The sequence below is a fragment of the Bombina bombina genome, chromosome 8 (assembly GCF_027579735.1).
Source record: "Bombina bombina isolate aBomBom1 chromosome 8, aBomBom1.pri, whole genome shotgun sequence".
Lineage (NCBI taxonomy): Eukaryota > Metazoa > Chordata > Amphibia > Anura > Bombinatoridae > Bombina > Bombina bombina.
In genome coordinates, this window is record NC_069506.1 from 83,574,571 (window position 1) to 83,718,749 (window position 144,179).

Below are 144,179 nucleotides of genomic sequence, written 5' to 3' on the forward strand. Positions count from 1 at the left end.
TGATTGGAACAGCCAATAGAATGTGAGCTCAATCCTATTGACTGATTGGATCAGCAATAGGATTGAACTTCAATTCTATTGGCTGATTGCAGCAGCCAATAGGATTTTTCCTACCTTAATTCCGATTGGCTGATAGGATTCTATCAGCAATCGGAATTGAAGGGAGGCCATCTTGGATGACGTCACTTAAAGGAACCTTCATTCTTCAGTTGCCGTCGGATGGAAGAGGATGCTCCGCGTCAGATGTCTTCAAGATGGACCCGCTCCGCATGGAAGATATTAGATGCCGTCTGGATGAAGATTTCTGCCGGTCTGGATGTCCTCTTCTGGCCGGATCGGATGAAGACTTCTGCCCCTCTGGAGGTCCACTTGTGCCCGGCTGGGTGAAAACGTCTCAAGGTAGGGTGATCTTCAGGGAGGTAGTGCTAGGTTTTATTAAGGGGGGATTGGGTGGGTTTTAGAGTAGGGTTGGGTGTTGTGGGTGGTGGGTTTTAATGTTGGGGGGGTATTCTATTTTTTTTTTTTTACAGGTAAAAGAGCTGATTACTTTGGGGCAATGCCCTGCAAAAGGCCCCTTTTAAGGGCTATTTGTAATTTAGTATAGGGTAGGGATTTTTTTTTATTTTGGGGGTGTTTTTTTAATTTATTAGGGGGATTAGATTAGGTTGTAATTAGTTTAAAAACTAAATTTATGCTTACCTGATAAATTACTTTTTTTTTACGATATGACAAGTCCACGGATTTCATCCTTACTTGTGGAATATTAACCTCCTGCTAACAGGAAGTGGCCAAAGAGCACCACAGCAGAGCTGTATATATAACCCCTCCCCTTCTCCTCCACCCTCAGTTTATTCGGCCGAAGGTATAGGAAGAGAAAAAGGAAGGCTAAAAGGTGCAGAGGTGACTGAAGTTTACAAAAAATAAAGAAAGACTGTCTTAAAAAGAACAGCGTGGGCCGTGGACTCGTCATATCGTAAAAGAAAGTAATTTATCAGGTAAGCATAAATTTTAGTTTTCTTTTACAAAGATATGACGAGTCCATGGATTTCATCCTTTCTTGTGGGAAATCAATACCAAAGCAATAGGACACGGATGAAAGGGAGGGACAAGACAGGAACCTAAACGGAAGGCACCACTGCTTGAAGAAGAAGAATAGAAGAGGGCGCCACAATAGCGTGATATCGTCTGGAATGCAGGTACAGATATATGTAGATATTATGCTTACCAGATGGTGTGGCACTGTGCTGTGACCAGTGCAAGAGAGCAGGCTAGCACTTAACAGTGGCTAGTACACTGTAGGAGCCAGGCTCCAAAGGCACTTGTTCTAGTTGAAACTTGGTATCTATTCTCCTGCTATCTGGACTTCAGGTTCTGCAGAGGAGTGATCTTATGTGTGTTGTTCAATAGGCATATATGAACCACAACACAGACAACTTCAAATAAAAAAAATTGACTTTTATTTTATGACGCGTTTCTCAACCTGCAAGGGTTGTTTCATCAGATAAAAAGTGAATGTCATCCTTAACAATTGTTGGCAATTTATACACATTTGTTTTAAAAGAGGAAGTTGTCATCAGAAATGTAATCCAATAGAAAAACATTGGTGTGCATTCAGCTGTGGAACCAGCACAGGAACCCAGCTGTTACAATTTAAAAAAATTGGACTGATTTTGCAAGGTTGTACATATGTGAGAATCTAAACTTTAACCCTTTTAATTGCAAAATGAAAATGAGTGAAAATAAAACAATCCTTGTCACTTTGTATTTACTGCCATTTGTTACATATATAACTTCACTGAATTGTTTGTTATCACAGATGCTATTCTTATGCATTTGAAAAATAGTATATTTAGTTAATAAATGTTGACAGATAAAATATGTGTGCATTGGAAGTGAAGTAATTCATAATCCAATTCTGAATGAAAGACAGAGTTTTGAACCTGTTGTTTGTATTTAAGTCTATGGTAAATGTTTAGAATAGAAAGTGTGTATGTGAGAGGTATAATTGGACAATAAACAGGACTAATACGGTAGACCTGATCTACTATATCCAAAGTATAATATCTAGTTTTAAATTGTATATTGTTTTCCATTACTAACATCAGCGCTCTTTAATATCCCTTTAATGGGATATTTTTACCACTGCTTGAAGAAACCTTTCTCCCAAAGATAGCCTCAGAAGAAGCAAAAGTAAAAAAGGAAAAAGTGTTAAGGGACGACAAAGTCGCAGCCTTACAAATCTGTTCCACAGATGCATCGTTTTTAAAAGCCCATGTGGAAGCCACAGCCCCTAGTAGAATGAGCCGTAATTCTTTCATGAGGCTGCTGTCCAGCAGTCTTATATGCCAGGCGGATGATACTTCTCAGCCAAAAAGAAAGAGGTAGCCGTAGCTTTCTGACCCCCTACGCTTTCCAGAACAATGAATAAAGAAGATGATTAACGGAAATCCTTAGTTGCCTGTAAGTAAAAAACTTGGACCACGTCCCAAGTTATGTAACAGACGCTCCTTCTTAGAAGGATTAGGACACAAGGAAGGAACAACAATTTCCTGATTAATATTCTTATTCGAAAAAACCTTAGGAAGGAACCCAGGTTTGGTACGTAAAACCACCTTATCAGAATGAAATATGAGATAAGGTGAATCACCACTGTAATGCTCAAAGCTCAAAAACTCTCTCGAGCAGAAGAAATAGCAACCAAAAACAGAACTTTCCAAGATAATAGTTTAATACCTATGGAATGTGTAGGTTCAAACGGAACCCCTTGATGAACTCGAAGAACTAAATTCAAACTCCAGGGAGAAGTAATAGGTCTAAATACAGGCTTAATTCTAGATAGAGCCTGACAAAAAGACTGAACATCTGATATATTTGCCAAATGTTTGTGAAACAGAATTGACAAAGCTGAAATTTGTCCTTTAAAGGAACTTGCTGATAAACCCTTTCTCCAATCCTTCTTGGAGAAAAGACAAAATCCTAGGAATCCTAACTTTACTCCATGAGTAACCCTTGGATTCACACCAATAAAAGATATTTACGCCATATCTTATGATAGATCTTTCTAGTGACAGGCTTTTCTAGCCTGTATCAAAGTATAGATAACTGAATCAGAGAGTCCTTGATTCGATAAAATCAAGAGTTCAATCTCCACGCAGTCAGTTGCAGAGAAATTAGATTTGGATGTTGGAAAGGACCTTGAATGAGAAGGTCCTGTATCAACTGAAGTTTCCATGGTGGCAGAGAGGACATGTCCACTAGATCCGCATACCAAGTCCTGCATGGACACGCAGGCGCTATCAGGATCACTGAAGCTCACTCCTGTTTGATTCGAGCAATCACGCGTGGGAGAAGGAGGGAACAGCGGAAAAACATAAGCTAGGCTGAACAACCAAGGTACTGCCAAGGCATCTATCAGTTCGGCCTGAGGATCCCTTGACCAGGATCCGTATCTTGGAAGCTTGGCATTCTGACGAGATGCCATCAAATCCAATTCCGGTCTGCCCCCATCTGAGAATCAATGAGGCAAATACCGCCGGGTGAAGTTCCCCACTCCCCCGGATGAAAAGTCTGTCGACTTAGAAAATCTGCTTCCCAGTTCTCTACCCCCTGGGATGTAGATCACTGACCAGATGACAAGAGTGGGCCTCTGCCCAACTGATTATCTTGGATACTTCTATCATCGCTAATGAACTCCTTGTTCCCCCCTGATGATTGACATATGCCACAGTCGTTTTGTTGTCCGACTGGAATCTGATGAACTTGGCCGAAGCCAACTGAGGCCACGCCTGAAGCGCATTGAATATTGCTCTCAGTTCCAGAATATTGATTGGAAGTAGAGGACTCCACCTGAGTCCAAACACCCTGAGCCTTCAGGGAGTTCCAAACTGCACCCCAGCCCAGAAGGCTGGCATCTGTTGTCCCTATCACCCACTAGGGTCTGCGGAAACAAGTCCCCTGGGACAGATGATTCTGGCGACAACCACCAAAGAAGAGAGTTTCTGGTCTCTTGATCAAGAATTATCTTTGGAGATAAATCCGCATAATCCCTATTCCACTGACCGAGCATGCACAGTTTGCAGTGGTCTGAGATGAAAGCGAGGTAAACAGAACGATGTCCATTACCGCTACCATTAATCCGATTACCTCCATACACTGAGCCACTGATGGGCCGAGGAATGGACAGAAGTGCTCGACAAGTATTCAAAATCTTTGATATTCTGACCTCCATCAAAAATACTTTCATGGCTACCGAGTTATCAGAGTTCCCAAGAAAGGAATCCTTGTCTGTGGAAACAAGTGAATCTTTCTCTGTTTACCTTCCAGCCGTGAGTTCTCAGAAAAGACAACACTGTGTCCTTGTGAGATTTTTGTCAGATGATATGTTGACGCCCTCTCTGCTGAATCAGAATATAGTCCAGATAAGGCAACCACCGCTATCCCTTGCGGGCGCCAAAAGAGACCCTAGAACCTTTGTGAAGAGTCTGGGTGCGTTGGCCAACCCAAAAGGAAGAGCCACGAACTGATATGTTTGTCCAAGAAGGCAAACCTTAGAAACCGATGATGATCTTTGTGGATTGGAATATGAAGGTAAGCATCCTTCAAATCCACGGTAGTCATATTGACCCTCCTGGATCATTGGCAAAATCGTTCGAATTGTCTCCATCTTGAATGATGGAACTCTTAGAAATTTGTTTAGACACTTGAGGTCCAAAATGGGTCTGAACGTTCCCTCTTTTTGGGGACCACAAATAGGTTTGAGGTAAAACCCCTGTCCCAATTTTGGAACAGGACAGATTACTCCCATAGTAAAAAGGTCTTTTACACAGCATAAGAAACGCCTCTCTCTTTATTTGGTTTGCAGATAATTTTGAAAGATGAAATCTCCCTCTTGGGAGAAAATCCTTGAATTCCAATTGATACCCCGTGGGTCACTATTTCTAGAGCCCAAGAATCCTGAACATCTCTTGCCCAAGCCCTGAGCAAAGAAAGAAAGTCTGCCCCCTACTAGATCCGATCCCGGATCGGGGGCCACCCCTTCATGCTGCTTTGTGGAAGAAGAAGAAGAAGCAGGGGGGTCCTCCTTTAAAGTTCCGAAAGGAACGAAAATTATTCTGTTTACCCCCTCATTTTAACTGACCCATCCTGAGGTAGGGCATGGCCCCTTACCTCCTGTAATATCAGAAATGAATCTCCTTCAATTCTGGCCCAAAAAAGGGTCTTACCTTTAAAGGGAATAGCTAAAAAGCTTATGTTTTGATGACACATCAGCAGGCCAAGATTTGAGCCCACAATGCTATACGTGCTAAAATAGCAAATCCTGCATTTTTTGCCGCTAATTTAGCAATTTGAAAAGCGGGCATCAGTAATAAAAGAATTAGCCTAGCTTAATTCTATCTAGGATGTCATCTAATGGAGTCTCAACCTTAAGAGATTCTTCTAGAGCCTCAAACCAAAAAGCTGCTGCAGTAGTTACTGGAACAATGCAAGCCTGTAGGTTGTAAAAGAAATCCCTGATTAACAAATCATTTCTTTAGTAGACCCTCTAATTTCTTATCCATAGGAATCCTTGAAAGCACAACTATCCTCAATGGGTATAGTAGTACACTTAGCTAGGGAAGATATAGCTCCTCTACCCTTAGGGACCGTTTTTGCCATGAGTCCCGAATGGTATCTGATATAGGAAACATTTTCCTTAAAATTAGGAGAAGGAGAAAACTGTATAACAGGTCTATCCCATTCCTTACTAATTAATTTCCGAAATTCTCCTTAGGAAACCGGAAAACTATCAGTGTATAGTAGGAACTAAATATTTATCCATTTTACACAATTCTCTCTGGAGGAATCACAAACTAGGGATCCCACAATCATCCAGAGTCGCTAAAACCTCCCCAAGCAACAGGCGGAGGTGTTGAAACTTAAATTTAAATGACATAGCACTCCGAACCTGTCTGAGGCAAAACAATCCCTGAATCAGAAATTCTCACCCTCAGACAGTAATTCCCTGATGCCTAACTCAGAGCACTGAATGGGAACATCGGAAATAGCTAATAAAGCATCAGAGGATTCAGTATTTACATTAATACCCTGCAACACTGGTAATTTAGACAATACACTCTGTAAGGGTAGTAGACTGAAACTGCAGCCATCTCCCTGCAGAGTAAAGGAATTAGACGCACTAGAAGTACTAGGCGTCACTTGTGTGGGTATATGTAGGTTGTGACACTTGGGGAGATTGGATGGCATATCCCCTGATACTCTTCAGACTGAGGAATCCAAAAAATTGGTTAATCCCTAATCCAAAAATTACTGCCCCCAAACCCCCCCCCAGAAGCAAGGGCAGAAATAAGGCTTTAGAAGTACTTTACATCAACATGTAGTCAAAAATATAGATTAAAATACACTCTGCACTCGCCCACAGCCTCTGCTGTGGTGCCTACCTGCCCCCAAGGGTACTTTGAATCAAGTTTCCAACCCTTCAGACCAGCTACAACAGTCCAGGAGCCATCGAGTTACTGTTTGCTGCTAGCTAAGCCTGAAGAAATTGCACCCAAAATAGGCTCCGCCCTTAAGGTCAAAAGTCGGAAGTAGGCCCAAACACCACATGGAAAGTGCAGTTTTGCACTAAAAGTAAAAATAAACACACAATATAACCCTCAAGCATAAAACCAATAAGTTTTAAGTGCCAAAAATAAAAAACATAAAACATTTTTCATATTGTCTCCCATGTCACATAATGCCCAAATATCAACTAATGATAAATATAAAATAGGGATTCCAGTAACACCCCTCTTATTAAAATAGGTTTTACTGCTTACCCCATTCCCATACAGGGAAATAATGCCAGCCAGTTCTGATACACAAAGTCTCCTCAGAAAAAAAGGCTGCACATACCTTAATGCTGCTTGTAGCAGGAAACCGGTCTCCACACTGAAGATGTCTCATGGTTACCTTCAGAATTCTTGTGGGAACCAGAGTGGATATTGGTTACAAATGCTAAGATCATCAAACCTCAGGGCAGAAATTTTCTTCCATATCCCCCTGAAGAAAATAGTACGCACCGGTACCATTTAAAATAAAAAGCTTCTTGATTGAAGAAACTAAAACCTCACTTTACCATGTCTTCCTAGTATAACACGGGCAAAGAAAATGACTGGAGGGGAAGGGGAGGGGCTATATATACAGATCTGCTGTGATGCTCTTTGCCACTTCCTGTTAGCAGGAGGTTAATATCCCACAAGTAAGGATGAAATCCGTGGACTCGTCATATCTTTGTAAAAGAAATATCTGTAATTTCTTTTTTATTTTCTGTAATTTAGGGTTTGTTGTTTTTCGTAATTTAGTTTATTTAATTTAATTGTAGGTATTTTATGAAATTAATTTAATGATAGTGAAGTGTTATGTGTAATTGTAACTTAGGTTAGGGTTTATTTTACAGATAAATTTGTATTTTTTTAGCTAGGTAGTTTATTAAATAGTTAATAACTATACTGAACATGCAATTTTTAGCAACTTTCTAATTTACTCCTATTATCAAATCTTCTTCATTCTCTTGCTATCTTTATTTGAAAAAGAAAGTCCAGTACCCTGGACAGCACTTTTTAATTGGTGGATGAATGTATCCACCAATCAGCAAGAACAACCCAGGCTGTTCACCCAAAAATGGGCCCGGGCATCATTAAAATTGCATACTCTATCTACTAAATCACAAAGAAAAAATTGAGTTCAGTGTCCCTTTAACAGCTTTGCTGAGGAGCTCTTTGACGCCTCCTGCTGGCCAGGAGTGAAAATACCACTAGTAATTGGAATGACGTTGTGTGGACTCTCCATGTCTTAGGAAAGAAATAAAATTACCCTCACACAGGAATTTAGCTTTTATTATGTTTCCTGCTTATCTCCACTTAGCTTGGATTGCAAACATAAAAAAATGCTATTGACACAATAAAATGTGTCTATTCTAAAGTAAAACTTTATAAATACACTTTTGCTTGACCAATAAACTGTAGATGTAAGTGGTAATAAAGTGATTCTCCACTAAGAAATCACAGCTGATTTGTCATAGACTTAGTGCCCATAGGTAGAAATCTGCCCCACTCTCTCAATATGAATAAAAATATAAAGTATGGGGGTGAGGAATTCTGAAATTTCACTGATTTTTTTTCTATATATGTGTGTACAGGTGGCCCTCGGTTTACAACGGTTCAATTTGCACCCGTTTCAGAATAACAACCTTTTTCAGTCATGTGACTGCTATTGAAAAGCATTGAGAAGCAGTGCATTGATTAAAATAGCCAGTAGGTGGAGGCTGCCTGCTTGTGTTGTGCAGAAAAGATATGCAAGCCAAGCAAACTGAAATTAATCAGTTTAACCAAGGACCTGAGCTATTGAGCAGCTTGCAAAGGAACAAGATCTTCCTGTCTATAAATCAGTCCAGATTGGAATGCATAGAAGAACTGTTTGCGAAAAAATGCAAGTAAAGTCTGTGTTGTGTGTTGTATTTTATTAGGATTATAATGCTGTTTAGCAAATGTTTTTGTTCATTTAACTTAGTTTAATTATATATTCTGTGTTGTTGTGTGATTATTTTATTAGGTTTATAATGTTGTTTAGCATTTAAAGTCTTCATTTCAAAGCTTTAAAAATAATGTATTAGGTGTTACTTATGCCAATTTTGAGAGGGGCCCTGGAACCTAACTCCCTCACTTCCAATTGACTTACATTATAAACTGGGTTTCAATTTACAACGGTTTCACATTTACAACCATTCCTTCTGGAACCTAACCCCGGCGTAAACTGAGGGCTACCTGTATATATAATTTTTTCAATTTACTTTGTAGCATTGTATGAGGAAAAAATAAATTATAGTTTAATACATATGAAAATGCATAATATTTACATTGTATCTCAATGAATATCATGAATGAAAAATAATTTAAAAAAATCACAGGCTACTTTTCCCATGGCTCTGGGAAATTAAAAAGGTTCCACAATATTGAGTTTTCAAATATTTTAATTTAAATTTTTCAGAGGTTAAGAAAGTGGTAATTATTCCACATTGCATCCTGGTTGAAAATACCTTTTACAATATCAGCTATGGAATTTACGCATTCAAAAGATAATTTCAGAAGCAGAGTAAAAGTCTCACCACAAACTTTTAAGGCATTCTGCTTGAATAATTTCTATTTTACACCTGTGTTTTAATTCAAGTTATTTAAAAAACAAAAAAACAAAACAAACGCACAAACCAAACGAGCTCTTCAACCTCAGAAGGTTACCACACACACACACACACACATATATATATATTTAATGAGACCTACTTAGTATTAGCCTCTGGGTTCGAAAAATGTACTCATGGTTTTAACCAATAAACCTGAGAAAATTACATTGTAAAATGTTAATGTATCCACCACTTCATGGTTCAACAACAAAAAAAGACACTGGATTTAATAGCACTGATCTTGGAGATTAGGACTATAATATTCATTAAAAACAATAGTTGTTCAAACCACTGCTAAAATGTCTATCTAAAAAATATTTTAACTTTTCTACCAGCCGATTAAAAACAATAAAAACTCTAACATTTTTCATAAAATCAATAAAACTGAATAGTCACTTGTCTTCCTTCCAATTCCTTATAGTTTAGCAACAGGGCCAAAAACAGAGGCCATTACCGTAGTATAAATGCTTCAAAGGCATTTGCCACATAACCAGGACATAAAATTGAAGACGTTTAGCACTATCCTTATTGGGATAGTTTATCTTTCTTTACAGTTGTCTTTTTCCCACATGAAATTTATGTTCTTCCTTTGAAAGTATTCATGCATGTATAAGACCCTGAAAATCTGTGGATTTTCTCTCAAGTGCTGATTGTGGAAGTATGCTCGTGAGGAGAGGAAAAAGAAAATCCCATCATGCTTTAGTCCTATATAAAATTGAGTGTAAACGGTATATACAACATTAAGCTTAATCTATTCTATCACAACCCTATTTTTTTAAATTAAACAAAAAATTTAGATGTAAAATCATTAATTGATTTGAATGCCTGTTTAATTGAATGAGGTGGTCATTACTCAATATAATAACTCTTACATTTTGTATGGCTCCTATAGTCAGCCTTGCTACCTTTACTAGTGCTGACACTTCATGTAAATATTCAGCATTCAAATGTTAATTTTTTGTCAATAGGAGAGTGAAATTGCTACTTTCACACCACACTATAGATGAACAGAGCTGATTTTACAGAAGCCATCACTAGATAAATAGAATTTTAAAACAGAGAGAGAGCGAGAGAGAGAGAAGAAAGAGAAAAAGAGAAAGAGAGCAAGAGAGAAGAAAGAGAGCGCGAGAAAGAGAGAAGAAAGAGAGCGCGAGAAAGAGAGAAGAAAGAGAGCGCGAGAAAGAGAGAAGAAAGAGAGCGAGAAGAGAGAGAGATTTGAATGTAAGTACTTACCTTTTCATAACAACAAGTGCATGCATTGTCCATGGGAGCAGAAGGAGTGCATGGTTCTTCTGAACCGCTTCTACTGTCCTTCTAGCTACTGTTTCTGGTTTTAAAGGTGGAAAAAGGTTTGGAAACCTGAAAATATGTTTTTTATTAGTCATTGCTGGGCATTGAAATGTATTTTTTATTTGTTTTCTATCGGCTCAGCTTAATATAGGACTGCATAAGACCTCTAATATTTACTTGCTGCTTATGCTTGGGTTGTGTCTATGGCAACAAAGGTTGTAAAATGATTTATAGGATAGAGACAGCATCTCAGCCCCTGGGTTCTGTAAAGATTTACATAGGACAACTAAAGAAACTGCTACAACATGACCTTGTTCTAAAAGAACTTAACAGAAATTAAAGTTAATATTAAACGTTCATGATTCAGACAGAACATACAATTTTAAGAATTTTTCTTTTAATTTACTTCTATCCAATTTGCTTTATTCTCTTGGCATCCTTTGTTAAAAAACATACCTAGCTATGCTCAGGAGCAGTATTGCACAACTGGGAGCTAGTTAGTGATTGGTGGTTAAGTGCATACGCCTCTTGTCATTGGTTGAACAAATGTGCTCAGCTAGGTCCCAATAATACATTGCTGCTCTGGAGCAGTATGCATAAAACCTTGGCAGGAGTTTATTATTATTAGAGCATTTTATTGCACTATTGCTTGCATGCTTTTGTATTTTGAACTCTGATGTCCCTTTAAATAAAGTTTAATGTGCAACTTGCATACATTTTTAATGCATAAAAAAAACCACATGCCAACAATACTTAAATAAATCAGATAAACGTTTGTCACATTCTGACTTTTTTTTATTACATCTCACTGCTTAAAAGGAAAATACATGGATATTAAAACTGTAAAGTAACATTTCTGCAGTGTAGGAGAAATAAAATATGTAAAGGGGAACACTTAACCTGTTGCAAGTATTCCTAGCAGTATGCAGTAAGTAGTTAGAAGCAGATTCCAAAAACTAGTAACAGTCATTTCCTTATTCCATAGTCACTCAGAGCCAAGAGTGACATACACCAGACTCCCTAGGGTTAGGTGGAGAAGGGTGTGTTTGCTCTATAGTGGAAGTGGAAAAAGAAAAAAAATATATATATATTTTCACTTTTGTATGCGTGGTAAAGTTTCATTGTAATAGTTCAATCTCCCTGATAAAATTTCATATACACTCACGCAGAGTTTCTAAGGAATTCCTAACCTAAAATTCTAAAAAACTTTTTTTGCTAATTAAAGGGATACTAAGCCCACACTTTCTTTCATGATAGAGCATGCAATTTTAAGCAACTTTCTAATTTACTCCTATTATAAATTTTGATTTGTTCTCTTGCTATCTTTATTTGAATAAGCAGGAATGTAAAAGGTTAGGAGTAACCTGGGTAGCGCTTCCACCAATTAGCAAGTGCTACCCAGGTGTTGCACCAAAAATGGACCGGCTACTAACCTTACATTCCTGCTATTTCAAACAAAGCTAGCAAGAGAACGAATCAAAATTGATAATAGGAGTAAATTAGAAAGTTGCTTAAAATTGTGGGTTTAGTATCCCTTTTAAAAGAGATCTTAAACCGTTTGTTTCATTGTTGTAATAAGAATGCACTATGCAGTGAGTTATACTTAAAGTGATTGTAAATTTTACACTTTTAATATACAGTATATAAAACTATTTATAAAAACAGTGGCACTTTAAATCATTAAAATATTTAAACATGTTTCCTTTTATTTACCATATATAGATGGTAAACATCATGCCATTCCTGTACCGGCATTTCATCCTTGATTTAGCCGAGTGATGACGAATCCGGCTTTATCCAATAGTTGCGTGCCTCTCTTGGCGTCCAGCCCGGATTTGTCATTGCTCGGCGGGAAGGCGCAATGTTTATCTCTATAGGTAAATATTTTACAAAGGAAACGTGTTTAAATATTTTAATGAATTAAAGTGCCACTGTTTTTATAAAGTTTTATATACTGTGTACTAAAAGTCTAAACTTTACAATTATAGAAATCATTGGAGTATGCATTTTTCATCATTTTCAAAAAGGATCTTACCTATTATTTCTTAATTTTAACTTAATTTGTGTTGTGTCTATTACTTCCTGTCACAGCCCTACAAAAAGGCTATGGGCTAGATTTAACAAGCAGCAGATGCTGCTGCCTCCGTCCGAAGTTAAGAAGCAGTGGTCGTATGACCGCTGCTCCTTAAAGGGACACTGTACCCAAAATTTTTCTTTCGTGATTCAGATTGAGCATGAAATTTTAAGCAACTTTCTAATTTACTCCTATTATCAAATTTTCTTCATTCTCTTGGTATCTTTATTTGAAATGCAAGAATGTAAGTTTAGATGCCGGACCATTTTTGGTGAACAACCTGGGTTGTCCTTGCTGATTGGTGGATAAATTCATCCACCAATAAAAAAGTGCTGTCCAGAGTACTGAAACCAAAAAAAAGCTTAGATGCCTTCTTTTTCAAATAATGATAGCAAGAGAACGAAGAAAAATTGATAATAGGAGTAAATTAGAAAGTTGCATGCTCTTTCTGAATTACAAAAGAAAAAATTTGGGTTCAGTGTCCCTTTAACTTGTCAGCCACCTTTTAGGTGGCAGACTGCAATCATCCCGATCCGGATGATTAACACTCCCTGCTAGCGGCATTGCACAAGCATTTCACAAGAAATGCTTGTGCAATGTTAAATACCGACTGTGTATGCTGTCAGCTTTTAGCGATCCCGGGGAGACATGATTCGCTACAGCGAATCATGTCCACCTGGCATTTAATAAATTGACCCCATGATCTCTACAGGAAGGTTTATCTAGTTTGATGTCAAATTTTCTAGAGTAACTTTAGCTGGTTTGGTATAACAAGTAAGTTGTTTTATGTTTTCTACACAATCTTGTTTCTTTTCATATTTACTTTGTTTAAACATTTTTTTTCCTAAAAGAACACTGTTTAGACTTAATAGTATTAAACCTGCCCACCTGCAATTGCCACTTGTGATGCACATGGCAAAACGTAACATTGCACAAGAGGATTCTTGTGCAATACCGCCCCTTTTCGGCGCAACCAATTGTGCTAGAGCAGGGAATGTCAATTACCTCGAATGAGTGAGTATCAGGGTGATTGAGCTCCACTTCCTCTGGGGTGGCGGAGAGGAAAAAACATAAATTATGCTTACCTGATAATTTCCTTTTCTTCTGATGGAAAGAGTCCACAGCTACATTCATTACTTTTGAGAAATAAGAACCTGGCCACCAGGAGGAGGCAGACACCCCAGCCAAAGGCTTAAATACTCCTCCCACTCCCCTCACACCCCCCAGTCATTCTGCCGAGGAACAAGGAACAGTAGAAGAAATATCAGGGAGGGTACAATAGGCGGCCCATACTGAGGGCACCAGGCCTGAACCTCTACCCAATAAAAAACCCTGCTTCTTCCGAAGACGAGAAAATTTTAAGAGGAAACACCGACTCAGTTAGTCCAGATGCCAAACTACAGGGAGTGCAGAATTATTAGTCAAATTAGTATTTTGACCACATCATCCTCTTTATGCATGTTGTCTTACTCCAAGCTGTATAGGCTCGAAAGCCTACTACCAATTAAGCATATTAGGTGATGTGCATCTCTGTAATGAGAAGGGGTGTGGTCTAATAACATCAACACCCTATATCAGGTGTGCATAATTATTAGGCAACTTCCTTTCCTTTGGCAAAATGGGTCAAAAGAAGGACTTGACAGGCTCAGAAAAGTCAAAAATAGTGAGATATCTTGCAGAGGGATGCAGCACTCTTAAAATTGCAAAGCTTCTGAAGCGTGATCATCGAACAATCAAGCGTTTCATTCAAAATAGTCAACAGGGTCGCAAGAAGCGTGTGGAAAAACCAAGGCACAAAATAACTGCCCATGAACTGAGAAAAGTCAAGCGTGCAGCTGCCAAGATGCCACTTGCCACCAGTTTGGCCATATTTCAGAGCTGCAACATCACTGGAGTGCCCAAAAGCACAAGGTGTGCAATACTCAGAGCCAAGGTAAGAAAGGCTGAAAGACGACCACCACTGAACAAGACACACAAGTTGAAACGTCAAGACTGGGCCAAGAAATATCTCAAGACTGATTTTTCTAAGGTTTTATGGACTGATGAAATGAGAGTGAGTCTTGATGGGCCAGATGGATGGGCCCGTGGCTAGATTGGTAAAGGGCAGAGAGCTCCAGTCCGACTCAGACGCCAGCAAGGTGGAGGTGGAGTACTGGTTTGGGCTGGTATCATCAAAGATGAGCTTGTGGGGCCTTTTCGGGTTGAGGATGGAGTCAAGCTCAACTCCCAGTCCTACTGCCAGTTTCTGTAAGACACCTTCTTCAAGCAGTGGTACAGGAAGAAGTCTGCATCCTTCAAGAAAAACATGATTTTCATGCAGGACAATGCTCCATCACACGCGTCCAAGTACTCCACAGCGCGGCTGGCAAGAAAGGGTATAAAAGAAGAAAATCTAATGACATAGCCTCCTTGTTCACCTGATCTGAACCCCATTGAGATCCTGTGGTCCATCATCAAATGTGAGATTTACAAGGAGGGAAAACAGTACACCTCTCTGAACAGTGTCTGGGAGGCTGTGGTTCCTGCTGCACGCAATGTTGATGGTGAACAGATCAAAACACTGACAGAATCCATGGATGGCAGGCTTTTGAGTGTCCTTGCAAAGAAAGGTGGCTATATTGGTCACTGATTTGTTTTTGAATGTCAGAAATGTATATTTGTGAATGTTGAGATGTTATATTGGTTTCACTGATAAAAATAAATAATTGAAATGGGTATATTTGTTTTTTGTTAAGTTGCCTAATAATTATGCACAGTAATAGTCACCTGCACACACAGATATCCCCCTAAAATAGCTATAACTAAAATCAAACTAAAAACTACTTCCAAAACTATTCAGCTTTGATATTAATGAGTTTTTTGGGTTCATTGAGAACATGGTTGTTGTTCAATAATAAAATTAATCCTCAGAAATACAACTTGCCTAATAATTCTGCACTCCCTGTAGAGACCGCAAAAGACTTGACTGAGCCAACAGTCTTCCAGGAGACACCGTTGCCCAACAGACGGTCCCCCACCACTCACCCCCCACAAATGAAGGGGACACCAGCCGAAACCCCCAAGGGGACAAGGCAAAGGAGAACCGAGGAAACTGAAAGGCCCCCTAATACAAAAAAGAACACCTCCAAGAGTGAGCCCAGCTCACAGAGACCCAAACAGGGAAAGGAGGCCAAGCAAATACCAAAGGAAACCCGGGATAAGACCAGGCACAGAGACAGAACAGATGTCTCTCCAACATACTGCAAGCACGAAATGCAACTGAAGAGGCAAAGTTCTCCCACTGTCTGACCATAGAATACCAAGGCATTGGACCATGAAAAAGTGCAATACACCAAGGTGAAAACCCCCAATTTTGAGTCCATAACAGGACGACAGAGGGTAATTTCGAGGAAGAAGATGCAGTCAAGCAAGAAACAGACGGCAAAAGCAACCCCCGGACAGAGGGCACGCTACAGGCAACCTAAGTTGCCAGACCTACACACAGGTCCCTAAAAAGGGGAACACAAAACCTCAATCGAGGCCCCTGAGAAGAAGAGTATACCCTTAGAACCCGAAGGAAGAGTAAACCCTCTTCTGAAATCAATGGAGCAAGTTAAAAAGAAAATCTATACCTTAGTAGACTGAGCTAACAGGATAGACTCAACAAGCTCACACATCCAGAGAAGACTGCAACCTGAAAGCAGCGCTGTAGACCACTCGGTCATCCTGACCTGCAGACCCACACCCAGCTGGACCAACCCAGCCTCAGGGATCCAAGACAGAGGAACAAAAGAATCCAGAAACGGGTACAGGAACAAGCGTAAGGATAGCACAGCCATCCCCACAGAGTACAACCCGACTCTGAAAACAGACAACAAGGCCATAGACCTAAGGACCTATCAAAATAAAGGCCCAACAAGTCTGACTTGGAGACAGCAAGATCCCAGGGGGAACCAATCCCACCTTTCCGCCTCCCATCCAGGAGAAGCCCCAAGCAAGGACTCTATCTCCATAGGGAGGAGAATATCCCCTAAAGAAAAGGGATGATGCCGGAAGGGCAACAACTGTCTTCAAGGCCCGAAGCCACCGGCCAATAGGAAGATAAATTTCAAACATAGACATCCTAGAAAAGGACCCCCCTACAAGTAGCTTGCCAAGCAGAGGCACAGCCAATCCATTTGCCTGTAGAGCAGGGAATCCACAGGAACACTGGCAAGCTGACCAGCGGAATGCGACCCTAAGGCACACCAGAAATTGGACATCCAGCACCAGCAACTGGGTATGAACCAACAACCCTTGAGGCGCAAGCCACAGAGCTAACCACTAGATGACAGGGGCTACTCTTGTGGCAAAGAGTAAAAAATACTCTGAAAACCTGGCCAACCATGACCAGGCCATGTAGATGGCGCAAGGACGTAGCCCAAGTTCCCACAACCATGGAACACCCCAACCAGCCCTGAGATCCAAGATTCCAAAACCACCTAAAACTGGATCAGGAAAAAGGCCAAGCGAAGCTTCAGCAACCGGAAGTCTCAGGGAGAAAAATAGGTCTGTGCACCTAATAGTTCAGGAAAACCTTACCCTAGAACTAAACATCCCAACTGGCCAAAAAGCCAGACACAAGGGATATGGATGCATATCCAGAGAATCTGGATAGCAAAAAGAACTTGAAAGCCCCGACCAAAGGAAGGAGCCACCACTATCTAAAGTCCAACGCTCCAAGGAGCAAGGCTAGAAGTTGTATAAAGATGCTTCTCAAAGCCTCAGGACAACCAAGGGATACCTCCACACAAGGAAGAGAAAGGCACTAAGCCTACCCATCTCCGGAAAACCCAGAGCAAAACAAAGTCCCCGCAGAGAACAACCATCACCCGGAAACACAGATCCCTAAACTCACCCGGAGACAATGGAAGAAGACTCAAAGGTCTCATAACTCAGACAGTACACGTCAAAGAGTAAGAGCTGCATCTAGATACACTATAAACGGCTTATGCGTACACCTGTAAGGTGTCAAGAGCTGCAACTGGTTTCAAACTACAAACCTTCCGCATGCTAGACAGTTATCCTGTACAAGCTGTTGGATCAAGCACAAAAGGACAAATCCAGAGGCCTAAAAATTAAGGCCAAACCGCTCAACTGCGGTAAGGGGCGTTAAGCCATCCAACCCTCCACCACATAGGGAGGCTCTAGGTTCTGATGAAATCAGATGTCAGATGGAGTGACGCAGTGGGAAACTCACCTGCCCGGCCATCTATGACTGAAGGCTATAAGGACTGAAACAATCCTTCCCACCTCACGGACCCACAGGTCCTCTCGAATGCTTAGTTGAACATGAAAAACATTGATAACCTGAGCACTCGGTGCTTCTACCAAACCAGCCAAGCAGAACAGCACCACGTGTCTGAACAGCCCCAAGATCGAACGAATGAACCCGACAGGACCAGCCTGCACCTATGGTCCTAATCGGCAAGCTACATAAATTCTCTCTCATAGGGGAAAAAACAGAAAACAGACATTTTTAACATAGGACTAACATGTCCAAAACAACTTCCGAAGAAGTGATAAAGAGTATCAATCCCAGAAGGTTCCCGAAGGCAAAAACAAATAAAAGACATCCCATCGGATATAAATAAAATATAAGGCAACACGGCGGTTAACGCCCAAAAAGACACAGGCCTACCCGCAGAACCAGCCAATCGGAGCCCTATCTTTCAAAAACTGGGAAAGATCTTAGACAAATGACAACCAGGAGACTACCTCATCCCACATGTCTAATGAGGTGCACCATTAGAATTAGCAGACTGAAAATCCCCATATCTGGTAAAGATAGGGTCATTCAATAACTGAATAACATGTCTGAGCAATATGCGAATGCGCGCAATCCTGTAACGAAAGGCACAACACTCAGGGACAGTTATACCCGCGGGGAACTGTAGAGGCCCTCCCCAAGGCGGAAGGCCTGGGACAATAGGGCACGAGAACAGTCTTAAATAAACGTCTGGACTCTGCAGACGAACAATCGCCAACATTATGTGGAAGTTAAAATGTGCTGCAACCTCCAGGGGTAACACGCCACCCTGCATGGAGGAATCAGAAACTGGGTTACCCACATGTGTAGAAGTATGAATTGGTAGGGAACTCGCCTCTCGGAGGACAGGGCCCCCAGAGGCAGATGGCTCACCATTCCTGGATTCCCCGAGCCCGAGGAACAAGGTGCTCTGAAATGGCATACGGAACAAAACTGGTCGACATGTGTCAACGAGGCCAATCCGGATTCGTTACCGGACACAGAATCTGAAATCAAAATAGTCTCGGTATCAGAATCCTCCATAACTGAATCTGAAACGAGCACACAGTCTCAGCATCAGAATCCTCCACAACTGGATAGAGGAAATATCAATATGGACTAAAGCATGAGAACGAAAATGGCACCTGACACCCACAATGTCTGGGGCACTCACCACCTCCTATGACCATACCCCTGCGGACTAGAATATCTCCTTCGCTACAAGGTCAGGAATGCGGAAATGGGGAACGGAATGTAACCACGCCCAAACACAAGGCTAACTGAACAGTCCAAAAAAGCGTGCCCAACCAAAAGGCTGCGTCACTTCCAAAGGCCTCAAAGTTCCAACCATAAGCCCATAAACATCACACATAAGCAGGTTGAATCACATAAACATGATTATAAACCCCCCTGTTCAATAACCCCCCTCGATTCAAAGATACTAACAGAGACGCACTGAGACCCTTATGTCATAGTTAGACCCACAAAGGTGTGGTAACCTCTCAGGAAAACATTCACATTACAGTACATTGACGATAAAGTAAAATGAAACAATCTAACCGGAATCTACGCCGTGGAACAGGAACATGGCCTTTCAAGTGTGATGAATATAGTGGCATCGCCTCCGCCATGGACTTGAGAGAAGACAACGCTGAGCTGTTAAGATGAGTCGGGATGGTTTCGCAGAAAGACTCTCCCTGCATCTCCAGACTCTAACTTTCATCCAAGCCCTCACTGAGAGACTGACAGGACTACTTAAAACTCCTGTCCCATGCTGTACTACCCTCCATAAGAGACAAAAAACAAAATTAAAAATTATGACACGTCTCTGCCAACATCCTGGGACGAAAGGCAAAGAATGACAGGGGGATGAGAGGGGGGGGGGGTGTCTTTGCCTCCTCCTGTTGGCCAGGTTCTTATTTCCCAAAAGTAATGAATGCAGCTGTGGAAGCTTTCCATTTAAGAAGAAAAGAAGCAGTTTCTGCTTCTTAAACATGTGGCAGCAGCAGGGTCACTTATGGAAAACTGCTCCAAATAGCCGCTTAATAAATTTAGCCCTCAATATCCCTTTAAATACCAAAAAAATAAAACCGTAATTTTATAACATTGTTTTTCAGTTATAAAGAAACAATAAAACTTTCCGTCACAGCCTTCTACATGTGCAAATGGAGTTTTGGATCTTTAGAACTCTGATAGGAAAGCTTGGACGATTACTAAAGGGATGTGAAACCCAATTTTTTTCCTTTCAGGATTCAGATAGAACATGTGATTTTAAACAACTTTCCTATTTACTTCTATTATCTAATTAGTTTTGTTATTTGTATCTTTTTTTAAAGGAAAGCTAGGTAGTAGGGTCAGGAGATGCTGATATGGGCTGCACATACAGTATCTCACAAAAGTGAGTACACCCTCACATTTTTGTAAAATTTTTTTTGTTATATATTTTTATGTGACAACACTGAAGAAATGAAACTTTGCTACAATGTAAAGTGTACAGCCTGTATAACAGCATAAATTTGCTTTCCCCTCAAAATAACTCACACAGCCATTAATGTCTAAACTGTTGGCAACAAAAGTGAGTACACCCCTAAGTGGAAATGTCCAAATTGGGCCTAATTATCCATTTTCCTTCCCCGGTGTCATGTTACTTGTTAATGTTACAAGGGCTCAGATGTGAATAGGGAGCAGGTGTGTTAAATTTGGTGTTATCGCTCTCACACTCTCTCATACTGGTCACTGGAAGTTCAACATGGCACCTCATGGCAAAGAACTCTGAGGATCTGAAAAAAAGAATTGTTGCTCTACATAAAGATGACCTAGGCTATAAGAAGATCGCCAAAACCCTGAAACTGAGCTGCAGCACGGTGGGCAAGACCATACAGCGGTTTTACAGGACCGGTTCCACAGGCATCACCATGGTTGACCAAAGAAGTTGAGTGCACATACTCAGCGTCATATCCAGAGGTTGTCTTTTGGAAATAGATGTATGAGTGCTGCCAGCATTGCTGTAGAGGTTGAAGGGGTGGGGGGTCAGCCTGTCAGTGCTCAGACTATACTCCGCACACAGCATCAAAGTGGTCTGCATGACTGTCGTCCCAGAAAGAAGCCTCTTCTAAAGATGATGCACAAGAAAGCCTGCATACAGTTTGCTTAAGATAAGCAGACTAAGGATATGGATTACTGGAACCATGTCCTGTGGTCTGATAAACGTATTTTGTTCAGATGGTGTCAAGCATTTGTGGCGGCAACCAGGTGAGGAGTTCAAAGACAAGTGTGTCTTCCCTACAGTCAAGCATGGTGGTGGGAGTGTCATGGTCTGGGCCTGCATGAGTGCTGCTGGCACTGGGGAGCTACAGTTCATTGAGGGAACTATGAATGCCAACATGTACTGTGACATACTGAAGCAGAGCATGATCCCCTCCCTTCGGAGACTGGGCAGCAGTGCAGTATTCCAACACCGCAAAGACAACCACTGCCTTGCTAAAGAAGCTGAGGGTAAAGGTGATGGACTGGCAAAGCATGTCTCCTGACCTAAACCCTATTGAGCATCTGTGGGGCATCCTTAATTGGAAGGTGGGGATGCCCCACTAGTTTACATTGTAGCAAAGTGTAATTTCTTCAGTGTTGTCACATGAAAATATATAATACAATATTTACAAAAATGTGAGGGGTGTACTCACTTTTGTGAGATACTGTACATAACTCATGTTATTGGCTTACCCAATATGCTCACCTATCTCCCAGTAGTGAATTGCTTTAACAAAGAGAATGAAGCAAAAGAGCAAACAAAATGTGGGTTACATGTCCCTTTAAAATCTCAAGAAGATCAGTAGAGTGGTTTTATAAAACTTAAAGTAATGGTAAACCTCAACTAATCAAATGCCATATATGTAATATTTGCAATTAAAAAGTAAATGTGTACCTTTTTTTGTTTTTAATCCATGTGTGAAAGGGTTAAATTAGTTCATATAGTAATGCTTCTATTGCAATGTTATACCGGCCTACTTGGATGAACTTTTTTTATGACAATTCCAGTGAACATCCAATCAACATGTGTGTAATTTGACAATCTTAAAGTCCTGCCCCTTTAAAGCCCTTAGAAAGACTATGTAGAGAGTGGATGGGAGTGCTCTATACAACACAGTCCAGCCAAAAGAGGTAATGAGGGGGTGGGGGTGGAAAAACAGAAGATATTAGGGATTATAAATATTTTATTATAATATATATATTAATATATATATATATATATATATATATATATATATATATATATATATATATATATATATATATATATATATATATACACACATACACACACACACATATACACATCCAAACTTGTTCCCACAGGTGGGCATCCGCCTGGGTGCAGACTTGAAAACAGTATAGGAACCAAATGAAGATGCACTCTCAGGACTTTTAACATCAAAGTAAAGATTACTTTATTTGTGGAATGTTTTCGGGGATCAGGTCCCCTTCGTCAGCTGATGAAGGGGACCTGATCCCCGAAAACGTTCCACAAATAAAGTAATCTTTACTTTGATGTTAAAAGTCCTGAGAGTGCATCTTCATTTGGTTTATATATATATATATATATATATATATATATATATATATATATATATATATATATATATATATATATATATATATATATACACATATACACTTTAAAAATATAATAATTATGTGGTTTTACTTGCAAAGTAATATATTTTTCATTGCAACATTCTTATACTCTGAAATTTACCATCACTTTAAGGGTGGATCACAATCTGATTAAAAATGCACTACTGGGAGCTAGCTGCTGATGGGTGGCTGCACGTATGCCTCTTGCCAAGGTCAAGCTCCTAGTTGGTTTATTACTGTTCCTTCAACAAATGATACAAAGAGAATGAAGAAAATCTGATAATAGAAGTACATTTGAATGTCGTTTAAAATTGTATATCTGAATAATGAAACAAACATTTTAGGTTTAAGGTCCCTTTAACCCAAATAAAATATCACTTGTGTAATATAGCTTTAAAAACATATAATTGTTACCAAAGTACCATAGCAATGTAGTTTTCAACAATTCTGATAAAAAAAAAAAAAGGCAATGAGCAAAGGACCAGTAAATACAGTAGATTTGCATAATGAACAAATGCATGTTAACAAGGCAATGCATAAGCATATAGAGGCCTATCTATCAAGCTCCGAAAGGAGCTTGGTGGCCCGTGTTTCTGGCGAGTCTGAAGACTCGCCAGAAACAGCAGTTATGAAGCAGCGGTCACAAAGACCGCTGCTCCATAACCTGTCCGCCTGCTCAGAGCAGGCGGACAGACATCGCCGGAAATCAACCCGATTGAGTACGATCGGGTTGATTGACACCCCCCTGCTGGCGGCTGATTGGCTGCGAGTCTGCAGGGGGCGGCATTGCACCAGCAGCTCTTGTGAGCTGCTGGTGCAATGCTGAATACGGACAGCGTATTCAGCAGAGAGTCCAAGGTTTCATTAAATAGTGGCCTTAGTCTGAACTTCAAATGTGTAGTAGATTTTTTTTCTGACAAATTTCAGTTTGGTCTATTTCTACTCCCACTGTACTCATGTTACAGCCATCAGCCAATCACAAACGCATATATCCTGTGAATTCTTGCACATGCTCAGTAGGAGTTGGTGACTCAAAAAGTGTAAATATAAAAAACATAATTTATGCTTACCTGATAAATTCCTTTCTTCTGTTGTGTGATCAGTCCACGGGTCATCATTACTTCTGGGATATAACTCCTCCCCAACAGGAAATGCAAGAGGATTCACCCAGCAGAGCTGCATATAGCTCCTCCCCTCTACGTCAGTCCCAGTCATTCGACCAAGAATCAACGAGAAAGGAGTAACCAAGGGTGAAGTGGTGACTGGAGTATAATTTAAAAGATATTTACCTGCCTTAAAACAGGGCGGGCCGTGGACTGATCACACAACAGAAGAAAGGAATTTATCAGGTAAGCATAAATTATGTTTTCTTCTGTTATGTGTGATCAGTCCACGGGTCATCATTACTTCTGGGATACCAATACCAAAGCAAAAGTACACGGATGACGGGAGGGATAGGCAGGCTCATTATACAGAAGGAACCACTGCCTGAAGAACCTTTCTCCCAAAAATAGCCTCCGAAGAAGCAAAAGTGTCAAATTTGTAAAATTTGGAAAAAGTATGAAGCGAAGACCAAGTTGCAGCCTTGCAAATCTGTTCAACAGAGGCCTCATTCTTAAAGGCCCAAGTGGAAGCCACAGCTCTAGTGGAGTGAGCTGTAATTCTTTCAGGAGGCTGCTGTCCAGCAGTCTCATAGGCTAAACGTATTATGCTACGAAGCCAAAAAGAGAGAGAGGTAGCAGAAGCTTTTTGACCTCTCCTCTGTCCAGAATAAACGACAAACAGGGAAGAAGTTTGGCGAAAATCTTTAGTTGCCTGCAAGTAGAACTTGAGGGCACGAACTACATCCAGATTGTGTAGAAGACGTTCCTTCTTTGAAGAAGGATTTGGACACAAGGATGGAACAACAATCTCTTGATTGATATTCCTGTTAGTGACTACCTTAGGTAAGAACCCAGGTTTAGTACGCAGAACTACCTTGTCTGAGTGAAAAATCAGATAAGGAGAATCACAATGTAAGGCTGATAACTCAGAGACTCTTCGAGCCGAGGAAATAGCCATTAAAAACAGAACTTTCCAAGATAACAATTTTATATCAATGGAATGAAGGGGTTCAAACGGAACACCCTGTAAAACGTTAAGAACTAAGTTTAAACTCCATGGCGGGAGCAACAGCTTTAAACACAGGCTTGATCCTAGCTAAAGCCTGACAAAAGGCCTGGACATCTGGATTTTCTGACAGACGCCTGTTGAATAAGATGGACAGAGCTGAAATCTGTCCCTTTAATGAACTAGCTGATAAACCCTTTTCTAACCCTTCTTGTAGAAAAGACAATATCCTAGGGATCCTAACCTTACTCCAGGAGTAACGTTTGGATTGCACCAGTATAGGTATTTACGCCATATTTTATGGTAAATTTTTCTGGTAACAGGCTTCCTAGCCTGTATCAGGGTATCAATAACTGACCTCAGAAAAACCACGTTTTGATAAAATCAAGCGTTCAATTTCCAAGCAGTCAGCTTCAGAGAAGTTAGATTTTGATGTTTGAATGGACCCTGGATCAGAAGGTCCTGTCTTAGAGGTAGAGACCAAGGCGGACAGGATGACATGTCCCATTAGATCTGCATACCAAGTCCTGCGTGGCCATGCAGGCGCTATTAGAATCACTGATGCTCTTTCCTGTTTGATTTTGGCAATCAATCGAGGAAGCAGCGGGAAGGGTGGAAACACAAAAGCCATCCCGAATTTCCAAGGTGCTGTCAAAGCATCTATCAGAACCGCTCCCCGATCCCTGGATCTGGACCCGTAGCGAGGAAGTTTGGCGTTCTGGCGAGACGCCATGAGATCTATCTCTGGTTTGCCCCAACGTCGAAGTATTTGGGCAAAGACCTCCGGATGAAGTTCCCACTCCCCCGGATGAAAAGTCTGGCGGCTCAAGAAATCCGGCCTCCCAGTTCTCCACTCCGGATGTGGATTGCTGACAGGTGGGCAAGAGTGTGACTCTGCCCAGCGAATTATCTTTGATACTTCCACACATTGCTAGGGAGCTTCTTGTCCCTCCCTGATGGTTGATGTAAGCTACAGGTCGTGATGTTGTCCGACTGAAACCTGATGAACCCCCCGAGTTGTTAATTGGGGCCAAGCCAGAAGGGCATGAGAACTGCTCTCAATTCCAGAAGTTATTGGAAGGAGACTCTCCTCCTGATTCATAGTCCCTGAGCCTTCAGAGAATTCCAGACAGCGCCCCAACCTAGTAGGCTGGCGTCTGTGGTTTACAGTGTCCAGTCTGGCCTGCTGAATGGCATCCCCCTGGACAGGTGTGGCCGATGAAGCCACCATAGAAGAGAATTTCTGGTCTCTTGATTCAGATTCAGAGTAGGGGACAAATCTGAGTAATCCCCATTCCACTGACTAGCATGCACAATTGCAGCGGTCTGAGGTGTAGGCGTGCAAAAGGTACTATGTCCATTGCCGCTACCATTAAGCCGATCACCTCCATACATTGAGCTACTGACGGGTGTTGAATGGAATGAAGGGCACGGCATGCATCTTGAAGCTTTGTTAACCTGTCCTCTGTCAGGTAAATCTTCATTTCTACCGAATCTATAAGAGTCCCCAAGAATGGAACTCTTGTGAGAGGAAAAAAGAGAACTCTTCTTTTCGTTCACTTTCCATCCATGCGACCTTAGAAATGCCAGAACTAACTCTGTATGAGACTCTGGCAGTTTGAAAGCTTGAAGCTTGAATTAGAATGTCGTCTAGGTATGGAGCTACCGAAATCCCTCGCGGCCTTAGTACCGGCCAGAAGGGCAACCAGAACCTTTGTGAAGATTCTTGGAGCCGTAGCCAATCCGAATGGGAGAGCTACAAACTGGTAGTGCCTGTCTAAGAAGGCAAACCTTAGATACCGGTGATGATCCTTTGTGGATCGGTATGTGAAGGTAAGCATCCTTTAAATCCACTGTGGTCATGTACTGACCCTCTTGGATCATGGGTAGGATTGTCCGAATAGTTTCCATTTTGAACGATGGAACTCTATATGAATTTGTTTAGAATCTTTAAATCCTAAGATTGGCCTGAAAGTTCCTCTTTTTTGGGAACCACGAACAGGTTTGAGTAGAAATCCTTGTCCTAGTTCCAGACGCGCGGAACCGGATGGATCACTCCCATTGTTAACAGATCTAGTACGCAGCGTAGAAACGCTTCTTTCTTTATCTGGTTTGTTGACAACCTTGACAGATGAAATCTCCCTCTTGGGGGAGATAATTTGAAGTCTAGAAGGTATCCCTGAGATTTGATCTCTAGTGCCCAGGGATCCTGAACATCTCTTGCCCAGGCCTGGGCGAAGAGAGAGAGTCTGCCCCCCACTAGATCCGGGTCCCGATCGGGGGCTCTCGGTTCATGCTGTCTTTGGGGCAGGCAGCAGGTTTCCTGGCCTGCTTGCTCTTGTTCCAGGACTGGTTAGGCTTCAGCCTTGCCTGTAACGATCAAAGCTCCGTCCTGTTTTGGTGCAGTGGAGGTTGATGCTGCTCCTGTTTTGAAATTCCGAAAGGGACGAAAATTAGACTGTCTAGCCTAACTTTGGCCTTGTCCCTGAGGTAGGGCGTGGCCCTTACCACCCTGTAATGTCAGCGATAATTTCTTCAAACCGGGCCCGAATAAGGACTGCCCCTTGAAGCGTATATTAAGTAATTTGGACTTAGAAGTAACATCAGCTGACCAGGATTTTAGCCACAGCGCCCTACGTGCCTGTATGGCGAATCCTGAGTTCTTAGCCGTAAGTTTGGTTAAATGTACTACGGCCTCCGAAATGAATGAATTAGCTAGTTTAAGGACTCTAAGCCTGTCCGTAATGTCGTCTAGCGTAGATGAACTAAGGTTCTCTTCCAGAGACTCAATCCAAAATGCTGCCGCAGCCGTAATCGGCGCGATACATGCAAGGGGTTGCAATATAAAACCTTGTTGAACAAACATTTTCTTAAGGTAACCCTCTAATTTTTTATCCATTGGATCTGAAAAAGCACAGCTATCCTCCACCGGGATAGTGGTACGCTTAGCTAAAGTAGAAACTGCTCCCTCCACCTTAGGGACCGTTTGCCATAAGTCCCGAGTGGTGGTGTCTATTGGAAACATCTTTCTAAATATTGGAGGGGGTGAGAACGGCACACCGGGTCTATCCCACTCCTTAGTAACAATTTCAGTTAGTCTCTTAGGTATAGGAAAAACGTCAGTACTCGCCGGTACCGCAAAAGTATTTATCCAACCTACACAGTTTCTCTGGTATTGCAACGGTGTTACAATCATTGAGAGCTGCTAAGACCTCCCCTAGTAATACACGGAGGTTCTCCAATTTAAATTTAAAATTTGAAATATCTGAATCCAATCTGTTTGGATCAGAACCGTCACCTACAGAATGAAGCTCTCCGTCCTCATGCTCTGCAAGCTGTGACGCAGTATCAGACATGGCCCTAGTATTGTCAGCGCACTCTGTTCTCACCCCAGAGTGATCACGCTTGCCTCTTAGTTCTGGTAATTTAGACAAAACTTCAGTCATAACAGTAGCCATATCTTGTAATGTTATCTGTAATGGCCGCCCAGATGTACTAGGCGCCATAATATCACGCACCTCCCGGGCGGGAGATGCAGGTACTGCCGCGTGAGGCGAGTTAGTCGGCATAACTCTCCCCTCGCTGTTTGGTGAAATTTGTTCAAATTGTACAGATTGACTTTTATTTAAAGTAGCATCAATACAGTTAGTACATAAATTTCTATTGGGCTCCACCTTGGCATTGGAACAAATGACACAGATATCTTCCTCTGAGTCAGACATGTTTAACACACTAGCAATAAACTTGCAACTTGGTTATAATCTTTTTTAGCAAAAACGTACTGTGCCTCAAAGAGGTACTAAACGATTAAATGACAGTTGAAATAATGAACTGAAAAACAGTTATAGCATCAAACTTTAAAACAACACACCTTTTAGCAAAGGTTTGTTCCCATTAGAAAAATAACAATCATTAAATTACAGAGCAACGTTTTTATTCACAGTCAATATAAAATTCTCACAGCTCTGCTGAGAGAATCTACCTCCCTCCACAGAAGTTTGAAGACCCCTGAGATCTGTCAGAGATGAACCGGATCATGCAGGAAATATAAGAGTAACTGACTGGAATTTTTTGATGCGTAGCAAAGAGCGCCAAAAACGGCCCCTCCCCTCACACACAGCAGTGAAGAGAAACGAAACTGTCACAATTAAAACCAAACAACTGCCAAGTGGAAAATAATGCCCAAATATTTATTCACTCAGTACCTCAGAAATGTAAACGATTCTACATTCCAGCAAAAACGTTTAACATGATAAATACCTATATAAAAGGATTAGTGACTTTTAACAGAGTAGTTCCGGTGAAATACCATCCCCAGAATACTGAAGTGTATACATACATGTCATTATAACGGTATGGCAGGATTTTCTCATCAATTCCATTCAGAAAATAAAAACTGCTACATACCTCAATGCAGATTCATCTGCCCGCTGTCCCCTGATCTGAAGCTTTTACCTCCCTCAGATGGCCGAGAACAGCAATATGATCTTAACTACTCCGGTTAAAATCATAGTAAAAAACTCTGGTAGATTCTTCCTCAAACTCTGCCAGAGAAGTAATAACACGCTCCGGTGCTATTGTAAAATAACAAACTTTTGATTGAAGTCATAAAAACTAAGTATAATCACCATAGTCCTCTCACACATCCTATCTAGTCGTTGGGTGCAAGAGAATGACTGGGACTGACGTAGAGGGGAGGAGCTATATGCAGCTCTGCTGGGTGAATCCTCTTGCATTTCCTGTTGGGGAGGAGTTATATCCCAGAAGTAATGATGACCCGTGGACTGATCACACATAACAGAAGAAAGACTGTGCAATTTTGTTAATGGAAGTAAATTGGAAAGTTGTTTAAAATTGCATGCTCTATCTGAATCATGAAAGATTAATTTAGACTTGAGTGTCCCTTTAAAAAGGACACAAGTTTACAGAGCATGTCATTTTAAAAGCTACTTTAACTCCCATTATCTTTATACAATTTTTTTTATATGCACATTTTCTCAGCCATCAGCAAGCATTCATAGTATATTGTAAGTTCCCACGAGAATAGGTCCCTCAATTCCTCCTGTATGTGTTTGTAAATTTTGTCCTATCTCCCACAAGTCTTAAATCATTGTTTTATCTAAATGAATTGTACCCATGGACAGCGCTGCGGAATATGTTGGCGCTTCATAAATAAAGTATAATAATAATAATAATAATAATATGTATTTTGAGATTGGCTGATGGCTGTCACATGATAAAGGGGTGTGGAAAATGTCTTTTTACTATGCATTTGTTGATTATGCAATTCTACTGTTTTTACATTTTCTATAATGTTAGAGGTTACACATTCTAATAGTTTGTTGAAAAGATCTACTGATCATCACCAACCTGATTCTCATTCCTTGAAACATGTCAGTGTTGGTATGAAATGGTAATACTGTTGTTGCATTAACTCCTGGGCAATCCAAGAGTCCCAAGGTCAAGCTTTCCATAAATGCAAATGAAGAGGATTTGGAAGTGCAGTAGTCAATGGCACCAGGAATTGCTGATAAAGCAAGAACTGAGTTTATGCAAACAATGTGGCCATTCTGTAGTTCCAGCATTCGTGGTAGGAAGGCTTTGGTAGTCTGGGAAAAAAAATAAATAAAAGAATTACTTGTAAACTGATTCTGTTAACCCAAAATGTGTCTCATGATTTTAGCAGAGCATACAATTTTAAACAACTTTTCATTTAACTTCAATTACTCCTAATACTTCCATTATCAAAATTTGCATCATTCTCTTGGTATCCTTATAATAAGACGCATATATGTGCAGCCACCAGCAGAGCATTACTGCTCCCAAGCCTACCTAGGTATGCTTTTCAACATACAATAACAAGATAACGAAGCAGATTAATAAAAGTAAATCGGAAAGTCGTATAAAATTGCATGAGATTTCTAAATCAAAAGTAAAAACCCCCCCAATTTATGGTTACCAGATAAATTCCTTTCCTTCCGGATAGGGAGAGTCCAAGGTTTCATTCCTTACTGTTGGGAAATACAACACCTGGCCACCAGGAGGAGGCAAAGACACCCAGCCAAATACTTAAATATCCCTCCCACTTCCTCATTACCCCGGTCATTCTGCCGAGGGAACAAGGAAAAGTAGGAGAAACAGTGTATAAATGGTGCCAGAAGAATAAAATAAATAGGTGACTGCCCATAGACAAAAAAAAACCCAAAAAAAACTGGCGGGGGCCGTGAACTCTCCCTATCCGGAAGGAAAGGAATTTATCTGGTAAGCATAAATTATGTTTTCCTTCCTAAGATAGGGAGAGTCCACGGCTTCATTCCTTACTGTTGGGAAAACTATACCCAGGCTCCAGAGGACACTGAATGAATAATGGGAGGGAAGAAAAAGGAAGAGGCAGACCCTATTCTGAGGGCACCACAGCCTGCAAAACTTTTCTCCCGAAAGCTGCTTCAGCCAAAGCAAAAACACCAAACTTGTAAAATTTTGAAAAAGTATGTAAGGAGGACCAGGTAGCAGCCTTACAAATCTGATCCATAAAGACCTCATTCTTAAAGGCCCAAGAAAAAGCCACTGCTCTAGTGGAATGAGCCTCTCAGGAGGACGATGTACCGCTGGTCTCGTAGCTAAGCGGATGACACTCCATAACCAAAAAGATAGGAAGTAGAAATAGCCATCTGCCCATAAGGCTTCCCCGAATAGACAAACAAAGAGGAAGATGGCCTAAACTCCTTAGTAGCCTGAAGATAGAACTTCAAGGCGCGAACCACATCCAAATTTTGAAGTAAGCGTTCCTTCGATGAAGAAGGATTAGGACACAAGGAAGGAACCCACAATCTGAATTGATGTTGCGATCTGACAAAACAGTACGAAGAAAACCTAAATTTAGTACATAAAACTGACTTATCTGCATTAAAAATCAGATAAGGGGGTTCACATTACAAACCTGAGATCTCAGAAACTCTGTTGCGCAGAGGCAATAGCCAATAAAAAGAGAACCTTCCAGAAAACGATTTAATGTCAACTGAATGCAGAGGCTCAAACAGAACCTGTTAGCAAAACTGAAGAAACAAGATTTATGCTCCAAGGAGGAGCCCCAGACATCCTAAAACCTAAAGGGACAGGCACTGTATGGAAGCTCAGCCAGTCTCTTGTGCAATAAAACCGACAGGGCTGAAATCTGTCCCCCTCAGGGAACTAGCAGAAAGGCCCTTCTCCAGACCATCCTGGAGAAAAGACAAGATCCTGGGCAACCTTAACTCTATGCCAGGGAAAAAACACGCCTCTTCACACCAGAAATAAGTAGGTCTCCACACCTTGTGGTAGATTACGCCGAGTAACGTGGTTTACAAGCTTGAATAAGAGTATCAATGACACTCTGAGAGAAACCTCTCTTGGCTATGACTAAGCGTTCATTTTCCACGCAGTAAGCCTCAGAGAAACTAGAAAATAGACTTGTATCAGCAGGGTCTCTGCGACAAGGAAACTTCCATGGAGGAGATGAGGACATCCCCACTAGAGTCCGCAAACCATGTCCTTTCGCGGCACGATGAGCAATCAGGATTACCGATACCCCTCCTGCGTGATGCGGGCCACCACTCGAGGAATGAAGCGTAATGGAGGAAAGAGAATATGAGTATGAGTTTGAACCTCCAGGGCACTGCTAGTGCATTCTATTAGAATCCGCTTTGCGGACCCCTTGACCTCGACCCGTAGCATGGTATTGAGAACGGGAACGCCATGAGATCTATCTCCAGCATCCCCCACTTGCTGCATATCTCTGCAAACACATTGGGATAGGAGAGACCATTCCCCTGGATGAGAAAATCCGCCTCCCAGTTGTCCACACCCAGAATGTGGATCACTGACAGCGAACAGCTGTGGGCCTTTGCCCACTCCATCTGAGATACTTCCTTCATCGCCAAGGAACTGGCTCGTTCCCCCCTGATGGTTGATGTAAGCGACCGAGGTTATATTGTCTGATTGGAATCTGATAAACTGGACAAACCCAGAAATGGCCAAGTCTTCAAGGCCTTGAAGAGTGCCCATAGTTCTAAAATATTGATCAGGAGGGGAGGACTCCTCCTGAGTCCACAACCCCTGTGCCTTCCTGGCACAGCTCCCCATTCGGATAGGCTTGCGTCTGTAGTCACAATCTCCCAGAATGGTCTTAAGAAGCATGTCCCCTCGGGACAGATGATCTGCACAGAGCCACCAAGAGAGCAATTCTCTCGACCGGCTGACTAATACAATCTGTTGAGACAGATCTGAATGATCACCGTTCCCCGAACCTGGCAAAAGAAATTATGTCCATGCAGGACACCATGAGACCAATCACCTCCATACACTGAGCCACAGAGGGACTCAAGGAGGTCCAGAGGGCAAGACATGCCAAAGTTAGCTTGCAACGTCTCTGGTTCTGTTAGAAATATCTTCATGGATATTATAGTACCCAGGTATTCCACCCTGGTACTTGGGATAAGAGAACTCTTTTCCAAGTTTATCTTCCATCCATGTGATCGAAGAACGACTGAGAAGGGACTCAGAATTCTTCTGCAAGACGAAAGGATGGTGCTTGCACCAGAATATCGTCCAAGTATGGGGGCTACTGCAATACCATGAGTTCTGGCAATGGCTAGAAGAACCCCCAGAACCTTCGGAAAGATTCTTGGAGCAGTAGCTAGGCCAAACGGAAGGGCAATGAACTGGAAGTGCTGGTCCAGGAATACAAACCTCAGGAGCTGAAAGTGTTCCCTGTGGATTGGATAATGAAGGTAAGCGTCCTTCAGATCTATAGTGGTCATAAACTAGCCTTTCTGAATTAAAGGAAGGATGCACTTTATCGTCTCCATCTTGAAGTAAGGGACACTGAGAAATTTGCTTAAACGGACAGTCTACCATAGAATTGTTTATGGTTTTAAAAGATAGATAATCCCTTTATTTCCCATTCCCCAGTTTTGCATAACCAACACAGTTATATTAATATACTTCTTACCTCTGTGATTACCTTGTATCCAGGAACCTTCTTCCAGCCCCCTGATCACATGACTGTGACTGTTTATTATCTATTGTCTTAAATTTAGCATTGCTTTGTGCTAAATCTTAAATAACCCCCTGTGCCTGAACACAGTGTTATCTATATGGTCCCACCATGTACTTTCAGTCTCTTTGTGTTGAAAAGAGATTTAAAAAGCATGTGATAAGAGGCAGCCCTCAAAAGTTTAGACATTAGCATATGAGCCTACCTATGTTTATTTTAAACTAAGAATATCAAGAGAAAAAAAAAAGCAAATTTGATGATAAAAGTAAATTGGAAAGTTGATTAAAATTAAAAGTCCTATCTGAATAATGAAAGTTTAATTTATACTAGAATGTCCCTTTAAGCATTTTAGGTCCAGAATTGGGAGGAAAGTTCCCTTCCTTCTTTGGGACCACGAAAAAGGTTTGAATAAAACTCCAAACCTCTTTCGTCGATAGGCAATGGTACAACAACTTCTAAGGAGGATAGATCCAGAACGCACTCTAGAAAGGCTCTTTTCTGGTCTGGTAGACAGATTCAAGAGAAGGAATATGCCCCTTGGTGGATGAGATTTGAAGCCTGTCTTGTATCCCTGAGATACCACCTCCTGGACCCACGGATCCTGTATGTCCTTGATCCGATCCCGGATTGGAGGCCGCCCCTTTATGCTGATTTGTTTTCAGAAGCTTCTTATTCTGCTTGGATTTATTCCAGGACTGAGACGGCTTCCAAGTAATCTTAGGTTGCTCGGCTTGGAGGATTGTTTGTCGATGGGGATTTGTCAGAACGAAAATTATAAGATTGTCGTCCCCTTAGACTTGTTCTTCTTATCTTGCGGTAGAAAGGCACCCTTGCCTCCGGTAACCGTATAAATAATGGAGTCCAGACCTGGACCAAATAAAATCTTTCTCTTGAAGGGAAGAGAAAGGAGTCTGGACTTAGAAGTCATATCCACAGACCAAGACTTCAACCTGTATGTTGAAACGTCTTTCTCAGAAAGGTTTCCATTTTCTTATCCATCGGCTCTCTGAACGAAGAACTATCTTCAAGAGGTATAGTAGTATGTTTAGCAAGCGTAGAGATATATATAGCACCATCCACCTTAGGAATAGAGCCCCACAAATCCAGTTGAGAGTCCGGGACCGGGAACAACTTTTTAAAAGTAGACAAGGGGGAAAAGGGAAGAACCAATTCTTTCCCATTCATTCTTAATAATGTTCGCCATCATAACTGGCACAGGAAAAGTCAAATGAACTTTCCTATCTTCGAAACTCTGTCTAATTTTGGTATCATCTGTTCTTCAGGCAGTGCAGCCTCTGGAACCTCTAACGTAGATGAACCTCCTTTAATAAAAAAAAAAACGCAAGTGCTCAATTTTAAATCAAAAGGACGGTTCCTCCGCAGCAGGTGGCTAATCCGCTAAGGACTCCGACATAGAAAGTTCACCCTCTGAAGCTACAGAGGTTAACTCAGCATCGGATAACTGGGACATAATAGATAAACCAGATAAATATTTAGATGACTCGGGATCAGGAGAGCTATGTTTAACCTTTCTCTTGCATTTATTAGAGTGAGGTAATGCACTGAGGGCCGCAGACACCGATGTTTGTAACTGCGTGGCAAAGTCCGCAGGAAGAAGGCCCCCCTCCGGATGCAGGATTAGATGTGCTATGGGGGAAATGCATGTGGAGTGAATAATGTAGCACTGGTACCCATGTAATCTCATGGGACGCCAAGTCCTGAGAGGTAGACGGCTCAAAGGGGACTAAGCCTTAGCAGGCTTGTCTCCCTTCTTAGACTTTATAACAGTGTTAAGGCATGTGGAACATAATTGAGTGGGCGGAAAAACCACGGCCTCCTCACAATATAAACAGGTATGATTTAGTACAGAAGAAGTACCTTCTAACATGTCAGAGTCCTCCTTAGCTCAGGTTATACCCACAGAAGGACACAAATAAAAATGTTTTTATTATAGAAAACTGCACCTTTATACTCCCAATGGCTGGGGCACTCACCACCTCATAGATCCAGACAGTTAACAGAGGAAATGCTCTCCTCAGGTTCAGGTCTCAGCCAGAATGGAGGAAATGAACACCCTGTCACATGGAGTGCAAGACAGTACTTTCCCCGTTATTACAACTACAGCAAGTAATAGGAGCTGTGCAACACTTTCAAAAATGAAAGTGAAACTTAAAAGTGAAACCCATTTGTTCCAGTCAAAAACACAGTCTATCAGCCCAGAAAAAAAAAAAAAATCACACAAAGCAGCATCTAAATAATTAATACACTGATTAATTAACCTCCTTCAGATGATATCAATCCCGAATCCTATCAAGATATAAAGGAGCCACACTGTAACCCTGTTATATATAGCGTTTTATGCGTAAAAATTGAAACAATCTTACCTCCAGGATCCATGCTGTGGAACAGGACACAACCTCTCAAGTGTGACAGTTAGAGCAGCGCTCCTGACATGGACTTGAGTGAGAGAAAGCAGGCAGTGAAACTCGTCAACACTGATTGCTTAGGAGCTGTTAGCAGTAGTCTGGATGGTTTCACAGAAAAACTTTCCCTGCATCTCCAGACTCTTAACTTTCATCAATACTGTCACTGAGAGGTTGACATGACTACTTAAAACTCCAGTCCTATCTCGAAGGGCAGATACCCTTTTTCAAGGCTCTCCAAATTTTCTGACAGTTCTCTGCCACCTCCTAACGTGACGAAAGGCAAAAAATGACTGGGGTAATGAGGAAGTGGGAGGGATATTTAAGCCTTTGGCTGGGGTGGTCTTTGCCTCCTCCTGGTGGCCCGGTGTTGTACTTCCCAACAGTAAGGAATGAAGCCCTATCTTAGGAAGGAAAATGGTTTCATGCCCCTTTACAGAGAAACCTGCAAACCTCCCAGGAGTACCCAAACTTCATCCCGGGTCAGCCCAACTATTCCCCATGATAACTTATGCCTGGTCTGTCCAGGGTTAGTCTGTGCTTGGACCACTTGAGCAAGTCCCAGATACAAATTTAAAATACTGTGAGGTATGACACACAGAATATGGTTATATTTGCAATGATTGACATAATATTCAATATTTCCTCATAGGACAATAATTTTGTTAGCTATTCTGACTTAAATTGTCACTAAAATGTATGATCACATTAACAAAAATCAAAACATCTCACTTACCCAAAATTGTCCTAGTGTGTTTATGTGCTGGGATTTCAAGAGCGCATCGTCATCACTCTCCATTAGGCTTTTCCCATGCACCACTGCTGCATTGTTAACCCAAAATGGTAACATCACCAACCTAATGAAGAAAGAAAAAACAAATAAAAAAACCACAAACGTAAACTACACATTTTCATATTCTTTTAGATGTGTGCATATTCCCAAAACACTGTGCATAACAAACACTTTGGCTTGCAGGAAGGTGCGAATATATATATATATATATATATATATATATATATATATATATCTCTATATATCTCTATCTATCTATCTCTATCTATTTTTAAATTTATTAAGAGGTATGACACACACACAGAATATGGTTATATTTGCAGGGTGGACTTAGTATTCAATATTTCCTCATAGAACCAGAATTTTGTTAGCTATCCTGACTATTTATATATTTTATTTTTTTAAGCTGAGGTGTTATAAAAATGCCCACCTTAAATTGAAAAGGAAATTTATGCTTACCTGATAAATTTATTTCTTTTACGATATGACGAGTCCACAGATTTCATCTTTACTTATGGGATATCGCCTCCTGGTCAGCAGGAGGAGGCAAAGAGCTCCACAGCAGAGCTGCATAAATAGCTCCTCCCTTCACCTCAACCCAGTCATTCGACCGAAGTTAGGAAGAGAAAGGAAAAGCCAAGGAGTAGAGGTGACTGAAGTTTGACAAAAATAAAAACCTGTCTCTAGAAAAACGACAGGGTGGGCCGTGGACTCGTCATATCGTAAAAGAAATAAATTTATCAGGTAACATAAATTTCCTTTTCTTTTACAAGATATGACACAGATTTCATCCTTACTTATGGGATACAATACCAAAGCTATAGGACACGGATGAAAGGGAGGGACAAGACAGGAACCTAAACGGAAGGCACCACTGCTTGAAGAACCTTTCTCCCAAAAACAGCCTCTATCAAATTTGGAAAATTTGGAAAAAGTGCGAAGAGACGACCAAGTTGCAGTCTTACAAATCTGTTCAACAGAAGCATCATTTTAAAATGCCCATGAGGAAGCCACAGCCCTAGTAGAATGAGCTGTATTTGTTCTGGAGGTTGCTGTCCAGCAGCCTCATATGCAACACGGATGATACTCTTCAGCCAAAAAGAAAGAGAGGTAGCCGTAGCTTTCTGACCCCTACGTTTTCCAGCAAAAACAACAAATAATGAAGATGTTTTTACGAAAATCCTTAGTCGCCTGCAAGTAAAACTTCAAGGCACGGACCACATCCAGATTAGGTAACAGACGCTCCTTCTTAGAAGAAGGGTTGGGACACAAGGAAGGAACAACAATTTCCTGATTAATATTTTTGTTAGAAACAACCTTAGGAAGAAAACCAGGTTTGGTACGCAACACCACCTTATCAGAATGGAAAATAAGATAAGGAGAATCACATTGCAAAGCCGAAAGCTCAGAAACTCTGCGAGCAGAAGAAATAGCAACCAAAAATAAAAAAAATTTCCAAGATAATAACTTAATATCTATGGAATGCATGGGTTCAAACGGAACCCCTTGAAGAACATTAAGAACTAAATTCAAACTCCAAGGAGGAGCAATCGGTCTAAACACAGGCCGGATGCTAGTCAGGGCCTGACAAAAAGATTGAACATCTGGAACATCTGCCAGACGCTTGTGTAACAAAATAGACAAAGCAGAAATCTGTCCCTTTAAGGAACTTGCTGACAACCCTTTTTCCAATCCTTCTTGGAGAAAAGATAAAATCCTGGGAATCCTAACCCTATTCCATGAGTAGCCCTTGGATTCGCACCAATAAAGATATTTACACCATATCTTATGGTAAATTTTTCTAGTAACAGGCTTGCGTGCCTGAATCAAGGTATCAATGACCGCATCAGAGAACCCCCGCTTAGATAAAAACATAATTTATGCTTACCTGATAAATTTATTTCTCTTGTAGTGTAGTCAGTCCACGGGTCATCCATTACTTATGGAATATATCTCTTCCTAACAGGAAGCTGCAAGAGGATCACCCAGCAGAGCTGCTACATAGCTCCTCCCCTCACATGTCATATTCAGTCATTCGACCAAAGCAGACGAGAAAGGAGAAACCATAGGGTGCAGTGGTGACTGGAGTTTAATTAAAATTTAGGCCTGCCTTAAAGACAGGGCGGGCCGTGGACTGACTACACTACAAGAGAAATAAATTTATCAGGTAAGCATAAATTATGTTTTCTCTTGTTAAGTGTAGTCAGTCCACGGGTCATCCATTACTTATGGAATACCAATACCAAAGCTAAAGTACACGGATGAAGGGAGGGACAAGGCAGGAACATTAAACAGAAGGAACCACTGCCTGAAGTACCTTTCTCCCAAAAATAGCCTCCGAAGAAGCAAAAGTGTCAAATTTGTAAAATTTTGAAAAGGTGTGAAGCGAAAACCAAGTCGCAGCCTTGCAAATCTGTTCAACAGAGGCCTCATTTTTAAAGGCCCAGGTGGAAGCCACAGCTCTAGTAGAATGAGCTGTAATCCTTTCAGGAGGCTGCTGTCCAGCAGTCTCATAGCCTAAACGTATTATGCTACGAAGCCAAAAAGAGAGAGAGGTAGCCGAAGCCTTTTGACCTCTTCTCTGTCCAGAGTAAACGACAAACAGGGAAGAAGTTTGACGAAAATCTTTAGTTGCCTGCAAATAGAACTTCAGGGCACGGACTACGTCCAAATTATGCAACAGTCGTTCCTTCTTTGAAGAAAGGTTAGGACACAGTGATGGAACAACAATCACTTGATTGATATTCCTGTTAGTAACTACCTTAGGTAAGAACCCAGGTTTAGAACGCAGAACTACCTTGTCTGAATGAAAAATCAGATAAGGAGAATCACAATGTAAGGCAGATAACTCAGAGACTCTTCGAGCCGAGGAAATAGCAATCAAAAACAGAACCTTCCAGGATAACAGCCTGATATCAATGGAATGAAGGGGTTCAAATGGAACGCCTTGAAGAACATTAAGAACTAAGTTTAAGCTCCACGGCGGAGCAACAGTCTTAAACACAGGCTTAATCCTAGTTAAAGCCTGACAAAAGCCTGAACGTCTGGAACTTCAGCCAGACGTTTGTGTAGAAGAATAGACAGAGCAGAAATCTGTCCCTTTAACGAACTAGCAGATAAGCCCTTTTCTAAACCCTCTTGTAGAAAGGACAATATCCTAGGAATCCTAACCTTACTCCATGAGTAACTCTTGGATTCGCACCAATATAAATATTTACGCCATATCTTATGGTAAATTTTTCTGGTAACAGGCTTCCTAGCCTGTATTAAGGTATCAATAACCGACTCCGAGAAGCCACGCTTTGATAGAATCAAGCGTTCAATCTCCATGCAGTCAGCCTCAGAGAAATTAGATTTGGATGTTTGAAAGGACCCTGAATTAGAAGGTCCTGTCTCAGAGGTAGAGACCACGGTGGACAGGACGACATGTCCACTAGGTCTGCATACCAGGTCCTGCGTGGCCACGCAGGCGCTATCAGAATCACCAAAGCTCTCTCCTGTTTGATCTTGGCAATCAAACGAGGAAGCATCGGGAATGGTGGAAACACATAAGCCATGTTGAAGACCCAAGGGGCTGTCAGAGCATCTATCAGCACCACTCCTGGGTCCCTGGACCTGGATCCGTAACAAGGAAGCTTGGCGTTCTGGCGAGACGCCATGAGATCCAGATCTGGTTTGCCCCAACGAAGAATCAGTTGAGCAAAGACCTCCGGATGAAGTTCCCACTCCCCCGGATGAAAAGTCTGGCGACTTAGAAAATCCGCCTCCCAGTTCTCTACGCCTGGGATGTAAATCGCTGACAGGTGGCAAGAGTGAGACTCTGCCCAGCGAATTATCTTTGAAACTTCCAACATCGCTAGGGAACTTCTGGTTCCCCCTTGATGGTTGATGTAAGCCACAGTCGTGATGTTGTCCGACTGAAATCTGATGAACCTCAGAGTTGCTAACTGAGGCCAAGCTAGGAGAGCATTGAATATTGCTCTTAATTCCAGAATATTTATTGGGAGGAGTTTCTCCTCCTGAGTCCATAATCCCTGAGCTTTCAGGGAGTTCCAGACTGCGCCCCAGCCTAGAAGGCTGGCGTCTGTTGTTACAATCGTCCAATCTGGCCTGCGAAAGGTCATCCCCTTGGACAGATGTGGCCGAGAGAGCCACCATAGAAGAGAATCTCTGGTCTCTTGATCCAGACTTAGTAGGGGGGACAAATCTGAGTAATCCCCGTTCCACTGACTTAGCATGCACAATTGAAGCGGTCTGAGATGCAGGCGCGCAAATGGTACTATGTCCATTGCCGCTACCATTAAGCCGATTACTTCCATGCACTGAGCTACTGACGGGTGTGGAATGGAATGAAGGACACGGCAAGCATTTAGAAGTTTTGATAACCTGGCCTCTGTCAGGTAAATTTTCATCTCTACAGAATCTATAAGAGTCCCTAGAAAGGGAACTCTTGTAAGTGGTAATAGAGAACTCTTTTCCACGTTCACCTTCCACCCATGCGATCTCAGAAATGCCAGAACTATCTCTGTATGAGACTTGGCAGTTTGAAAACTTGACGCTTGTATCAGAATGTCGTCTAGGTACGGAGTCACCGCTATGCCTCGCGGTCTTAGTACCACCAGAAGTGAGCCCAGAACTTTTGTAATGATTCTTGGAGCCGTAGCTAATCCGAAGGGAAGAGCTACTGTCAGGCTACAAATATGAAGTTAACGATGGAACACAATTCACAGATCTTAATTTATTAATAATTGTTTTGTTTCACTATTGTAAAGGAATATCACTATGGCTTAGTGATATTCTCACCTAATAGTGATAGTTTAGTGGTTTATTTTGCCACACCCCAGATTATGCAGTTAGGGTTAAGCAAACTTGAATAGGATTTGTAGAAATTGTTCTCAATATTAAGTTAGCTTTAGTTCTTAAGTTGCAGGTGTAGTAATGGTTCTATTAACTCTCAGAGTCTTATGCAGTGTAACACATAAATATTTAACTAGTAACCAGGTTCTGTTAACAGTTATACATATGCTCATGCAGTATTGCTATTTTATTTGCAGAGATTACTTGTACCTTGTCTTGTGTTGCACTTGTAGTGTGGCAGAGCTGTAATGAATGCACAGCCTGTTCTGTGGAAGTTCCAGTTTCACTGTGGAAGCTGTGTTGTTTATTAATCTGCAGTCAGGATGTTTCAATAAGGGTTAAAGCCAGATTTTCAGTGACAAGTTCTGTGGTAACTCTCCTTTAAATACTAACTACACAGTGAAAGTTCTCCAAGTAACAAAGCATTAGAACACATAGAATAATACTTGCAGTTTGGTTCAGGCAGTTCATTCAATTGATTGCATGTCAGCTCCTAAGTTAATGAACACTGCAGTTGTTTGGATGAATTCCAGTTAAAGTTGAACAAAGTATGAAAAAGTTCCTGTGAGGAAAAAAGTTCAGAAAACAAGTTATTCAAAGTAGTTAGGCTCAGGTAAATAGGGTAGCCTTGTACTCCAAATTACTAAGCAAAGAGAATTGATTTGGGGTGGTTTTTAAAGGCAAGCTGCAAGTTTGTTGCTTGAAGGATTCCGCTGGGTCCTAGAAGGAGCTAGGTTCCTGACATGACCCCCCACTCAGGGCAACGGTCCCACAGTTGCCGGTCTGGGACGATTTGGATTTCTGCGATGGAAGAGAGTGACCAGCCGTTGAGCTCTAAGATTGGTTGCAGGTTCCCATGTGTCGTCATCAGCTGAATAATTTTTCCAGCGTACCAGATATTGTAATTCACCTCTATGGAACCTGGAATCCAGCAGGGAATGCACTTCATATTCGTCTGGATCCAGTGCCTGAGGAGGTGGTGGAAGAATGAGTTGAGAGTGACGAGTGGCTCTGTATGGTTTCAATAGTGACACATGAAATGTGGGGTGGACCTTAATACTATCAGGTAATTTAAGAGTCATTGCGTTTTCATTGACAATTCTAACTATAGGGAATGGTCCTATGAACAGACCCGAGAGTTTCTTACTCGGTATCTGTAATTTCATGTTTTTGGTGGATAGCCAAACGAGATCACCTATGGCGTATATAGGTGGTGGTCTTCTCTTGAGGTCGTAATAATGCTTTTGAGTGAGCTGAGCATTTTTTATGTTCTCCTCAATTAAGCGGAAATTGTCTTGTAAGGAATCATGTAGATCATCGATTAAGGGTGAATTTAAGGTGTCTGTTGCAATGAAAGATATTGTTGGATGGTAGGCATAATTTGCATAAAATGGTGTAGATTTTGTAGATGAGTTTACAGCATTGTTATAGGCAAATTCAGCCATGGAGAGGAAGTTCATCCAATGTTCTTGATGGTAGGAACAATAGCACCGAAGATATTGTTCCAGCCATTGATTCAGTCTCTCTGATTGACCATTGGTCTGAGGGTGAAATGATGTCGAGAAACGATGATCGATCTGTGTTAAGTCACAAAGTTTTGTCCAGAAATGTGAGGTGAATTGTGTTCCTCTATCGGTGGTTATTATCTTTGGTAACCCATGTAGCTTGAGTATGTTATCTATGAATAAATGTGCTGTCTCAGAGGATGTGGGTACTTTGTGATACGGCACAAAATGGGCCATCTTAGTAAATATATCTATGACCACTAGGATTGTTGTCTGTTTATTTGATTCAGGTAAATCCACTATGAAATCCATCGATAGATGGTACCAGGGTCTCTTCGGTACTGGTAATGGAGTTAATAATCCATACGGAGCTCTTCTCTCGGATTTCGAAGTGGCACAAATGGCACCAAGTTAAGATATAGTCTCGGATGGATTCTTTCATTTTTGGCCACCAACAATCCCGTGAAAGCTGTTCCAAGGTTCGGTAAATTCCTGGGTGTCCGGCTAATGGAGAGTCATGGTATAACTTGAGCAAATTTATTCGCAATGCTTTGGGAATGTATAATTTTCCCTTCATGGTAGTACAGGTCATCAATCTTATGCACAGAAGGGTGAGGTAGCTCCGGCTCCTTGAGACAATGACGTTTGATTTCGGTTATCACATCGGTGGTTAGACCTACAAAACATTCGGTAGGTAAGATAGTGGTATTTTGGGTTGTTGTTTTAGGTTTCTCAGGTAGGCGAGACAGAGCATCTGCTTTACCATTCCTGGAGGCAGGTCTATATACAATATTGAAGTTGAAGCGCGAGAAGAATAAACTCCAACGGACCTGTCTTGCTGAAGAGTTTTGTTGTTTTCTAAATAAAGTAGGTTCCTGTGATCTGTGAAAATGTTAATAGGAAACTTGGTACCTTCGAGAAGATGCCTCCAGTGTTCCAGTGATCTTTTTATTGCGAGGAGTTCTTTATCTCCTATGGAATAATTTCTTTCAGCTGTTGACATCATCTGTGAAGCTAAGAAACTGGATGGATGGGATCGTTTGGTGTTTCCTGTTGAGAGAGAACTGAGCCTAAGGCAAAATCAGAGGAATCAACTTCCAACACATAGTGGTGTTCGGGGTTCGGAAATCTTAGAATGGGTGCTGATGTAAAACTATCCTTTAAATATTCAAAAGCTGAATTAGCGTCTGGATCCCAGTTATAAGATGAGTTAATGCTGGTTAATTTCGTCAGTGGTTTTGCTATCTTGGAAAAGTTTCTAATGAATTTCCTGTAGTAGTTTGCAAAACCTAGGAATTTTTGGAGTTCCTTTCTGGACTTGGGTATTAACCAATTTTTGACAGCGTCTACTTTTTGTTTTTGCATAGTGATACCTGTTGGTGAGATATCATATCCAAGGAATGACACATGCTTGGTATGGAATATGCATTTCTCCAACTTAGCATACAGTTTATGCTCTCGGAGCCTAGACAGTACCCATCGCACGTGTGTTTTGTGTTCTGTTTCATTTATAGAATAAATCAAAATATCGTCTAGGTATATCACAAGACAGATGTCTAAGAGATCTCTGAACACATCGTTTATGAAGTGTTGAAAAGTGGCGGGTGCGTTGCACAGTCCAAACGGCATGACAAGGTACTCATAAAGGCCATACCTTGTCCTGAATGCGGTCAACCATTCGTGTCCTTCTTTTATCCTCACTAAGTTATAGGCTCCCCTTAAATCGAGTTTCGTGTATATAGTTGCCTCAGATAACCTTTCGATTAGTTCTGGGATTAATGGGAGTGGGTAACGATTTTTTTTGTGCGTTTGTTGAGTTCTCTGTAATCGATTATGGGACGTAATGATGAATCCTTATTCCGCGCAAAAAAAATTCTGGCACCTGCTGGTGATGTTGATGCTCTGATAAATCCTTTCCGTAAATTTTCTTCGAGATACTCCTTAAATGATCCAATTCTGGCTTGCAGAGAGGGTACAAGTGTCCCATAAGGGATGGAAGAACCAGGTTGAAGTTGTATTGGACAATCGTATGCACGATGAGGAGGCAAGTTCTCAGCTTCTACTTTACTGAATACATCCTTGAAATCTGCATAAGGTGAAGGAATTTGCAACTCCAGGTTTTTCTGTAGCTATTTCGGTCTGGAGTAGAACATGTTTGTGGAAACATGTTGTTTTACAATAGACTGAATCAAATTTTATGGAAGATAGTGACCAGTGGGATAACTGGATTATGTAATTTGAGCCAACTAATACCCAAAACCACTGGGAAATGTGGTGACGAGACAACATCAAATGAGAGGTGTTCTGTGTGTCCTGCTGTAGTAACTGTTAACGGTGTGGTATGGTGTGTGATAGGGCCAGTTTTAGGTTCTGAACCGTCAATCATATGAAAAGAAAATGGAGTATGCTTTTTTATAAGGGGTATTTTATTTTGCTTTACAACATTATAATCAATAAAGCATCCATAAGCTCCCGAGTCTATGATGGCTTCAGTAGTCAGCTGATCTTGGTCCCACTGTATGGAGAGAGTTAACATGCAATAAGTTTTAGTTTTTGTGGTGTTTAATAAATAACTTGTAACTTTGAACTTACATTTCTTGTTTTTCTGTAAAATGGGACACTCCCTGGACTGAATGTGTAGGATTGGCGCAATACATGCACAGATTATTACTCTTCCTGCGGTATCTTTCTTCTGTTGTTAAAGGACCACGGGCTATTCCGATATCCATGGGAACAGCTGTTTGTTTACTATGTTGGGTTGGTTGAGGTGGGGAATAGATAGAAGGTTTTGGTCGGACATCTGCAGAAACCTTTCTGCCTTCCTTTCTCGCAGTCTGCGATCCAATTGTTTTGCAGCATTCATCATTCCTTCTAGGGTTTTTGGAGTTCTATCCTGGCGATTTCATCTTTCAAGCTCTCCGAGAGGCCTAAACGGAACTGGTTTCGAAGTGCAATCTGACTCCATTCCGAATCAGCTGCGTATAATTTGAATTCCGTGATGTACTCCTCCACGGGTCTCTTGGCTTGCTTAAGGTTCCTCATGGAGGCTTCAGCGGACATTTGTACATCAGTGTCGTGAAAAAAGATCATCCATACATGTGAAAAAATCAGAAGGGATCCTAGCACTGGGTCATTATGTTCGCACAGATTGTCAGCCCAGATTCTTGGCTCACCCCTCAGGAATGAAATAGTACTGAATACCTTGATCCTCTCTGTGGGATAACTGTGAGGTCGTAGATTATAAAGTAAATGACATGAATTCTTAAACTGCCTATACTGCTTCCTGTTTCCAGAAAAGAGCTCTGGTAGTGAAACTGAAGGTTCAGGTGTTTGCTGAGGTGGTGCAGTATGAGTAGTAAGTGAGTCTCTTATAATTCCCCTTAAAGACTGATTTTCAATTTGTAAATCATGAACCGCCTGAGCAAGCTGATCAACCTTTTGGGAGAGGTTGTAAACTATCTGTGGTAGATCTGGTGGCTCCATTTTTATGGCTTAGTAATATGTCAGGCTACAAATATGAAGTTAACGATGGAACACAATTCACAGATCTTAATTTATTAATAATTGTTTTGTTTCACTATTGTAAAGGAATATCACTATGGCTTAGTGATATTCTCACCTAATAGTGATAGTTTAGTGGTTTATTTTGCCACACCCCAGATTATGCAGTTAGGGTTAAGCAAACTTGAATAGGATTTGTAGAAATTGTTCTCAATATTAAGTTAGCTTTAGTTCTTATGTTGCAGGTGTAGTAATGGTTCTATTAACTCTCAGAGTCTTATGCAGTGTAACACATAAATATTTAACTAGTAACCAGGTTCTGTTAACAGTTATACATATGCTCATGCAGTATTGCTATTTTATTTGCAGAGATTACTTGTACCTTGTCTTGTGTTGCACTTGTAGTGTGGCAGAGCTGTAATGAATGCACAGCCTGTTCTGTGGAAGTTCCAGTTTCACTGTGGAAGCTGTGTTGTTTATTAATCTGCAGTCAGGATGTTTCAATAAGGGTTAAAGCCAGATTTTCAGTGACAAGTTCTGTGGTAACTCTCCTTTAAATACTAACTACACAGTGAAAGTTCTCCAAGTAACAAAGCATTAGAACACATAGAATAATACTTGCAGTTTGGTTCAGGCAGTTCATTCAATTGATTGCATGTCAGCTCCTAAGTTAATGAACACTGCAGTTGTTTGGATGAATTCCAGTTAAAGTTGAACAAAGTATGAAAAAGTTCCTGTGAGGAAAAAAGTTCAGAAAACAAGTTATTCAAAGTAGTTAGGCTCAGGTAAATAGGGTAGCCTTGTACTCCCAAATTACTAAGCAAAGAGAATTGATTTGGGGTGGTTTTTAAAGGCAAGCTGCAAGTTTGTTGCTTGAAGGATTCCGCTGGGTCCTAGAAGGAGCTAGGTTCCTGACAGCTACAAACTGGTAATGCCTGTCTAGGAAAGCAAATCTTAGGTACCGATAATGATCCTTGTGAATCGGTATGTGAAGGTAGGCATCCTTTAAATCCACTGTGGTCATGTACTGACCCTCTTGGATCATGGGAAGGATGGTTCGAATAGTTTCCATTTTGAATGATGGAACTCTTAGAAATTTGTTTAGGATTTTTAAGTCCAAGATTGGTCTGAAGGTTCCCTCTTTCTTGGGAACCACAAATAGATTTGAATAGAATCCCTGCCCGTGTTCTGTCCGCGGAACTGGGTGGATCACCCCCATTAGTAAAAGGTCTTGTACACAGCGTAGAAACGCCTCTTTCTTTATTTGGTTTGCTGATAACCTTGAAAGAGGAAATCTCCCTCGTGGAGGAGAAGTTTTGAAGTCCAGGAGATATCCCTGAGATATGATATCCAACGCCCAGGGATCCTGGACATCGCTTTGCCCAAGCCTGGGCGAAGAGAGAAAGTCTGCCCCCCACTAGATCCGTTTCCGGATAGGGGGGCCCTCTCTTCATGCTGTCTTGGGGGCAGCAGCAGGTTTCTTGGCCTGCTTGCCCTTGTTCCAGGACTGGTTAACTTTCCAGCCCTGCCTGTAACGAGCAACAGCTCCTTCCTGTTTTGGAGCGGAGGAAGTTGATGCTGCTCCAGCCTTGAAGTTACGAAAGGCACGAAAATTAGACTGTTTGGCCTTTGATTTGGCCCTGTCCTGAGGTAGAGCATGGCCCTTACCTCCCGTAATGTCAGCTATAATTTCTTTCAAGCCGGGCCCGAATAAGGTCTGCCCTTTGAAAGGAATATTAAGCAATTTAGATTTAGAAGTCACGTCAGCTGACCAGGATTTTAAGCCATAGCGCTCTGCGCGCTTGGATGGCGAATCCGGAGTTCTTAGCCGTAAGTTTGGTTAAATGTACGACGGCATCAGAAACAAATGCGTTAGCTAGCTTAAGTGCTTTAAGCTTGTTCATAATTTCATCCAATGGAGCTGTGCGAATGGCCTCTTCCAGAGACTCAAACCAGAATGCCGCCGCAGCAGTGACAGGCGCAATGCATGCAAGGGGCTGTAAGATAAAACCTTGTTGAACAAACATTTTCTTAAGGTAACCCTCTAATTTCTTATCCATTGGATCTGAAAAGGCACAACTATCCTCCACCGGGATAGTGGTACGCTTAGCTAAAGTAGAAACTGCTCCCTCCACCTTAGGGACCGTCTGCCATAAGTCTCGTGTGGTGGCGTCTATAGGAAACATTTTCCTAAATATGGGAGGAGGGGAAAAGGGCACACCAGGTCTATCCCACTCCTTGCTAATAATCTCTGTAAGCCTTTTAGGTATAGGAAACACGTCAGTACACACCGGTACCCGCATAGTATCTATCCAACCTACATAATTTTTCTGGAATTGCAACCTTGTTACAATCATTCAGAGCCGCTAATACCTCCCCTAGCAATATGCGGAGGTTCTCAAGCTTAAATTTAAAATTAGAAATCTCTGAATCCAGTCTCCCTGGATCAGATCCGTCACCCACAGAATGAAGCTCTCCGTCTTCACGTTCTGCAAACTGTGACGCAGTATCTGACATGGCTCTCACCTCATCCGCGCGCTCTGTCCTTAACCCAGAGCTATCGCACTTGCCACTTAATTCTGGCAATTTAGATAATACTTCTGTCATAACAGTAGCCATGTCTTGCAAAGTGATTTGTAAGGGCCTCCCTGATGTACTTGCACCACAAAATCACGCACCTCCTGAGCGGGAGGCGAAGGTACTGACACGTGAGGAGAGTTAGTCGGCTATAACTTCCCCCTCGTTGTCTTGGTGATAATTTCTTTACACGTAAAGATTGACTTTTATTTAAAGTAGCATCAATGCAATTAGTACATAAATTTCTATTGGGCTCCACATTGGCCTTTAAACATAGTGAACAAAGAGATTAATCTGTGTCAGACATGTTTAAACAGACTAGCAATAGACTAGCAAGCTTGGAAATACTTTTCTAAATAAATTTACAAGCAATATAAAAAACGCTACTGTGCCTTTAAGAAGCACAAAAAGCTGTCACAGTTGAAATAACAATGAACCAAAATAGTTATAGCAACCAATTTTTCACAGTAAATGTATTAAGTTAGCAAAGGATTGCACCCACCAGCAAAATGGATGATTAACCCCTTAATACCCAAAAACGGATTAACAATTTAATAATTAACGTTTTTCTCACAGTCAAAACACACTGTCACAGGTCTGCTGTGACTGATTACCTCCCTCAAAATGAATTTTGAAGACCCCTGAGCTCTCTAGAGACGATCTGGATCATGGAGGATCTCTTGTGACTGAATTTTTACTGCGCAAAAAAAGCGCTAAAATAGGCCCCTCCCACTCATATTACAACAGTGGGGAAGCTCAGAAAACTGTTTCTATGCAGAAAACAAAGATGGCCATGTGGTAAAAATCATGCCCCAATAAGTTTTATCACCAAGTACCTCACAAAAAACGATTAACATGCCAGTAAACGTTTTAAACATACATTTGAAAATTTATGAATTGTTATTAATAAGCCTGCTACCAGTCGCTTTTACTGCAGTTAAGGCTCATACATTATTTCAGTATTAACAGTATTTTCAGAGTCAATTCCATTCCTTAGAAAAATACATTCAGTGTACACACACTCATCAGCCTAATACCAGTCGCTATCACTGCATTTAAGGCTGAACTTACTTTACATTGGTATCAGCAGTATTTTCTCAGTCAATTCCATTCCTCAGAAAAATAATTACTGCACATAACCTCATTTGCAGGGGGGCCCTGCATGCTATTCCCCTTCTCTGAAGTTACCTCACTCCTCAGATGAGAACAGCCAGTGGATCTTAGTTACGTCTGCTAAGATAATAGAAAAACGCAGGCAGATTCTTCTTCTAATGCTGCCTGAGAATAAACAGCACACTCCGGTGCCATTTTAAAATAAACTTTTGATTGTAGAAATAAACTAAGTTAAAAAACACCACAGACCTCTCACAGCGACCTATCTAGTTAGGCTGCAAGAGAATGACTGAATAATGACATGTGAGGGGAGGAGCTATGTAGCAGCTCTGCTGGGTGATCCTCTTGCAGCTTCCTGTTAGGAAGAGATATATTCCATAAGTAATGGATGACCCGTGGACTGACTACACTTAACAAGAGAAATCAAGCGTTCAATCTCCAAGCAGTCAGCTTCCGTCAAGAAGATTTTCATGGATATAGAATCTATTAGAGTTCCCAGGAAAGGAACCCTTGTCTGTGGAATTAGGTGAACTCTTTTCTAGATTCACCTTCTATCCATGAGTCCTTAGAAAGGACAGAACCATGTCGGTATGAGACTTTGTCAGTTGGTAAGATGACGCCTGGATTAGAATATTGTCCAGATAAGAAACCACTGCAATGCCCCGCAGTCTGAGAACCGCATAGCAAAGACCCTAGAACCTTTGTGAAGATCCAGCCCGAAGGAAGAGCCACGAACTGAAAATGTTTGTCCAGGAAGGCAAACCTTAGGAAACTGGTGATGATCTTTGTGGATAGGAATATGAAGAGATGCATCCTTTAAGTCCACGGTAGTCATATATTGACCCTCCTGGATCAATGGGAGAATTGTCCGAATAGTCTCCATCTTGAAGGATGGAACTCTGAGAAACTTGTTTAGACTCCTGAGATCTAAAATGGGTCGGAACGTTCCTCTTTTTTGGAACCACAAAAAGATTTGAGTAAAACCCTGCCCCTGTATTGGAACAGGACAAATTAACTTCCCATAGTGGAGAGGTCTTTTACACAACGTAAGAACGCCTCTTTTTATCTGGTCTACAGACAATCGTGAAAGAAGAAACCTTCCCTTTGGGAAGGAATGTTTGAACTCCAACTGATACCCCTTGAGACCACGATTTCTAGTGTCCAGGATCCTGAACGTCTCTTATCCAAGCCTGGAAAAAGAGAGAAAGTCCGCCCTTCATGCTGTCTTGAGAGCAGGCAGCGGGCTTCTGGGTTGTTTACCCTTGTTCCAAGCCTGGTTGGGTCTCCAATAGCTTTGGCTTGAGAAAAGTTTCCTTCCTGTTTAGCGGCAGAGGAGGAAAGGGGGACTCCTTTGAAATTATGAAAGGAACAAAAATTTCTGTTGTCCCTTTGCTTAGATATTTTGTCTTGAGGGAGAAGATGACCCTTACCTCCCGTAATATCAGAAATGATTTCTTTCAAATCAGGCCCGAATAGGGTCTTTCCCTTGAAGGGAATAGCCAAAAGCTTTGATTTAGAGGACACATCTGCAGACCAAGATGTTAACCATAAGGCTCTGCGCGCTAACAATGGAAATTCCTGAATTCTTAGCCACCAATTTGGCGATCTGAAAGGCGGCATCCGTAATAAAAGAATTAGCCAGCTTAAGGGCCTTAATTCTATCCATTATTTATTATAAGAGCCTCAGTCTTAAGGGGGGGGACTCTTTTAGAGCGTCAACCAAAAGACAGCCGCAGTTGTGATGGTTACAATGCAGGCCGTCGGTTGTAATAGAAATCCTTGATGAATATATATAACTTTTTTTAGAAGACCCTCCAACTTTTATCCATATGGGTCTTTGAAAGCACAACTGTCCTCAATAGGGATAGTCGTCACGCTTAGCCAGGGTAGAGATAGCTCCCTCCACCTTAGGGACCCGTCTGCCAAGAGTCCTGACGTGTCAGCTATAGGGGTACATTTTCTTAAAAATAGGGGAAGGGGAGAACGGGATACCCGGTCTCTCCCACCTCCCTTGTAATAAATTTCCAAAATTCTCTTAGGAACTGGAAACTCATCGGAATAAGAAGGGACCTCTAAGTATTTGTCCATCTTAGTCAATTTCTATGGCCACAATAGAGTGACAGTCGTCCAGAGTCGCCAAAACCTCTCGTAGTAAAAGGTGGAGGTGTTCAAGCTTAAACCTGAAGGACATGACGTCTGAATCTGTCTGGGGTAATGCACTTCCTGAGTCAGACAGTTCCCCCTCAGACAGGGCCTCCCTACCCCCCAATTCAGAACCCTGGGAAGGTATATCAGAGATAGCATTAAAGCATCAGAGGTTGCAGGGAACCACGTGGATTTTCTGTCCTGCCGGCGTTTGCCTTGTAACACTGGCAACTTGGATAAAACTTCTGTAAGAGTGGATGACATAACTGCAGCCATATCCTTTAGAGTAAATGAAGCAGACGCCGTTTGAAGAACATGGCGTCACCTGAGCGGGCATTAAAGGCTGTGACGCTGGGGAGAAAGATGCGGCATACCCTGAATTTTCATCAGTCTGAGGATATTCATATCGATGTATCTTTACAGTGTAAAGAACAAATTTTCTTTAATAAAGCCCTCTCAATACATGGGGGACAAAGTGTAACAGGGGGGTTCCACAATGGCATCTAACACATAGGACATGTACTTTGTTCAAGGTCATCCATCTTTTATAACCTGAACAAAAATGCAAGCTTGGTCAAAATCACTGATAATAAGTATAGCAAATATCAGTCTAATAATAAAAACACTGTGGAGAACTGTATCTTTAAATACAAAAACAAAATAAATCAATCTTGGTCCCTAAGGCAGGGCGAAATTTCACATAGACTGCACGAAGGCCTCAGAATAGTACACTGGTAAACTTTTGAAATGTACCCCAGTCACCTTGCCGCAGCTCTGCTGCGGCTCCTACCTTCCTCCACGTGACCACACTAGACTCCTTTAAGCACGGCGCACCTAAAGTCGCTTGTAAAATATCGCTACAAGTGGACTTAGGAGCCATGAGGAAATGCTGCACCGGACAACTGAAGGTATGAAAGCTGCTCTATCCTAAGCGCGCAAAAAACATAGGCCCCGCCTTTCGTGGGCATAACCACCAAACAGTCCTCACATCAGGATACCACCATGTACCGGAGCTATATAGTGAAAACATATCCCCTCCGAACTGTCCCCAGCGTCAGCCACCACTTTAATAAACAAAACTGAACCTTCTATTCCATGCCCGTATCGTGAATACACATACACTAGGTCCCAGCGCTTCAAGGCTATAACATGCCTGAGTGTCTGGATAAACAATTAATGTCAGTTTCTTTACACACCCCAGCGCTTCTAGGCTATTATATGTCAGAGTGTCGTGGGTATTTAAAGTAAATGTTAAAAGGAAGCCCTTTCAAACTAGCCCCTGTATAACAGTAAAGCACAGTTTTTCTGAATATATGCTGCAGCGCTCCAGAATAATAAACTTCACCTACCTCCATGCTGAGGAACAGCATGACAAGCTCACCGATATCAAGAGGTCCACTCTTCCTCCTGAGGTCCTGTGAAAGCAGAAGGGTCTTGGGTTACAACCTCTAAGACCATATATAAAAAAGCAGCACAGTCTTGGGAGGCGCAGTGGAGATAAAAATCCACCAGGTTCCCATAGTCTAAAAAGGACTATCAGAGAGGCTGCCCTGTAACAAAATAGTACAACTTTGGCACCATTTAAAAATAAAAAAAAAACTCTTGATTGAAGAATCTAAAACTACACCCTCACTTTACCTCGTCCTATCACTAACACAGGCAAAGAGAATGACTGGTTGGGGGGGGGGGGAGGAGCTATTTATGCAGCTCTGCTGTGGAGCTCTTTTGCCTCCTCCTGTTGACCAGGAGGCGATATCCCATAAGTAAGGATGAAATCCGTGGACTCGTCATATGTTGTAAAGAAAGTTGATCTTTTATAGTGCAGCACTGTCAAGACATATCGGCTATGATAGTTTTGTAATGTGGTAAAGAATAAGTCTACTCCCCTTCTATGGTCAGAGGAAAGTCTGAAACACCCTCAGTACAAGGTTCTGGCTGTAGAGATATATAAAGTATTACTACAATATAGCAGAATGAGATATCCATTATCACATCAAACGCCCTTCATTCCTGAGACCACTGAAGCTGGGGTGACTTAGGCGAGTTGGGGTGACTTAGTGAAGTGATTCCAACATCTGACCACTTGCCATGTATTTCACAACAAGCACCTTCCACCCTAATGTTTACGGATTACCGTTTAACATTCTCCCACATAGCATCATTTTTCCCTATTCCTCTTTATACTGCTACATGGTTCCATACATTTCTATGTAACTTTCTGCCATTTGCATCTTCATCCTGTTGCTCTTAGTACTCACTCCATTTTACAGATTCATTATTTATAACTCATAATGCTCTCTCCTGTGTCATTCCCTCTTGTTACATTGGAAGATTGAGAGCCCTCTACCTAATCAATGATTGTGCTCAAGGGGCAAGGACATGCCTTTAGTTTAAAGGGATATAAAATAGTCTGTTTCATTGTAGTAATAATAATTAAAAAAAAAAAAAAAACCAACACACTAAGCAGTGGTTTGTGCTTAATAGAAATCATTGCAATATATATTCATCACTTAAATAAATAAAAATAAAAAGTTAAAATCCTTTTAAAGCTTATAGGTGCAGTGTTCATTACTTCCCGTCTACAGCCCTAAAAGGGGGCTTGGGTCTCTACAGGAAAGAAAGTCTAGCTTGATATCATAATCTTCTGGAGTAACATGAGCTGGTTTACCACTTAATAGATGTGCATTTAGAGGTTTTGGATACCTCCAAATGTGGAAGATGGCAGCCCTTTGTGCGGTTCTGAGTGAAGTTTATTCTTGTGAAACAGGCAACACACTAAAATCTTGATTTGCACAGTATAAATTCAGCTCCAAAATATAAAGGGTATCCAAAACCTCAGAATGCACACATCTACTATTTATAGTGATTGTAAGCTTTCGTATTGAACAGTATATAAAATTATTCTTCAAAAACAGGGGCACTTTCTTTATGACATTTTTATTAAGACGCTTAATACTCCGCCCGCATCTCATACTTCTTTTAGCTGTGCAATGATGAATCCAGCTTCATCCAATCGTTGTGTTTATTATACCATAAAGCGTATTAGGGGCACTTTCATTTATGAAATTTTTATTGTTTTTGAAGAATAATTGTATATACTGTTCAGTTCAATACGATAAAGCTTACAATTCACTTTAATGAATACTAGATAAACAGGGAGTCTCTTGACCAATGTTCAGTAGACACAGAAGCAAATGAAAATTTCTAAGTGCTCATTTTGCACAATTTGTTTCTTTTTACGATTACTTTGATTTAGCGTATTTGTTTTTACTAAAGGAGTATGGGTTTATATCCCTTTTAAAGGGACAGTCAACTCCAAAAAATGTATTGTATAAAAAGATTGATAATACCTTTATTACCCATTCCCCAGTTTTGCATAATTAACATTGTTACATTAAAAGGGATAGTAAAGTCAAAATTAAATTTTCATGACTCCAGATAGGACATGTTATTTTAAAAACTTTCTAATTACGTTTTTCATCAAATTTGCTTTGTTCTCTTGTATTCTTAGTTAAAAGCTAAAACTAGGTAGGGCTCATATGCTAATGTCTAAGCCCTTGAAGGCCACGTCTTATCTGAATGCATTTGACAGTTTTTCCCAGCTAGAGGGTGTTAGTTCATGTGATCCTTGAAGGCCACGTCTTATCTGAATGCATTTGACAGTTTTTCCCAGCTAGAGGGTGTTAGTTCATGTGTTGTCATATAGATAAATAGCTTCATGTGTGTGAGCACAATGTTAAGAAATAGCACTAATTGCTGAAATGTAAATCTGAGATAAATCTGAGATAAGTAAGGCAGTCTGCAAAAGCTCAGATACAAGGGTAATTACAGAGGTAAAACATCTATCTTTTTAAACCAAAAGACATTTTTGGTGGTTTACTATCCCTTTAATATACTTCTGTCAATTTAAGTACTGAAATGATTGTAATATATCCTCACATACCCTATTCTATGTATCGTTATGTACCCGTGAATGTATTTTACATTGTAAAGTGCTGCATAATTTGTTGATGCTTTATAGACTAACAACTCCTCTTATTATTATTTGCCATAAGCAATTCCTAGAGATCAGCTGTGCACAGGATACACTTCCTTGTTATGTTAATGGAACATAAAACCCCCACAGTTTTCTTTCATTAGAAAGACATAGCATATCAATTTTAAACAACTTTCCAATTTACTTATTTTATCCAATTTGCTATGTTCTCCTGGTAATCCTTTGTTAAGGAAGCATACCTAGGTAGGCTTAGGAGCTGCAATGCACTACTGGGAGCTAGCTGCACATATATGCCTTGTCACTGGATATGTTCAGTTAGCTACCAGTTGTGCATTTCTGCTCCTTAAATAGAGGACACCAAGAGAACAAAGCAAATTTTATCAAAGAGTAAATTGGAAGTAGTTTAAAAATGTTTGCTCTGAATCATGAAAGAAAATTAAATTAACAAAAAAACAATTGTAAGTTGAATTGATACTGAAACGATTTAAAGCAAATAAAATAAAAACATTTTTTTTTTTTATGGTCTCGTAATATCCTGCGCATATAGGGTGTGTTTGTAGACTAACCTTTTCTCGTACTGCTTTTGCCCTGCTGGTAAACTTCCTCTCGATTACCAACATCACATATGAAATAATAACATTCTGTGCCAAGCTGTCTTATTTCTTCAGTAGTTTCTTTGAGACATTTCTCTGTTCGACCCCATAAAATAATCTGTAACAATTATAAAAATAAATAAATATAATAATAAATAAATATAATCATAATAATAAATAAAAATTATATAATAATAATAATAAATAAATATAATAATAATAATTAAATAAAAATATATAATAATAATAAATATATATATATATATAATAGAATATCTATATCTTTTTATCACCGTTTTAATGTGTTTTCGCTGATATATTTTACTTGTTGCAGTGAATAAGAGTGGTTGTTTACAAATAGGTCTTCTAACTTTATTTTGAAAAAGATATTGGAAATAAGATAGGAGCTGGCTCAGTGTTTAATGCTACCTGAAAACACAATAAAATGGACTATTTCATTTACAAAAAACAAACCCAAAAGGTACAATTCCAAATACATTTTAAACTCTGCAGCTGGTAGTAGCACATCATTGTAAAAAAAACATTAAGGTGAAAATTATGCTAGAAGTTTCCCTTTAAATAGACACATGTATGTATAAATAAAAAATAAATACATATTTTTCGCAATCATCTTTAATTTTAAAATACATTTTTTAACTACATTATAAAACGTTATAAAATTATCTGATCATATCAGAAATCTTCATGGGAAACCATGTAGGTCAACATGGTCTTCATTATAACTACCAGATGCATGGGGCAAAAGATCAAGTTCTGTATTTATGCAGATAATAATGTAACATTAACAATTTGCAGACATCTGATGACAAGAAAAAAAAACCCCCGCACCACAACCCCAATTGAATTTTTCGAGTCCAGGTTTTTAAACCAGTAAACTAAAAGGCTCTTTTTTGAAGTTCATGGACAGATAGTTTCTTTTCCTGGAAGGAATCCAGACACCAATCTCTTTGATTACCTCCCTACTGATGTAGACACACTCTTCTTTCAAAGAATTACTGACCAGAAAATTGTCTAGGGCAGCGACCCCAGAGAGGCGGCAAGATCCCTGCAGAGCCCGACTGCCCTGAAAGGCATCCTGCCCTGATTTTACTCTCCCTGACCCCAAGGGCTAGCAGTGCTACAGCAGGTGCAAAGTTCCCAAGCATTAGCTCTGGTAGAGAACTGTGACAGTCCACCTGGAGTCTGGTAGACCATGATGATCTTTTAAGCTACTTGAATTTTAATTAGGACCAATATACCAGACAAAATTAATGGCTTGATGAGATTATTAGATGAATTAAATGTTATGTAACAAATAATTAAATTTGGTAACGATTCCAAATCAAAGCAGTAGTTAGCCTTTACAATAAATTGGGGCATTATTATGAAAGTGCAAGCGGACATGATACAATGTAGCGTATCATGTCCTTTGCACATCGATAAATGCTGACACATATACTTGTCGGCATTTATCATTGCACAAGCAGTTCACCAGAACTGCTTGTGCAATGCCGCCCCCTGCAGATTTGTGGCCAATCAGTTGCTAGTAGGGGGTGTCAAATCACCCGATCGTATTCGATCGGGTTGTTGATTTCTGTCCGCCGTCTCAGAGCAGGTGGACCAAGTTAGGAGCTTGATAATTCGGAGCCTGATAATTCGGCCCCATTGTGTCTACAAGGATTACCATTTTTATTTGCAATATGGAGGTTATAGAATTATAATGTAGTATTTAAAAGGGGTAGTTAAAGGCACAGGAAACCCCAAAATGTTCTCTCATGATTTGGATAGAACATACAACTTTCCAATTTACTTCCATTAAAAAATTAGCTTTGTCCTCCTTGTTATACCTTTGCTGGCAGAACAGCATTGCACTACTGGCAGCTAGATGAACACATCTAGTTAGCCAATCACAAGGGACAAATGTGTGCAGGCAGCAATCAGCAGGTAGCTCCCACTAGTGTAGGATATGTGCGTATTATTTTTCAACAAGGCCACGAGAACAAAGCACATTAGAAAATAGAAGTGAATTTTAAAAAGTGTTTTAAAATGACATGCTCTATCTGAATCATGCAAGTTTAATTTTGACTTTCTTATCCCTTTAAAATATTTACAGTATTATACGCAAATGGTTGCTTTTCAATCCTTGTAAAGAGATTGCTTCCACTCCAGATGCTAATCCATGCTGTTTATAGTAATATATGCTTGGCAATTGGCCGCTATGCGAGTATGCCTCTAATCATTGGCCCACCAGCTACCTTACTCATAAGCAAGAATAATGTGTTTAATCCTCCTTTTTAAATGTGCAGTACAAGATAATTTAAAGAGACCTTCTAGTTTGATAATACAAAATTCTAATTTCTTAGAAGTTATCTTTAGTGACCTCCTAGAAACACATGCACCTGCATTTAAAGGACCAGTGAATACAGTAGATTTGCATAATCAACAAATGCATGATAAAAAGACAATGCAATAGCACTTAGTCTGAACTTCAAATGAGTAGTAGATTTTTTTTCTGAGAAATTTCAGTCATGTTGATTTCCACTCTACAGCCATCAGCCAATCACAAATGCATATACGTATATTCTGTGAATTCTTGCACATGCTCAGTAGGAGCTGATGACTTAAAAAATGTAACTATAAAAAGACTGTCCAATTTACTTCCATTAGCAAAAAGTGCAAAGTTGTTTAAAGTTGCATGCGCTATCTGAATAATGACTTGAATGTCCCTTTAACCCCTTAATGACTGAGGACGTGCAGGGTACGTCCTCAGAAAAAAGGCAGTTAACGCCTGAGGACGTACCCTGCACGTCCTCGGTGTGGAAAGCAGCTGGAAGCGATCCTGCTCGCTTCCAGCTGCTTTCCGGTTATTGCAGTGATGCCTCGATATGGAGGCATCCTGCAATAACCTTCTACGGCCATCCGATGCAGAGAGAGCCACTCTGTGGCCCTCTCTGCACCGGACATCGATGGCCGGTATCGTTGGTGGGTGGGAGCCGGTTGTGGGAGGTGAGGTGGCGGCCATCGATGGCCCCTGGTCATGTGGAGGGGGGCGGGATCGTGGGCGGCGGGGGTAGTCCGGGGGGCGCGGCGCGCGGGCGCGCGCACAGTGCACGAGGGGGGCGGGCGCGTGCACCTGGGAGGGAGCGGGTGGGAACCGCTACACTACAGAAAAATGTGTCCCCAAAACAAATAAAAGTGGGACTTAGAATGTAAAAAAAAATCCTTAGGAGTCATTTAGGTGGTGGGGATGGTCCGTGGGGGGACCGTGGGGTGCCCTGCAAACAAAATAAAAAAAATAAAAAAAAAACATTTGTTTGTGTGCAAAAACTGGGTACTGGCAGACAGCTGCCAGTACCCAAGATGGCCCCCAATAAGGCAGAGGGGAGGCTTAGAGAGCTGTTTTGGGGGGATCAGGGAGGTTGGGGGCTAAGGGGGGATCCCTATAACACAGCATATGTAAATATGCTTTTTTTTTTCTTTTTAGAAAAAAACAAAAAAAACTTTTATTTTAGTACTGGCAGACTTTCTGCCAGTACTTATGATGGCGGGAGACAATTGTGGGGTGGGGGAGGGAAGGGAGCTGTTGGGAGGGATCAGGGGGTGGGATGTGTCTGGTGGGAGGATGATATCTACACTCAAGCTAAAATTAACCCTGCAAGCTCCCTACAAACTACCTAATTACCCCTATCACTGCTAGCCTTAATACACGTGTGATGCGCAGCAGCATTTAGCGACTTTCTAATTACCAAAAAGCAACGCCAAAGTCATATATGTCTGCTATTTCTGAACAAAGGACATCCACAGAGAAGCATTTACAACCATTTGTGCCATAATTGCACAAGCTGTTTGTAAATTAATTTCAGTGAGAAACCTAAATTTGTGAAAAAAATTCAACGTTTTTTTTTTATTTGATCGCATTTGGCGGTGAAATGGTGGCATGAATATACCAAAATGGGCCTAGATCAATACTTGGGGTTGTCTACTACACTACACTAAAGCTAAAATTAACCCTAGAAGCTCCCTACATGCTCCCTAATTAACCCACTTCACTGCTGGGCATAATACACGTATTGTGCGCAGTGGCATTTAGCAGCCTTCTAATTACCACAAAAGCAAAGCCAAAGCCATATTCTGTCTGCTATTTCTGAAAAAGGGTATCCCAGAGAAGCATTTACAACCATTTATGCTATAATTACATAAGTTGTTTGTAATTAATTTCAGTGAGAAACCTAAAGTTTGTTGAAAAAAATTGTGAAAAAGTGAACAATTTTCCTTTATTTGATCGCATTTGGCGGTGAAATGGTGGCATGAAATATACCAAAATGGGCCTAGATCAATACTTTGGGATGTCTTCTAAAAAAAATATATACATGTCAAAGGATATTCAGGGATTCCTGAAAGATATTAAGTGTTCCAATGTAAAACTAGCGCTAATTTTGAAAAAAAGTGGTTTTGAAATAGCAAAGTGCTACTTGTATTTAAGGCCCTATAACTTGCAAAAAAAGCAAAGAACATGTAAAACATTGGGTATTTCTAAACTCAGGACAAATTTTAGAAACCTATTTAGCATGGGTGTTTTTTGGTGGTTGTAAGATGTGTAACAGATTTTGGGGGGTCAAAGTTAGAATAAAGTTGTGTTTTTTTCCATTTTTTCATCATATTTTTTAATTTTTTTTATAGTAAATTATAAGATATGATGAAAATAATGGTATCTTTAGAAAGTCCATTTATGGCGATAAAAACGGTATATAATATGTGTGGGTACAGTAAATGAGTAAGAGGAAAATTACCGCTAAAACACAAACACCTCAAAAATGTAAAAAAGCCTTGGTCCCCAACCGGACAGAAAATGGAAAAGTGCTTGCGGTCATTAAGGGGTTAATGGTTTTAAAACATAGTTACATGCTCTCACTAAATGTACATGAGTATACCTTACTCATCACCTCTCATTCAAGAATTACGACAGATTTTTTTTTTTTTTTTTAAAATGCAGTGCTCCCTTTATTTTAAAATAGACTACATTGCCATTTTAAAAATGTATGTTCCTGCGCTGGAATACTCCTTACTTTCTGCAGGATTTGTCATATCATCACAGTGAACAATAGAATATATAGGTAACCAGTTCATACACAAACATGGATTTCCTATTAGTTTCACTTTAAAATTTAAAGGGTCAGTTTACACAAACATTGTTATTGTTTTAAAAAAATAGATAACGCCTTTACCCCATCCCCCAGCTCTGTTACAACCCAACACTCGTTATATTAATAAAACATTTACAACATTTAAGCCTCTAAAGCCACCACAGACCGCCTCTTATCACATGCTTCTTTATTAGCTTTTCAGAACAAGACTGCCAATTCATGTGTGCCATATAGATTGTGCTCTCTCCCGTGGAGTTGTGCATGACACTGCACTAATTGGCTAAAATACAAGTCAATAGATAATAAAATAAATAGCCATGTGATAAGGGGCTGTCAGAAGAGGCTTAGATACAAGGTATTCAATGAGGTAAAAAGTATATTAAAAGGGACACAAGTCAAAATAAAAACATAATTCAGATAGAGCATGCAGTTTTTTAAGACACTTTCCAATTAAATTCCATTATCAAATCTTTTTATATGCACACTTTCTGGGGAACAAGATCCTACTAAGCATTCTGCACAAGCTCACAGTGTATACGATACTAGTCTGTGATTGGCTGATGTCTGTCACATGATGAAGTGGAAAATGGGAGAAAAAATAAGTTTGAATTTAAAATAAGCAGTAGATTTATTTCTGACAGATAAGGCGTTATTGCATTGTCTTTATATTATGCACTTGTTAATTATGTAATCCTACTGCATTTAGTGTGGTCCTTTAATATAATAAAGGGATTATCCTTTAATAGTTTTAAAAGAGAGACTGACCATTTAAATAGATTTTACTAAACCTTTATCATACAACAACATTTTAGCATGTTTACCACAGGAAAACAAATTGAGAATATCAGTTTAAAAGGACATTATGGCCTAAAATCACATGCTCTAGACTAATGACCCTTTAGCACTATGTGCTTAACTCTGTACCACTTATGCTGATCCAACCAATTGCTAGTTTTAAAAAAATTGCATTAAAGTGTCACTAGTCTTAAAGGGACATTAAACACTAAATAAATGCTAGATAGAATGATGCATTTAAAGAAAAGATTAGTCTGAGAACATGTAGATGCATTTTTTAAAATTTAATTAGTTGTTTAAATATTGACAAAATAAGTGTAAAGATTTAGTGTCTATAAAACAATGGGAGCTGCCACATTGTAACTTAGGTTACCTTTTCTCCTGTGGCCAATTAGGGACAGTTATAAATAGGTCACTAGAGTGTACAGCCAATGACTGTGTGGAATATAAAACTGTTAACACTTCCATCTCTAACAGGAACTGAAAAGCTCACAATATCAGAATGGAATTATAGGAAAAGGGGGCAAAATAAATAATGAAAGTATATTGCAGAGTATGTATGTATATATGCATACATATACACAATCTATCATTTTATGATACCATCTCAAAGTGTTTAATGTTTCTTTAAATGACATATTTAGATTATAATGGCCCTTTAACACAGAAGGCAGGATAGGTTGGGATCCCTGTATTAGGAGGTAGCGCAGCAGTCAATTTTTTTTTTTTTTATATAAATACTAGGGCTTGGCAAGTGAATTTTACATCTTGTGAGATCTTTAAATGGACAGTCTACCCAAATATTATTTTATGGTTTAAAAGATAGATAATTTATTACCTATTCCCCAGTTTTACATAACCAACATGGTTATATTAAAGGAATATGAAACCAACATTTTTATTTTGTGACCCAAAAAGCATACAATTTAAAAAAAAAAAAGTTCCCCCCCCCATCGTTTGCTCTCTCTCTCCCCCCCTCTCTTTTGTTCTCTCTCTCTCCCTCCTCTTTTGCTCTCCCCCCTCTTTTGCTCTCTCTCTCCCTCCTTTCATTTGCTCTCTCCCCTCTTTTCCTCCCTCTCCCTTCTCTTTTGCTCTCTGTTCCCCCCTCTTTTGCTCGCTTTCTCTCTTTCCCTCCTCTGCTTTGGTCTCTCCCACCGACCACGCCCCTCACGCGCGCTCCCGTGAGACCATGTCCACCAGCCACACCCCCATCACAGCACGCCCGGCCACGCCCCCACCAGGCAGCTTCCGCAGAGTGCACTACTCTGCTGCTCAAGGCCAGGTATGTTTATCCTTTGCAGTCTCTACTGTGTATGACTGCATCTGACAAACATAACTGGCCTTTTAATATATGGGATACCTAGGTAGGTGTCTAAAGCACTACATTTCAGGAAATAGTGCTGACATCTAATGCTCTTGCAAATGGATAATACTGTTGAAAAACTGCTGCCATATAGTGCTCCAGAAATGGGCTAGCTCCTAAGCTTATGTCCCTGTTTTTCAACAAAAAATCCAAGATGAAGCAGCACTAAGTTTGTAAATAGCACTGAGATTAGTCTGCAGAGGCTTAGATGCATGGTAATCAGAGGTAAAATCTTTATTAAGGGGATATGAAACACAAAAATCGTCTTTCATGATTCATCATGAAAGAAGATTTGTTGGTTTCATAACACTTTACCTCTGTGATTACCATGTATCTAAGCCTCTGCAGACTAGTCTCAGTGCTATTTACAAACTTGCATTTTAGCTAATTAGTGCTGCTTCATTAATAACTCCACGGGATTGAGCTCAATTTTTATCTATATGGCACACATGAACTAGCACTGACTTGCTGTGGAAAGCTTATAAAATGCATGTACATAAGAGGCGGCCTAAAGCGGCTTAGAAACAGTCAGAAATTTAGAGGTTTATAAGGGACAGTCTAGTCAAAATTAATCTTTCATGATTCAGATAGGGCAAGCCATTTTACTGTTTTAAATTTGCTTTGTTCTCTTAGCATCCTTTGTTGAAAGATAAACCCTAGGTAGTCTAATTTTTACAGTTTTCCACAGCTAGGCAGCACTAGTTCATGTGTGCCATGTAGATAACATTGCGCTCACTCCCGTGGAATTAATTATGATCAGCACTGATTGGCTAAAATGCAAGAACTGAAATAAGGGGGAAGTCTGCAGAGGCTTAGATACAATCAGAGGTAAAATTAATGTAACAAAGTTGGTTGTGCAAAGCTGGGGAATGAGTAGTAAAGGTGTTCACTATCTTTAACAATAAATAAAAAAAAAAACTCAAGTAGACTGTTAAAGCACTACAAAAACATTTAGAAACTGTTGCATCTTTCCCCTTAAATAGAATTGTCTGGGATTTTCAATAGTGGAGAGACAGATTTCTGTGGGAGGGCAAATTGGGCAGCTGCAGCTATAAAAAAGGTCTAAACTATCTTTAAAAGAAGATAAAAAGGAGCCCTTTGATTACTGAACAAGATCAAAAGCACCCAGTTGTTACCTCAGGTGCCAAAACACAGATATGAAATAAAACCAAGACATTTCATTCTTTCATATATTTTTATGGCCTCAGTAGTACTGTGACAAGGTGCTCTGGGTAAATGCAGAAACCTTAGTCACTAAGGACTTCAAAACATTTGATCTATTATACACACACATTAAGAGGTAGATTGATTAAAACCTTCGACTGCAGGTTTTCACAAGAGAACCTGCAGTCCGTATTTAACAAGCAGCGGTCATCAGCCCGCTGCTTCCCTAACCTTTCGCCACCTCTTAGGTGGCAAATTTCAATCTCCTGTCTCATCCGACTGGGGAGATTGACAGCACCTGGCCGCACGTGATTGGCTGTGCACAGGCAAAATTGCGTTCACTTGAACTTTTATATATGAACTTATTTTTTTTACAGGAATTTGTACTTTTTATAATATACACTAATTTTTTATTGCTTACAACATTGGTCACAAATTGTCTATCAGACTTATTGCATTGTCTTTTTTATTTTTCTGTCATTCTCTCAGTTTGATATTTTTTATTATTTTTTTATTGTTTTAGTTTGATACATTTTTACTTTTGTTTTATACAATTGTATATTTATATATTTACCGTTCACTAGAACTTTTATCATTTGGCGCACCATACTTTTTATGCTTTTTAGTATAATATAAAAAAAATTGCGTTCTTGTGCAATGCTGAATTTTGCCACAGCTTGATACATACATATACATATATATATATACACACATACATATATACATACACACACACACATACATATATACATACACACATACACAGCATATTTACACAGATACCCAACAGTAGGCTTACCATAATTTTTAAAGGTGAAACTGGGACCACCTGGTGCGGTGCCAGTGGGGGATGATGTCAGGTGACCGTGGTCAGGGCGCAGCGATTTAACCAGAGTCCTTTTTAAAAAGTAGTAGCTTTTATGCTGCCATAATGTTTTTGTGGATACTCTACCCTTCCTCAGTCAACAACAACGTGAATCACAACAGTTTAAATAGACACATACACCACACACCCTAGTGAAACAGGCACCATTACATTGTCATGGCAACCCATACATTAACATTACCAAATAAATCATCATCTAAATCTCAGATTCTATATAATGCAAACATCAAGACATTATTACCAATTTTCATAAAATAGTGACAAGCTATATACATACACACAATATAATTTCTGGAGGGTAAATATGTGTTCTTATGTGGTCTAATTAAGGAACATTACTGAATACTGATTAGGCATAAATACAACGTTTACAGCCAAAATGCTATTCTGCATAAGTAAAAGCAAGATCCATGCCAAAAAATCCTACCTGTCTGCACTTCCCTGGTCAATACACATATGATTCCCCCTAATGTGTATCACCGGTGATGTCATCATGGGTCAGGGGGGTGTTAAATTCTTAGAAAAATAAACCAAGTAGTACTACAAAATTAAAAAAAAAAACTCTATGCTGTTCACTCAGCCTGTATTACTAAATGTAAACTTTGATGGACACAAATGTTAAGCTAAGCAGGGCTGTATGTAACAAAGTACCAGCATCCAACTATGCTGGAGAGTCACAGTCTAGTCATTTTGAATAATGTGTCCAGGTTTCAGGCGGTCTGAAACTCGGACAAATTATTTGAAACCTGGAGGTGGCAACCCTACTGGGACAGGATGAACAACTGGGTGGGACACTGGGACAGCGCCTCCAAACAGGGACAATCCCAGTAAAAGTGGGACTTCTGGTAAGCCTACCCAACAGGTACAATATTGCTTGGGTGGTTTCAATGATATATAAGAAACCAAATACCCTCTCTAGTATCTAAAATACAAGAGGTACCAGGGCAAGATCGAATATCAGCAATGACTAAGAAATATACTAGAGATCCCTGCTTATGACAAAGACTAAATGATAATTGCCCAAAAAGATACCATGACCCTCAGCATGTACTATGTCCTCATACTATATCAATGCCAGTAAAGTATAACATCAATGCACATATTTTACTGGAGTACTGGCCAATAAGTCCTGTGCCGTCTATATGATTTTTACTCAAAATCTTCTAATTATTTATAGCATAAGTGCACTATATCCTATATAGATAGAACTATATTAAAATAAATATAAGTGCCAGAGATCACGCATTTATGAAAAAATATCCTTGGTAAACATGAAAACGGACTACCAAGAGTCCCAACACATGTTGCTATACACTATGGAAGAAAGTCATTCATATGCGCAGTAGAATAATTTGTTTAAGCAGTAAAAGAAAAACTGTAACGAAAGTCATGAGGTGGCACAACACAAACTCTATAAAATGACATTACCGCAGTCCACAAGCGATTATGCTCTTACCGGCTGTAAGGGAACAAATAGCTATCCAATGTTTACCCAGGTCAGCTGACTTTGCTCCAGTATCGTTAGATAGAAGTTGGGTTAGGTTTAGGCTGCACCTTAACTTTGGCATTACACCCCTCTTTCACACTTCATTGTACTGATCCAATAGCACCGTCTTTACATCATGATCTATGACTGGTTTTGGAGTATTCAACAATGAGGAGTTCATTGATATGCCCAGATATTGAAGAATGCTTTTTTTTTTTTTTTTTTTAAATCTCCTGTACCAGTCTCTCCTGTGTTGCTTAGGGAGAAAACATGCACCTGCTTGGTTCACTAGCTGCGTCCTGGTCAGCAAATTCAACTGTATTTTCACACTCAAAAATCAATTAGCAGCTATATACAGCTGTATATTTTACTATGTATTGGAGGCAAAGGAGTTACAAAAAACAAGAGTAAACTTTATACATCAATGTTTAGTACCCTTTGATGTGAATGCAGTGAAAGGAGAGAGATTCAAGCACATACATACACACTATATATAGTGTGTGTGTTGTATGTATACACACACACACACCACATTGTGGTCCATGTATAGTGGTAAGAGTATACGACTGTTAAAAAAGGAACAACAAACACCTTGTTTATGCATAATGAAACTACTTTGCAATAGATTTTCATGCTTTATTTTGGCCCTATTTTCATGTAATTTAGCAAATTTCTCTCAGAATTTAAAAAAATCCACAAGCAGCTATTCTTTAAAACCAAGCTGGTTGTAAAGCAAGATTACATCAGACTTGCACACCCCAAAATTAGTGTTTATCCCCCCCCACACACCACAAACAAAATAGGTGACTTGCTATGAGAATTATAGTATATGGTGCTATCTATAAATAAATAACTTGCTAAATCCTGTCAACTAATCAAATTATTTTAGTCATCTAGAAAGTCAGCTTTTACATGTGACCCCATGTTCCAATTTACTCCTATTTTCATTTTTGCTTTATTCTCTTGGTATCCTTAATTGAAGGCATTAATGCACTACTGGGAGCTAGCTAAACACAATAGGTAAGACGATGAGAAAGGTGTAATATATATAGTATATAGATATATATATATATATATATATATCTATCTACAAACCACAGCTAGCTCCCAGCTCCTGGGGCCTACCTAGTATGGTTTTCAACAAAGGATACCAAGAGAGCAAAGCAAGTTTAAACAACATGACATTTCCATAACCGTACTAGGACAGTGTGGATGTGTGTATTTGGTTTGATTTCTAGGGACAGTCATATACATTTCATTTAAATGTATAGGTTTTTATAGTGTAGGACTTCAAAATATACCTCTTCTCAAAGAAAGTTTGTTTTTTTGTTATTCTAAACACTTTTCTAAATGTCAACAAGGAAAAGCCCATTACAGCCATAAATATGTATCACAATCAAGGCTAACTGCAGAGGCATAGCAGTTCCATTGTTTTGTATAATTATTAAAACAAGGGGAGGGTGTGGGTGTGTTTGCAATAACAGGTCACGTAAGAGTCAACTTTTGCAATCCTATTAACCACTGGGCAAGGGTCAACAAGAGTGCAGTCTCACAAAAGGCATCAAGTGTCCTTTAAGAAATCCTGCAATCAGAGGCAATGTGAAAATAAAGCAATAAAAAGATATAGTGTTAAAGATTTGCTCTGTGTCGCAGCATTTATAACTGGACAACAAAACAAGGCAAAGCCATATGGTTTGCAGTTTTGAAAAACACAAATCGTGACTTTATTTCTCAACATACATCTGTCCACAACAATTCTATGTTAAAAAGACATAAAAGGAATTCACAGAAGTGCAAGATTTTCATGTCTGCAAAATGCTTTTTGCCTCCTTTCCTGTAAACGATTTAAAGGGACAGGAAACCCAAAGTTTTTCATTCATGATTCAGATAGAGCATACAATTATAAACAACTTTCCATGTTCAGCCTCCAATCAGAAAATGGCACCCAGGTGCTGAGGCCTACCTAGCAATGCTTTTCAACAAAAGGATACCTAAATAAAGAAGCAAATTAGACAATAGAAGTAAATTGGTAAATTTATGCTCCATCTGAATCATGAAAGGAAAATGTGGGGTTTTCTGTCCCTTTACACAATAAAAGAGGGCAAAATAATTAAATCTGCAATGTTCACTTCTAAATCTCAGAATTTAAAAACCCACAGTTTTCAGACTTTACAGGATACAGCAAACTATTTATAGGGACACGAAACACACATTTTTCTTTCATGATTTAGATACAGCACAGCTTCAATTTACTTCTATAATCGAATTTGCTTGATTATTTAGGTATCCTTTGTTGAAAAGCATAGCTAGGCAGGGCTCAGCACCTGGGTGCTATTTGCTGATTGGTGGCTGCACATGGAAAGTTGAATGCTCTATCTGAATCATAAAAAAAAAAATGTGGGTCCTCCTTGTCCCTTTAAAGGTTATATTATAATCTCCCTTTAAAGGGACACTAAACATTTGCAAAAAAAATAAAAAAAAAAACTTTCCTTAAATCGCTCTATCCTTTTGATAACTAATTCACTATAACCTGAGTTATCAAGATGGCCGATTTTTATCCATACTGCGCATGCGCAGTCTAACACGTCATTATCCTCTAAGCGGCAATCTGCTTAGAATTTAAGCGGCAATCTGCACATGCGCGAAACCCCGGATTGTAAACGATGCGTTAATGATATTGCATGAAAACGCATTGTGGTTGGAGACAGGTTTTTTTGTATTTAAGGCACCATAAAAGGGGGTTTGGCTTCTATGACATTTTTTGCCAAATAAAATATATCGTTTGATTACGATTATAACCCTCATTTTAAGGTGTTCAAAGTGGGTAAATTTGATAGTTATCTGTATGCGATTGTGGAAATTCAAGAGAGATATCCACTAAAAAGAGTGTGAATATAGAACTCACTGTTCTGACTATAGAATTGTGACTAACTAGATTAAAACATAACTTTTAATTATTATATAAAAAGGGTTTACATGAACTTAAAAACAAAGGATGGGAAGTAGTTATAAATAGATAACCTTAATATATTTCAATAATAATTATTGGCCTCTGAGGTATGATAGCCTTAGTAAGTGTTAAGTGATATGATGAGCATTGGTAAATTATAATATATATCAGTTGTCCAATTAGTATATGTTACGTATCAGGCTGAGTAATTGTATATTCAAATTAGGGTGCAAAAAGTGCCCACATCACATTCAAATTTCTTATATAACATAAATACTTCTCCCTCTATATAACAGTAAAGAATTTATCTTTTACAAATTGAAATTCAAGACCGTGATAATATTAGGGAGTATGCTCCGCTCTTGTGGTGCTATTACTCTAACGATTGAAAGTTTTGATAGTTAAGTTGTGTAGATTGGTTTGTGATAATTTAATTATATGCAAAAATTTTAACTTTTGGAATCCTTTAAGGCAAACATGTGCTGTCAGTGAAACCTGAGAATTATTATTATTTATTTTTTTAATTATTGGCCTTCGGACAGGGTGGTTGGTATAGTATAAAAAACACCATACATGCTTGATACTGGTTTTAAAACAAATTAAAAGGGACAGTCTAGTCAAATTTAAACTTTCATGATTCAGATTGACATGCAATTTTAAACAACTTTCCATTTAACTTTTATCATCAAATATTATCTTGGTATTCTTTGTTGAATGCTAAAACCTAGCTGCTAATTGCTAAGCCCCTGAAGGCTGCTTCTTATCAGTGAATTTTTTTACAGCTAGACAGTGCTAGTTCATGTGTGCCATATAGATAACATTGTGCTCACTCCCGTGGAGTTACCTAGGAGTTAGTATTGATTGACTAAAATGCAAGTCTGTCAAAAGAACTGAAATAAGGTTGGCAGTCCTGCAGAGGCTAAGATACAAGGGAATCACAGAGGTTAAAAAAAGTATAATATAACAGTGTTGGTTGCGCAAAACTGGGGAATGGGTAATAGAGAGATTATCTATCTTTTTTAAACATGACAAATTCTGTAGTAGACTGCCCCTTTTAGAAACCCATTTTGATATGATACACTTTTTATATACAGAGTTCTCCATCAAGGACTCTTCCATCACTAGTTTATTATAGCACCATGCAGTGTCAGACTTGGGCATACCTCAGTATCTTCATAAGGAAAGGGGCCAAGTTTCAACCAAGAATACTAATAGAAATATGTAAGGTTTAATATTACAGGTACAAATCCAGCATCTCATTAAAAAACAAAAGGGATATGAAACTAAATATTTCAGATCAACAAAATTGTATGATCTTTTTGAATCACAAATATATATATATATATATATACATACATACACACACACACACACACACACATACAGGCCAAAATGATCATCTGGGGTTGCTTTGTTCCTTGTTCAGAGAGGAATTGCCTGGTATTTTGGCGCTGGACTGACCGTAATAGGACTACAGGAAAGTTCTACTCTGTGAAAAGCATTGCTGGGCTAAAAGAAGTTGCACCCAGGTGGTAAATCGCCATAGAACAGGCTAACAATGGTATTGAGCTGGTTGTTCGTTCCTGTGAGTGCATTTCTCTGTGTGTGTATTTAGTCTCTCTATGGAAAAAAAAAAGGGGAAACCAGACGTGGACTCCTTGCTCAGTGTGCTTAGAGGAATACTGCTACACCTCACTGACGAGGCCCAATAAAGGCCGAAACGATCGTCTGGGGTTGCTTTTGTTCCTTGTTCAGAGAGGAATTGCCTGGTATTTCGGTGCTGGACTGACCAAAATAGGAGGGATCAACTGATATACTACAGGAAACTTCTACTCTGTGAAAAGCACTGCTGGGCTAAAGAAGTTGCACCCAGGTGGTAAATCGCCATAGAAAAGGCCAACAATGGTATTGAGCTGGTTGTTCGTTCCTGTGAGTGCATTTCTCTGTGTGTATAATATATATATATATATATATATATATATATATATATATATATATATCTATATATATACACACACACACACACACACACACACAATTAAAATTAAGGGGAGGCGAAAAGTGAGTTTAAAAATCCTCCACCAAATACAAAATGTAGACACAATGAGTTTACACAATAAGTTATTTTTTCTAATATATATATATATATATATATATATATATATATATATATATATATTTATATATATATATATATATATATATATAATATATTTATATATATATATATATATATATATATATACATATATATACACATATATATATATACACACACATACATATACGCATAGATACACATACACACACATGAAAACATACATGAAATGAGTTTGAGTAGTCATTGACAAGTTAGAAATAATGAATTTTAAGTGAAAATAATAATTGTGTCCTTTAAACTTTGCTTTTGTCAAAGAATCCTCCATGTGCAGCAATTAAAGCCTTGTAGACCTTTGGCATTCTAGTCGTCAATTTGTTGAGGTAATCTGAAGAGATTTAACCCCATGCTTCCTGGAAGCACCTCCCCCAAGTTGGATTGGCTTGATGGCTACTTCTTATGTACCATGCGGTCAAGCTGCTCCTATGAGAGATCAATAGGGTTAAGATCTGGTGACTGCTGGTCACTTCATTAAAGACAGAATACCAGCTGCTTTTCCGCTAAATAGTTCTTGCATAGTTTGGAACTGTGCTTTGGGTCATTGTACATTTGAAGGAGGAAATTGGCTCCAATAAAGTGTTGTCCACAGGGTATAAATCATCAACTTTACCACCACCAAAGCCCCCCCCCCCGACCATAACATTGCCTCCACCTAGCTTGACAGATGGTATCAAGCTCCAGCAGTATTCATTTGGTCTGCGTCTCACGAATGTTGTTCTTTGTGATCTGAACACCTCAGATTCATCTATCCATAGCCCCTTTTAGATCTCTGTCCAGTATTAGTGTTCTTTTGCCCATCTTAATCTTTACTTTTTATTGGCCAGACTGAGATATGGCTTTTTCTTTGCAACTCTGCCTAGAAGGCCAGCATTCATGCCTCTTCGCGGTTAAGATTGGTATTTTGCGGGTAGTATTTAGTGAAGCTGCAAGTTGAGGACCTGTGAGGCGTCTTTCTCAAACTAGACACTCTAATGTATTCGTCCTCTTGCTCAGTAGTGCTCCGAGGCCTCCCACTCCTATTCTGGTTAGAGGCAGTTTGCACTGTTCTGTGAAGGGAGTAGTACACAGCATTGTACAAGACCTTCAGTTTCATGGCAATTTCTCGCATGGAATAACATTAATTTCTCATAACAAGATTAAAGTTCTTTTAAAGTTTTCTGCTGTGCTAAAATAACCGCAAAAGGGGTTTTACAATTAGCCTTTTAAATGATAAACTTGAATTAGCAAACACATGCCATCGGAAAACAGGACAATGGGCCTCTGTACACCTATGTAGATATTCCATTAAAATCAGCAGTTTCCAGCTACAATAGTCATTTGCAACATTAACAATGTCTACACTGCATTTCTGATCAATTTGATATTACTTTAATGGACAAAAAAAAATTGCTTTTCTTTTGAAAACAATGATATTTCTAAGTGACCACTTTGAATACATGTTTATGTATGTGTGCGAGTGTGTGTGTTTGTATAAAAAGCTGTACCATTTTACAGAATGAAATATACAAATATCCAAAATACAAACCAGTTTTGATAATGGTTTTGTACAAGTAAACTGTTAAAGGGACAGTCAACACTAAAATTGTTATTGTTTAATACTACACCATCCCCCAGCTTTGCACAACCATCATTGTTATTATATAAATATACTTTTAAAACATTGAAACCTCTAAATGCCTGCTTGTTTCTATGCCATTAAAGACAGCCTCTTATCACATGCTTTATTAGTTTTTCACAACAGAGTAGTGCTAGCCATATAGATAACATTGTGATCACGCCTGTGGCTTGAGGCAGACACTGCACTAATTGGCTAAAATGCAAGTCAATAGATAACAAAGTCATGTGATCAGGGGGCTGTCAGCAGGTGCTAAGATACAGGTAATCACAGAAGTAAAAAAAGTATATTAATATAACTGTGTTGGTTATGCAAAACTGGGGAATGGGTAATGACAAATTATGCTTACCTGATGATTTAATTTCCATCGAGGAGAGTCCACGGCTTCATTCATTACTGTTGGGAATTAAGAACCTGGCCACCAGGAGGAGGCAAAGACACCCCAGCCAAAGGCTTAAATACCTCCCCCACTTCCCTCATCCCCCCAGTCATTCTGCCGAGGGAACCAGGAACAGTAGGAGAAATATAAGGGAATAAATGGTGCCAGAAGAGTATTAAATTTAGGTCTGTCCATCGGAGATATGGGCGGGAGCCGTGGACTCTCCTCCCCTTGATGGAAATTTAAATTATCAGGTAAGCATAATTTATGTTTTACATCTAAAGGGTAGGAGAGTCCACAGCTTCATTCAATACTGTTGGGAACATATACCCAAGCTCTAGAGGACATGGAATTAAACCGGGAGGGTTTAAAAATGCGGACCCTAATCAGAGGGCAACACAGCCTGCAAAACCTCTCCCAAAAACAGCTTCCACAGAAGCAAAAAAACGTGAAATTTGTAAAAGTGCGTACGGAGAACCAGGTAGCCACCTTACAAATTTGCTCCATAGAGGCCTCATTCTTGAAGGCCCAAGACGAAGCCACAGCTCCAGTTGAATGAGCCGTGATCCTCTGAGGAGGCTTATGTCCCGCTGTGAGGTAGAAGTGGTGATGGAGGAAAAATAAGCTAGGCTGAAAGCCCAAGGAACTACTAAGGCATCTATCAGCTCTGCCTGGGGATCCCTGGACCTCGACCCGTATCAAGGTAGTTTGTAATGGAGTCTGGACGCTATGAGATCTATCTCCGTTGTTCCCCATCTGACACATCTCTGCAAACACTTCAGGGTGAAGTAACCATTCCCCCGGATGGAAGGACTGTTTGCTAAGAAAGTCCGCTTCCCAGTTGTCCACACCCTAAATGTGAATCACTGAGAGCGAGCAGTTGTGGGACTCTGCCCACTCCAGAATCCGAGACACCTCCCTCATCGCGAGGGAGCTCCTCGTACCCCCCTGATGGTTGATGTAAACTACCATGAAAATCTGGCCTGTTGGGGGTCCTTGAGGACTGGAGTTTAGAAACACTGCCCTAAATAGTCTGCTTGCTCCTTTCATGTTGATGTGCAAGCGATGAATTCCCTTATGACGTCAGAGCTAGTGTGACGAGCCCAATAAAGCTTGTTCACATCTAGCACAGTCACAAGAAGCAGGATTTAATCTTTATTTATAAAGCGCCAACAGATTCCGCAGTGCTGCCTATGGGTACAAGGATAAAGTACAATAGAGAAACAATATAATAAAAGACAACATTTTACAGACAAATACAGGGGAAATTCAGGGCCCTATTCCCGTGGGAACTTACAATCTAGTTCTCGCCAATTATTGGAGTTAGCAACAGAGAAGAAGCAGAACGTTATCCAAGTATCGAAGCAAGCAACAGAGGGACATCCATGCCTTACACAAAGGTAAAAGCTACCCCCTACGTTGTCAACTTGTCACCTGATTTGACAAGAATGCTAGACAATGACAGGGAATAAAAAACAGACAGACTAAGGCCTAATTTCCAATGATGTGGTACATTTTGGAAATGAGTAAAGTCCATGGGAGGATTGTATGCTACCAACAGTTTCCAAACTTTACCACCTCAATGAAAACTAGGCCTTTGATAGGTGGTGATGCTGCTCAATGCATACAATATACCATAAAAATGTCCTTTAAATAAGGAATGACCTATAGGTCGGTTTTAGCAATAATGCAATTGATAAACAGTAACTCCACTTAAAAAAGTCCACATACAGAAAGGTTTTAAATGCATTCAAAATGATCATTTAGTTTGCAACATAAATCGAAGCAATGCAAAATGTAAGATCAATCAGAAGGTGAAATGGAAAAACTCCATAGCATTGTATCGGTAACATAATCTGCAGATCTATAGTTCCTCTGAAGAAGAGTATAATTTACCATGGGAATCTACAGGTAAAGCAATCTGAGGAAGAGTATAATTTACCATGAGAAACAGAATTTATGCTTACCTGATAAATTACTTTCTCCAACGGTGTGTCCGGTCCACGGCGTCATCCTTACTTGTGGGATATTCTCTTCCCCAACAGGAAATGGCAAAGAGCCCAGCAAAGCTGGTCATATGATCCCTCCTAGGCTCCGCCTACCCCAGTCATTCGACCGACGTACAGGAGGAAATATGCATAGGAGAAACCATATGATACCGTGGTGACTGTAGTTAGAGAAAATAATTCATCAGACCTGATTAAAAAAAAAAACCAGGGCGGGCCGTGGGCCCGGACACACCGTTGGAGAAAGTAATTTATCAGGTAAGCATAAAATATGTTTTCTCCAACATAGGTGTGTCCGGTCCACGGCGTCATACGTACTTGTGGGAACCCAAAACCAAGCTTTAGGACACGGATGAAGGGAGGGAGCAAGTCAGGTCACCTAAATGGAAGGCACCACGGCTTGCAAAACCTTTCTCCCAAAAATAGCCTCTGAAGAAGCAAAAGTATCAAATTTGTAAAATTTGGCAAAAGTGTGCAGTGAAGACCAAGTCGCTGCCTTACATATCTGGTCAACAGAAGCCTCGTTCTTGAAGGCCCATGTGGAAGCCACAGCCCTAGTGGAGTGAGCTGTGATTCTTTCAGGAGGCTGCCGCCCGGCAGTCTCATAAGCCAAACGGATAATGCTTTTAAGCCAAAAAGAAAGAGAGGTAGAAGTTGTTTTTTGACCTCTCCTTTTAGCAGAATAAACAACAAACAAAGAAGAAGTTTGTCTGAAATCTTTAGTGGCCTCTAAATAGAATTTTAGAGCACGGACTACGTCCAAATTGTGTAACAAACGTTCCTTCTTTGAAACTGGATTCGGGCACAAAGAAGGTACAACTATCTCCTGGTTAATATTCTTGTTGGAAACAACTTTCGGAAGAAAACCAGGCTTAGTACGCAAAACCACCTTATCTGCATGGAACACCAGATAGGGCGGAGAACACTGCAGAGCAGATAACTCAGAAAACTCTTCTAGCAGAAGAAATTGCAACCAAAAAACAAAACTTTCCAAGATAATAACTTAATATCTACGGAATGTAAGGGTTCAAACAGAACCCCTTGAAGAACTGAAAGAACTAGATTAAGACTCCAGGGAGGAGTCAAAGGTCTGTAAACAGGCTTGATTCTAACCAGAGCCTGAACAAACGCTTGAACGTCTGGCACAGCTGCCAGCCTCTTGTGAAGTAAAACAGATAACGCAGAAATCTGCCCCTTCAGAGAACTTGCAGATAATCCCTTCTCCAAACCCTCTTGTAGAAAGGATAAAATCCTAGGGATTTTTATCTTGTTCCATGGGAATCCTTTAGATTCACACCAATAGATATATTTTTTCCATATCTTATGGTAAATTTTTCTAGTTACAGGCTTTCTAGCTGAATCAGAGTATCTATTACAGAATCTGAAAACCCACGCTTTGATAAAATCAAGCGTTCAATCTCCAAGCAGTCAGTTGGAGAGAAACCAGATTCGGATGTTCGAATGGACCTTGAACAAGAAGGTCCTGTCTCAAAGGTAGCTTCCATGGTGGAGCCGATGACATATTCACCAGGTCTGCATACCAAGTCCTGCGTGGCCACGCAGGAACTATCAAGATCACCGAAGCCCTCTCCTGGTTGATCCTGGCTACCAGCCTGGGAATGAGAGGAAACGGTGGGAAAACATAAGCTAGGTTGAAGGTTCCAAGGTGCTACTAGTGCATCTACTAGAGTCGCCTTGGGATCCCTGGATCTGGACCCGTATCAAGGAACCTTGAAGTTCTGACGAGACGCCATCAGATCCATGTCTGGAATGCCCCATAATTGAGTTATTTGGGCAAAGATTTCCGGGTGGAGTTCCCACTCCCCCGGATGGAATGTCTGACGACTCAGAAAATCCGCTTCCCAATTTTCCACCCCTGGGATGTGGATTGCAGACAAGTGGCAGGAGTGATCCTCCGCCCATTGAATTATCTTGGTCACTTCCTCCATTGCCAGGGAACTCCTTGTTCCCCCCTGATGGTTGATATATGCAACTGTCGTCATGTTGTCTGATTGAAACCTTATGAATTTGGCCTTTGCTAGATGAGGCCAAGCTTTGAGAGCATTGAATATCGCTCTTAGTTCCAGAATGTTTATCGGGAGAAGAGATTCTTCCCGAGACCATAGACCCTGAGCTTTCAGGGGTTCCCAGACCGCGCCCCAGCCCACCAGACTGGCGGTCGGTCGTGACAATGACCCACTCTGGTCTGTGGAAGCTCATTCCCTGTGACAGATTGTCCGGGGTCAGCCACCAACGGAGTGAATCTCTGGTCCTTTGATCTACTTGAATCGTCGGAGACAAGTCTGTATAATCCCCATTCCACTGTCTTAGCATGCACAGTTGTAATGGTCTTAGATGAATTCGTGCAAAAGGAACTATGTCCATTGCTGCAACCATCAATCCTATTACTTCCATGCACTGCGCTATGGAAGGACGAAGAACAGAATGAAGAACTTGACAAGAGCTTAGAAGTTTTGATTTTCTGACCTCTGTCAGAAAAATTCTCATTTCTAAGGAGTCTATTATTGTTCCCAAGAAGGGAACTCTTGTCGACGGGGGAAAGAGAGCTTTTTTCTATGTTTACTTTCCATCCGTGAGATCTGAGAAAGGCTAGGACGATGTCCGTATGAGCCTTTGCTTTTGACAGAGACGACGCTTGAATCAGGATGTCGTCCAAGTACGGTACTACTGCAATGCCCCTTGGTCTTAGAACTGCTAGAAGGGACCCTAGTACCTTTGTGAAAATTCTCGGAGCAGTGGCTAATCCGAAAGGAAGTGCCACAAACTGGTAATGCTTGTCCAGAAAAAGCGAACCTTAGGAACTGATGATGTTCCTTGTGGATAGGAATATGGAGGTACGCATCCTTTAAATCCACCGTGGTCATAAATTGACCTTCCTGGATGGTAGGAAGGATCGTTCGAATGGTTTCCATTTTGAATGATGGAACCCTGAGAAATTTGTTTAGGATCTTGAGATCTAGAATTGGTCTGAACGTTCCCTCTTTTTTGGGAACTATGAACAGGTTGGAGTAAAACCCCATCCCTTGTTCTCTTATTGGAACTGGATGAATTACTCCCATCCTTAACAGGTCTTCTACACAATGTAAGAATGCCTGTCTTTTTATTTGGTTTGAAGATAATTGAGACCTGTGGAACCTTCCCCTTGGGGGTAGTTCCTTGAATTCCAGGAGATAACCTTGAGAAAACTATTTCTAGTGCCCAAGGATCCTGAACATCTCTTGCCCAGGCCTGAGCAAAGAGAGAAAGTCTGCCCCCCACCAGATCCGGTCCCGGATCGGGGGCCATCCCTTCATGCTGTTTTGGTAGCAGTGGCAGGCTTCTTGGCCTGCTTACCCTTGTTCCAGCCTTGCATCGGTCTCCAGGCTGGTTTGGGTTGAGAAGTATTACCCTCTTGCTTAGAGGATGTAGAAGTAGAGGCTGGTCCGTTTCTGCGAAAGGGACGAAAATTAGGCTTATTTCTAGCCTTAAAAGACCTATCCTGAGGAAGGGCGTGGCCCTTTCCTCCGGTGATGTCTGAAATAATCTCTTTCAAATCAGGACCAAACAGTGTTTTGCCCTTGAAAGGGATGTTAAGCAATTTTGTCTTGGAAGACACATCCGCTGACCAAGACTTTAGCCAGAGCGCTCTGCGCGCCACGATAGCAAACCCTGAATTTTTCGCCGCTAATCTCGCTAATTGCAAAGCGGCATCTAGAATAAAAGAGTTAGCCAATTTAAGTGCATGAACTCTGTCCATAATCTCCTCATACGAAGATTCCTTATCGAGCGACTTTTCTAGTTCTTTGAACCAGAAACACGCTGCCGTAGTGACAGGAACAATGCATGAAATTGGTTGAAGAAGGTAACCTTGCTGAACAAACATTCTTTTAAGCAAACCCTCTAATTTTTTATCCATAGGATCTTTAAAAGCACAACTATCTTCTATGGGAATAGTAGTGCGTTTGTTTAGAGTAGAGACCGCCCCCTCGACCTTAGGGACTGTCTGCCATAAGTCCTTTCTGGGGTCGACTATAGGAAATAATTTCTTAAATATAGGGGGAGGCACAAAAGGTATGCCGGGCCTTTCCCATTCCTTGTTTACTATGTCCGCCACCCGCTTGGGGTATAGGAAAAACATCGGGGGGCACCGGAACCTCTAGGAACTTGTCCATCTTACATAATTTCTCTGGAATGACCAATTGTCACAATCATCCAGAGTAGATAATACCTCCTTAAGCAGTGCGCGGAGATGTTCTAATTTAAATTTAAATGTTACAACATCAGGTTCAGCTTGTTGAGAAATTTTCCCTGAATCTGAAATTTCTCCCTCAGACAAAACCTCCCTCCTGGCCCCTTCAGATTGGTGTGAGGGTATGTCAGAAGCGTTATCATCAGCGTCCTCTAGCTCTTCAGTGTTAAAACTGAGCAATCGCGCTTTCTTTGATAAGTAGGCATTTTAGATAAAATATTTGCAATAGAATTATCCATAACAGCCGTTAATTGTTGCATAGTAATAAGTATTGGCGCACTAGATGTACTAGGAGCCTCTTGTGTGGGCAAAACTGGTGTAGACACAGAAGGGGGTGATGCAGTACCATGCTTACTCCCCTCATCTGAAGAATCATCTTGGGCACTATTATTATCTGTGGCATCATTGTCCCTACTTTGTTTGGACACCATGTCACAATTATCACATATATTTAAATGGGGAGACACATTGGCTTTCATACATATAGAACATCGTTTATCTGATGGTTCAGACATGTTTAAAACAGGCTTAAACTTGTCAACACAGCACAAAAAACGTTTTAAAATAAAACCGTGACTGTCACTTTAAATTTTAAGCAGAACACACTTTATTACTGAATATGCGAAAAAGTATGAAGCAATTGTTCAAAATTCACCAAAATTTCACCACAGTGTCTTAAAGCCTTAAAAGTATTGCACACCAAATTTGAAAGCTTTAACCCTTAAAATAACGGAACCGGAGCCGTTTTACATTTAACCCCTATACAGTCCCAGGAATCTGCTTTGCTGAGACCCAACCAAGCCCAGAGGGGAATACGATACCAAATGACGCCTTCTATAAGCTTTTTCAGTGGATCTTAGCTCCTCACACATGCATCTGCATGCCTTGCCTTCCAAAAACAACTGCGCATTAGTGGCGCGAAAATGAGGCTCTGCCTATGACTAGAGAAGGCCCCCCATCTGAAAAAGGTGTCCATACAGTGCCTGCCGTTTTTTAACAACAATCCCCAAGATTATAATAACTATAAAGCGCTATAATCTGTCAAATATGCTTAGCAAGTAATCGTTTTAGCCCAGAAAAATGTCTACCAGTTTTTTAAGCCCTTATAAAGCCTTTATTCTTATACTTAATCTAAGAAAATGGCTTACCGGTCCCCATAGGGAAAATGACAGCCTTCCCAGCATTAACAAGTCGTGTTAGAAATGTGGCCATCATACCTCAGGCAGAAAAGTCTGCCAACTGCTTCCCCCAACTGAAGTTACTTCATCTCAACAGTCCTGTGTGGAAACAGCAACCGATTTTAGTAACGTCTGCTAAAATCATCTTCCTCTCACAAACAGAAATCTTCTTCTCTTTTCTGTTTCAGAGTAAATAGTACATACCAGCACTATTTTAAAATAACAAACACTTGATTGAAGAATAAAACTACATTTAAACACCAAAAAACTCTTAGCCATCTCCGTGGAGACATAAAACGTGGTGTGTGGTAGACCGAGCGCTAGTATTTTACAGCCTTACAGTATTTTACAGCCATCCGTGGAGATGTTGCCTGTGCAACGGCAAAGAGAATGACTGGGGTAGGTGGAGCCTAGGAGGGATCATATGACCAGCTTTGCTGGGCTCTTTGCCATTTCCTGTTGGGGAAGAGAATATCCCACAAGTAAGGATGACGCCGTGGACCGGACACACCTATGTTGGAGAAATTTACAATTTATAACAAGATACAACTATACTTTAAAAAAAATAAAAAGATATCTACCTATGTGTTTAATGCACTGAACATATGGAATATGGAGGCATAACAATACTGCCTCTTCTAAATGCATTTAAGATTTTGGCACATCCCATGGCCCTTCCAACATGCATTTCTGTAAATTACTCTTGTATAAGAGCAATTATGAGGAATGGTCATTTGGAGTGCCAGGAGTGGTGCCACTTTGGTCCTTTCAGATTTTTTGTTTAGGTCTCCACACCAGCGAGTTTTTGATCATTGGGCCCTTAAGAAAAATGTTTAGAGGGAAAGGTTTACAAATGACCTTTTACATTCAAAAATTGTATAAATGCATACGTCCTTAGCACAACAGTGTAAAACACATACTTTAACCTTGCATTACCTATTTAGCAATGTCTCAATAGGTCTACAGGTTTAAGTGATGGTAAATCCTAGCGTAGATTTACCAGCACTAAAAATAAATTAGACCTTCAGTCATGAGTTTAAAAAAAAGTAATGTTAAAAAGTACATTTTTCTTTTGCTGCGGCCTCATTGCTAAACTGGCTCAGGCCACCCACGGAATAACTTTTTTAATGAGGTTACATTTCCACCTCTCAGCCAATAGCAGTGCTAGCTGTAGCTATTAGCTAAGAGGTGGAAACATCACCTCAAAAAATAAAACTAAAACAAAAAGTTCTGCTGCGGGTGTCCTGTTCCGCTTAGATTAGCAAGGATGCCACATAGGGTTGCCACCTCAGCCATAATTTTCTGGACACTTGTGAGCTACGCACGCATGCTGCAGGGCGGAAGATGTATTGTGCTTCTTGACATCACAAGAATAGTGCTGATGAACAGCAGAATACAGGTTACTCCCTGCACAGCATGTGTAACTCATCAGTGTCCAGGAAAATATGGCTGAGGTGGCAACCCTAAGGCTGCAGCAAAGCAAAGGTACTTTTATCATACCTTTTTTAAAACTCATGATTTCGATGGTCCCATTTAATTTTTTGCGCTGGTAAATCCTAGCATACCATCACTTTAAATTAACTAAATATAATGTTTAACTTTGCACAAATTACTTTAGTATGGTCAGCAAAACATGAGATGCATCGATTTTACTCACAGGACCAGACACAAGCCATGATTTATTAAAAAGATGAGATTAGACACCACCTGTATACAAAGAGTAAAAAGGAGCAAGTATTTATCATTTTTAATTATTTATGTAATATAGGCAACTCGGAGTACATTTGCAGCCTAATACTTGTACCTAGAATATTTTAACATGAGCTATTGCAGAATAAGGTAAAATTTACATCACTGAAAATAAACTGGACTTTGTGATGAGTTTATAAAATTTAAAAAAAAAAAAAAAATAGTGCTAACCTCACCCTTTCTGTGCTGCGGCTCCTCGCTTAAAGGGACATTAAACACTAAATACACGCTAGATAGAATGATACATACAAAGAAAAGATTAGTCCATGACTAACATGAAGATGTATTTTTTAAAGTTTCATTAGTTGTTTAAAAAGTGACAAAATAAGTGTAAAGTTTTAGTGTCTATAAAACACTGGGAGCTGCCATGTTGTAACTTGTGTTACCTTCTCTGCTGTGGCCAATTAGGGACCATTTTAAATAGGTCACTAGAGTGTGCAGCCAATGGGTTGTGCTGGATTTAACAGTGTTCTGCACTTCCATTTGTAACAGGAACTGAAAAGCTCACAATTTCAGAATGGAATTACAGGCAAAGAGGACAAATTAAATAATTAAAGTATATTGCAGAGTTGTTTTATTATATACAATTTATCATTTTATATTACTATCTCAAAGTGTTTAATGTCCCTTTAAGTCAGCGCCTCTGGCCGCCCACAGCACAGTGCTTTTCTCTCAATGAGCTTTCCACCAATAGCTGTGCCTACTCATCTCAGTGTTCTGTATGCTAAGGACAGAAAGGGTGAATGTAGCACCTTTTTTAAACAAACATCACTGAAAGTCCTGTTTAATTATAGTGATGGTAAATCAGAGCGTATTTTAAAGCTGTATATAAAAACCATGGTGGGTCTGTTTGTATGATAAATTGAAAGAGCTAAAAAAAAAAATAATAGATGATGTGTGTGTCTGTAACCCCTTGGGTGCCAGAAAGGGCCGTAATATATTACAGTGCTTGTCAGCCAAGTGTTTAAAATGGTGACCCATAAAAGTTTATAAGATTATTCAATAGGTGGCTCCATTTAGGACAGTAAAAATGTACTTTAATATTTTACAGCCTGAAATAAAAGCCATATTCTGTGTTTGTCTGTGCTAAGGGTCCTATCTCAGCAGAGGCCTGTAGGTTTTTCAAAGTAAAATGCTCCAGGCTGGCTTTAGTAATGCTCACTGCTAAAGTGCTTGGAGTCCATCAGTGCAGCACTTCCTCTGTGGTAAACAAGTGTAATGATGTCATTAAGAGCTGGCTGACCTGTGGATGAACCCCTGCACTGTAAATGAGAAGGAAGGTGCCAACTCCCTCTCCACAGCTACAACCCAGGGTTGAAAGTGTTATACAGCAATCTGCAATTGTTACATGAAAGAGCAATGGAGATTGCGGTCCTTTGATGCAAAACACTTTACTGCTTTTTTTTGATGATGTTTTGTCTCACTTTTATAGCTCTGAGATGGGAAATTTGGCCCACAATACAGGATATGAAGGAATATTCCTTTCACACTGTAAAGATTCAAACCACTGGAAAACTACATAAAAACCCTGCATATCCTGCTGGGGGTGTAAGGAAGTCTCTTGTTAGCTAAAGTGGGTTGTATTTTTGTTTTTAAAGAACGGTTACAAGACAGTAAAGTCAAAAATAAAGATTCATAATTCAGATATAGCATGCAATTTCAAACAGCTTCTATAATCAAATTTAATTTGTTCTCCTGGTAACCTTTGTTGAAGAGTAAACCTAAATTGGCTGATAGGAGCATGCACGTCTCTATAGCAACAGTTGATTACTTTTATAAAAAACAAAACAAAACAAATTTTTATTTAAAATTACACATGCTCTATATGAAAATAAAAATAAAATACCCATACCTTACAGTTTTTTATTTCTTTATGAAATGATATTACAATGAAACCTCTGAATTATGTTTTGCTTCCTGTTAGTGTGACAAAATAAGCAAAAGTAAACACGCTTATTATATAGGGATTCACATTTTTATCCTCGGCACACCAAACTCTCAGTCTCAATCAACTGTAATATTGTGAAGAATCTCAAAAATAAAATAGGTTTTGTAATTTCACCAGTTGTTTCTATTTATGATAAACTTATGGAGGGATACTGTATTTATCAAAAGTCTCAACTATGCTGCATTCACCGGCACCAATACGCTCGCCTAACATTGCGGCCGCGGACCTGAATACGCTCTCCATATTTATAAAAAAAGCTGCGCACCAAGTACGGGGCGAAGAGCATCGGACTGTTAACTAGCAGTCATCGATCTCGCTGCTATTCGGCTTTTTCCCCCAACATTATTTATGCCCTGTCACTAAACGCTGCCACTATACTAAAATGTTTAACCCATATCCCGCCACTCCCGGACCCCACTGCCACCTAAATAAATGTATTAACCCCTATTCCGCCGCTCCCGGACCCCGCCACCACCTAAATAAACGGATTAACCCCTAAACTTCTGGCCTCCCACATCACTACCATTAACTAAACCTATTAACCCCTAAACCGCAAGCCACCACATCGCCATAAACTAAAACCCGCTAACTTTACATTAAAATTACAACAACCCTATCTTAAAATAAATTAAAACTCACCTGTAGAATTTAAATTAAACTATATTAAACTATTAACCTACCCTAACTATTATACTAAAATTACATTAAACTACCAATATATTACATATTAAAAAACCCTAACCCTACTCAAATTATTTAAATATACTATTTAACCCTTATTAAAAATCACAAAAAAAAAACAGAATTTATGTTTACCTGATAAATTACTTTCTCCAACGGTGTGTCCGGTCCACGGCGTCATCCTTACTTGTGGGATATTCTCTTCCCCAACAGGAAATGGCAAAGAGCCCAGCAAAGCTGGTCACATGATCCCTCCTAGGCTCCGCCTACCCCAGTCATTCGACCGACGTTAAGGAGGAATATTTGCATAGGAGAAACCATATGATACCGTGGTGACTGTAGTTAAAGAAAATAAATTATCAGACCTGATTAAAAAACCAGGGCGGGCCGTGGACCGGACACACCGTTGGAGAAAGTAATTTATCAGGTAAACATAAATTCTGTTTTCTCCAACATAGGTGTGTCCGGTCCACGGTGTCATCCTTACTTGTGGGAACCAATACCAAAGCTTTAGGACACGGATGAAGGGAGGGAGCAAATCAGGTCACCTAAATGGAAGGCACCACGGCTTGCAAAACCTTTCTCCCAAAAATAGCCTCAGAAGAAGCAAAAGTATCAAACTTGTAAAATTTGGTAAAAGTGTGCAGTGAAGACCAAGTCGCTGCCCTACATATCTGATCAACAGAAGCCTCGTTCTTGAAGGCCCATGTGGAAGCCACAGCCCTAGTGGAATGAGCTGTGATTCTTTCAGGAGGCTGCCGTCCGGCAGTCTCGTAAGCCAATCTGATGATGCTTTTAATCCAAAAAGAGAGAGAGGTAGAAGTTGCTTTTTGACCTCTCCTTTTACCAGAATAAACAACAAACAAGGAAGATGTTTGTCTAAAATCCTTTGTAGCATCTAAATAGAATTTTAGAGCGCGAACAACATCCAAATTGTGCAACAAACGTTCCTTCTTCGAAACTGGTTTCGGACACAAAGAAGGCACGACTATCTCCTGGTTAATGTTTTTGTTAGAAACAACTTTTGGAAGAAACCAGGTTTAGTACGTAAAACCACCTTATCTGCATGGAACACCAGATAAGGAGGAGAACACTGCAGAGCAGATAATTCTGAAACTCTTCTAGCAGAAGAAATTGCAACCAAAAACAAAACTTTCCAAGATAATAACTTAATATCAACGGAATGTAAGGGTTCAAACGGAACCCCCTGAAGAACTGAAAGAACTAAGTTGAGACTCCAAGGAGGAGTCAAAGGTTTGTAAACAGGCTTGATTTTATTTTTGGTCTAGAAAGACCTATCCTGAGGAAGGGCGTGGCCCTTACCCCCAGTGATATCAGAGATAATCTCTTTCAAGTCAGGGCCAAACAGCGTTTTCCCCTTGAAAGGAATGTTAAGGAGTTTGTTCTTGGAAGACGCATCCGCTGACCAAGATTTCAACCAAAGCGCTCTACGCGCCACAATAGCAAACCCAGAATTCTTCGCCGCTAACCTAGCCAATTGCAAAGTGGCGTCTAGGGTGAAAGAATTAGCCAATTTGAGAGCACGGATTCTGTCCATAATCTCCTCATAAGGAGGAGAATCACTATCGATCGCCTTTACTAGCTCATCGAACCAGAAACACGCGGCTGTAGTGACAGGGACAATGCATGAAATTGGTTGTAGAAGGTAACCTTGCTGAACAAACATCTTTTTAAGCAAACCTTCTAATTTTTTATCCATAGGATCTTTGAAAGCACAACTATTGCGTTTGTTTAAAGTAGAAACCGCTCCCTCGACCTTGGGGACAGTCTGCCATAAGTCCTTTCTAGGGTCGACCATAGGAAACAATTTTTTAAACATGGGGGAGGGACGAAAGGTATACCGGGCCTTTCCCATTCTTTATTTACAATGTCCGCCACCCGCTTGGGTATAGGAAAAGCTTCTGGGAGCCCCGGGACCTCTAGGAACTTGTCCATTTTACATAGTTTCTCTGGATGATTAAATTCTCACAATCATCCAGAGTGGATAATACCTCCTTAAGCAGAGCGCGGAGATGTTCCAACTTAAATTTAAATGTAATCACATCGGGTTCAGCTTGTTGAGAAATTTTCCCTGAATCTGAAATTTCTCCCTCAGACAAAACCTCCCTGGCCCCCTCAGACTGGTGTAGGGGCATTTCAGAACCATTATCATCAGCGTCCTCATGCTCTTCAGTATCTAAAACAGAGCAGTCGCGCTTACGCTGATAAGTGGGCATTTTGGCTAAAATGTTTTTGATAGAATTATCCATTACAGCCGTTAATTGTTGCATAGTAAGGAGTATTGGCGCGCTAGATGTACTAGGGGCCTCCTGAGTGGGCAAGACTCGTATAGATGAAGGAGGGAATGATGCAGTACCATGCTTACTCCCCTCACTTGAGGAATCATCTTGGGCATCATTTTCAGTGTCACATAAATCACATTTATTTAAATGAAAAGGAACCTTGGCTTCCCCACCTTCAGAACACAGTCTATCTGGTAGTTCAGACATGTTAAACAGGCATAAACATGATAACAAAGTACAAAAAACGTTTTAAAATAAAACCGTTACTGTCACTTTAAATTTTAAACTGAACACACTTTATTACTGCAATTGCGAAAAAGTATGAAGGAATTGTTCAAAATTCACCAAAATTTCACCACAGTGTCTTAAAGCCTTAAAAGTATTGCACACCAAATTTGGAAGCTTTAACCCTTAAAATAACGGAACCGGAGCCGTTTTTAACTTTAACCCCTTTACAGTCCCTGGTATCTGCTTTGCTGAGACCCAACCAAGCCCAAAGGGGAATACGATACCAAATGAAGCCTTCAGAAAGTCTTTTCTATGTATCAGAGCTCCTCACACATGCGACTGCATGTCATGCTTCTCAAAAACAAGTGCGCAATACCGGCGCGAAAATGAGGCTCTGCCTATGATTAGGGAAAGCCCCTAGAGAATAAGGTGTCTAAAACAGTGCCTGCCGATATTATTTAACAAAAATACCCAGATTAAATGATTCCTCAAGGCTAAATATGTGTAATATATGAATCGATTTAGCCCAGAAAATGTCTACAGTCTTAATAAGCCCTTGTGAAGCCCTTATTTACTGTCTGAATAAAAATGGCTTACCGGATCCCATAGGGAAAATGACAGCTTCCAGCATTACATCGTCTTGTTAGAATGTGTCATACCTCAAGCAGCAAAAGACTGCTCACTGTTCCCCCAACTGAAGTTAATTCCTCTCAACAGTCCTGTGTGGAACAGCCATGGATTTTAGTAACGGTTGCTAAAATCATTTTCCTCATACAAACAGAAATCTTCATCTCTTTTCTGTTTCAGAGTAAATAGTACATACCAGCACTATTTTAAAATAACAAACTCTTGATTGAATAATAAAAACTACAGTTAAACACTAAAAAACTCTAAGCCATCTCCGTGGAGATGTTGCCTGTACAACGGCAAAGAGAATGACTGGGGTAGGCGGAGCCTAGGAGGGATCATGTGACCAGCTTTGCTGGGCTCTTTGCCATTTCCTGTTGGGGAAGAGAATATCCCACAAGTAAGGATGACGCCGTGGACCGGACACACCTATGTTGGAGAAAGCTAATTTACAAAAAACAAACACTAAGTTACAAAAACAAACAAACCACAGTATCAAAAATAAAAACAAATTTACACCTAATCTAATAGCACTTTCAAAATAAAAAGCCCCCCAAAATAAAAAAACCCTAGCCCACAATAAACTACCAATGGCCCTTAAAAAGGGCCTTTTGCGGGGCATTGTCCCAAAGAAATCAGCTCTTTTACCTGTAAAAAAAAAAAAAAAAATACAAACACCCCCCAACAGTAAAACCCACCCCAAAAATAAAAGCCTTTTAAAAAAAACCTAAGCTCCCCATTGCCCTGAAAAGGGCATTTGTATGGGCATTGCCCTTAAATGAGCATTTAGCTCTTTTACTTGCCCAGACCCTAATCTAAAAATAAAACCCACCCAAAAAAACCTTAAATAAACCTAACACTAACCCCCGATGATCCACTTAAGTTTTTGAAGTTCCGTTTGAAGGATCCATCCATGCGGCCTCTTCTATCGTCAACTATCTGACGCAGAGCGGGTCCATCCTGAAGACATTCGCCGCGGAGCTCCTCTTCAATACGGTCACCGCTGTAAATTGGAACTTGAATGCAAGTGACGTCATCCAAGATGGCGTCCCTTGCATTCCTATTGGCGGAAAGGTTCCAATCAGCCAATAGGATTAGAGCAGCTCTCATCCTATTGACTGATTGGAACATACAATAGGATTTTAGCAGCTCTAATCCTATTGGCTGATTGGAACCTTTCAGCCAATGGGAATGCAAGGGACGCCATCTTGGATGACGTCATTTGCATCCAAGTTCCAGTTTACGGCGGTGTGCGAATCACACTCTTGGAGCACAGGAGCTTATCTGATGGGCTGCATGACAAGCTCCTGTGCTCCAAGAGTGTGATTCGCACAGAAAGGCCGATCCCGCCCCCCCCCTCCAGGAGGCCGGCCGCTTCCCTCCAGGTAGGGACGGTAGGTTCAGGTAAAGTAGACGGAGACATATCCACCAATAGGCAGGTCGGAATCCTCCGTTGTATCAGACTGCTCGGCTGACACTAGATTGGGCTACAGCGGCAATGGAGCACAGGAGCTTGTCTGATGGGCTGCAGGGCCAGCTTGATGTGCTGGTTCAGAATGTGATTTTACAAGGTCCGAGACTATGAATTGAGGCACTAATGGACAGTTCCATATACACAATGTCCCATCTCAAAATAGCCTACAGAAGTGTGAGTTAAAGACTCTTGGCATATATACAGAAGTGAATAGACTGCTCTTTTTCGGTAAAAAAAAGTTTCCTTGACAGAAGTGCCGGTGCTTGCTTTCATAATAGTGCTGGTATCTTGCTCTATATAGCTGTACCGTGGAGGGTAAATGCATACACCTGAGGGGGTGATAGGGGCACAGACCCACATCACATCGCCGCCTGCCCGGCACTCACTGCCTCTCATTCTCTGTAGCACACAGCATGGATGAGAGGCAGTGAGTGTCGGGTATGAACAGCTAGAGAGCTGAAATTGCGGCCGTGGGGATGAATGAGGCAGATAGTGAAGTGAGGGGGGTGCCATACGAGTGTCTCACTTAACTGAATGAAGTTAGACACAGGAGCGCGCAGGGACGAAAGGAAAGGATCCTGTACTAGTGGGAGTTTTTGGGAGACGTCAGAGAAGAAGGGTTCAGGCGGCCATTTCAAAACGGCCAGATGAGATCTAGTAAGTGTATTTTCTGCCAAAGTTTATTTAGATGAAATTGGGCTACAGTTTACTGTAAAGATTGTTAATTAACTAATCTAAATAAGTTACAGTAATTTTTGGGTTGACTGTCCCTTTAATGAGACAGCCCACAAAAGAGGATGGGCTTGAAGAAAAACAGTGCATCTAATTACAGAGTCTCCATCTTTTTGCAGATTATAATACTCATAAGCATTTCCAACCGCATGTGCAGTTCTAGCATTTGCCCAACGCATGTGTACTACATCTTGAGAAGACTGACCAAAGTAGGTGCTGCAGTAACGCATGCACAAATTTTCAATCAATAGAGCACCAATTATACATTAGCTGCACTAATTGTCTTTGTGGCTCCATGTTACGTTTCATTCACTTATAGCATGATCAATATATGCTCGTACACCTGCTCATCTCTCAGAGAGCCTTTTCTACAGTCTCCTTTCTAACTCACTATAACTTCCTGTAAACCTACGGTCTGCATTGTAGTGCTTAGACATGCAAAACATTTTTGTCTAATGATAATTAATTCATTTTACTGCTTCCGAATTATTTAATGTCTGCCCTGTATGTCATCCATCTATATTTTTTATTGACCATTTTGCAATACTACATTCTGTCCCCAGTATGTGGAGATGCACTTTACAGTACATAATGTGAAAAGGAAATAGTTTTTGCAGCTGTTGGCAATGTAAATATGGGCATAAATGAGAGGTATCCGAGGAGCTCTTTAAAGGGACATGCAACCCACATTTTTTCTCTTTCACGATTTAGAAAGCGCTTGCAATTTTAAGCAACTTTCCAATTTACTCCATTCTCTTGATATACTTTGTTAAAAAGCATATCTAAATAGTAGCTGCTGATTGGTGGCTGCATATAGATACCTTGGGGCCCATTAATCAAAGGGCTTGCGGACCTGATCCGACACTGCAGATCAGGTCCGCAAGACCTCGCTAAATGCGGAGAGCAATACGCTCTCCGCATTTAACATTGCACCAGAAGCTCACAAGAGTTGCTGGTGCAACGCCACCCCCTGCTGACTCGTGGCCAATCGGCCGCCAGCAGGGAGGTGTCAATCAACCCGATCATATTCGATCGGGTTGATTTCCGGCGATTCCTGTCCGCCTGCTCAGAGCAAGCGGACAGGGTTATGGAGCGGCGGTCTTTAGACCGCTGCTTCATAAGTTGTGTTTCTGGCGAGTCTGAAGACTCGCCAGAAACATGGCCCTTCAAGCTCCGTACGGAGCTTGATAAATGGGCCTGCTTGTGTGATAGGCTCACCCATGTGCATTGCTATTTCTTCAACAAAGAATATCTGAAGAATAAAGCAAATTAAATAATAGAAGTTAATAGGAAAGTTGTTTAAAATTGTATTCTCTATCTGAATCATGAAAATAAATTGTTGGGTTTCATGTCCATTTAAATACAGGTTTCAAGACACATATATTAGTAAACTAAGTGCAGAATATTCCCATTACATCTTATACGATGACAAAGACATCCAGAATACTGCAATGCTAACTTTTTTGTGGTCCCTTGTGGCAGCCATAACACTTTGTGTGACGTCACTTGCTACATATATAGGTATGTGCATTGGCGTTGTACATTGTAGGAACTCAGGTAGTTTTAAAGAAAAGGGAAGGCGCAGGGAGTGTCTAGCCTCTTTTCTAGTAAGCTCCTCACAAGCTTAAAACAAAAATACAATTACAAATGAAAAGGGCGCTTTACAGCAGACAGTTCAGATTTAAAAAGGATAGACCAATATATCAGAATAGTGCATATAGTTTAAAATATTTAATAAGAACAATATATAAAATGACATAGTAACAGCCGTATACTCAAATGAATCAGGGACGTCTCCATAAGTTCGCTAGCATAAAATTCAAAAGAGTTTAAAAAAGCCACCATATCCAGATAAGTCTTTATCAAAGATATTTCAGACAATACAATTAAATTTGCTAAAAACTTAATTGCACAGTTCCAGTGTTTCACTGTCCCAATATTTTCCAACCAGCGGTTTACTAGACCCACGTGATAGGACTTGTATAATTAATACAATAAATAGAATACTGACCATTGCAACTCCATCCTCCCTGCCGTCTATCTCATTACAATCCATAATAAATGCCTCTGCCAGGTTGATCGTTCCTTACACATCAATCCTCATCAGCTGCACCTCTCTGCCATTCCCTTCACTGGCTTCCTCTAACCTCCAGAATAAAAACACAAAATTCTGACTGACATTCTAGGATCTCAATAACACTATTTCCCCTATGGGCTCGATTTATCAAGCCCCTATGGCTGCAAGTTCTCACAAGAACTTGCTCGCCGTGATATATTAAGCAGCGGTCACCAGACCGCTGCTTCCCTAAGCTCTTCGCCACCTCTAAGGTGGCGAAATTCAATCTCCTCAGTCGAGTCCGACCGAGAAGATTGACAGCTCCTGCCCGGGCGTGATTGGCTGTGGGGGGGGCAGGATTGCACGTGAGCGCAAAATTGCGCACGTGTGCAATGTTGATTACCTGCGGGTATTTTTTCCCCGCCACAGGCGAGCTGAGGCATGCAGGGGCACATATACATGCCCCTGTACGCCTCAGCTGTGATAAATCTAGCCCTAAATCTCCAACCTGGTCTTCAGATACTTTCCCTCCCATCCCCTTCACTCTGCTCATGACCTTCTTACCTCCTCACATTCACGTCTACAAGACTTATCCAGATTGTCCCTATCTTGTGGGATGCTTTGCCTCACTCCACAAGACTCTCCCCTAGTTTTCAAGCGCTCCTTAAAGACAGAATAGGGATGCATATAACATACTCTGACATTTTCTTATCTTAGTTCCTCCCCTCCTTTTGTCATCCCCTCAAAATTCCCTTAGCATGTAGGTCTAGAAGCCCAGCTGCTTTGTTAATCGCCTTCAGGAGAGCAGATTTACAACAGTGCAACTCTTGGATGGGCCCTCTATCTCCCATAAGTGTCACCTTGCATATTAGACCTATGCTTATACCGCTGTGGAATCTGTGGGCACTCTAGAAATAACTAAAAATTAATAAATATAGTTAATCCATTAAAGTGATGTTAAATTCTAGCGTTTGTGAAATGCTAGGATTTAACATTGAAACAAATAAAGGGGACTTTCATTCTGAAGTATAAAAACATAATTTATGCTTACCTGATAAATTCCTTTCTTCTGTAGTGTGATCAGTCCACGGGTCATCATTACTTCTGGGATATTACTCCTCCCCAACAGGAAGTGCAAGAGGATTCACCCAGCAGAGCTGCATATAGCTCCTCCCCTCTACGTCACTCCCAGTCATTCGACCAAGGACCAACGAGAAAGGAAAAGCCAAGGGTGAAGTGGTGACTGGAGTATAAATTAAAAAATATTTACCTGCCTTAAAAACAGGGCGGGCCGTGGACTGATCACACTACAGAAGAAAGGAATTTATCAGGTAAGCATAAATTATGTTTTCTTCTGTTAAGTGTGATCAGTCCACGGGTCATCATTACTTCTGGGATACCAATACCAAAGCAAAAGTACACGGATGACGGGAGGGATAGGCAGGCTCTTTATACAGAAGGAACCACTGCCTGAAGAACCTTTCTCCCAAAAATAGCCTCCGATGAAGCAAAAGTGTCAAATTTGTAAAATTTGGAAAAAGTATGAAGCGAAGACCAAGTTGCAGCCTTGCAAATCTGTTCAACAGAGGCCTCATTCTTGAAGGCCCAAGTGGAAGCCACAGCTCTAGTAGAATGAGCTGTAATTCTTTCAGGAGGCTGCTGTCCAGCAGTCTCATAAGCTAAACGAATTATGCTACGAAGCCAAAAAGAAAGAGAGGTAGCGGAAGCTTTTTGACCTCTCCTCTGCCCAGAGTAAATGACAAACAGAGAAGACGTTTGTCGAAATTCCTTAGTTGCCTGTAAGTAAAATTTTAGAGCACGGACTACATCCAGGTTGTGCAGTAGACGTTCCTTCTTTGAAGAAGGATTTGGGCATAAAGAAGGAACAACAATCTCTTGATTGATATTCCTGTTAGTAACTACCTTAGGTAAGAACCCAGGTTTAGTACGCAGGACTACCTTATCCGAATGAAAAATCAAATAAGGAGAATCACAATGTAAGGCTGATAATTCAGAGACTCTTCGAGCCGAGGAAATAGCCATTAAAAATAGAACTTTCCAAGATAACAACTTTATATCAATGGAATGAAGGGGTTCAAACGGAACGCCCTGTAAAACATTAAGAACAAGGTTTAAACTCCATGGTGGAGCAACAGTTTTAAACACAGGCTTAATCCTGGCCAAAGCCTGACAAAAAGCCTGGACGTCAGGAACTTCTGACAGACGTTTGTGTAACAGAATGGACAGAGCTGAGATCTGTCCCTTTAATGAACTAGCAGATAAACCCTTTTCTAAACCTTCTTGTAGAAAAGACAATATCCTAGGAATCCTAACCTTACTCCAAGAGTAACCTTTGGATTCACACCAATATAGGTATTTACGCCATATCTTATGGTAAATCTTTCTGGTAACAGGTTTCCTAGCCTGTATTAAGGTATCAATAACTGACTCAGAAAACCCACGTCTTGATAAAATCAAGCGTTCAATTTCCAAGCAGTCAGCTTCAGAGAAGTTAGATTTTGATGTTTGAAGGGACCCTGTATCAGAAGGTCCTGTTTCAGAGGTAGAGACCAAGGTGGACAGGATGACATGTCCACCAGGTCTGCATACCAAGTCCTGCGTGGCCACGCAGGTGCTATTAGAATCACTGATGCTCTCTCTTGTTTGATTCTGGCAATCAATCGAGGAAGCAACGGGAAGGGTGGAAACACGTAAGCCATCCTGAAGTCCCAAGGTGCTGTCAGAGCATCTATCAGGACTGCTCCTGGATCCCTGGATCTGGACCCGTAACGAGGAAGCTTGGCGTTCTGTCGAGACGCCATGAGATCTATCTCTGGTTTGCCCCAACGTCGAAGTATTTGGGCAAAGACCTCCGGATGAAGTTCCCACTCCCCCGGATGAAAAGTCTGACGACTTAAGAAATCCGCCTCCCAGTTCTCCACTCCCGGGATGTGGATTGCTGACAGGTGGCAAGAGTGAGACTCTGCCCAGCGAATTATCTTTGATACTTCCATCATAGCTAGGGAGCTTCTTGTCCCTCCCTGATGGTTGATGTAAGCTACAGTCGTGATGTTGTCCGACTGATATAAAACTAAGTATAATCACCATAGTCCTCTCACACATCCTATCTAGTCGTTGGGTGCAAGAGAATGACTGGGAGTGACGTAGAGGGGAGGAGCTATATGCAGCTCTGCTGGGTGAATCCTCTTGCACTTCCTGTTGGGGAGGAGTAATATCCCAGAAGTAATGATGACCCGTGGACTGATCACACTTAACAGAAGAAATACTTCATTCTGAAATCTTTTATTTTTTAAGCGTTCGCTGCACTGAGATGCTAAGGCAGCCCATGGCAGAACGCTATTTTGCTGTGAGGTGACGTTTCCACCTCTTAGTCAATAGCTGTGCGGGAAATACACAGTGCTAAGCTGTGGCTATTGGCTAAGAGGTGGAAACGTCACCTCTCAGCAAAGTAGCGTTCTGCCGTGGGCTGCCTTAACAGCTCAGTGAATGCTTGAAAAATAAAGGAGCTTTTTATACTTCATGAGCATGACATTTTAAGCAACTTTCTAATTTACTCCTATCAAATTTTCATCATTCTCTTGGTATCTTTATATGAAATGCAAGAATGCAAGAATGTAAGTTTAGATGCCGGCCCATTTTTGGTAAACAACCTGGGTTGTCCTTGGTGATTTGTGGAAAATTCATCCACAAAAAAAAAAAAAAAAAAAAAAAAGCTTAGATGCCTTCTTTTTCAAATAAAGAAAACAAGAGAACAAAGAAAAATTGATAATAGGAGTAAATTAGAAAGTTGCTTAAAATTACATGCTCTATCTGAATAACAAAGAAAAAAAATGGGTTCAGTGTCCCTTTAAGTGCAGATATATTATATCAAACTAAAGACTGTTTTTTTACCACATTCAAAGCAATTTAATCATAATACTTAAAGATCTTGTAATATTTCATAAACCCTAACTTTATGTAAAGCATAACACAATAAATCATTTTTTATATATACATACAGGGCTTGAAATTTCCAGTGGTCCAGGATGACTTAGAAAATTGACTTTCCTATCTTTAACATTGAGTGAACTACTAACTTTTCCCCTCTGGACTAGTAGCATTTTAACCCCCGACTAGTAAAGCATAGTGATATTTGTGTGTGTACATATACATACACACAAACATATATATATATATATATATATATATATATATATATATATATATATATATATATATCATACATATACACACACACAAGTTTGCAATCAATTTTGTGTATGAAATAGAAGTGTACAGATGTAAGAAATGTATCATTTTAAAAACTTCTAAAGGTTAATTACATTTATCAACACACATTGATTTGTCTGCCATGTTCCTTTAAGTCAAATACTGTAACCAATTAGGTAAAATTATCTAATACAATGTAAAAAGAAAGTTCAGGGTCACAAATCACCCAGGAAGCTTCAATCTTGTTCAAATAGCTACCCTCTGCATTTAGAAAGTCATTTAATGACCAATACCTGTAATGGTATTATTATAGACAAATATTCTTGCTTCAGCAGTTGATAATTCAAACTCTATGTACTGTGAAAAAGAAAATCAATATTGTGCATAAATTATGGAACATTCATTATTCCGGATGAGTAACCCAGACATTCTGCTGGATGATGTCCAAGAGGCAAAAAAAAAAAAAAAAAAAAAAAAAAAAAAAAAATCAGAATTTCTTGAGGTTGTAAAAAAATATATTTACTCTAAATATAACATTTGCCAAGTGATGCTGCATTACAAGTTGCGGTAGGTAGGCTCTCTGCAACTTGCGGTTTGATAAGTCCAGTCTTTATGCATGCATGGTAAATTATCAGCAATTAAAAACACAGAATCACAAAAAAAAAAAAAAAATTACTTTTTTTATTTATTTTTTATTTTCAGTATTTTTTCCTGTAACTTAAAATAAGGGGCCCTGTGTGTGTCTAGAGACAGAGTGATGAAACTTTGATTTGACCAAAAATAACATTATCCATATACCTCTAAAAGTAGTTTTTTTCCCCTACACTACTGTCTGGCTCTTTTGCGTATAAAAGTGCTCGCCAGTAAGTATTGTAACTTGCTTTTTGAATTGCATTACAAGCTAATGAAATAGCGACGCTTGTATATTTTCCTGCAGGATTTTACACCTTGGCCAACAAGCCACAAATCTCTGTACCAACCACTTTATTTTGAATAGAAACTTGAAGCCGATTCTGATGCAATCTGGCAATAACGATTCATTTAGAACACGGGTGTCAAACACAAGGCCCGCGGGCCGAATCCGGCCCACCAGACCTCGTCATGTGGCCCGTGTAGCCGCCGCCGGCCTTCACCTTTTATTCTCGCCTTTTTTTTTTTTGACACAAGAAAGCCGCCTCTTCAGCGCATGCGCGGCAGCCTACAAGCCAGAGAACGTCTGCCCTCTAGCGGCGCCGGCCGTTCTACACAGGAAACCTCCACTTGTTTTTATATTGAGCGCATGCCATCCTGGGATGTGACAGATCCAACGGCTGCCTGAACCCCCTGAACCCTTCTCTCCTGTACTGTAAGTACATATGATGTATGTGGGGGGAGGGGGGTCTGCTTATTAGGGGGGTCTGCTTAAAAGTCTGAGCGGTAAACTGGGTCTGCTTATACACAAACAGTGTTTGGCAATATTTGTATGTTTATTACTGTTAATTACCGTCTGTTACCAAAAATCATTTTTCAATAAATTGTATAATTATTGTACATTTGAATATCTACTTGCCATTATTCTGACTATGTTTCTGCTTTCAGAGCTAGTTATTACTTACATTATTACAAAAAAAACAGTAATAATTGAATGCAGTGACAATAATTTATGATAATAAAGAGTGGACACATAGTCCTACAGATACAACCGGCCCTTTGAGGGTGACCAAACTGCTGATGCGGCCCCCGATGAATTTGAGTTTGACACCCCTGATTTAGAATAATGGCCTTAATTTTCTTTCATGATTTAGAAAGAACATATCATTTTAAACAACTTTCCAGTTTTCTTCTATTATCAAATTTGCTTTGTTCTCTTGGAATCCTTAGAGTAGCAATGCACAACTTACTGGGAGCTAGCTGAACACATACACCTCTTGTCATTGGTGTACCAGATATGTACAGCCACCAGTCAGCTCCAATTGCTGCTTCTGATCCTACCTAGGTATGCTTTTCAACAAAGAACACCAAAAGAACAAATTATATTTGTTAAAAGAGAATTTAAAAAGTGTCTAAAAATTACAGCTCTGAATCATGTAAGTAATTTTAATATTTCATATTGCTTAAAGTGTGGTATAAAACTAATCATACACTTATAGAACACTGTTGAAAAATAATTGCATACAAAACGAATAAAAATTCTCAATTCTTTTCACTGTCATTTTGTTGAAAAAGTCCATCCTTTTAGGTTATCTTCCCTGTTGATACTTATTATGGGCTGATATAAAATAAGACACTTGCATTGATCAAGAATTCACTGTGTGGAATGTAGCATGTCCACTTTTAATTCTTGCAAGAAAAAAAAAAAATACAGGAAAGGGGGTACTAAAGCAATGTAATAATATTATATATAGGGATATCCAACCTTTGAATTGTTTTTCAAACATTTTTCAATTGCCCCATATAATTGCTTAAATATATTTATTTTGAATAGATACTTAAAATGTCACTATATACTCAGAAAATGAGCCTATTTTTGGGAAGGAGATGCAATATGCGGAGTTGTGCTGATCTATAGTTTTAAAAGGTTGAATGGGTGGAAATGTAACTTATACACACCACCTTTGTATATTATACTTTGTTTCAATTCACCTTGTAGCGTCAGCGATATTGAGAAAGTGTTGGCAGACACATTAGTGAGAGTACACTTTATTTGGGACGATTGGAACATAAATTAACTTGTATCTATTCAAAAACATTTGATGTATTTTATTAACATGTTTATTGAATCTATCCGTTTATTTCATTCATTCTCCCTATGCATGTAGATATTTTAGGGCCAATTAATGTCCATGCAACATTGATAAATGCTGACAGCAAACGCTGTTGCCATTTATCATTGCATAAGCATTTTGTGTGAAATGCTTGTGCAATACCGCCCCTGCACATCTGCGGCCAATCGCAGCTAGTAGGGGGTGTCAATCATACCGATCGTATCCGATCGGGATGATTGCTGTCCACCACCTCAGAGGTGGCGGAAGAGTGAAGGAGCAGCAGTCTTAAGACCGCTGCTTCTTAACTTATGTTTCAGGGGAACCTGAAACTACGGGGTTAGATTGCAGCATCCGCTGCTCGATAAATCTACCCCTTTGTATTTAATCAGGATGTATTTTTGCGGGAAGGCGATAGGGTTATTCCCTGATTAGCTTTTAACCAATCATGATTTTTAGCATATAAAAAGGCCTGATTGGCAAATAGACCCTAACTACGATTACGGCTACACAGCCGAAACGCGTCAGTGGGTCTAGGGATCACCCTACCATTCTTCCCGACTTTGCAGTGAACAAGTCTTGTATGGATTTTAAAGTATTTGGTCAATAAACATATTTTATTTAGTTGGCAAGTGCTTCTATTTTGCTTCTTTTGATGACCCGATTGGATATTCAGTAAGTGCGCTAATGAATTACAAACCCTTGCTGAGAGCAACAACTCGCACTACCCCACACGTGACCGGAGTATTTGTGACGTCACCAGCCAGATGAGGGGAGCATTCAGTAAGTGCGCTAATGAATTACAAACTCTTGTTGAGAGCAACAACTCGCACTACCCCACACGTGACCGGAGTATTTGGTACGTCACCAGAGAGCGGGGACAAGCCAGCATTTTTGGCGTCTGCAAAAGAAGCAGAACCTCTGCAAGTATCCCTGAAAGTAGCTGCAAGCATCCGGGATAGAGGTAAAGAGAGCCATTACAATGACCGGAGATGCGCAAGTAAGACTCCCAGACAACAGGTCCAGCCCCCATAGTGTGTATGTCATATGACTAAAAGTTTGCAAGTCAACTTGATGTGAAGTATTAGTAGTGGGAGTTTATTGAAATTGAATATGGAGTGTTGCTATTACGAACTTGAACTGCAAATAGTGAGGCAAGTGCCAAACTATGTTGTTTAAATTGCTTATGCCTGCACCACATACCCAAAAAAGCTGCAAATGCTGCTTAAAGGACCACTCAATGCAGTAGAATTGCATCATTAACAAGTGCATAATAATAAAAAAATGCAATAACACCTACTCTGATTTAAAAATAAGCCGTAGATTTTTTTCTGACAAATTTATTTTTCTCCCATTTTCCGGCCCTCTTTATTTAGCATGCGACAGACATCAGCCCTAGATCCATTGTAACCTAGCATTAAGACAGACCTGTTCAATTAGCAACCAGAAAGAAGATGAAGGCCGAGGGATGAATTCCCCATAGAATTTAATGGTGATTTTCTGTTGAAAATCATTGGATAAGCGTTTCTAAAGAATTGTGATGAACCCCATATTTAGTCATCACCAGAGCCCCAGCCCATTACTGGGACCCAGCTGAACACATCTGGTAAGCTAATATGAAGCTTGTGTGTAGATACCAATCTCCCCTGAGCCTACCCAGGTATGCTCTTAAAACAAAGGATAGCAAGAAAACAATGTAAATTTGACAATAGAAATAAAAATGAAAAGTAATTTAAAATTGCATGCTCTATTTGACTATCATGTCTGTTTAAATGGACATAAAAGTGCAAAAACAAATATCCTCTAATGTGTTAAGGGCATGTAATTATTTCTTACACGTAGCAATGTGTTCAACTCTTACAGAAGGGCTTAAAAAAAAAAAAGTTTAAGGCCAGCTCCTAAGCTGCAATGCATTACTGGAACCTAGCTAAACACATCTAATTAGTGATTGACAAGACATGTTGCTGCCCCCTAAGCAGACGTAGGTATGCTTTAACCTCTTGAGTACTAAGGACGGCTCTGAGCAGTCGCAAATTGTCTTACTCAGGTGCTAACGACGGCTCAGAGCCGTCGCTAGCACTCTCCCACCTTGAGGGAGATCTGGAGGCTTCCATCCACTCCTACCCTGGCGATCGGGCCTGTATAGTGATAGGCATCGCCGGGGCTTCACGTTTTGTGTTGTGACGTCACGCGCAATGACGTCACCGCGCAACTTTATTTAAAATGGTACGTGCAAAGTATAGGGAAAGGGGGCATGCTGCTTAGAAGCCTTTATCTCAGGCATCTAAGCAGCTACAGACCGCTAAGACCCACGGTTGGAAAGGTAATTGCCTAACCTTTCCAGTTGTATAAGTCTTGGTGATCTGTTTAAAAAAAAAAAAAGTTAAAGGGAAACTGAACACAAATTTTTTCTTTTGTGATTCAGATAGAGCATGACATTTTAAGCAACTTTCTAATTTACTCATATTATCAAATTTTATTCCTTCTCTTGGCATCATGATTTGAAATGCAAGAAAGTAAGTTTAGATGCTGGCCAATTTTGGTGAACAACCTGGGTTGTCCTTGCTGATTGGTGGATAAACTCATCCACCAATAAAAAAGTGTTGTCCAGAGGTCTGAACCAAAAAAAGTTTAGATGCCTTATTTTTCAAATAAAGATAGCAAGAGCACAAAGAAAAATTGATAATATGAGTAAATTAGAAAGTTGCTTAAAATCACATGCTATATCTGAATCTCGAAAGAAGAAAATTGGGTTCAGTGTCCCTTTAAAGGGTTTTATGTAAAAACATAAAAATTCAACTTAGCACCCAGGTGGGAAAGTGCTTAGCATTCAAAGGGTTAAACAAGGGATTCCCAAAGAACAAAGTAAGTTTGATAATAGAAGTAAATTGGAAAGTTTTTTTTTAAATTGCTTGTTCTAGCTGAACCATAAAAATGTAATTTTAACTCATGTCCCTTTAATATAGTTTTTAGAAATGACTTTCTGTGAAAAACAGCTCATTATCTCATGCATTGCACGTATGTCAGTGTAGAATAATTACAACTGCAAACAAATTAATCTAAAATTATATAAAATGCAGTGCATATGAACAGTGTTCAAAGTTATCCACTTGGCATGCAAATTAACATTATTTTTATAAATCAGTCACAAACTACAGACTCTTTAAAAAGGGATAGTAAACACCAAAGGTTGTTTAAAAAGATAGATAATCACTTTATTTACCATAGCCCAGTTTTGCATAACCAACACTGTTATAGAAATATACTTTTTAATTACCTTGTATCTAAGCTTCTGCTGACTTACTCCTTATCTCAGATCTTTTGACAGACTTGCATTTCAGGCAATTAATGCTGACTCTTAAATAACTTCTTGTGCATGAGCACTGTTATCTATACGAAACACGTGAACAAACGCCCTCTAGTGGTGAAAAATTGTCAAATGCAGAGGCATTAGACAGTTTCAAGGGCTTAGAAAATTCAACTAAGAATAAAGCAAATTTGATGATAAAAGTAAATTACAAAGTTGTTTAAAATTACAAGCCCTATCTGAATCATGAAAATGTAACTTTACTATCCCATTAAAATAAAAATGTATTTCACATTAAATATTTGCATCCAATGGTCTTCATTCTGCTGCATTTGTCATTCCCTCCATTAGCGGAGTCACCATAGTGTATTTGTGAAAAAACAAGTTGTTCTTATCTAAAGTTCCTTTTTAAAATTCCAAAAAGGGTAAGTAAGTAAAGCTCAGTCACTCCCCAACACATCCATTCACAAGATATGGTAATTTGTAAGACACTGAGCTCACATATTCAAAAATGTGTAACTAACTTTTATCATAAAGGTTTGATATTAAAATGATGCTAAACTTTTCCCTTTGCATAACAAAATTCAGAATGTTAGCAATATTTCAGATGGAGTTTATCAGTTGGTACAAAGATGCACTTCAACTTACTTTTTAATGAAGTGCTTAAATTCAGATACCCCAAACTCTGGTCGCCCACTTCAAAAAGGTATTTTGAGAGCCAATGGTTTGAACTGTTCTCAATCAGTGCTTTAGCTACAAAGATATAGCCATATGGCTAGAGTGCTGATTGGAGAACAGTTCAAACCGTTGGCTCTCAAAAAAATACCTTTTGAAGTGGGCGACCGAAGTGTGGGGCATCTGAATTTCAGTACTACTTTAAAAAGTAAGTTATTGCATATCTTTATTACAACTGATGAATTAAATTTAAACGCCATCTAAAATATTGCTAACATTCTGGATCTGTTTATACAAGGGGGAAAGTTTACCATCACTTTCATTCTAAATGATCACAAACCACCAACAGTGGGGTTTAGCATGTATTATTGTTGAGTAACCTAAACTAATCTTATAATATTATTTAAAAAGTATAACAATTGTCAGCATTGTGCTCAATAAAGGCCTTTAACAAACTGCACTTAGCAGCTTTGGTAACTTGAAAAAGCCTAAAGTGCAGCCATTTGCTATGTCAGTAGCAAGTAAGTGGAGTTCATTGCTCACTGAGAAAAGTACATTTCACACATATGCTGTTGAAAATCTCACATATATATTTGTGATTACAAATTACTCCGACCTAGAAAGTTAGAGTATTTGGATTATGCATATGATCTGTCTCAAATAATTGTCTCCATATGTTTTCCATTCAAACAATGTCTAAAATGTTATATATAGAAGAGTGGAAGGTATTTTACACCGTAACACTGTTACTGAAAAGTATCTGTGCACATTTTTAGACTTTAATTTACATCAAGCATCAGTTTATGCTATAAAACAGTAATATCATCGTCTGGGGTAAAATGTATCGTGTACTTAGCTTTGTAAAGGTTCATTTTGTGTACATGCATTACAAGCTTAGCATGAGCGCTCTGAGAGGAGGTAAACAAGGCAGCTATTGTGCTGTCACATTAGTGCACTAAGTGCAGCCTGCAAGTCTTCACTGGGTCTTTTTAAAGACTGGGACCTCCTCTGTATTTAGATTATTAGAGTCCCGCCCATATCTATTTCTAAGAAAGATCATGGGGTTAGCACTCACCTGACTGACTAGCGGCTATTCATTTGAATTTATGAAAACTATGATTAAAGTCTGACATAATCAGCACAGCCAAAACGACCCATTAAGCAGAACTTCCCCTTTATCAGACGGTGCACTGCCCTCCCTACACCGCAGAGCACCTAAAGCGAACCCGGCAAACCATGTCCTTATAGGCGACATCCAGACGACATAGAGCCCTGACCGCTGCTGATATATCCGGTAGCACGCTTGTCCTATAAGCACTATATATATATATATATATAATACTGACACTGCAGTTTGCCCTCCACACTACAGCTCTGACACTTGCCCTAGGAACAGACATTATACACTTTTCCTCCACACAGCAATGTCACTTGGCCTCAGAACACTTAAGTGGTGACAGTGGCACCCGCAGCTAAATACAGTGTTTTACACAGACGTACAAACACGACCTTCCCCACTCGCACAGATATTGCCACTCACAGTTCCTGCCACTCTGGGGAGGATACAGGTCTAGCAGGCACATGCCAGCTCCTACAGCTGTTTACACTGCAGTCATTTGCTACAAAAAGTTGCACTGTCTGTGCTCAGGTCATTGAAACATTTTTGCTACTGGATATTCCAAAATCCTACCAAACAAACAAAACCATTTAAATTCACCTCATGGCTGAGTAAATGGTTAAACAACATTGTACACAGTGGCATTATTACTTATCTGGCACACTAGCCCTGACCCACGCTCTATATACAACAGCAGCCATAATAATAACAATACCTACACATATTTACAGTTACTGCTTGTCTGGTTTTTGTTAATTAATAAAGTCACAATAAATGAGCAAATATACCAAATGTATAATAGAAATAACACATGACATGAAAGGTGACTCTTACCTTCTTGGCTCCCTGTTTGGCAAACTCCTTGGCCAGGTTTCTTCCGATACCCCTGCCCCCTCCGGTAATAAGGACGGTATCCCCCCTCAAGTCTCTCAGCTTGCTGGGCAAGACCTGACACACGGCGGCTTTGAGCACATAGTAGATCATTTGCAGAGGTAGCAGCAGCAACTTGCACAGGGACTTCCAATCCATGCTGATACCTGTAACCTACTTTAACTTTTATACTGCACTGTGTTCCTTATATAGAGCAGAGTTCATTCACTCTTGTTACAAAATATCGTCAGCCCAGTGCAAATAAACTCCAATACACAAGGTGCAAAATAAAAACCTGCTGTGCCTAGAAACTGAAACCCAGCGCTATTACAACTATAGGAGAGGCTGCTGTCAGGACTTTATATGGACTGTGGCATAGAAATGGTCATTTTGTAACCTTGTGCCTCTGTATAAGTCCTGAGTCTGCACATTCAAGATCCAGTTTTCCTTTGGCTCCTATTCATCCCCTGAATTGATTGCTGCTTCTTTCTCTCCTCTTTCACAGTCTCGGAGCAGGGGAGTTTTTATACCCCATTAAGCCTGATTGACGGATAAAGTGTTAAGGATATTTCACTACTGTTTTCCCCCCTCTGTGAGCGGCTGTTGCTTTTAGTTGGTCGCCTCCCCCTCCCCCCAACAGAGGAGAAGCAGCAGCGCACACACTCACTCTCCTTCCTCCCTGCCTCATTCTCGCTCCCACCCTCCCTCAGGGCTGTCTGCATGAAAGGGCTTGTTCTGCTCTTGCAATGCGCCACGTTTAGTTCGCGTCTGTTACCGGAGCCCAGAAGTGTATAGGGGATCGCTCTGCAGCCACAATATCAAAAGTGCTTCAAGAAGGAAACAAACCATCAAATAGCAGTTCGCCTCTTCCGTGTGTATATATATATATATGTATATAATTATATATATATATATGGTCGCCTCTTCAGTGTGTGTATATATATATATATGGTCGCCTCTTCAGTGTGTATATATATATATATAAATATATATATATACACATTCTACAGCAAAAATTACAGAGCTACAATAAATTAAACTGTTTGCAATCCTTTAGAGAAGTTTACCTAAACTAAGAGATTAAACACATAGTTAAAGTACTGCTTGTTAGGCACACAGCACTGCTGGTCCCAAGTGGATATAGTAGCTGGTGAGCTAATCTGCACAGCTGCTGATTGGCTCAGGGGCTGTATCTGCCAGGGGTCAGCCATTCTAGTACTAAAATTACATTCTCTAGCAAATTATAGCATGTACTTTGTCTAAGGGGATGTTTGTAGACAAATCATTTGATAAACTTTTGTAAAGGATTTTAATCGACCCCTGTGTGTTAAACACATACAGGAAATTCCCGCTCAGGAGCCACATGCATTGCAGCTCTTGAGTAGGATATGCCCAGTGATTGGCAGCTATGTGTGGCTGCCACTCTTGACTGGTACAGCAGCCATGTATTTCTAGCAACAGCAATTCCTTGGCAAAATGTTTGTATATGAACCTTTTTGTGAGAGTTAAACATATAGGGCTAGATTACAAATGTAAAGCAAAAAGAGCTCTATTGTGTGCTAACACAGCTCAAGTAAAATCAGTAACACTAAAGGCTGTGACACACTGCAAGCGGAGCGGCGCGCAGCGTGTGGATGCAGTTGTGCGTGCTCAGTGTGTCTTGCCTTTTCATCTCTGAGCACTCTGCTGCGTCAGGTCGCGTAGCTGAGCACTCAGAGATGAAATATTTGATCTTTAGAAGCGATGCAACGCGGAGCGAAGCAGCTGCTTCGCCTCGCGCCGCATCGCTTGCAGTGTGTTACAGCCTTTATTATTGAGCTCATATTACAAGTTGAAAGTAATATATTAGTGATGCATCGAAATGGAAATTCTGGACCGAAAATGAATCCGAAAATCCAGGATGCACTTGGCCGGAAACTGAAACTGTATTTTTTTCAAATTATTTTCAAATATATATATAATTTTTTTTTTGCATAATTAGACTATTTAATGAATGAATCTGAATTGTAAAACTGCAAACCAATAAAATAAAATAACCACACTTTTATTGAAAGTAACACACTAAAATTGGACAAAAAATATCTTAAAACAATAATATGCTACACAATAATTTTACCAAGAAAAAAAACAGGCAAAAAAAAACTAAACTGAAAAAAACAAAAACAAAAAAACCCAATAATGCCATTTTCGGCCAAAATGTTTTTGCATCCCTGCTTAAAACAATATTAAATATCAATATACAGTATTATTCTGTATTTAGTAACAGAATCAGATTTAACAGTATTTTTTTTTTACCAATTATCCAAATAAAGTATAGTCCTAGAAAACATATGCAAAATAGTGTTAAGTAATGAACTCAAACAGCAGCTCTAGGCTAGCATAACATTTGAAATATGCTACACAATAATTTTACCGAAAATAACAGGCAAGAACCCCAAAATAACCGAAAATGCCATTTTCTGCAGAAACGTTTCTGCAGCCGAAATTTCAATGTATCCCTATATATTAGTGCTCAAGTAAAAGCCTAGAGCACTGGTGCTCTAAATACCTCACATCATAGACTTCTATAGGGGTGCCCTGAAAAAACTCCTGTTGGCTAAAGCATTAGCACTAAGCCGAAAGTCAAATATTTGACAATGCTACAGATGGGCCGATGATGCTTTAGTGACTATATGGTTTTATTAAAAGGGATAGAAAAATAAAATGGGCATTAGTGCGTTTCAATTTGAAATAGAAGCATTTTTGCAATATATTTCTATTAGCAAAAAATCTTCCCGTACCAGTATTAAAACACTAAACCTTAGAGGTTCAACAGTAGCTTGTATGACACAAATTATGTCTTCAGAAGCAATACACAGCCATCTCTCTGAGAAAGCATGGTGTTTTAATCACAAATGATCCGTATGCACATGCCTAGTGGATATAGGGATGAAACGGTATAATATCAAGGTAAATAAAACTTCCGGCTCAGATGGAATACACGTGATTGGCTGTGTGCGGGTAGTGGATATAGGGATGAAACGGTATAATATCAAGGTAAATAAAACTTCCCGCTCAGATGGAATACACGTGATTGATTGGCTGTGTGCGGGTAGGGGGCGGGATTTTGCAATGTTAAATTTGTTAAATTGCTGCCCACCAGAGGAGAACTTGGGCAGACAAGGGCGAATACATACGTCCCTGTCTGCCTTGGAGTGATAAATTGAGCCCTAAGAGGGACTTTGATGGTGGAAAAGCTACTAGAGGGGACTATAGGGAATTGTATTGAAGAGTATATGAATGAAAACAAGAGAATTACATTGCCAAACACTTATTGCCTAGATTAGACCATGGCTTTTACCTATAGTGATAGCAATTGGGATAGTGATGTAAAGGATACTTTCAGTTTGGATGAGATTGATGACACCACTAGTGCTGAGAATGATATTTATAAGGCATTTAATGACCAAAAGAATTTGCTTTATAAACAACTTATTTAAGATCAGGTATGATTCCCAGCTGACTCTGTTTTTTCAAACTCCCAGGCACTAATTATCAATATCCCTGTATTCCAACATTTAAGGGGGAATGGGAAGAAGAACTTGATGAGTGCTCAAACAAAATAATGAACTTGATAGTGAGGGAAGATACTTTTAAATTGGAAAACATTAATATGGATTTGACTGAGCACGACTAAATAAATGGGGGGAAAATTCTGAATTTAAGGAACTTAATGACAAGATGAAAAATTAAATAGTAAAAACACAATCAGACATGAAAATTAAAAAGAAAAAAATTCATTAGAGACAGCACAGATTACAAAGATAAAGTAGTGTATACCTTTAATAGGTCACGATGTAACACTAGAACAAATTATGATAATTTACGACAATCGTCATCTCTCAATATTGATCAACAGGTCCCTTTAGATGGACCAGACAGTATAAGAGATCGAGAACAAGAAGGGGCAAGACAAAAAACTGGCCTCAGAGTGAGAAAGTAGATGATAGACAGGTAATCAATATCTCTTCCACCACCTTGACAGAAGCACAACACAGGGTTTTTTAAAAAAGGGCTGTCATTCTCTCCCACAAACAAACTTGACAAGTTCACGGTTGTAAAAGATTTGCAACTGTTTGCAAGAAAAGCTAGTGTGTCACAAAATGTTTGGGGGTGAGAGTGATAGCCCAGTACTAACTAGTGATGAAACAGTACAAGAGACTCTTGAGTCTCTCTTTTATGAATCTGAGGATAGTGCCTCGGACCAAACAAGATTGAATAGTGACTTTAAACCAGCCTCAAAATTTATGCCATCGCTTTAAAAAGGTACCTGTTGTTGAGGCATTTGTCAAATTGGTGGAACATGATATTAGAAATTTACAGATTGGGTGCTTACACAAATATAATCTTGATAAAGAGGAAAGACACGCTTTATTTGAATTAAAGAATAATCGTAACATTACCATCAAGTCTTCTGATAAAGGAGGCAATGTTGTTGTACAAGACACTATAAAATATCAAAGTGAGGGGGCGGGGCCAACCGCCGAAGACACCAGACGCATATCTTTGGAGCTCCTGACTTTCAGCCCAACATATTGCCGTTTTCTAATGTGCAGAAATTATCTTTGAACTACTTAGAACGCTTATTAAAGGGACAGTCTACCATAGAAATGTTATTGTTTTAAAAGATAGATAATCCCTTTATTACCCATTCCCCAGTTTTGCATAACCAACACAGTTATATTAATATACTTTTTACCTCTGTGATCACCTTGTGTCTAGGAACCTTCTTCCAACCCCCTGATCACATGGCTGTGACTGTTTATTATCTATTGTCTTGCATTTAGCATTGTTTTGTGCTAAATCTTAAATAACCCCCTGTGCCTGAACACAGTGTTATCTATATGGCCCACGTGTACTTTCTGTCTCTTTGTGTTGAAAAGAGATTTAAAAAGCCTGTGATAAGAGGCAGCCCTCAAAGGCTTAGAAATCAGCATATGAGCCTACCTATTAGTTTAAACTAAGAATACCAAGAGAAAAAAACAAATTTGATGATAAAAGTAAATTGGAAAGTTGATTAAAATTAAAAGTCCTATTTGAATAATGAAAGTTTAATTTATACTAGACTGTCCCTTTAAGGCTGTGACTACTGAGGCACAAAACCAGAACACTTCTAGTCTTTTCAGATGCCTACCCAGAAAGGGATTTGTACCTCACAGTAGCACTCTGCACTCCGTATGATCCCTGCTAACTTGGACATAGCTACTTATTAAGATTTCCCCCCTCCCCGGTGCGTAGTGTTACGAAGCATTTCTATAACCCAACCAGCACTTCTAGTTATACAGTTAGCTCTCATGCCATATTTAGGTAGCTGAGCTATTATCCAGCATGGAGGCGAGTATCACCAACGTGCTACGCAACATAATTGACACTTTAGACATTCAGTATGCTGCTCTTAGCCGAGAACTTAGCCCAGCACAGGTGCAATGTCAGCGGAAAAGAGTCTATTGGCAGCCTACCTTCTCCTGATGCTTCGGCTCACCCAGATGTCTCTGATCAGCACGCTGGAAATGGGGATAATAGTGAGCGGTGTGGAGAGGAGTATCTCAGTCACTTTGTTCCTACGGACTCCCGGTATGATTTTGCAGCTTCCCCTAAGCGAGGCTCCCAAGGCCGAGCTGGCCCCTTACATGCAGCAGGAATTACACCCCATTTGCTTGATCTGCCTTCATGGGGGGATTCTTTTCCACAACCGGACTGGGGTCTGAGAAACACAGAGTGGTCACGCAAGTTCTTTACAAGGGAGACCATGCCGATAGAATTTGCGGTAGTGACATTTCTCAGAAAAGGCATTGGGTGATATTTTGTGATATATGGGAGTGTGATTGAGAGACTGATTGCTTCATTCCTATGCATGTCCCAGATGTCCCTGAGATCAGGGGCGATATTGTGTATATCAGTAAATCTAACGGAACTGTCTCGCTTAATTTAGCCTCTTATAGGGTGTTTTTCTGTATATGTCATATGGAGATTGTATTGTTATGCTGGACCTATTTACTCCTACATTGGTCACATTATAGGCTCTATTATTATGTGTTTGTATGTCAGATGCTAGATTCTACTAACACCTTCCAAAAGCCTCAACAACCACAGCTAGCAATGGATATCTCCAAAGCTTCTATATACCTTTTCAATTGGGTTATTAATAACTTGGAATTGCTTGGTCACATCTTTGCATAAGAGTTAGATGAGAACACATTGACACGTAGCAGTTAGCGATATGTGGTTTTGGCAATTATCAGCTACATAGCAGTTTACAAAAGGTCCAAAGCGCTTAGGTTTCCTGATTACAGTTAGAGTGCAATACTTAGTCTGACCACGAGCTAAAAACAGGTGCCATTATTTGTCCATATTTTAAGATGTCTAACCAGCAGCAACTGAGTTGCTCGCAGCGACAGAAGAGTACTGTGTAAGAGCAGGTGTAGGATAGATCACCAGTCTTTAACCTACTTTAAGTTATGGAGAGCAGTGCTAGCATATGTATGTTCATGTATACTGTTCTTTTGTTTTCTATTACCTGTTGATATACAAGGGAGATCTTCCTCTTTTGTATTTCCTATTATTATACTCAAACTTTCAAGGCATAGTTCCAACCCCTAAAACCCACCACTTAACATTATTAGTAGGCACTGTGCTGCAGAGATGCTACATTACTTATGCCTCGTAAGAAGGAGGTTTAGCCTTCCCCTGTGCATTATTGAGAGACATAATTCCTCTCTCTCCCTCAGCCGGCGAGGGAGTTAGGGGATCTCGTGCAGCAGTGTGAATTAGTGGCAACTGACTCTAAATAATCTTAATCCTCATCAATAGGGTGGGATGTGTAGAGATAGAATCCTTGCTCTATATGCTATATGTGCACATAACTCTTTTTCTATATACTTTAGTATGAGACACGCCTATAATAACATGTGAGGTACAGTCCTAGTATATGTGAGATCTCTAAACGTAGATAACCATTGCTCTGTTAATTTATGGAGAACAAGAATAAGGGGCACTGATGTTTATGCTATGTCTGCACCAGATACTGATATCACCATTAATCTAACATTACCTAATGCAAGTTATATTATTAAGTGATTATTACATGAGTATCGCCTATAGGTGGGTGATGGCTTTCATTGAGAGGAGTAGCTAAGCCACGCCCATAGATGTTCTAATATGTGTATGATTATCTTTATTATTTTATCTTATTGTTAACCTCAGCTAAAACCATTTGTCAATGTGAGAATATGTTTTTTGTTGGTGTATATGTTAATTCTTCGCCTTGTTTAATTCTCACATTTCTTTTTTACTATATCAGTTAATACAGCACTCCACTTATACTAAACCCTAAGCGGCACTTAGCCACTGTATTCTATCAGCTATTATGTTTGTACCAGGTCTCATGAAGCCTAAAAGTTACCCTGTTATAGCACCCTTTCTAAATTTTAAGATTCATGCTGTTGAAAAGTCTTCGTCAACTATATCACGCCATTCACGTCTCCCCCCCAATACAGATATTTAGCGGTGTTTACCTGCTGAGAATCTAGTTAGCACCCAACATAAGTTTGTATTTTAACAGTGCTACTATGATCTTGCTTTATTTTGCCATATATCTTGATATTGTCACTAAGCCTCTGTTGGGTTCTTAATGTGACTATCCTACCCTATCCCTTTTCTAAATCACTTGGTCCATAAGTGGCCGGTTAAATAGTCACTCAATTACGCAATTAATATGGAAAAAATAGAGGTTCCAATAGCCCACGTTTTTTTCTTCTCTCTTTTTGTCAGCCGTCCTTATTCTCTTTACCTCCAAGATTTTTATTTAATTGTAAGGCTGTTATTGTTGTTACATGACATTCGCTGTATGTGTGTTTTGTTGTTTTTTTCTGTACTTGTACAACCTCAATAAAAGAATATTATAAAAAAAAAATATCAAAGTGAATGTCATTGATTATTGTTTAACCGTACTCAGTATCAGAAACTAAATCGTAATCCGATGCCTACGATTATGGTAGATGTGGAATCTATTTTATTTAAAGCTTTGAATAATCAGATTATCTCCAAGTCTGAATTACATTTTTTGCTGCCAAGATTTCTAAGGGTCCCTACATTTTATACTATTCCCAAAATTCATAAACAAGGGGTTGGCTACCCTCCGGGGCGCCCCATAGTCTCAGGAATACAGAAACCCTTGGAAAATATTGGACAGTATATCGATCATTACTTGCAACTCTTTGTCAATACTTTTTGTTCATTTGTGCAAGACACACCGGATTTACTATGCAAAATACGAGATATTATAATACCCGATCAATCTTTATTGGTCACTATAGATGTGGAATCTTTATACTCCAGCATTCCTCATAACAAGGGCCTTTTAGCGACTAAATATTATCTGAGCCAGAGAGGTAAAGCTCTACAAAGACATATGTGGAATTTATAATTGAAATTCTGGAATTTGCATTAAAGAATAATATTTTTGTATTCGATGATGTTTACTATGTCCAAATTAGGGGCACTGCAATGGGGGCAAATTTGCCCCCTCATATGCATGCCTCTATTTGGGTCATTGGGAGACCAAGAGTATTTTTGATGTTGACCTCCCGGGATCACAGCACGTCAGTCTGTTGCTTCGCTACATTGATGACGTGCTGTTATTCTGGGAGGGCTGTGAGATGGAACTGCATTCCTTTGTTGAAAAATTAAATAATAAGGAGTTAATTTTCAAATTTACAATGTATTTTAATAAGGATGCAGTTCAGTTCCTAGATTTCAACATTTTCAAATTCAACGGCCATCTACAAAAAACCGACTTCTACCAATAATTTTTTAAGAGCTGATAGTCATCATCCGCCTTTCTTGATCAGGGGGATCCCTGTATCCCAATTTTTCAGAGCCAGGCGTAACTGTACTAGTAATGCAGCCTTTACTTGAGAATTTAGGCTACTGACAAATATATTCAAAGAACGTGGATACTCTAGAAAAATTATATCTAAAGGGTATCAACAAGTTAGAACTAAGACTCAAACTGAATTATTAAGTCACAATGCTCAAAATAGGGATAGCAATACAAATCTAATTAGATTTATTACTGAATATAATGAAGGATGGCCTGATTTGCTATCCATTCTTAAAAAACACTGGCCAATATTGAGAAAAGATACTGATTTGAGCTTGGTTATAGGCAACCAGCCCCAGATAACCCCAAGAAGGGCCCCAAACTTGGGCGACAGCCTGGTTCATAGTTTTTTCAATAAGCCATCACAGGCACAAAATTGGCTTGGACGTGTCTCTATTGAGCCCGGTTGCTACCCCTGTAAATGTTGCAAAGCCTGCAACTATATCCCAAAAGCTAAGTATTTTGTATCAAAAACAAGTCGCACCTACAAGATAAGATCTAAAATAACTTGTAGATCAGAAGGTTTGATCTACTTAGCCAAATGCAGTTGCCCCCTATTTTACATCGCTTAGTTGCCTGACATTGTGGCGGTTTATCCTGTTCTCAGCAGGCTACATTTAGGGGAGGGCTCACACTGACACAGGATTATCGGAGCCAGCGGCTATGAGATGTGGTTATAACAAGAACTTTTACAGGATCCTGTGAGTGGATTGCTTTCTTCTCCAGCACTTGGATGTTTTCAGTGCATTTCTTTTCATGAAGTTGCCAGACTACGGAACAACAAACTGGTGAGGATATCTCATATGACTCCCCCAGGACATCGGCAGCACTGGAACAGTATTGTATGTGAATTGGAGCCTCCCCTAATCAGCCACTACTGTATTTATTGTGGCCTAAGTATTATACTCCTTTTGGACTACGGTCTTAGAGTGTTATGCCAGAAAGCTATATGATTCTATGGGGCCTATCTATCAAGCTCCGAACGGAGCTTGAAGGCCTGTGTTTCTGGCGAGTCTTCAGACTCGCCAGAAACACAAATTATGGAGCAGCGGTCGAAAGACCGCTGCTCCATAACTCTGTCCGCCTGCTCTGATGAGGCGGACAGGAATCGCCATAATTCAACCTGATCGAGTACGATCGAGTTGATTGACACCCCCCTGCTGGCGGCCCATTGGCTGCGTGTCTGCAGGGGGCGGCATTGCACCAGCAGCTCTTGTGAGCTGCTGGGGCAATGCTGAATACGGAGAGTTTATTGCTCTCCGCATTCAGCAATGTCTTTCGGATCTGATCCGCACTGTCGGATCAGGTCCGACAGACATTTGTTAAATTGGCCTCTATGTTTGTTTTGTTACTTTATTTTTACAGTATTTTGTACTATTATTTGTTTTTTGACACTGCTAATAAAACAGTTTATTTGACATTGAGATGGATATTAATTATACACTTTGGCAGAGTTTTTGGCAATGTGAGTGACGGTTGTTCTCTTAACACTGTCACTCTTGGTGTTGTTACACCATTATTCTTGTGGCAAGTATGCTAATTATAAGTATTTTCTTTTTTTTTTTTTTATCTACACTACTGAATAAACCTGGAAAGTATATTATGCTATATATTCTTAACAAATTCAGGCCTAGATTACAAATAGAGCGCAAAAATATTAGTGCTATTGAGTACTAACACTGCACAAGTTAAAGGGACAGTCTACACCTTAGTCATCTTAAAGAGTTACCTTAGATTAAGCTGCAAATAGCCTTCTGCACCTTTTCTATATCACACAGCAGGAACAGTAAAAAAGTTATTTTAAAATGAATATTGTTTATGGCCAGTTTGAAATGGCTGCCAAGCTCAGCCTACTGATGACATCACAATCTGGGCTGCATCTATGCACTCTGCTGAATAGCATTGACAGTCTGCTGAATCCAACTAGTGAGCCTTTTTTGATTGGATGCCATATGCAGCCCAGATCATGATGTCATCAGTGGGCTGAGCTTGGCAGCCATTTCAAACTGGCCAGAAACACTATACATTTTAAAATAACTTATTTACTGTTCCTGCTGCATGATATAGAAAGGGTGCAGTACGCTATTTGCAGCTCAATCTAAGGTAAGACTTTAAGATAACTAAGGTGTAGACTGTCCTTTTAAAATTTTTGAGCGAGAGCCTCAGACAGTTGAAAGTAAAATTTTTGAGTGAGAGCACATCTGGGGTTTGGATAGGGCGACTGAGCTAACTCCCTTTCCCCATATTTTTCTATGGCGCACGCCAAAAAATAATGTTCTGGCTTTTGCTCTGAAGGTGCATTTAAGTGAATTTAAATTTTGTCTTTCAACAAGCCTGCTAAGTGTTGATCTAGTGTACATTAGTAAAATTGCTATTTTTTTTTCTCATCTGAATTACGTTTTTATCAAAATCTAAGAATAAAAATTGTACCTATTATTTCCCAACTCCTCCCATACCCGACTTCCTTGTTCTACATAGTGTAACGTATTAGAGCGGTCCCACCCGCTCTATACTTATCTCTGATTTGCGTTCCCGAGAAAGAGTAAACCTGCGCATGCGCAGATCTCAGCTCTAGGCAATTGAAACATAGTATTATAGAATTAGTAGAATACATTCATTGAATAGTAGAACATCAGAGAGCGGTATTGAGCATGCGCGATTCATGGACGCGCATCTACAATCCTAAGTCTTTGGATTAACGCATGAAATGCGTGATGTTGCAGGAAAGGGGCCAAATGCCCCGGGGGGAGGGGGGAAATGATGATTAGACAAGAGATTACTAGTCATCTGTCAATTAAAGATTGATCTTTGGCAGGCGGAGAAACAGTGCAAATATCAAGACGACTAAAAGGTAAAATAGATCCAAACCATTTTTAAATATATCTAAGGTGTTGGCATTCACTACATCCTTTGGTATTAAGTTCCACAATTTTATTGCTCTTACAGTGAAAAAACGTTTCCGTTGCAGGAAATTAAATCTCATTTTTTCCAGCCTTAAATTGTGTCCTCTTGTCACAAACAATTTTCTTGGAATAAACAGTGCTTCTGCCATCTCTGTATATGGGCCTTGAATATATTTATATAAAATAATCATGTCACCTCTCAAGCCCTTTTTTTCTAGAGAAAACAGACCAAGTTTGGCTAGTCTCTCATCATATCTTAAATTCTCCATTCCCCTTATTAGCTTTGTGGCCCTTCTCTGAGCTTTTTCTAAATCTGCATTGTCTTTTTTTGAGATCGGTCCCCAGAACTGCACTCCATACTCAAGGTGAGGTCTTACCAGGGATTTATATAGTGACAGAATTATGCTTTCTTCCCTTGCATCAATGCCTCTTTTAATACATGCTAGTATTGTATTAGCCTTAGAAGCTGCTGCCCTGCATTGTGCAACCATTTTTAGCTTTGTATCTATTACTGCTCCAAAATCCCTTTCCTCCTCTGGCTCAATACTATAAAATTAATTTAGTGTCCCTTTAAGGAATATAAAATGCCACTATATCTATTTGTACGAGTGAGACTGCCTGAGGGGAGCAAATGGGTAGGAGTTTACCTAGGGTATGTGTAAGTTTGGGAGAGTTGCTGTGGATGTGTGAATACTGTAATTCCCTTACCTTAGTACATCATATCCCAAACTGTTTACAGAGACAGTTCTCAATACCAGGTACAGTATAGTGGGGATTGTAAATTCTACATACTCTATACTATACTCAATATGCAATATGGGATTGCTTCTAGGGGTGAACGAATTTCAGTTTCAGCCCACCAGCAGTTTTTTTTTCTTTCATGATTTATATAAAGCATACTATTTTAAACACCCCTCGTTACATATTTTATAAAATGTGTTTAATTATCTTGGTATGCTTTGTTAAAGGCGCAGCAATACCTATAAAAAACAAAAATATTTTTTTTTTGCGCAACACATAGGTGTGCTTAAGATAATTGAAGAAAAAAGGGGACAAAAGCTATTAATTAATAATGAATTTATAATATTATATGAAGAAGGTAAAAAAAGTTTAAAAACCATTCAAAAAATAATAAAAAAAATAATAATAATAGCAATAACAACAGAGATCTCTCAATGTGCAAATTTAAAAACAATTGATTTCATATAAGTTACACACAAAAATTAAAACAAATATACAATAGTGACACAGACAATATATATATAAATACTGTACAAAAAATGCAAGAAATATACAATACACAATCAAGCAATTGATACACAATTGATACAATCTACCAAAAGTCTGTTATCCTTGTATCAGAAAGCGTCCAGGTTAGTGAAAAAGTTTCAAATCAGGAGGTAGCTGGAAATCTTATTCCCATAGGAACTCCCTGTGGACCATCAGCCCTATGGATAGGATAGACAACAGTAACTCCTTAGGTGGATATCATTTGTCACAAGAAAAACCAGTATATCCGTACTTACACATAGGGGCCTAGTTATCAAGCCGTCAACCTCAAATACGCTGGAATTCCGCAGCGTATTTGTGGCGAGGCTGATACGCCTTAGTTATCAAAGGCTCAAGACTGGCAAAAGTAGTGGTTTTCAAACCGCCACCCCTGGAGGCGGCGGATCCCATAGGAATCAATGGGAGTCTGACCATAGCGAAAGTACAAGTTCGCTGCTGACAGACATCCCATTGATTTCTATGGGAGATGTCTGCACCTAACACCCTAACATGTACCCCGAGTCTAAACACTGCTAATCTGTCCCCCCCTACACCGCCGCAACTAAATAAAATTATTACCCCCTAAACCGCCGCTCCCGGAGCCCACCGCAAGCTACTCTATACATATTAACCCCTAAACCGCCGCTCCCGGAGCCCACCGCAACTATAATAAATGTATTAACCCCTAAACCGCCGCTCCCTGAACCCGCCGCAACCTATATTAAATGTATTAACCCCTATCCTGCCCCCGCTACACCGTCGCCACCTATAATAAATTTATTAACCCCTAATCTGCCCCCCCTACACCGTCGCCACCTATAATAAATTTATTAACCCCTATCCTGCCCCCCACTACGCCGCCGCCACTGTAATAAAATTATTAACCCCTAAACCTAAGTCTAACCCTAACCCTAACGTCCCCCTAACTTAAATATTAATTAAATAAATCTAAATAATATTTTTATTATTAACTACATTAATCCTATTTAAAACTAAATACTTACCTATAAAATAAACCCTAATATAGCAACAATATAAATAATAATTATATTCTAGCTATCTTAGGATTTATTTTTATTTTACAGGTACCTTTCAATTTATTTTAACTAGGTACAATAGCTATTAAATAGTTATTAACTATTTAATAGCTTACCTAGCTAAAATAAACTGAAATTTACCTGTAAAATAAATCCTAACCTAAGTTACAATTACACCTAACACTACACTATACTTTAATAAATTATTCCTATTTAAAACTAAATACTTACCTGTAAAATAAACCCTAAGATTACTACAATATAATTAATAATTATATTGTAGCTATCTTAGGATTTATATTTATTTTACAGGTAACTTTGTATTTATTTTAGCTAGTTAGAATAGTTATTAAATAGTTATTAACTATTTAATAACTACCTAGCTAAAAGAAATACAAAATTACCTGTAAAATAAATCCTAACCTAAGTTACAATTAAACAATACTACACTATCATTAAATTAATTAAATAAACTACCTACAAATAACTACAATTAAATACAATAATACAATACAAATAAATACAGTTAAAATAAATTGAAAGGTACCTGTAAAATAAAAATAAATCCTAAGATAGCTAGAATATAATTATTATTTATATTGTAGCTATATTAGGGTTTATTTTATAGGTAAGTATTTAGTTTTAAATAGGATTAATGTAGTTAATAATAAAAATATTATTTAGATTTATTTAATTAATATTTAAGTTAGGGGGGCGTTAGGGTTAGGGTTAGACTTAGGTTTAGGGGTTAATAATTTTATTACAGTGGCGGCGGCGTAGTGGGGGGCAGGATAGGGGTTAATACATTTATTATAGGGGCGACAGTGTAGGGGAGGCAGATTAGGGGTTAATAAATTTATTATAGGTGATGACGGTGTAGGGGGGGCAGGATAGGGGTTAATAGGTTTAATATAGGTTGCGGCGGGTTCAGGGAGTGGCGGTTTAGGGGTTAAACTATTTATTTAGTTGCGGAGAGGTGCGGGATCAGCAGGATAGGGGTTAATAACTTTATTATAGAGGGCGACGGTGTCGGGGGGGGGGCAGGATAGGGGTTACTAGGTATACTGTAGGTGGCAGCGGTGTCCGGGAGCGGCGGTTTAGGGGTTAATACATTTATAAGAGTTGCGGCAGGGTCTAGGAGCGGCGGTTTAGGGGTTAGTAACTTCATTGAGTTGCGGGAGGCTCCGGGGGCGCCGGTATAGGGATAGAACAGTGTAGTTTAGTGTGGGTGCTTAGTGACAGGCTAGCAATAAAGCTGGGAAAAAGCCGAAGAGCAGCGAGATCGGATGAGTGATAACTCTCACCGTCCGCTGCTCATCGCCCCGCGGCTTTTTGACAGCTTTATTTGATAACTTAGGCGTATTTTTTCAGGTCCGCGGCGGTGAAGGTAGGCGAGCTTAGGCGGGCGTATTGGGCCGGCGAAGCCAGAAAAGTAGATGGCTTGATAACTACCCCCCATAGGATTAAGTTAGTAGTCAAGATCTCTCCAAAAAGACGGTGCTTCTCTCCTTAGCTGCTCACCCCCACGAGATTTGTCATATATCAGAAAGCCAGCTGTTAGTGAAGAGATTTCCAATGGAAGCCGTGAAACTGATAACACCTGTGGCAAGAAACTACCAAACAGTTTACTTGGACTCCAAAGAAAACACACAGTCAATGCTTCTTTACGGAAGCCACAGAGCCTCAAAAACAGATATTACTGAGCACAACACACACTGAGCAACGCGTTTCAAATTGTTACAATTCTTTCTCAAGCTCAGTTAATTGCTCATTTAACCACACATATATAACGCAGATATAAAGGTATATACGCTTTTTTAAAGTGTTAAAATTACATATGCTTCAAAACTTTGGTAGAATAACAATCTTAAAAACCAAACATATCTGAACTCAAATTCCTCTTGCAAGAAGTTTTAAAAACATACATAAATCCTCAATTGATTGATATCAACATATATTGATGCTAAAAAATACTACTACTAATAAAAATGTATGCTAAAAATAATAAAATATTTTGCACATCGAGGACTCGTATTTAAAGTAATACCTTCTTATACACAAACCAAACCAAAAATACATCTTTTAATATATATAGAAATAAATATATTTACACGAAAAACCTACAAAAAATTAATTAATTAGTAGTGGTCCTTAATATATATATGGAGTTACATATATATATATATATATATATATATATATATATATATATATATATATATATATTAAATGCCACTACTAATTAATTAATTTTTTGTAGGTTTCTTTGCGAAAAATATATTTTTAGCAAAATGTTTTTAGAATTCTAACTTTTTATTTTTATATATATCAAAAGATGTATTTGCAAAAGAAAACACACAGTCTATATATGCCAGCCCATTTTATTGGTTTGTGTATAAGAAGGTATTAATTTAAATACAAGTCCTCAATGTGCAAAATATTGACTTATTATTTTTAGCGTAAATGTTTATTATTAGTAGTAATTTTTAGCATCAATATATGTTGACATCAATTAATTGAGGATTTATGTATGTTTTTTTAAAACTTCTTGCAAGAGGAATTTGAGTTCAGATATGTTTGGTTTTTAAGAGTGTTATTCTACCAAAGTTTTGAAGCATATGTAATTTTAACACTTTGAAAAAGGGTATATACCTTTAAATCTGCGGTATATAAGTGTGGTTAAATGAGCAATTAACTGAGCTTGAGAAAGAATTGGTAACAATTTGAAATGCATTGCTCAGTGTGTGTTGTGCTCAGTGATATCTGTTTTTTGAGGCTCTGTGGCTTCGGTAAAGAAGCGAAGACTGTGGGGTCTATTTATATATGTGCGGACAGACATGATCCGCTATAGCGTACCGTGTCCGCCACACATCGATAAATGCTGACAGCATATGCTGTCGGCATTTATCATTGCATCAGCAGTTCTAGTGAACTGCTGGTGCAATACCGCCCCCCTGCAGATTCGCTGCCAATCGGCCGCTAGCAGGGGGTGTCAATCAACCCGATCGCACATCAGAGGCGGTGTATGAGTTTAGGGGCAGCAGTCTTAAGACCGCTGCTTCTTAACTCCTGTTTCCAGCGAGCCTGAAGGCTCGCGCGGAAACAAGGGGAACAGGAACCATTCGGCCCTTGTTAAATAGACCCCTTAGTGTTTTCTTTGGAGTCCAAGTAAACTGTTTGGTAGTTTCATGCCACAGGTGTGATCAGTTTCACAGCTTCCATTGGAAATCTCTTCACTAACGGCTGGCTTTCTGAAATCTGATGAACCTGGTGGGGGTGAGCAGCTAAGGAGAGAAGCACCGTCTTTTTGGAGAGATCTTGACTACTAACTTAATCCTATGTGTAAGTACGGATATACTGGTTTTTCTTGTGACAATTGATATCCACCTAAGGAGTTGCTGTTGTCTATCCTATCCATAGGGCTGACGGTCCACAGGGAGTTCCTATTGGAATAAGATTTCCAGCTACCTCCTGATTTGAAACTTTGTCACTAACCTGGACGCTTTCTGATACAAGGATAACAGACTTTTGATAGATTGTATCAATTGTGTATCAATTGTTTGATTGTGTATCGTATATTTCTTGCATTTTTGTATTTATATATATTTTCTGTGTATCTATTATGTATTTGTTTTCATTTTTGTGTGTAACTTATAAGAAGTAAATCAATTGTTTTTAAAATTGCACATCGAGAGATCTCTGTTGTTATTGCTAATATTATTTTTTAATGATTTTAAAAAGTTTTTAAACTTTTTTTTACCTTCTTCATATAATATTATAAAGTCGTTATTAATTGATAGCCTTTGTCTTCTATTTTCTTCAATTAACTTAAGCACACCTAGGTGTTGTGCAGAGAAAATTTATTTTTGGTTTTTATAGGTTTTGTTTTTTTCTCTCTGCTTTTTTTTTTTTTATTTATTTGCGCTGGTCTTTAATTTGTTTTTAAAGGAGCAGCAATGCAGTACTGGGACTTTGCGGAACACAGAAATGAGCCAATGAAAAGATACATATTGCCAGTGGATAGTTGCAGGGTGCTTAGAGCGGCCTGGAATTCTTTTTGATTATGGAACTATTGTCCTCTCCACCAAGGAAGCTGATCACCTCTCCCAAGCTGCAAGGAGAGGTGATTAGCTGTAGCGTATCATGTACGACAGACATCGCTGAATGCCGACAGCATATGCTGTCAGCATTTATCATTGCACAAGCAGTTCTTGTGAACTGCTTGTGCAATGCCACCCCCTGTAGAGGTGTCAATCATGTGAATTAAAGACCGCAGCCTCAATGGCAGCAGATCAGTTATGGAGCAGCAGTCTTAAGACCGCTGCTTCATAACTGCTGTTTCCAGCGAGCCTGAAGGCTCGCACAGAAACAAGGGCATCAAGCTCCATTTGGAGCTTGATAATTCGGCCCCAAATAATACAATTTTAAACAACTTTCCAATTTACTTCTATTATTTAATTTGGTTCCTTCTCTTGTTATCCATTGCTGAAAGGTTTATCTAGGTAAGCTCAGGAGCAGCAAAGAACCTAGGTTCTAGCTGCTGATTGGTGGCTGCATATATATAGCGATTCTCATTGGCTCACCCATGTGTTCAGTTAGAAAGTAGTAGTGCATTGCTGCTCCTTCAACAAATGATACCAAGAGAATGAAACAAATTAGATCATAGAAGTAAATTAGAAATTTGTTTAAAATTGTATGTTCTACCTAAATCATGAAAGAACAACTTTGGGTTTCATGACCCTTTAAACTACATTCTGAGGAATGTGTTAAAAAGTAATATTTCCACTGAAAAAGCAGTTATCTTAAGCAAGAATGATGCATCATTTATTTTTTTCTGTTATATACATCAGAATTACACTGAGGGGCACTATACACCAATTTTCATACAACTGCTTGTAATAGACACTACTATAAAGAAGAATATGCACAGATACTGATATAAAAATCCAGTATAAAACCTTTTAAAAACTTCGTTAGAAGCTCCCAGTTTATAACTGTTGATGAGGTTAGGCTGGGACACCCAGTGAAAGGGGCTTGGCAATCAGTAAGACCAGACACTCCCCCCCTTCCATGTATATGAAAAGACCCATTATACAAACATGAGCAAGCATGAATCTGTAGACATTAGTAACATCTACAACTTTGGGGCTTGGTTAGGAGTCTGAAAATCAGCACAATGTTATTTAAAAATAAGCAAAACTATACATTGTTACAAAAACACTCTCAGATAGGCTATATAAATGGATCATGTACAAAACATTTATGCTAAGAAAAATCTAGTGCACAATGTCCATTTAATACTGGGAATGATGGAACGTGGCAAGACAACAACATTCTGTTATCAATAGAAACCTCTTCCCAATTTATCCATTACATTAGTAGAGTTCAGCCAGGGACCTGGCAAGAAGAGGATCGAGTTAGCGCTCCCAGAGAAGGTTAAGGAAAGTAATACGCCTTTTAAAACAATTTAAAGGAAACAAATACTTAATATTTTTTGTTTTCTTTAAATTTTGCTGGTGCAATAATTCGGATTTTCGAAAATGAAAGCGAAAATCTGATTTTCGGTAAGAATGTATATTTGTCAGAAAACAATATAATTTCAAAGGTGAAAACTCTCATGACAGCACATGTCAAACACAACTAAATACCTTACTTATAGACAAACTGAAAATTCAAGACATTTTGGAAGTTTTAAACAAAGGCTTTATCTATTCCCTTGAGCACTACAAATCAAGATACTTTCAAAATGCTAACAATACACATAGTACAATGCAAGTGTATCTTTCTGCTCCAGGTGCAATATGTCCTGCTGATGTTGATAATGTATTTTTAAGTGTTGGTCATGGGTAGCATTTTATCACAGCTCTCCCCTAGGGATAAATTGGAAACAAAACAGTGATTTTGACCCCCTGTGGATATTGTTGATTAATCAAGTTCATACAGAAGGGTCACAGTGCAATATGGGTTGATTTAGTGGGTGTATTAGCTAAGCAAAATCTTTTGGAAACTAAAATAGCTAAGTGGGGTGTGTTTGTGTGTGTGTGTGTGTGTGTGGGGGGGGGGGGTAATGAAGCTTTGCATAACTATAGTAAATATCCCTGGGGAAGTAAAATAAATTACCACAGTTCAAATTGATTGAGACAAATGACATTCACTTAGCACTGTTCTGCTCCAGGAAAGCTGCAATACTCTCCAAATTATCACAATGATTCTAACTGATAATTTGTCTTTGTTTGCAGGTCACAGTGGTGCTATTCCATTCCTGTGCAAATATCAGATCATGTTACACAAACAAAAACAAAGATAAATATGTTTATTATCTTTTTTTTACACAATATAAAATATTGGATCTAATACAATCTGAATTCCTGCATTAAAACATTGTATTGTAGCTCAGATGGTATTTGTTGCTTTGTTTTCTAAGCCATTCCAATCCATAAGAAGGGTTGCTATTTGAATTAGAAAAACTGTTGGATTTGATCAACTATATATCAGCAACATGTAGTTAAACATGTCGGAAATAGGGGTATCACATGCTTTTTAAGTGGGTTTTTTCATACATTTCCAGTGTTCTCCACAGAAAATGTTGCGATCCAGGTGGCATAATAAAGTAGCTGAGTGGGGGTAGTATAATACTTTAGAAACATAGGCCTAGATTTGGAGTTCGGCGGTAAAAGGGCTGTTAACGCTCCGCGGGTTTTTTTCTGGCCGCACCATAAATTTAACTCTGGTATCGAGAGTTCAAACAAATGCTGCGTTAGGCTCCAAAAAAGGAGCGTAGAGCATATTTACCGCAAATGCAACTCTCGATACCAGAGTTGCTTACGGACGCGGCCGGCATCAAAAACGTGCTCGTGCACGATTCTCCCATAGGAAACAATGGGGCAGTTTGAGCTGAAAAAAAACCTAACACCTGCAAAAAAGCAGCGTTCAGCTCTTAACGCAGCCCCATTGTTTCCTATGGGGAAACACTTCCTACGTCTGCACCTAACACTCTAACATGTACCCCGAGTCTAAACACCCCTAACCTTACACTTATTAACCCCTAATCTGCCGCCCCCCGCTATCGCTGACCCCTGCATTACACTTTTAACCCCTAATCTGCCGCTCCGTAAACCGCCGCCACCTACGTTATCCCTATGTACCCCTAATCTGCTGCCCTAACATCGCCGACCCCTATGTTATATTTATTAACCCCTAATCTGCCCCCCACAACGTCGCCGACACCTGCCTACACTTATTAACCCCTAATCTGCCGAGCGGACCTGAGCGCTACTATAATAAAGTTATTAACCCCTAATCCGCCTCACTAACCCTATCATAAATAGTATTAACCCCTAATCTGCCCTCCCTAACATCGCCGACACCTACCTTCAATTATTAACCCCTAATCTGCCGACCGGAGCTCACCGCTATTCTAATAAATGTATTAACCCCTAAAGCTAAGTCTAACCCAAACACTAACACCCCCCTAAGTTAAATATAATTTTTATCTAACGAAATAAATTAACTCTTATTAAATAAATGATTCCTATTTAAAGCTAAATACTTACCTGTAAAATACATCCTAATATAGCTACAATATAAATTATAATTATATTATAGCTATTTTAGGATTAATATTTATTTTACAGGCAACTTTGTAATTATTTTAACCAGGTACAATAGCTATTAAATAGTTAAGAACTATTTAATAGTTACCTAGTTAAAATAATAACAAATTTACCTGTAAAATAAATCCTAACCTAAGATATAATTAAACCTAACACTACCCTATCAATAAAATAATTAAATAAACTACCTACAATTACCTACAATTAACCTAACACTACACTATCAATAAATTAATTAAACACAATTGCTACAAATAAATACAATTAAATAAACTATCTAAAGTACAAAAAATAAAAAAGAACTAAGTTACAGAAAATAATAAAATATTTACAAACATAAGAAAAATATTACAACAATTTTAAACTAATTACACCTACTCTAAGCCCCCTAATAAAATAACAAAGCCCCCCAAAATAAAAAATTCCCTACCCTATTCTAAAATACAAATATTACAAGCTCTTTTACCTTACCAGCCCTGAACAGGGCCCTTTGCGGGGCATGCCCCAAGAATTTCAGCTCTTTTGCCTGTAAAAAAAAACATACAATACCCCCCCCCCAACATTACAACCCACCACCCACATACCCCTAATCTAACCCAAACCCCCCTTAAATAAACCTAACACTAATCCCCTGAAGATCTTCCTACCTTGTCTTCACCATACCAGGTTCACCGATCCGTCCTGGCTCCAAGATCTTCATCCAACCCAAGCGGGGGTTGGCGATCCATAATCCGGTGCTCCAAAGTCTTCCTCCTATCCGGCAAGAAGAGGACATCCGGACCGGCAAACATCTTCTCCAAGCGGCATCTTCTATCTTCTTCCATCCGATGACGACCGGCTCCATCTTGAAGACCTCCAGCGCGGATCCATCCTCTTCTTCCGACGACTAGACGACGAATGACGGTTCCTTTAAGGGACGTCATCCAAGATGGCGTCCCTCGAATTCCGATTGGCTGATAGGATTCTATCAGCCAATCGGAATTAAGGTAGGAATTTTCTGATTGGCTGATGGAATCAGCCAATCAGAATATAGTTCAATCCGATTGGCTGATCCAATCAGCCAATCAGATTGAGCTCGCATTCTATTGGCTGATCGGAACAGCCAATAGAATGCGAGCTCAATCTGATTGTTGAGGGGGGCAGATTAGGGGTTAATAAATATAACATAGGGGTCGGCGATGTTAGGGGTAGCAGATTAGGGGTACATAGGGATAACGTAGGTGGCGGCGATTTGCGGTCGGAAGATTAGGGGTTAATTATTTTAAGTAGCTTGCGGCGACGTTGTGGGGGGCAAGTTAGGGGTTAATAGATATAATACAGGGGTCGGCGGTGTTAGGGGCAGCAGATTAGGGGTACATAAGTATAACGTAGGTGGCGGTCGGCAGATTAGGGGTTAAAAATTTTAATCGAGTGGCGGCGATGTGGGGGGACCTCGGTTTAGGGGTACATAGGTAGTTTATGGGTGTTAGTGTACTTTAGGGTACAGTAGTTAAGAGCTTTATAAACCGGCGTTAGCCAGAAAGCTCTTAACTATTTTCAGGCGGCTGGAATCTTGTCGTTAGAGCTCTAACGCTCACTGCAGAAACGACTCTAAATACCGGCGTTAGGAAGATCCCATTGAAAAGATAGGCTACGCAAATGGCGTAGGGGGATCTGCGGTATGGAAAAGTCGCGGCTGAAAAGTGAGCGTTAGACCCTTTAATCACTGACTCCAAATACCAGCGGGCGGCCAAAACCAGCGTTAGGAGCCTCTAACGCTGGTTTTGACGGCTACCGCCGAACTCTAAATCTAGGCCATAGATTTTTGACAGCAAATAAAAGCCATAGGGCCAGCAAGTCCGTCCGATATTTTATAAAAGTATAAGCTTATCTAGTTTGTAGGATAGCCTTGTGCTTATCCCAGGCATTCTTAAAGGGACATTCAAGTCAGAATTAAACTTTAATGATTCAGAAAGAGCACACAATTTTAAAAATCTTTTCAATTTTCTTAAATTATCAAATTTTGCACAATCTTTTTATATGCACATTTCTAAGGCACCAGCTCCTACTGAGCATGTGCATAAGCTCACAGAGTATATGTATACTAGTCTGTGATTGACTGACGTCTGTCACATGATACAGGGGGCTGGCAAATTGGAGAAAAAATAGATTTTCCAGAAAAAACAAATCAACTGCTTTTGTGAAATTCAGAGTAAGTGTTATTGCATAGTCTATTTATTCTGCATTTGTTAATCATGCAATTCTACCTTTCTGTAAAGACGTGCTTCCACAAATTACCCCTGAATCTACTACCCCTCATAGAACTTTTGTTTAATATTAAAGCATTCATTTTTTTAATATTAGCCAGGTGGTCAGCAAAATCAGCTGGGTGGTCCACCCATTAAAAACGTGTTGGGGAGAACACTGATTTCTATTACCATACTGTACCAAATGTGTTTTTAAAATAGAACACCTTTGGTATAGTGTGATTGTAATAGACATTTATCAAAGTAAGTTTACACAGAATTTAGCGGGTTTACTTCTAATATTGCGACCATACAAATGTGTTATTAATATAGAACACGCTTGGTACAGTACATTGCAATTTTAAGCTGTCAAGTCCTTATTACATGTTCTACATAGTGCAAAGTTGAAAAAAATGTACTTTAGTAAAACAAAAAACTGCAGCAACTGTATTCTATGGGATATTAATATCCCGTGTATGAATCTTCCTAAAAATAAAAGAACTCAAAAAAGTTAAAAGATGTTTATTTAAATAACAAACATACTTTAAATACATAATATAGTATTTTATAGTATAATGTATAATATAGCACACTACATACACATAGCAATAAACATACAATCCCCAAGCTCATATAGGCTTATTATTCTGTGCTAGTATCACTATTTTAACAAAAGCCGTTGCGTTTCCGTTGACACATGTATAGTATATTGCCATTCAATAATACCTTAAGGTGTCATTTACATTACACCTTCACTGTAAATAGCGATGCTGCTTTTAACATCAGTGTCAGAGATGCATTGCCTCCTACAGTAAAGTATAGTAAAACGCCTTTTGGCGAGACGGCCTTCAAACACTGATTTCACTGGCAATCTTAATTGCGATACTGATAACATAGTGCTGTTGTGACACTGCTTGCAACATTGGGCCCTTTGTCTTTATTATATCAGTATTTAGAATAGTGATAACCCTCCTAACCACTTCAAAAGTCCTTAATACAGAAAAATTAGTGTTTACTTCCTCGTATTATTATTTTAAGAAAAGATGCAATGTTCTTATTTAGTGTAAATACATTTAGTTATTGCAGCCAAACAATAACAACTCAGCAGTGGCCTTGTCTGGCATGTTTTACTCCCTTTATTTCATGGTGTATATACTTATTTCACTCCTATACTTATTTCACTCCTATACTTATTTCACTCCTATACTTATTTCACTCATATACTTATTTCACTCCTATACTTATTTTACTCCTATACTTATTTCACTTCTATACTTATTTCACTCCTATACTTATTTCACTCCTATACTTATTTCACTCATATACTTATTTCACTCCTATACTTATTTCACTCATATACTTATTTCACTCCTATACTTATTTCACTCCTATACTTATTTCACTCATATACTTATTTCACTCATATACTTATTTTACTCCTATACTTATTTCACTTCTATACTTATTTCACTCCTATACTTATTTCACTCCTATACTTATTTCACTCATATACTTATTTCACTCCTATACTTATTTCACTTCTATACTTATTTCACTCCTATACTTATTTCACTCATATACTTATTTCACTCCTATACTTATTTCACTCATATACTTATTTCACTTATATACTTATTTCACTCATATACTTATTTCACTCCTATACTTATTTCACTCATATACTTATTTCACTCCTATACTTATTTCACTCCTATACTTATTTCACTCCTATACTTATTTCACTCATATACTTATTTCACTCCTATACTTATTTCACTCCTATACTTATTTCACTCCTATACTTATTTCACTCATATACTTATTTCACTCATATACTTATTTCACTCCTATACTTATTTCACTCATATACTTATTTCACTCCTATACTTATTTCACTCATATACTTATTTCACTCATATACTTATTTCACTCATATACTTATTTCACTTATATACTTATTTCACTCATATACTTATTTCACTTATATACTTATTTCACTCATATACTTATTTCACTCATATACTTATTTCACTTATATACTTATTTCACTCCTATACTTATTTCACTCATATACTTATTTCACTCATATACTTATTTCACTCATATACTTATTTCACTCATATACTTATTTCACTCATATACTTATTTCACTCAAGGCTTCATAATAATCTCAAGCAAATTCACTGAAAATCATAGGTTCAGCAGTCACAGTTCTAGCCCTAGACGCTCCCCAGATACTCCTCTTTTCTTTATCAGAATGAGTGTACTATATTTAACCCTTTGAGTGCTAAGCACTTTCCCACCTGGGTGCTAAGCTTTTTTAAGTTTTTTTTTATTATTTTTTTTCAAGACTTACACTGTTGGAAAGGTTAGGTGATTACCTTTACAACGGTTGGTCTTGGGGGTCTGTAGCTGCTTAGATGCCTGAGATACAGGCTTCTAAGCAGCATGCTCCCTGCTCCTATACTTAACATTGTTAAGTATAAATAAAGTTGCGCAGTGTATGTCATTATGCAGGCCCGATCGCCGGGGTAGGAACGGGTGGGAGCCCCCAGATCTCCCTCAAGGTGGGAGAGTGCTAGCAACGGCTCTGAGCCGTCGTTAGCACCAGAGTGGGAAACTCTGCGATGGCTCAGAGCCGTCGTTAGCACTTAAGGGGTTAATACTACTTTGCTGCACCAGAATTCCTTAACTGTATAGCATGCTGGGACTTATACTTCACAAGTACCCCTTAAGATGATGCCTTAAAGGGACATCAAACCTCAATTTTTTTCTTTCATGATTTAGAAAGAACATGCAATTTTAAACAACTTTCCAATTTACTTTTATTATCTAATTGGTTTCAATCTCTTGATATCCTTTGTTAAAAAGCATATATAAATAGGCTCAGTAGCTGCTGATTGGTGGCTGCACATATATGCTTCCTGTGATAGGGCTCACCCATGTGCATTGCTATTTCTTTAACAAAGATATCTAAATAATGAAGCAAATTATATAAAAGAAGTAAATTGGACTGTTGTTTAAAATTGTATGCCCTGTCTGAATCATTAAATATTTTTTGGGGGTTTAATGTCCCTTTAAGATGATGCATACAGCAGGGCCAGAACAGTCTCAGGATGAAAAAAATGATAAGACTCCAAAGCAGGAGGCAGAAGCAGGGGTGAATCAAGTTGTTTAAATACTGATAACCAACTGTTCCTGGTGCAACAAACAGTTTATACCCATGATAGTTCAGCCCTGTTCTAGGGGTTGCATTATGATAGCCCCTCCAGTTCTCAAATAGAATATTTGGCTAAAAGTATGTTATCGCCAGACCATTATACCTATACAAGCTTGTTGGACATCACATTTCAAAACTATCAGCATTAACATGGAGTTGCCCGACCCATTTGCACCTATAACAGCCATCACTCTTCTTGGAAGTCTTTTTAGAAGATTTTGGAATGTTTCAGTTTAAATGTGTGCAAAGCACCATCTGTCTCGTCCTATTATAGTGTAGCATGACATACATTAAGGAGATAATAGAGATACATTCATATATGTAGGAGATGCTCTACTCAATAAGGCAAATCTCACTCAGCTGTGTAAACTCAACACTGTCATTCTGGGAACCTTGTATTTGGCTCCTCTGGCTTGCAAAAGTGTGTCATTGCTTATCATTTCCCCCACATAACTTCAAGGTATTTTGCTTATGTTCCGAGAGCCCGATGGATAACGTCTTTGCAATATCCAAAACACACAGGAAAAACTCCAATATGGCTTATCTGTAAATAAAAGCGTTTTATGTTATTTCCATTATTTAAAACCAGGACAATGGATAAAAGAAATAACAGTAGTTCCGAGGAAAACAATGTTTCTCGTGCTCCTATAAATGTGTGCCCAATCAGCCTAAAGACCATTTGTGAGGTCAGGCACTGATGTTGGATGAGGTCTGTCTTGCAATTGGCGTTCTAATTCATCACAAAGGTGTTCAATGGGGTGGATTTGCAGGCCACTCAAGTTCCTCCACACCAAACTTGTCAAACCATGTCTTCATGGACCTTGCTTTGTACTGACAATGTTTGTTTATGCAGACTTCATGGCTTTGTGCTGGATTTTATGCACCTGTTAGCCACGACATGGCTGATACACCTGAACTAAAGGTGTCCACATACTTTTGGCCATGTAGTCTATGTCACAGGTGAATCAGTGGAATGCAAAAATTACTGGGCAATAATAACCCATACAACCACTAACACCCTCTATCACTGATTTGTAGCATTTTGGAAACCTTTATTATCACCAAATTTTGAGGTCTAGAATCCCTAGACTATTATGGATGAAATATGGTACAAGTGATATAGTGAATAGTCTTTTAAATTGTTTTCAACTTTTTTAAAATATTTGTATCCTTTCTAAGTTGCAATATGAGTTGTATTACAGTTACAGTATATGCTAAACTATGACATTATTCTGAATTTAATGTACTAGAAATATAAAATAATGTACAGGTAAAATAGGAGAGCTTCAGAGTTAATTCCATATACCATATTTAGCATTACCCAGAAAGTCATATTCCTTTGTTTTTAATGTAAATCTTAAACAGTGATTATATAATTAAAGATATATTATACAGTATGATATTGTAACATACAATCTTTAATTATATGTAGTTAAAAAAAATAATATACTTTTATTATTTATTTTCCCCCCTTTCCTGTAATTTAACTCTGAAAATGGTTAATTTTATAAATTCCACTTAGTTTCTATAATGTAATGGACACTTTTTAACTCAAGTTTCCCCTTATCTATCCTCCTTGCTGGTTAATTTTCTAAATTCCACTTAGTTTCTATAATGTAATGGACACTTTTTAACTCAAGTTTCCCCTTATCTATCCTTCCTGCTGAGGACAATTAGGTAAACATAAAAAACAGGCAAAATAAGAGTCTGTCCAAACAAGGCTGTGTGGAACATAGGATTATCCAAAAGGGTTTTGCAATAATTAGAAAACTAGTTAAAACTTGGCTGCGCCCTTTAGTTTATAGAAATTTAACATTTACACTTATATTTGCAATAGTTAATCAACTAATGTAATTGTAAAAATACATCTACATATTATTCTAAGTGTAATCTTTGCTTTGCATACATCACTATGTCTAGCATGTATTTACAGTTTAACATCCCTTTAAAGCATAATCTATTATTGCAGCGCCCTCAAGTGGTTATTTTTTAGATAGCAATCAGTACGACGGAAATTGCTCTCTTTTTTTCTTGTTCCATCTAAAACAGAGGCCAAATTATCAAGCCGTCAACTGTGCTGCATTCAACGGCACCAATACGCTCGCCTAACATCGCGGCCGCGGACCTGAATACGCTCTCCATATTTATAAAAAAAGCTGTCAAAAAGCTGCGCACCAAGTACGGGGCGATGAGCACCGGACTGTTGCTGACTAACAGTCATCGATCTCGCTGCTATTGGTTTTTTTCCCAACTTTATTTATACCCTGGCACTAAACACCGCCACTATAATAAAATGTTTAACCCCTATCCCGCCGCTCCCGGACCCCGCCGCAACTAATTAAAGTTATTAACCCTCATCCCGCTGCTCCCGGAGCCCACTGCAACTAAATAAAGTTATTAACCCCTATCCCTCCACTCCCGGAGCCCACCGCAACTCTAATAAAGTTATTAACCCCTATCCCCCCGCTCCTGTACCCCTCCGCTACTAAATAAATGTATTAACCCCTAAACCCCTGGCCTCCCACATCACTACCACGTATACTAAACCTATTAACCCCTAAATTGCAAGCCCTCCACATCGCCATAAACTAAATTAAGCTTTTAACCCCTAAACCTAACAACCCGCTAACTTTACATTAAATATTAACTTATCCCTATCTTATAATAAATTAAAACTTACCTTTAGAATTAAATTAAACTATATTAAACTATTAATTAACCTACCCTAACTATTATACTAAAATTACATTAAACTATATTAAACTATTAATTAACCTACCCTAACTATTATAATAAAATTACATTAAACTATATTAAACTATTAATTAACCTACCCTAACTATTATACTAAAATTACATTAAACTATATTACACTATTAATTAACCTACCCTAACTATTATACTAAAATTACATTAAACTATATTAAACTATTAATTAACCTACCCTATTACACTAAAATTACATTACACTAACAATTAAATTAACTATATTACATATTTAAAAACATATTTATTTTGTGTAACTTAGTGTTTTTTATTTTTTGTAACTTAGTTGTTATTTTTTTGTAACTTAATAATTCTTTATAGTAGATTTAAATAACTTGAGTAGGGTTAGGTTTTTAAAGATGTAGTATAGTTAATTTAATTGTTAGTTTAATGTAATTTTAGTATAATAGGGTAGGTTAATTAGTAGTTTAATATAGTTTAATGTAATTTTAGTATAATAGTTAGGGTAGGTTAATTAATAGTTTAATATAGTTTATTTTAATTCTATAGGTAAGTTCAAAGTTTATGTAAAGTTAGCGGGTTGTTAAGTTTAGGGGTTAATTGTTTAATTTAGTTTAGTTTAATTTAGTTTATGGCGATGTGGGGGGCTGGCGGTTTAGGAGTTAATAGGTTAATACATTTACGCCTAGATTTAGAGTTCTGCGTTAGCCATCAAAACCCGCGTTAGGGGGTCCTAACGCTGGTTTTGGCCGCCCGCTGGTATTTAGAGTCAGTCAGGAAAGGGTCTAATGCTCACTTTCCAGCCACGACTTTTCCATACCGCAGATCCCCCTACGCCATTTGCGTATCCTATCTTTTCAATGGGATCTTCCTAACGCCGGTATTTAGAGTCTTGGCTGAAGTGAGCGTTAGAAATCTAACGACAAGACTCCAGCCGCAGAGAAAAGCCAGGAGTTAAGAGCTTTATGGGCTAACGCTGGTTCATAAAGCTCTTAACTACTGTGCTCTAAAGTACACTAACACCCATAAACTACCTATGTACCCCTAAACCAAGGCCCCCCCACATCGCCGCCACTCTAATAATTTTTTTTAACCCCTAATCTGCCGACCGCACACCGCCGCAACCTACATTATCCCTATGTACCCCTAATCTGCTGCCCCTAACATCGCCAACCCCTATATTATATTTATTAACCCCTAATCTGCCCCCCCCAACGTCGCTGCTACCTACCTACAATTATTAACCCCTAATCTGACGACCGGACCTCACCGCTACTATAATAAATGTATTAACCCCTAAAGCTAAGTCTAACCCTAACCCTAACACCCCCCTAAGTTAAATATAATACATTTATTAGAGTAGTGGCGAGGTCCGGGTCAAGTTCCTAAATTGTGACCCAAAGTGTACTTAATCCCACCAGGGGGAGTTAGCAAGTGTTATCCAGGTATGTCCCTTCAGCTTAAGGATCTAGTATTCAGCAGAGAACCACTGTGCATATAGCTGGAAAGAAAAGGGTGGTGCTGTGTCTTCCCAAATATAACAAAAAAGGCAGCACAGTGTAGCAGCAGGTACAAAATTAAAATGTTTAATAATAAAAAGTTTTAAAAAGCAACGCGTTTCTCAGTGTCACAGCACGGTTTCATCAGGCTGTATAAAAATCAAGTACAAACTGCTACACTTTATACAATATAATACCCAATCAGAGGCCTGACATCAACATCCCACCCACAAACTTACACAGCTGATTTTAGTGTCAGTAATTGAAAACCTGTAGAGTCTGGAGGATTGGCAAGAGTCAAATGTCAGTGATTATATTATCATCAAGTGTAGAAAACATGAGAAGGTAGTGAGCGATCTACAGCCTTTAGCATATAACAAGACAATTCCTAAACTATTTGTTTATTTATTAGATAAACCCTTGTCACCAGTATGACAGTTTAGTATTAAATTTGTATTATTATTTTATCAATCCACAGTATGTGATACTATATATAGGAGTGTAATAATAACTCACTTCAATATATGCAAAAGTCGCAACATGATTTTAACAGTATGTCAGTGTAGTACAGAAGTTCTCAAAGTTCCTGGTCAATCGGACGTAAAGAAATTGTTTGTTTATATATATATATATATATATATACATACAATATATACAGTTATCATAAATGATGTAATGCAGAAACAGTTACCTATCATATGTTGAATATTATAGCGATAATCGACTTCATATTCGCAATTTGCGATCGCAGCCGAAGATGTTTAGTTGCTGCGTCAAACAAAAACACCAAACGTGACATAAACAACACGCCCACAGACGTGAGCCAATCGCAGAGAGGGGGTTGGGTCCGATCCCTCTATTACAACCAATCAGTAATAAGGTACGGCAGGGAAGAGAGAATAAATCAATATCGCAATGAGGGTGCAATCGTAACCCTATAGTTAAACGCAGACCCGAAAAAGGACCACACAATAATGAGTACAAAAAAGTCACAAAGGGATATCCCAACCATAGCCATTCAGCACTAGTACTCAATACGGACCCGAACGGAAGGGAGAAAAGGGGAGGGACACAGTGTCTATCAATGTCCAATCACAGGCACAACACACATTGCCAACAATTTAGCCAATCCAAACGGATTGTAGAGGGGGGAGTGTCACAGTTACGTCACAATATCCAAAACTAACACACTATACCAATATACTGTGTAATAGGACCAAACAGAAGAGTTAAAAGATGCAATATGTATATAGTCAACTCAAGCAATGAGAGTAGAGGGGAGCAGGGAAATAGGAACGATCAGGATACAGGTCCAACTATACGCTATTAGAATAGTGATCAAAAGGTGTGATCAACATACAAATCCCATCAACAGATATAATCTACAATGAGACTATATCATATACTATTGTACTGGTATCCATTCTAAAAATATCACTTACAGTGCCTAAAAAACAAAAAAAGTCCACTAATGAATACTATTATATATGTCCTAAATAATTCCAAACCCATGTAATATGATAAATGTAACATCTACAGTGTAGCAACCTACAGAGTAGTAATCTCATCCAACACATCAAGTCTTATAGATACATAATAATAATAATATGCAAAAAGATACCTACAATGTAGTAGCCACAGTATGATAAATAATAAATATAACACCTACAGTGTAGTAACCTCATCTATACATCAAGGCTAATAGATACATAATAATAGTGATATACTATAGTCAAAAGTGATCAAGATATCAAAAATCAAAAGGCAGCAACCTCATCTATACATCAAGGCTGATAGGTACATAATAATAGTGATATACTATAGTCAAAAGTGATCAAGATATCAAAAATCAAAAGGCAGCAACCTCATCTATACATCAAGGCTGAAAGGTACATAATAATAGTGATATACTATAGTCAAAAGTGATCAAGATGTCAAAAATCAAAAGGCAGCAAGGTCCATGTTCATATTAAGACCTGCAGGGAATAAAGTCTTGAGTTGGTATATCCAAAAAGTCTCCCTTTGTCGTAATCGATTGAATCTATTGTAAAGATTCGAAGAAGTAATTGATTCAATAGGACAAATTGTGAAGGTGTCAAGAGAACCATGGTGGTTCAGATGGCAATGCCTCGGTACGCTATGATTCATGATGTTTTTCTTCATATTCCTAAAGTGTTCGTTCCACCTGTTCCTAATGAGTCTGCAGGTACGGCCTACGTACTGTACCCCACAGTATTTACAACTCAATAAATAAACTACATACATAGATTTACAAGATAAAAATTGACGTATTTGATATTGTTTTCCAGTTATATGGGAAATAAAGCTTTTGCATCCAGGTTTGATGTATTTGCACATATTGCAATTGATTAGACTACACTTGAAGACACCCTTCTTATTTGAACCCATAGCAGCTAGTGAGTTGTATTGGTTGTGGGCCTTTTTTTTATGGACCACTACTTTACTACAGGGAGTGCAGAATTATTAGGCAAGTTGTATTTTTGAGGATTAATTTTATTATTGAACAACAACCATGTTCTCAATGAACCCAAAAAACTCATTAATATCAAAGCTGAATAGTTTTGGAAGTAGTTTTTAGTTTGTTTTTAGTTATAGCTATTTTAGGGGGATATCTGTGTGTGCAGTTGACTATTACTGTGCATAATTATTAGGCAACTTAACAAAAAACAAATATATACCCTTTTCAATTATTTATTTTTACCAGTGAAACCAATATAACATCTCAACATTCACAAATATACATTTCTGACATTCAAAAACAAAACAAAAACAAATCAGTGACCAATATAGCCACCTTTCTTTGCAAGGACACTCAAAAGCCTGCCATCCATGGATTCTGTCAGTGTTTTGATCTGTTCACCATCAACATTGTGTGCAGCAGCAACCACAGCCTCCCAGACACTGTTCAGAGAGGTGTACTGTTTTCCCTCCTTGTAAATCTCACATTTGATGATGGACCACAGGTTCTCAATGGGGTTCAGATCAGGTGAACAAGGAGGCCATGTCATTAGATTTTCTTCTTTTATACCCTTTCTTGCCAGCCACGCTGTGGAGTACTTGGACGCATGTGATGGAGCATTGTCCTGCATGAAAATCATGTTTTTCTTGAAGGATGCAGACTTCTTCCTGTACCACTGCTTGAAGAAGGTGTCTTCCAGAAACTGGCAGTAGGACTGGGAGTTGAGCTTGACTCCATCCTCAACCCGAAAAGGCCCCACAAGCTCATCTTTGATGATACCAGCCCAAACCAGTACTCCATCTCCACCTTGCTGGCGTCTGAGTCGGACTGGAGCTCTCTGCCCTTTACCAATCCAGCCACGGGCCCATCCATCTGGCCCATCAAGACTCACTCTCATTTCATCAGTCCATAAAACCTTAGAAAAATCAGTCTTGAGATATTTCTTGGCCTAGTCTTGACGTTTCAGCTTGTGTGTCTTGTTCAGTGGTGGTCGTCTTTCAGCCTTTCTTACCTTGGCCATGTCTCTGAGTATTGCACACCTTGTGCTTTTGGGCACTCCAGTGATGTTGCAGCTCTGAAATATGGCCAAACTGGTGGCAAGTGGCATCTTGGCAGCTGCACGCTTGACTTTTCTCAGTTCATGGGCAGTTATTTTGCGCCTTGGTTTTTCCACACGCTTCTTGCAACCATGTTGACTCTTTTGAATGAAACGCTTGATTGTTCGATGATCACGCTTCAGAAGCTTTGCAATTTTAAAAGTGCTGCATCCCTCTGCAAGATATCTCACTATTTTTGACTTTTCTGAGCCTGTCAAGTCCTTCTTTTGACCCATTTTGCCAAAGGAAAGGAAGTTGCCTAATAATTATGCACACCTGATATAGGGTGTTGATGTCATTAGACCACACCCCTTCTCATTACAGAGATGCACATCACCTAATATGCTTAATTGGTAGTAGGCTTTCGAGCCTATACAGCTTGGAGTAAGACAACATGCATAAAGAGGATGATGTGGTCAAAATACTCATTTGCCTAATAATTCTGCACTCACTGTAGGTGCCAGATGGTTTTTAATAGTAGGTGCTCTCCTAAACGTGCATCTAGGTTCAGGAGCCAACAGTTTGCCCAAAATAGGGTCCCTACGTAATAAGCCCCAATGTTTTGCTACAATACTTTTAATTTTCTTATGATTGATATTATATTGGGTAATAAAAGTAGAGTTAGCTTTGAATTCGCTATTAGTTCCTTTTTCAAGTTTTTTTCCAAAATAGGAATTTCTGTCATCATTTTTTGCACGTTCATAAGCTGTTACAATAATCTGTTCAGGATAGCCTTTTTCAGCAAATCTATTCATCAGGATTGTGCTCTGTTTCTCATAATCAGGTGGCTGCAATTTCTATGTATCTTTTTGAATTGTCCATAGGGGATGTTATTCTTCCATACCCTATGGTGATTACTTCTATAGTTAAGGTAACTATTACAGTCCACAGTCTTAAAGTGAGTTGTAGAAATAATCTTGTCAATGCAAAAGGCTAAAGATAAATCAAGAAACACTATAGACCTCTCATCAATCACACTAGAGAATGTAAGCCCCATATTATTAGAATTCAAATGTGCGACAAAGGATTCAGCAGATTGAATGTCACCCTTCCACACGAACAACAGATCGTCAATATATCTGCCATAGAAGAACAGGTTCGCCCCGAATGCCGAGCCGTAAATATACTGTTCTTCAAATTGGCCCATAAAAAGGTTGGCAAAACTCGGGGCAAACCTGGTCCCCATGGCAGTACCCTTTAACTGTAAATAGTAATCGTCTTCGAACACAAAGTAGTTGTGTTGTAATATAAACGCAATTAGTTGCAAAATAAATTATTTTTGTAACTCAGGCATATACAAATCATTATACAGATATTTAGCGATTGCTTGGATACCCCATTCATGGTTGATGTTTGAGTACAAAGAGTGCACGTCACATAAAATCCATATATAATTATCTGATATCTTGAGATTATAAAGTTTGTAAATCAAATCAGGGGAGTCCTTAATATAGGACTCTAGGGTGATAACATAACGTTGTAAATAGAGGTCATCATATGCTGACATATTGTCAGTTAGACTACCCATGCCCGCTATAATGGGTCTTCCAGGGGGGCATTTTGCATCATGCACCTTAGGAAGGTGGTAATAAAAGGCACAATTTGGTTTAATGGGGATCAAATAATCTCTTTCCAATTTGGTTAAAATACCTTCCTGATGGCCAAAATTTATAATGCCTTTCAATGTGCTCAAGTATTTCTCAGTGGGGTCAGATGTTAATTTCCTATAATAATTCATATCACTTAGTATTTTGTTAGCCTCTATAAAATAATCTGATAGATCTTGTAAAATAATACCGCCGCCTTTATCGGCCTGGCGTATTACCAAATCTTGATTATTCTTTAGTGACTTCAGTGCATCTCTCTCTTTGAGATTTAAATTAGATGCCTTTCGGTGAATTTTTTTTTGACGCAGCAACTAAACATCTTCGGCTGCAATCCCAAATTGCGAAT

General features: G+C 39.4%; 1 protein-coding gene across 1 annotated transcript; it reads right to left on the reverse strand.

Moving 5' to 3' along the window:
• Nucleotides 1-9,793: 9,793 nt before the first annotated feature.
• Nucleotides 9,794-107,894, reverse strand: DHRS3 (dehydrogenase/reductase 3). Its single transcript, XM_053690957.1, is given in 9 exon segments — nt 9,794-9,856; nt 9,859-9,880; nt 10,451-10,576; nt 29,959-30,197; nt 36,782-36,880; nt 36,882-36,902; nt 57,100-57,120; nt 57,122-57,244; nt 107,202-107,894. Coding segments are annotated over 9 exon segments (909 nt in total). The 5' UTR covers nt 107,397-107,894.
• Between the last annotated feature and the right edge of the window lie 36,285 nt (nt 107,895-144,179).